General features: G+C 47.0%; 4 protein-coding genes and 1 long non-coding RNA gene across 18 annotated transcripts; 1 reads left to right on the top strand and 4 right to left on the bottom strand.

Moving 5' to 3' along the window:
* Positions 1 to 9,296: 9,296 nt before the first annotated feature.
* Positions 9,297 to 19,668, bottom strand: MMP14 (matrix metallopeptidase 14). Its single transcript, XM_006066511.4, has 10 exons — positions 19,290 to 19,668; positions 15,207 to 15,355; positions 14,821 to 14,943; positions 14,168 to 14,475; positions 13,473 to 13,634; positions 13,037 to 13,197; positions 12,508 to 12,646; positions 12,235 to 12,385; positions 11,674 to 11,789; positions 9,297 to 11,311 (listed from the first exon to the last, which is right to left on the bottom strand). Exons 1-10 carry the CDS (start codon positions 19,392 to 19,394, stop codon positions 10,977 to 10,979), a joined length of 1,749 nt encoding a protein of 582 aa, XP_006066573.1. The 5' UTR covers positions 19,395 to 19,668; the 3' UTR covers positions 9,297 to 10,976.
* A 1,884-nt stretch (positions 19,669 to 21,552) lies between these two features.
* On the bottom strand, positions 21,553 to 26,453 carry MRPL52 (mitochondrial ribosomal protein L52). Of its 8 annotated transcripts, none has more exons than XM_006066512.3 (5): positions 26,007 to 26,260; positions 25,842 to 25,902; positions 25,698 to 25,765; positions 22,098 to 22,162; positions 21,553 to 21,732 (listed from the first exon to the last, which is right to left on the bottom strand). In XM_006066512.3, exons 1-5 carry the CDS (start codon positions 26,110 to 26,112, stop codon positions 21,580 to 21,582), a joined length of 453 nt encoding a protein of 150 aa, XP_006066574.3. In that variant the 5' UTR covers positions 26,113 to 26,260; the 3' UTR covers positions 21,553 to 21,579. The 8 variants fall into 8 exon arrangements, with proteins under 8 accessions (XP_006066574.3, XP_006066576.3, XP_006066575.2 ...); XM_006066514.3 differs by having other exon boundaries at positions 26,022 to 26,115; XM_006066513.3 differs by having other exon boundaries at positions 25,842 to 25,899; positions 26,007 to 26,091.
* A 4,748-nt stretch (positions 26,454 to 31,201) lies between these two features.
* On the bottom strand, positions 31,202 to 32,303 carry LOC123328166. Its single transcript, XR_006542947.2, has 2 exons — positions 32,152 to 32,303; positions 31,202 to 31,501 (listed from the first exon to the last, which is right to left on the bottom strand). It is a non-coding gene; the product is annotated as an uncharacterized LOC123328166 (long non-coding RNA).
* On the top strand, positions 31,410 to 71,156 carry SLC7A7 (solute carrier family 7 member 7). 7 transcript variants are annotated; one of them, XM_044925286.1, is made up of 12 exons: positions 31,410 to 31,562; positions 32,252 to 32,323; positions 34,389 to 34,500; positions 38,533 to 39,075; positions 65,568 to 65,693; positions 66,733 to 66,877; positions 68,303 to 68,426; positions 68,676 to 68,779; positions 69,051 to 69,147; positions 69,884 to 70,033; positions 70,241 to 70,424; positions 70,649 to 71,156. In XM_044925286.1, exons 4-12 carry the CDS (start codon positions 38,577 to 38,579, stop codon positions 70,753 to 70,755), a joined length of 1,536 nt encoding a protein of 511 aa, XP_044781221.1. In that variant the 5' UTR covers positions 31,410 to 31,562; positions 32,252 to 32,323; positions 34,389 to 34,500; positions 38,533 to 38,576; the 3' UTR covers positions 70,756 to 71,156. The 7 variants fall into 7 exon arrangements, with proteins under 7 accessions (XP_044781221.1, XP_044781220.1, XP_044781222.1 ...); XM_044925285.2 differs by having other exon boundaries at positions 31,460 to 32,035; XM_044925287.2 differs by lacking the exon at positions 32,252 to 32,323 and having other exon boundaries at positions 31,460 to 32,035.
* Positions 71,157 to 71,405: 249 nt separating this feature from the next.
* Positions 71,406 to 85,572, bottom strand: OXA1L (OXA1L mitochondrial inner membrane protein). The gene is made up of 10 exons (XM_006066524.4): positions 85,416 to 85,572; positions 84,813 to 84,974; positions 75,456 to 75,669; positions 73,777 to 73,920; positions 73,421 to 73,506; positions 72,814 to 72,978; positions 72,523 to 72,627; positions 72,274 to 72,436; positions 72,106 to 72,186; positions 71,406 to 72,021 (listed from the first exon to the last, which is right to left on the bottom strand). Exons 1-10 carry the CDS (start codon positions 85,476 to 85,478, stop codon positions 71,885 to 71,887), a joined length of 1,320 nt encoding a protein of 439 aa, XP_006066586.1. The 5' UTR covers positions 85,479 to 85,572; the 3' UTR covers positions 71,406 to 71,884.
* Positions 85,573 to 112,928: the final 27,356 nt, after the last annotated feature.

Below are 112,928 nucleotides of genomic sequence, written 5' to 3'. Positions count from 1 at the left end.
TCCTCATTTTATAATTGAGGAAACTGAGTAATAGATAGTCATAAACTAAGCAAGTCATTAGATAACTTGCTCAAGATCAAACTATTAGCATGTGCAGCAGCCAAGACGCTTGGGTCTGATGTTCACATGTTGATTTCCTACCCTCCAAAGGTGATAGTGGACATCTTGGAGATCAAACCAGTCCATCCTAAAGGAAATCAGTCCTGAATATTCATAGGAAGGACTGATGCTGAAGCTGAAGCTCCAGTACTTTGGCCACCTGATGCAAAGAATTGACTCATTGGAAAAGACCTCGATGCTGGGAAAGATTGAAGAAGGAGGAGAAGGGGACGATAGAGGATGAGATGGTTGGATGGTATCACCGACTCAATGGACATGAGTGTGAGCAAGCTCCGGGAGATGGTGATGGACAGGGAAGCCTGGCGTGCTGCAGTCCATGGGGTTGCAAAGAGTCATACACGACCGAGCAACTGAATTGAACTGAACTGAAAGATGATAGTATTAGGGGTCGGGCTTTGGGGGATGCTTCCTTCTGAAGGTGGAGCCCTCAGAGTGGAACTAGTAAGAAAGGCTCTAGAGAGATCATTAGCCCTTTCCATCATGTGATGAAGTTCTGGCTGTGACGGAATGTCCAGAAAGCACTGGCTGTGAACCAGGAAGAGAGCCCTCACCAGAAGGTGACTATGCTAGCACCTTGATCTTGGTCTTCTCAGTCTCCAGAACTGTGAGCAATAAATTTCTGTTACTTATAAGCTACTCAGTTGGTTGTATTTTGTTATAGTGGCCTAAGACCAAAACTTGGTACTACAAAGCTGGGATGCTGCTGTAACAAGTTCATAAGAATATGGAAGCAGCTTTAGAACTGAGTGATGGGCAGAGAATGGAAGACTGGAGGTGCATGCTAGAGAAAGCCTATATTGCCATAAATGGACTGTTAAAGGTGATTCTTATGAGGGCTCAGAAAAGAAAAGCTATTGAGAGAGCCTCAATCTCTCAGAGAATACCTAAGTGAACAGGATGTTGGTGGAAATATGGATGTTAAAGGTTGTTCTGATGGGTCTCAGATGGAGATTAGAAACACATGTTGGAAACCGGAGGAAAGACGATCTTTAATAAACAGGCAAAGAGCTTGGTTGAATTGTGCTGTGTCCTAGTGTTTGGTGAAAGGTATTAATAGAACTTGTGAGGAATGAAATTAGATATTTGGCTGAAGAAATTTCTAAGCAAAGTGTTGAAGAAGCATCCTGGTTTCTCTTGGATGCTTATAGTAAAAGACAAAAATGATTTAAAGGTGCAGTTGTTTATCAAATAGGATTCAGAACTTAAAAATTTGGAAAATTCTTATCATTATCTAACATACTATATTTTACTCATTTATCATGTTTGTTCCCTGCACGCTCACAAGAATATAAGTTCCATAGGGGAGACTTCCCTGGTGGTCCAGTGGTTAAGAATCTGCTTTGCAATGCAGGGGACACAGGTTTGATCCTTGGTCAGGGAGCTAAGATCCCATGTGCCACAAAGCAATTAAGCCCGTGCCACAGCTAGAGAATCCTCCATGTGCCAAAATGAAAGATCCTTCATGATGCCACAAAAATCCTGGATACAACCAAATAAATATGTTTTAAAAAGAAAGAATTCTTAAAAAAAAAAAAAAAAAAAAGAAGTAAGTTCCACAGGGGGCAAGGGCCTATTCATTTACTGGTGAATCCCCCGTGCCAAAAGCGATGTCTGGCATAAAACAAATACTCAATAAATGTTTGTTGAATGAATGAATGAATAAGTGAGTCATGACTGCCAATCGTAGGCATCACATAGATTATGTCTTTTAACCCACTCAACTACCTTTTGAGTTATTAACCCCATTTTAAAGATGAGGAAATTGACGCTCAGGGACGATACATAACGTGCTGAGGGTCACCCGACCGATAAGTCATAAAGGTTGGATCCTAACCTGGATTATGTAACTCTAGAGTCCTTGTCCTAACCGCTGTGTGGTACTACTTCTCTATGAAGCTACGCTTTTAAAGACTGATTGGTGATAGGAATGGGGGGGGGGGGTCTCTAAGCTACTTCATGTGAAAGCTGTTTATGGGACGAGAAAGGCTTTTCACCCATAAAAAGCTTAACTTCAGTGAACGTTTGTATATATGGAAACTACACCCAAATATTTGAAGAGCTGTAGCGTGGAACAAGAATTTGTTTATTCTGTACAGTCTGAAGGGCAGAAACTAGAATTAACAGAACAAATAAAGACAGTCCCTGAGCAAAGTACAGAAGCTGAGGGCGCAGGTAGGGTTGAGGCAGAGGGACACAAGTCCTGGGCTTTCAGGACTCCTTGACAACAGTGTGATTCATGGACTATAGGATGGCAGAACTTCTCAGAAGACAGGGGCATTGGAGCTTCCTGAAGCAAGTCCAAAGCTGATACAAGGCCGAAGAAATGAAAGCAGAGAATAGGCTTGGGGTTAGAAGAAAGGGGTCATCATGAGGGCCTTTTCGGGAGAAGTTTCAGTATATTCCTGACTGGGATGCAGATGCAGAGGTTGGATTAAAAAGAAATGACAAGGGGGACTTCCCTGGTGGTCCAGTGGTTAAGACTCAATGCTTCCAATGCAGGGGGTGTAGGTTTGATCCTGGTTCGGGGGACTAAGATCTCACGAGCCACTAAGATGTCACATGCCACACAGCCAAAAAATTAAAGAAGAAAAGAAAGAAATGACTGGGGAAGGAATGCAGATAGCTTTTGGAAAACTTTGGCTTGAGAGAAAAGGGGAAAATGAGAAAAATCATTCAAGACCGCAGCAGAATCCAGGAGAGCTTTTCAAGATGGGGAAACCTCTGTGTTGGAAGGGAGTAGGGATTAAAGACTCTACCATATGGTGTCAGGAGTAAGTTTCCTTGTGCTTTGGAAAGAATGAGATGCAGGGTTGGGGACACCCCTTGGAGGTTTGAGAGAAACCTCAATCATGTCCATTTAGACTGCCTGTAGCATATTAAAAAATTTAAAAACTAAGATTGTTTTGAAAATATTTGGTGTATTTTAAATGCTTATGTTTAACAAATGAAAATTTTTAGCATAAACAGACAAGAATAGAGTGATATTCACAATATACCTCCAGGCATTTTTTTGAACTACAAAATTTAAGACTTTTATCAATGTAAGACAGGAAGTAAAGGAGTCCTGGCCCCAGAGTGTGGATGACTTTGGAAGGATGGGTGCAGGTCAGAAACCCCCCTAGAAGGCTTGGGCATGACCTCTAAAAGCCTCAGAGAAGTGGCACAGAAATGTCCCACTCTTACAGGAGTCGCAGAGGCCTGCCTGCCTTGGCCATAGGCGGTTCTGCCCTAGCATCCTGAGATCCAGGAGTGCAGCTCCACCTGCCGCTGACCTGAAGAGGCCAGGGTCCAGGCATCCTGGAGGGGTCAGTGCCTGCGGCGTCCACAGGAGGGCAGTGTGGCAACTCAGAGGCCAGGACTCCAGTACCCCCTTACTTTCTCTATCAGAACCCTTCTCCTGCAACCCCTCTCCTCCCCTCTTCCTTCCTGGAGTTATTCCAGGGCTGTTCACCAACCCCCATAAAGGGGCAGACGACGGAAGCTCTTGACTTTTTCCTCTCTGCAGCTGGAAGACTAAGGCTTGTCATCCTGTCGCGCCCATAGTCCCACCCGTTTAAGTACAGGTGGCCTGGGTGGAAGTGTGAAAAGTGCGAAGGGGGAAGGGACAGGCCGGAGGTATCCTTGGCCCTGAGCGTGGCAGGCTTTGCCTCCGCCTCTCAGTTCTCCGGGCTTGGTTTGCAGTGCCAACACCTGGCACGAGGGGGCGCTACCACCCTGCAAACCTTGCCTAGCCGGTCTCTGCTGCAGTTTGGGCTGCTCCTAGCCTGAGAGGATGGGGTGGGATCCTCTGGTCCCCTTCTCCAGCTTTCTTCCCTCCAGAATTTATGGGCAGTTTTGTGCAGGCGTGAGGTAATTGGGAGGACCTCTGGCGCACAGGTCAGTAGAGTGGAGAAGACACTCTGAGGACACCTGGGATGAAGCTTAGAGGGATGAAGGGAAGAGCGACCGGATTCCTGCCAGTGCTCCAGGGTCCTGGTGCCGGCTGTCCTGAGTGTGCAGCCTAGAGGATTGGTATTTCCAGAAGAGCTGGGCTGACACAACCCAATACCAATCATCCTCCGATTAAGGGCAGGCTGTGGGGTTAGGGCTTCCCTGGTGGCTCAGATGGTAAAGAATCTGCCCGCAATGCGGGAGGACCTGGGTTCGATCCCTGGATTGGGAAGATCCCCTGCAGGAGGGCATGGCAACCCACTGCAGTGTTCTTGCCTATGGACAGAAGAGCCTGGCCGGCTGCAGTTTATGGGTTGCAAAGAGTCGGACACAACTGAGTGACTAAGCACAGCAGTGGGTAGGGTTGGCACATAAGGAGGAGGTTTGTAGGGACAGAGCAGCTGTTCTGGAGATATGAATCTCTTCCCTCAATACAGTTTCTTTCTTTTTTGAACCTTTTAAAGATTGAGGTGAAATATACAGTAAAATTTCTAAAAGTGTAATAAACGTAAGTGCATATAGCTCATATAGGTTTTGTAACCTATATATTTACTATGTCACATACTTCTTGCACATGTATAGAATACTTATGTATTCACAACTACAGCTGTTTTTTAAAAAATATTTATTGAAAACTTTTTATTTTGTATTGCATGCGCACGTTAGTTGCTCAGTCTTGTCCAACTCTGCAACCCTATGGACTGTAGCCCATCAGGCTCCTCTGTCCATAGAATTCTCCAGGCAAGAATGCTGAAGTGGGTTGCCATTCCCTTTTCCAGGGAATCTTCCTGACTCGGGGATCAAACCTGGGTCTCCTGCATTGCAGACAGATTGTTTGCCCTGGGAAGCCATTTTGTATTGGGGTAGAGCCACTTAACAGTGTTGTGATAGTTTCAAGGGCACAGCAAAGGGACTCAGCCACACATATACAATATTTATTTATTTGACTGTGCTGGATCTTTGTTTCGGCACATGGGATCTTGAGTTGTGGCATGCAGGGTATAGTTCACTGACCAGGGATCAAACCTTGGCCCCTGTACTGGGACCACGTAGTAGTCTTAGCCTTGGGACCACCAGGGAAGTCTGTAACTACAGCTGTTTATGTATGTACATCACAGCTCTCACTGGCAATTCAAGTCAGCAAACTTTTATCAAGAGGGGCTCTTGTGTACCTAGCACCATCCTACTCTTCTCTAAGGAAGTGAGAACAGAAGGTTTGTCCGGTGGCTGTGATGGGATCAGTGGTGTTAACGAATCTTGGTCATTCCTCCACAGAAAGGGCAATGGCTGGCTGTATGATCTACCCGCAGTGCCCATATTCTTGGAATCCAAAATGGGATGAAATATCTGCTGTGTCTGAATATACAAACTCATGGAACCTCAGGAAGACATTGTGGGACCCAGAGTATTGGGTCAGGGCAGCCACGCTCCTAGCACAGAGCCAGGCACTGAGCAGCCCAGGAGAGTGTTTTGAGGCATTGATCTTGCTTGCTGGCCTGATCTTGCTTGCTGGCCTGGGGCTACATGTCTCTGGAAGCTGGGCGCAGGGTGACGTCTTTGACCACAGGCTGGATCGAAATGAGCTGGAGCCTGTCGCGTGTGTGTGAATCTGCTGGGCTCTTCTGAGGCCCCCGTCCTTCCCCTGCTTTGTGGTCAGCCTGGCCTTGCGCTGCCCAGACCCCATCCTGCCCCAGAGCAGGGAAGTGGCCCTAGCGGGAAATCAAGTGAGGGTGCAGGAAGTGATCCATGGTGAGGCAGCTTCCAGATCTGGCCCAGTCCCTGAGTCAGTGAGCTACTTGAGGCTAAGGACGTGGTTCCTTCAAGTCACTACAGTGTGGTCACCTCTTCTTTCCCCTCTACGGCCCCTCCAGACTATCCTCATGCCTATCCAGGTGTGAGTCTTTGGGAGCAGGAAACTGGTCTTTTCCTCCCTAAGCCACAAAGTCCCATTGGAGTTAGGGAATCTGGGGAGACCTGGCCTTAGTCTGGAGGCAGAAAATCTGCTCCCTTGGGGTGTGGTGACAGCCCCGGGCCTGGGGTGCCCAGTACTGTTGTGGAACCGCAGGGTCCAGGTCTGGTGAGGGATAGGGGAGGACAGAGGGGGCTGGGCCTGGCTGGGGAAGGCTGGCCTGGAAGGCACCCAGCCACGGCCCTGGGCCAGGGTGGAAAATATGTGTGTGAGCTCATTTGGAAGGTGGCTTCTGGCCAGTCAGGCCTGCCTCCTTTCCAAGCCCTGGCTGCTCAGCCTCCTCGAAGAAGGCTGCCTCTGGGTCTCCCCAGTTTCCCAAGACTGTTTGAGGGAGGCAAGCAGAGACTTGTGGGGTGGGTTAGTGGGGGTATGGGGACCACGGAACAATGGAGCAACCTCACCTGGGGTTTCCCTGGAGCCTCAGGGTATGGGAACCACCCTGAAGGCCTCCTCCTCCCCTAGGCTCCTGCCTCAGACTCTGACCTCCCTCATCCCTCCCCCACCTGCAGCACAGGAGCTTCGGGAAATGTAGGTTCGATCTATCTCTGGGTCAGATAGATTCCCTGGAGGAGGAAATGGCAACCTGCTCCAGTATTCTTACATAAAGAATCCCATGGACCGAGGAGGGCTGCAGTTCATGGGGTCACAGTGAGTCAGACAAGACTGAAGTGACTTAGTACACACACACATCCCTCCCCTAGCTGCTGCCTTTGTCCCATTCAGTTCTTCTGGCTTCTCAATGCTATGCCTCTTCCATTCCGTCAGAATACCTGTTCTTGCCCCTAAGCAGGAAGATGACTCCTGGCCAAGCAGATTCCTGAGGAACAGCCCTTCTCCCCTGTGCTCCTGTGACATAGCACAGCAGACAAGCACACATATGCTGACAGATTCCACAGAATGCACACTGCCATGCCCATGCCCAGCTATGTGGGGATTCACACTGGAAGGGACACCAAAGAGACATGGTCAGAATCTGCTTGTATAGGAAAAAAAGTCAGACAGGACTGGGTTTTAATTTTGGACTACCAAGCTGGGAGCTTGAGCAAATCTTATCTGGGCCTCAGTTTCCACATCTGTAAAATGGGGGCAATGTCAGTGCCTGTGTCCTTGAGTGTTGTGTGAGGACCTCAGCAAGTATTAGTTTCCCACCACCTCCCTTTAGCTGGAAAAGGAAGTGGGGGTGCAAAGTAGAGAGAGGACTGGGAAGTCCTTCAGACTGTGGGGAGATGAGGGCTGGCGGAGAAGGACGGGGAAGGACCAGCACAGCTGCCAGATTGTGTGTGGGGGTCACTCTGCTCAGTCCCCTCTCCTCTAGAGAGCTCAGCTCCGCTTAGGGCTTCCCCTCTCTTTTCCATCCCATGGACCCAGCGCCTGCCTGGCTGGCAGCCTTGGAGGCATAGGCCCAGATGGTAGCAGGAACCCCCAGGAGGGAGGCAATGCCAGGGGTGTCCGTGGCTCCCCCGGAAATGTGTGGGGTGCTGTGGTGGGCAGAGTATATAGCCTGTGTTCTGTGTTTGCCCCCAGTCCAGTCTCCCGAGAGCCCGCTTCCCTGGGTTTTGCCCAAACCTCCTTGCAGATTCCCCTTGGCTCCCTCCTGGCTGCTCTAACTCACATGTGCTGCTTTCGAATAAAGGAACTTGGAACCATAGAAACTGGGTCAGGCCCAATGGACAAAGCAGGGTAGGGCCAGTGAATGCAGTGTTTGCAGGTCTCTCGGGAGCCACGGGGCCTCTGGTCTCCCCTCACCAGCCTGACCTGATGGTTCACTCAGCTGGGGCCGGGTGGGGTCCCCCAGCTGCCTCACTGGGCTGGATCCCTCAGACCCAAGGCACGTCAGAAGCACGGGACTTGCGGCCTCCACCCTGCAATTCTCCCTGCTTGCGAAGCCTCTTCCACCTCTTCCCCCTTTGTCTCTGGTCCTCCATTCCATCTCTCCCCCTTGGCTTCAGAGAGCATCTTGTGATTCCAGAATCAGGGCCAAACAATTTCCTCGTGATGGGGAAACCACAGTCCAGCCACGGGAGCCCCAGGCTCCCCCCGCTCTTCCCTCTGGCAGTCCCCCACTCCCCGTGCTCCTCTGCTGGCTCCAGCTGTGTTTTGCAGAACTCCCACTGGATAACATCTGTAATTGCCTCCAGATGTGAGCCACAAAAACACAAAGGGGCCATGAGCTCATCTTTGAGCTCCTTGCCACACGCATGGGCCCCACTGCCCCCAGACGCCCCTGACTTCTCAGGGTCCCCATCCCCTCTGGTGAGGGTGGTGGGGAGGTGGTATCCAACTCCAGAGATGCACAGGCCGTGCCAAACAGCTGTTGGCAGGAGAGGTGCAGGAGGCCAGGCGTAGGGTCAGGGTTCCTGGCTGGCAGGAAGGTGGGGTACCCCTTCTGCCAAAGCAATCACACCCGCCAGCCCTGAATAGCAGCTGGATAGAACGCCTGGCCTAGGTGGGGCCCGGGCTCTTGGAGGCAGGCCGTGGAGGGGGCCTGGGCTGGAGCCCGGGGAGGGCCGGGCTGAGGCAGGAAGGGAAGGAGGGAAGAATGAGCGCTGCTCCCCTTCAGCTGAGCTGACTCAGCAGCTGATTCTTCCCTCCAGGCTGCTTTGGTGGAAGGGTGGGTCAACAGCCTGGGAACCCTGTCTAGGGCATCAGTTTCTAGGGAAAGAGGAAACAAAGCCTTGTCATTCTGCCGTTCCTATCTGACCATCCTGCCTCTCCTGGGCAACTGGGGTGAGATTCTCATTTGGCCAGATAGGCTGCTCCTAACTGGCCATGCGGTAACCTTCTCCCTTCTTGTCTCTTCTGCCCCTGCAGGGGAGCCTCGGGCCTGGTAGAGGCTGAGGTCCTGAGGGCTGGGGAGAAGGGCCTGCCCCCGAGCCTTAGGCTGACTGTGACGGGGGATCCCCCAGCAGCCAGCACGAGGCCTGAGGAAACAGAGGGTCTGCGGCTGGGTCACACGACAGGGTAACGCAATTTAGGAAGATTTTCCGAGTAGCCTCAGCTTGGCCACTTCCTCTTGCCTTTGTAGTCCTGGGCCTCAGAGGCCACGTTGGGGTACAGTAGCTTTAGCTGGCCTCTGTGGACCACTCCCCTGCCCCCCAAAAGCATGCCTGCCTCCCCCCCGGCTCTGGACCTTGCATCCCTTTTGTCCACTGAGAATAAACATATTCCTTTATGAAAAATACCAAAACCCCGCCTCACAGAAAACACTGCAGGGCCCCCCCTGCTTTCCATTCCCCTCGCAGCCACATCCCAGGCACACAAACTGCAGCCACACAAAGAATGTGAAACACTGTTTATTCTTCGTGGAAAGGTTGAACAAGGTCAAAAATGTCCTTAGAGGGCAATGACCCAGCCCCGCCCTGCAGGTTCCTGGGGTCGGATGCCTCTGCCCCCCACCCCCACCCCACCCCATGCCCCTTGTTAACAAAAAGGAACGATTTGAAGGGAATTCATATATAATAATTATAATAAAAATATACATTAAACAAAACAAAAACCCCAAACAAGACAACTTTAGCCGAACTGCCAGCACCGTTCACCCCATTTCTCCCACCCCCCTGCCCCCCTACCCCTGACATCCCTTTCCTCTCACTGCCCCACAGGGCCTCTCATGCTCCCGAGTCTCTGGTACCATGACCACCCTCGGTGGCTGAAGGAGACTTCAAACAGGTGGGCTGGGTGGGAGTGGGGGCAGTGCACCTGTAGGAAGGGCCGAGTGGCGGGGGGCATTGGGAAGCGAGGGGCTAACCTGACGGAGATGCCCAGGCAGGTGCCCCTTTGCAGAAGATGGCTGAGGCAGGCTGATCCTCGGCTCCCTAACGAGGTGGCTGCTCTCATAAAAGTCCCGAGTCGCCGATCCCTGACGGGCACCCTCTCTGCCCCTTTCTCTGGCTGCCTGCCTTGCCCTCCACGCTGTCTGATTGAAGCCAGGGCACCCAAACAGGAGCAGGTGTGCCTCTCTCGAGCCCTTCCTGAGAGCGCCAATGAAAAGTGCCCTCTCCCGGGTACCACAGCCCACCCTGTGGCGGCCCTGCCTGGCCCTCAGCCATCCACTCCTGTTGTGCCTCCCTGGTTCGCCTTTTGGTCCTGCCCTGTCCCCTCTGACTACTCTGCCCCTGGGTTCCTACCTCAGCTGCCTGCATTATGAGCGAGGTTCTTTCTCTGTGGCCCCCAGGCTTACCCCCTGGGGCTCGTGGGCCCCACCCTGGTGGCTGCACCCCTAGTCTAAGCTCTTCCAACCTTGACATCCCCATCCGAGGCTAAGGTTTGGGAGGGTAGGGCTGTCAAGGGTTTATGCAGCCCCAGTTTAGTCCTAATGGCTCAGGCTCCTTCTGTGGAAGTTCTAGGGGCCGGTGGGGCAGAGGCAGATGTTTGAGGAGAGGACTGGCCCTCGCTTAGCTTTCCTCCCAAGGTCTTAGGGTGGCTGTGTAACCCACACTCTCTCACTCAGGGTCTCCTCCCACCACAATAGGATTAGATTTCTTTTAGCCAGAGAGAGTGGTGGGAGGCTGCCAACTGGGTACACCTAGGGGATTGCGGGGCTGAAGTGCCCAGAGCCTCTTGAGGTCAGAGTTCAGAGGTTAAAGGTATATCAGGGAATGGAAAAGGAGCAGATGACCCCATGTGACCTTTACCAGCGAGGTCTGAGGGTCCTGCCTTCAAGTGCAGAGCCCAGACATTCAGATGGGGCTGAACACACACCAAGCCATGGGGGCCCCTGAGGGGCAGGAGCTGGGAGGGCGGCCCCTGCTCAGCCCCTGGGGGGACCCATCTAGGGAAGAAGCAATGCCAGCGTGGAAGGTGGGAGAGGCCAGTCATGGGACAGAGAAAAAGGGACAGGGGGAGGGCTGGGGATGGGGCCGGGGCCGGGCGGGAGCAGCCCACCCACCACCACCTGCTGCCACTGGCCTTCAGAGGCAAAGTCCTCGTGGTAGGAGTGGGCGGGCGGCAGTGGGGGTCAGACCTTGTCCAGCAGGGAGCGCTGGCAATAGAGCAGTCGCTTGGGGGTCCCGTGACGTCTGAAGAAGAAGACGGCGAGGCCCACCGCCAGCACCAGGAGCAGCAGCAGCACAGGGAGCACCACGGCGGCCGCGCTCACTGCCCCGCTGCCTTCCTCGTCCACCTCAATGATGATCACCTCCGTCTCCTCCTCAGTCCCCTCATCCGGCTGGCCCCCCGATGATGGGCAGCCCATCCAGTCCCGCAGGGCTGACTTGGGGTAGCCCGGCTCAACCTTCAGCTTCTGGTTGTTGAATTTCCAGTACTTGTTCCCCTTGTAGAAGTAAGTGAAGACTGCAGGGTTCAGCAAGAGGGTGGCACAGAAGCCACGAGGTAGACGTGGTGTCCGGAGAAGAGCCAAAGAGAGAAGCAGAGCGGAAGAAAACTGTTAAGTGTGCAAGCTCGCTGAGTTCATCTCCTCATCTTTCTGAGTGCCCGTCTCCTCAGCTGTGAAGCCGGGTAACTATAGCACCAGGCTGAGAGAGTGGGGCAGATTGAAGAGTCTGAAGCGCAGAAAGCACTTAGGGCCTGGCACAGGGCTCCCTGGTTCTCAGCATCATCCATTTTCTACCCGACACTCTCGGTCTTTCGTCCCGCTCTTCCTTAACTCCCTGTTCCTGTCCTCCCTTCACCGATACCTCCCGTGCCCCTCTCACCTTCGTCGCTGCCCATGAATGACCCTCTGGGAGACTCAGGGATTCCTTCCCAGACCTTGATGTTTTTGGGGTATTCGCTTTCCACTATCCTGAGCTCCTCGTTGAAACGGTAGTACCTAGGGGAGAGGCGGGGAAAGGAAGCGGCTTGACACTGGGCACATCCTCCAAGGGGAGTGACCTGGGACTGAATTCACCAGTGAGCAAAGGGTGGGGGACAGGGGTTTTGACTAATGAGGGCCTGCAGCTGAAAGCAGCGGAAGCTGGGGGTGGAAGGGAGGGCCCAAGCTGCAAGGAGCCACCAGCAGCCCTTAATGACAGTGCCTGGCAGCTGGGGCGGAGGCATGGTGTTGGGGGCAGGAGGCGTCAAATGACCAGGTCTAAAATGATGGTGACCGGGTCATATCCCAGTCACTCAGCACCCAATGGAGGCTGCCTGTTGCTAGGCAACAGCAGAGGCTCAGCCAGTGCCTTCTTCAGGGAGACATCTCGGGGGGCAAGTGGGTCTTCCACTAGAATTGAGGGAATCTGGTGGGTGGTGTGTGGAGGAAGGCGAAGTCTTACTTGTTTCCTCGGAAGAAATAGGTCTTTCCATTGGGCATCCAGAAGAGAGCAGCATCAATCCTGTCAGTAGGCAGTCCTCGGCCCAGCTCCTTAATGTGCTTGGGGTAGCCAGGCTCCAGGGAAGCTTCGTCAAACACCCAGTGCTTGTCTCCTGGGGCGGGGAGGGGAGGGCAGGATCTCATTCCACCTGGGGTCTTTGGAGGAGCCAAGTGGAACATGCTCCTCCAGGGAGCCCCGCCCACACCCAAAGACTACGGCAGAATGTCTGGTTACCTTTGAAGAAGACAAACTTGCCATCCTTCCTCTCATAGGCAGTGTTGATGGATGCAGGCAGGCCCCGCCAGAACTGGCCGATGGGCATGGGGTATCCATCCATCACCTGGTTTTTCCTCACACGCCAGAACCAACGCTCCTGGGAGGCAGTTCATTCAGTCTTTAGCTTTGTCCTCCAGCTCAGTCCCCAAAGCTCCCCCACTGCCTCAGTTTTATAGGTTGACTTCCCTGGTGGCTCAGACGGTAAAGCGTCTGCCTACAATGCGGGAGACCTGGGTTCAAACCCTGGGTTGGGAAGATCTCCTGGAGAAGGCAATGGCAACCCACTCCAGTATTCTTGCCTGGAAAATCCCAAGGATGGAGGAGCCTGGTGGGCTACAGTCCACAGGGTCACAAAGAGTCGGACACGACTAAGCGACTTCACTTTCACCATGTTTGGTCCTCCTGCTTCTGTGTCCACCCTGCCACCCTTTTGTCCCCCACACCAGAGCCCTTTTGTCCCCCACACCAGCCCACTTCTTCCTCTTACCTTGAAGACAAACATCTCCCCTCGAAGCATGGCCACGGTGTCAAAGTTCCCGTCACAGATGTTGGGCCCATAGGTGGGATTTTTGGGCTTATCGGGGACGGAAGGCCTGGAGGTGGTCCTGGGTTGAGGGGGCATCTTAGTCGGGGATCCTGACTTACTCCCTGGAACATGAGGGGCACTTCAGACTTTGGCAGAGAAGGAGGAAAGGACAGACTCATGGGCAGAAAACACCCTGGGGAGAGACTGAAGCAATCAGCTGGGAAAGGACAGAAAGGGTGGGGTCAAAAGTGGGGGCGATGGAGGTGGAGTCATGGGGTGGGGGTGGGGGAACGAGAAGACTGTAGGGCATGAGGGAGGGGGAAATGCCCAGGCCAGAGAGAGCTGGAGGAGACAAGCAACAGAGAGAAAGGAGCAGATGTGGGCATAGGTTAGTTACCATAAAGTTGCTGGATGCCCCGGCGGTCGTCATCAGGCAGCACAAAGTTCTCTGTGTCCATCCACTGGTAAAAGGGTGCCATGATGGCCGAGGGATCGTTGGAATGCTCAAGGCCCAGGGCATGGCCCAGCTCGTGCACAGCCACCAGAAAGATGTCATTCCCTGGAGGGATGGGGCTGGTTATGATGGCAGCCGGGTCCCTCCCCTCAGACTTGTGCTTCCCCATCAGAAGTTTCACAGTGAAGCCTGCCTGCCAAATTTTCTACCCGAAGTGACCAATCCCTGATTTCCAGCCTCATGTCTGGCAAATGAGGCACAAAGCCAGTCAGCAACTCTTCTGGGTAGAGGACAGACTGGCCAGATCCCAGTTCCAGCGAGGGTTGTGTTAAGAGAAGCTGAGGTCCTATCTGGGCCTCAGTTTCTCCCAGGAGCCAGACACGACATTTGCCTGGAAAAGTGGCTGATGCAGATGCTTCAAAGTCTTTAATTATTGGGTGAGAGAAGGGACCAGATGTAAATAGGTCAAAACAGGATTCCTGCCTTCCTTGGAAGTCAGACCAGGAGATCTTTGTGGTTCCCAACAAGCCCTGTGATTTGAGGGGGGGGGGTGTCTGAGGTTTGGGGAGGCCAGAGAACCCGCATGCAACGACTCTTGACTCTCCGAGGGATAAGAGACCCAGGGCTACCTCGCTCACCATTTAGATCCTCATTCCGGACAGTCCAGGGCTCGGCAGAGTCAAAGTGGGTGTCCCCTCCAATGTTGGGGCCTGGGAAGTAGGCATGGGCCAGGAAGCCGCCCTCGCCATCGAAAGGCGTGCTGTCACCGTGGAAGCCCTCAGCAAAGAAGATCATGATGTCGGCCTGCTTCTCGTGGCCCTCACGGATGTAGGCATAGGGTACCTCTCGGAAGCGCAGTGGCGTGGCACTCTCCCACACTCGGAATGCCTTCCGGATGGCCTCGAATGTGGCATACTCGCCCACCTTGGGGGTGTAGTTCTGGATGCTGAGGTCCAGCCACGTGGGGAGAGGATGGGAGTGTGTTAGGGGCAAAACTCTCCTTCCCTGTACTCTCCCAGGTCTGACTGAGCCGCCCAGCCATCTTTGTCTGACCCGGCGCTTCCTGCCGTCTCACGATGCCTCTGCCCCAAGAACCGAGGGCCTTCTGGCCCTGGAATATACCCTCCAGGGACTGCACCTCTCTCCAGGATGGGAGCCATTTTCCTCCCTACTCCCAGGGATGCTTTGCAGGAACAGGGGTGAGTACGGAAGGGGGCCTCTGAGTCTCTAAGCATCTCTGATAGGGAAGGGTAACGTGATGTGAGAAAGGCCGCTTGCCTGTTGGACTCACCAGAAAGTGATCTCGTTATGCTGCCATTTGAGTCCCTGGATGGCATAGCGCTTCCTTCGAACATTGGCCTTGATTTCAGCCCCAAACTTGTCTGGAACACCACAGCGGGGGCGCCTCATGGCCCTGGGGTGGTTTGGGGTGTGGGGATTGTGGTCAGGAGAGTACATGAAAGAACAACATCGGTCTTCAGAGGAGGGGGGAATGTCTGGCCCCAGGGTCCGTGTGGGGAAGAGTTAAGATCATGAGGTTCGGGTGAACAGGAGAGGGTCAGGATCATCTTGTGGGGATGAGGTACAGGGGTAGGGTTAGGCATTTAGGTGGCAACCTCTCTGCTGTGTCATGTGGGTGGGTGCTGGGCAGAATTCCTGCCAGGTTCTAGCACTTACTTCATGGTGTCTGCATCAGCCTTGCCTGTCACTCGCAGACCATAGAACCTCTGCATGGCAGCGATGGCAGCTGAGAGGGACTGGGGTGAGCGCTGTGTGTGGGTCCGCAGGTCTCCAGGGGGCAGGTAGCCATACTGCTGCAGCCAGGCCTGTGGGGAAAGGGGTGTGGCTTGGAGCATCCCCACCTGGCCCAAGGGGAGCCCCTGCCTCTCACGGCACCTGGAACACACGCCTGGCTTGGCGTGGAAAGAGCCATGAGCTCCCAGCCTGGCTCTGGCAGTGGGTCTGGAAGAACTCCCAGGCTGGACCCAAACTCTGGCCCAGGTCCTAGTATGGCTGATCCTCTTGGAGGGGTGGGGAGCCACAGCTCCACGCTTTGGCTGTAACTCTTTTGATGGGAGCCCTGGTGGTTTAATTGAGTTCTAGGATGTCTTCTAAGAGCCGAGATCCCTTCCAGGTCTTTCCTCCTCTGTGTCAGTGTTCTTGTAAATACTGCATGTTCTACCTGAGGCTGGGGTATGTCCCATGGTAGATGGAGAAGGGAGAGGCTTGAGGGGGCTCCACTTTGAGGCCTGGCACGAGGTTCTCCTGGGACAGGCATCCCTCCAGGATATACACAGCTCTGAGATCTTTTTGGAAAGAGGGCAGAAAAGAAGCTAGGGCTCAGGCTGACTGCTGACAGAGGAAGCTGGGGTCTTTGGAGGCGGTGGGGATGTGACTAGACAAACAGCCAGGATCCTGCCACTGTCTCTACCCAGGTAGCATGAGACTGAGGACTTGGGACCTAATATCCCATTTAAGGTTCTCAAAAGAGGGAGTGGGAGATTGAGGTGGTGGTTAGCATTAGGGTTAGTATTTTATTTAGTATTTTGGTGACTGTAGTTTATTTCAGGCATGGTTTGAATTGTTCATAATATAAAGGGTGGCATATTGCCTTAACACAACGTTATATTTTTGGTGTTTGATTGAAAGGTACACACACTGCAAAACCCTGTTGAGGAAAAAGTCAGCCTTTATTCTAAGAACAACAGAGTGTTTGCTTAAGGTTGGAAAAGTAAAATGAGTCAAGTTATATATGGAACATAAACATGCTCAGAGCCTCGATGGGGAGATACTTCTAACCCTAACCCTAACTCTAGTCCCTGCTCCAGCTTTGCCTTCTTGAAAGAGTCCAGGGTGAGGGGCTGCAGGTTCCTGGGATGGGAACTTGGAGCAGAGGTGCATCCCCTACTCCAGGTCATTAGGATGGCTCTACATGTGGCCCTTGCCTCCAGGGCCAGGCCTTAGGGATGGAGCAGTGCGCTTGCATTGGGGCTGGGGGTGATTCAGGAGCAGCTGACGGGACCTGAGCCCGCAGGGGCAAGAATTGCAACATGGTTCTGGGAAGTGATCCCCCAAGGCTGATGACGGGGAGTTAGGGATCAAGATGTAAACAACCCAGCTTTTCCTCAGCCAACAGGCCTGGCCAGAACAACCCCAGCACCACCCGCTCTGAGAGCCCCTCCTCGGGGTGGGGGAGGGGGAGCAAAGTTTAACCTCTGGGGAGCAGAGCAGGAGGCTCTTATCCCGGGCTGCTCTCTGGGGAGCTCTAAACCTGCCCTGACCTGTGCTGACTGATGCCACAGCTAGTGCCTGCAAGAGACCTGCTGTGGCCCTGTGCCCAAGTATGCAGGAAACTCCCTCTGCCCCTGGCCTCACCTGTAGGGTAGTCACACCCCTGGGCTTATGCCCTCTGTTAGGGGAGCAGCTGCTTCAACTTCGAGAAAAGATGGGAATGGCCCACCACTGTTGGAGCCGGCAGGAAGACGGAGGTCAGGCCCTGAAACCCTCAGGGGGGCAAAGCTCCTAGGTCAGGATGACAGAAGGGAGGGCAGCAGAGAGGTGGGGGGAACCCACATCCGGGAGCTCTGGGATAAATCCCTCATCGTGAAGAGTCTTTCAAGGAGGCAGACAGGTCTGAATATTCACACCCACCAACCTCCACCCTATCCATAGCCAGTCGAGAAAGGTGGGGACTTAGTCAAGAAAGGGACTTTCTGGAGTCGAGTGAGCCGCAAGTCCTGGAAAGGAAGTGCCCCCCATTCCTCTCCTCCTCCCAGGCCTAGGCTCTGAGCAAAGCAAGAACCACAGAGGAGACTATGAGGTCTGAACCACAGAAGAGAGGACTCTTGTGTCTGCGGCCGAGTGGGGGAAGGGCCAAGTGCCAGATTGGCCAAGGGGAGGAGAGGGCTGTCCATCCGGGAGCTGGTGCAGGACTCCGGAGGTGCTAGAAGGGAGCCGGCGGCCTGAGGCCTGGGCCACCCCAACTCTCTCTCCCTCCAGATAGGCCCGGAGAGAGAGCAACTTGGTAGGATCAGAGAACTCAGTTGGCTGGCTTTGTCTTGAAAATTGAGAGGTGCAAGGTATTCCCCTAGGGGGAAGTCAAGGACAAGGAACCCCTTTCCACTCCTGGGCCCACTTCTCTGGCCTAAGCATCCTGGAAAGGAGTTTGGGGGATCTCTGGCTCTTCTGCAGGCCCCTGGATCCCAGCCTCTGGGCCTGCTCCTCCCTCCTTCTACCTCCCACCCCTCCATGGCTCAGAAGCAAACGGTGGATCTGGCATTGCAACTGCCCATGACCCACTTAAAACAGAGCCAGGTCTGCCGCCCCTCCTCTAGGGGACCTAGTGGGGCAGGGGAGGGAATGAAGACAGGGCTGGTGAAGTTGGCAGCGGGAAGACCCCCAGATGCCCAGGCTCCTTTTGTTAGGAGCCCTCCCCTTTAGGCCTCTGATGAAGACTCCAGGCCTGGAAACAGTGTGCCTCCTCCTGGACCAAGTCAGGCTTAGCCCGGGCAGATTTTCACTCTCCCAGGTCGCCCCCCTTCCGAGGGCCACACTTCTGTCAGCCTCAGATCCCTTCAGGACAGACATAGTGTGTTCTTTCTGGAGAGGTTTCCTCCGGGGGTGGGACCAGGGCCGGGACCAGGAGGGAGGAAGCCAAGTCCAGATCCCCTCCCCCTGCTCAGGGGCCCTTCCCTGCCCCTCCCGACCGCACCCAGGCCCTGGCCGAGCTGAGTGGGTTGGGATGGCCCAAAATAAGAAACTGATCAAATCCGTCTCCCACCTTCACCCCAAAATAAAAGAGAGAGGAAAAACTTCCTCAGACAACTCCCACGCGGCTTCCGGTGGGCCCGGTGGGCCAGCTTCGGGGAGGAGAGGCGGGGGGCAACCGAGTCAGCGAAGACCTGTGCGGGCGCCCTGGACCAGGCCCTCACCCCGCTCCCCGAACAACGCCCCCAAGTCTCCGTGCAATTAACACAAAAAAGCAATTAACCAAAACGCCTAAAGGCGCCGAAGGGGGAGCGGGGCGAGGCGGCGGCGGCCGGGTCGAGCCCCCAGCTCACAAGGAGAGCTTTGTGTGTCTGGAAACGCGGGCCAGGGCGCCAGCGCCGTGACCCTCGACGCCAAGGCTGCGGGCCGGGACGCTGAGGGACCTCTCGGGAAGGCGGGGGTGGGTTGGGGGCCGGGGCCGCTCCGCCGTCCACCCCCGACCGCACCTGGCAGCCGATGTGTCCGAAGAGGGTCGGGACCGCCCGGGAGGCGGCGGCGGAGGGCGCAGCGTGGGGGGCCCGGGCCGCGATCCCCTGAGCCTCGCGGCCGGCCGAGCGCCTGCGAGCTGGAAAGTTGAAGGAACAACAAACTAGCACAGGACAAGAAACCAGGACAGCGCGGGCTCTGAGCAGAGTCCAGATATTTATCAGGCTCCCGACCCGTTCCAGAACTGAGCTTAGAGCCCAGGGGAGCTGGGGAGGGGTCGGGAGGGGGCTCCGGCTGGAAGGCTCTTCCAAGGAAAGGAACGGGACAGAAAGTCAGCAGCGCGCAGTGAGTGGGGTGGGGGGTGGTTGGAGGAGGCAAAGTCGATGGACTTGAAAGTTTGGAGATGAGGACGGAAAGGAGAGGAAGTGGAGAGGAAGGGGGAACCTGCAGGCCGGAGGAGCCGGCATCCGGAGCGCTCGCCCCTCCGATCCGGGGCTGCTCTCTCGGAGACCCCCGGGCTCGCCTCCCCGGGCGCGACTCCGGACAGGGCCGGAGGAGCTCACTTACTTCGGGGCTGAAGCTGCTCTGGGCAGAGCTGAGGGAGGCGAGCGCGGAGGCGAGCGTGAGCACGGGGAGCAGCAGACTGCAGGCGGGTCGTGGGGCGGGAGACATGGTCCACGACTGTCCGGGCAGCCGGGCCAAGCGGGCTCCGCGGCCGGGCCCAAGCCCTGGGGTCGCGCCGCCACTCCCTCCGGGCGCCTTTGTCTTCCGTAGGCACTGAATTTGGATTCCCAGAGCGCTGTCCACGTGGAGATGAGGGGATCGGTCTTGAAGGCGCCTGTTTGCTCGTCCCCTCTTTCCCGTTTTTTGATCTTTCTTCTGCTTAGTCGGCGAACTGGATTGCGAGCCCTCTCTTGCTCTCTTCTCTGGTCCCTCCCTTCCACAGCCTCCCTCCGCCCCCGCCCCTATGCCCTCCTTTCCCAGTGCGGACGTGGTTGTTTCAGCCTGAATCCAATTACAGCCAAAAGTCGGGTTAAAAAAAAAAAAAAAAACACTCCTAAGTTGCCTTTCTGTGGTGGAGGCTGCCATCTGCAGGGGTTGAGGCCGAGAGCGGGGGGCTTGGGGGCACTCGGGACGGGATGTGGGACACTTTTTCCTTCTAAGCATATTTTGGGTGGCTTGATTCCTCTGCTTTCAGCATTTGTCTCACTTCCGTGGGAAGTGCTAGGCTCAGTGGTGGGGCAAACAAGGAGCTCAGTCTGGGATGGTGGTGGTGGGGTCTTCCATGTTCAAGAGACCTGGTTTGGGGGTTTGTCTGCTGGGACCTGTGGCTTGACCATATCGAATTTTTTGTCCCTTATTCTTGACAACCACCTGTCCCTCCCCTGCAGGGGGTCGCGGGGGGTGGGGTGGGGGTGGGGAAATGCAACAATAACAAAATGCAACTACCCACTGACAAATCCCACCACATTGGATCTGGAGGTCCTGTCTTTGTAGAAAGACACATGTGCTCCCTTTATTATTGCCCTTTGTGATCTATTGCCCCTTAAACTACAGCGGGAAAGGAGTGCAAGGCCATGGCATCTGGGGAAAGACAAATGAAGTTTGGTAAGACTGCAGAAAAGAGGGGCTGGGAGTCAGGACTATGGGGGTTCCACCTCTACACTGGAAAAGGAGACGGTCCCTTAGAGAGCATACCCTCCTCCTTCAAGGGCGGCCTAGACTCTGAGAACAAAAGATGGAGGTATGCAGAGAAGGGGGCTGGGCCGGCCAGAGCAGGCAGTGGGAAAGGGAGACAGATAAGAGGTTGAGGGCTAGATCTGGAAAAGCAACACAACAGAAGCAGGAAAAGTGTGGGAGACAGAAAAGTCGACCATCAGCAAAATCTAAGATCCAAGAATTGCACTGGTCAGCCAGAGAGGAAGGAGGTAGTGGGGGGTGGGGGTGGAGAAGAGGGGAGGGAAAACAAGGGAAGGAATAAAGGAGGCTGGACATAAATTATTTCAGGTAGAAAGTTCCATAAATCCTAGAGATCCAGGAACTATCACATTTTGCAGCAGGAAAATGGAAAAGTCCAGTACTCTGTACTGTCCTTTTTCTCTCAGAAATCCATGGGAGCCATGACCAATAAAATGAAAGGTTTCCTGGGGCCTGTGCAGCTAAGGGACTTATGGAAGTACATGCTGGCTACTAGGTGCCCGTTACACAGTGACTGTTGGGGCACTGAGCACCTCAGGGCTCCCCTACACAAATGGAAGTCGGGAAATCTGGACCAACCAACCTCTGGAATTCAGTCAGAACCACAGAAACCTCAGGATCCAACTCTTTAGCAGAACGTGCAACACCCAAGTTGGCTCTTCCCATGTCCGCCTTCCCAGTGGGAGTATCTTCTAGGGCCATCTATCTGAAGTGTAGGAAAACTGATACTATTTTCTTGCCAAAAAGTAGATCTCAGCTAGAAAGCTTTTGATCAAAATATTTATTAAATGCATTACTGCATGTGGCCTCAACTGTGTATGGGCTGTTAAAGGCTTGAGTGCCTGGCTAAAACCAGGGAAACTGTTGCCCCCTTTTTCATGTTTGCAGAGCAGCTACTACTGCTCATAGTAGGGCCAGTATGGCTTGTAAAAGAGGGAGTAAATACTCTAGAGCAAGATTCTGCTGAACTGGAATGGAGCTGGGGGTGAGGGGACTGAGTCAACCCTTCCAGGCAGTGGTTTTATAGCCTGTTCTTCTTGGTGTCCACCCTTTTGCCCTGATGGGGAACATAAGGCTTTCTTCTGGCAGGGAAGACACATCCAGGTACTAGAAAAGAAAGCCAGAGACAGGCTTGGGAAGGGAGACAGGAGTTGCTTTTTTATTGACTTGGTCCTGGGTTTTGTAGTAGAGCCCCTTTGGGTTTAAGAGCATTCTGCTGCTTCCTTTTTTCTTCCTGCAACTTCTCCTGCTGTCTGAGCTGCCATGCCTGTAATCCAGCATCCATTTCCTGTGACAGCAGTACAACTCGTCTCTGAAACAGACAGGAAAACAGTGTGGATAACATCTGGGGCTTGAGCTCTGCACCATATATCCTTTCATTCACAGATCAAAGTCAGGTTTCGGCTGGAAAGTGACACCACTGACTGGGGAAGGGGTGGAACCAGGTCCTGCGCTGGCAAGCAGGAGGAAGGAAGCAAAGTGGGTGTCTACCATTGGTTCCTGCCTTAAGAGTGCCCCAGTCTAGTCTCCCTTCTCACAGTACTGTTAAAACCTTCAGTGCATAAAACCTCCAAGTGAGGGGTACGTGTCAGCTTAGGTGCCAACTCAGGACAAATTACAATTTAAATGTTCTCCAGCCAGTTACAGTTTGTCCTGGCTGGAGATCTAGCCACTCACCGCAAACTTTTCCCTTTGGGCTTTTCTTCGAAGCTGGCCTTTCATTGGAGGAGCAGGGCGGCCATCTGCAGATAGAAGTGAAAGGAAAGGCAAGTGTTAGAGCCTACAGTACCCTGGCCAAGTGGCTGTGACAGCAAAACAGGGAAGAACCAATCTCAAGCTCCTCTCACTGTAGCTTCATTCCCCTAGAACACTTCCTTCATCTTCAATGGCGAAGTATGCCAGAACCACCAAGAATAAGCTCCAAGGCATGTTCCTACTCTACTTACCCATCATTAGCCTAGAATTCAAGGTCCTTTGTGATGCTGAATCTCCTGTTTTATCTTCAGATACACTCCACTCAAGCAATTGGATTACTGTTCTACTCACCACTGAGTCCTTGCTGAATTCTATCTCACTCCATAATGAAATATCCTCTTTTCCTTTCCTTTCCGCCAAATTCTCATTCTTAGGCCTAACCCCAGCCCTACTTGTCCCAGACACCCTTCTCTAACCTCTTCAACTCTGTCACTCCCTTCTGAAAGAAATGCATCTCCATCATTTAATATTTGTCTATTTGGGGACATTTAAAGACTATATGCAGGTCAGGAAGCAACAGTTAGAACTGGACATGGAACAACAGACTGGTTCCAAATAGGAAAAGGAGTACGTCAAGGTTGTATATTGTCACCCTGCTTATTTAACTTCTATGCAGAGTACATCATGAGAAACGCTGGGCTGGAAGAAGCACAAGCTGGAATCAAGATTGCTGAGAGAAATATCAATCACCTCAGATATGCAGATGACACCACCCTTATGGCAGAAAGTGAAGAGGAACTAAAAAGCCTCTTGATGAAAGTGAAAGAGGAGAGTGAAAAAGTTGGCTTAAAGCTCAACGTTCAGAAAACTAAGATCATGGCATCTGGTCCCATCACTTTATGGGAAATGGATGGGGAAACAGTGGAAACAGTGTCAGACTTTATTTTTGGGGGCTCCAAAATCACTGCAGAAGGTGACTGCGACCATGAAATTAAAAGATGCTTACTCCTTGGAGGAAAGTTATGACCAACCTAGATAGCATATTAAAAATCAGAGACATTACTTTGCCAACAAAGGTCCATCTAGTCAAGGCTATGGTTTTTCCAGTGGTCATGTATGGATGTGAGAGTTGGACTATGAAGAAAGCTGAGTGCCGAAGAATTGATGCTTTTGAACTGTGGTGTTGGAGGAGACTCTTGAGAGTCCCTTGGGCTGCAAGGAGATCCAACCAGTCCATTCTAAAGGAGATCAGTCCTGGGTGTTCATTGGAAGGACTGATGTTGAAGCTGAAATTCCAATACTTTGGCCACCTCATGCGAAGAGTTGACTCATTGGAAAAGACTCTGATGCTGGGAGGGATTGGGGGCAGGAGGAGAAGGGGATGACAGAGGGTGAGATGGCTAGATGGCATCACTGACTCAATGGACATGAGTCTGAGTGAACTCTGGGAGTTGGTGATGGACAGGGAGGCCTGGTGTGCTGCAATTCATGGGGTCGCCAAGAGTCAGACACGACTGAGCGACTCAACTGAACTGAACTGAAGGGCTTCCCTGTAGCTCAGACAGTAAAGAATCTGTCTGCAATGCAGGAGACCTGGGTTTGATCCCTGGCTCAGGGAAGATCCCCCGGAGAAAGGAATAGCAATCCACTCCAGTATCCTTGCCTGAGAATCCCATGGACAGAGGAACCTACTACTTGGGGACATTTACTGTACTACTGATTATTTTTAGTCTTATTTAGCTATCTCAAATTCTTCTGGAAAGGGGCAGAGCATTGAAATATTAATTAATCTTTAAAATATCATGCTTTGTTTTACCAGCTAAGACTTTAAGTTCCTTAGGATCAAGGACTATATCCCTTACTTTCACTGTAATACAAATAGTGTAGGCACATAATAAACATCTCATAACCATCTGCTGATTTGCTGGAAAAAAGAAAAATGCAGTATCTTGATCTCAAGTAGTTTATAATGGAGAATAAAGGGATACTTTCTACAAAGAGAGTGAAAATGCTGCCAAAGTTCGAAGGCAAGACAAAGAAGAGATATTATTCATCAAGAAAGGGAACCAATACTGTGTACATCAGGTGTTTTACAGTGGATGTTTTATTTTCTCCTTACAAGAACCACCTGAGATAGGTATCCTTTTACAGAAGTGGAAACTGAGATACAATTAAGTAACTTGTCCAAGGCCATAAAGTTACCAAGTAGAGAAGCAATCCTGGATTAAGAATCAATTGTAGGACTTTCCTGGTGGTCCAGTGGTTAAGAATCCTATTTCCAATGCAGGGGACATGCTGTGGGGCAACAAAGCCTGTGCTGTGCTACAATAGGAGTTAAGATCCCACATGTCTTGAGGCCAAAAAACAAAAACAAAAAAACCGCCAAGACATAAAAAAACAGAAACAGTATTGTAACAAATTCAATAAAGACTTTAAAAATGGTCCGCATTAAAAAAAAATTAAAAAAATCAATTCCAGAGTCCTTCCAATATCTCAAGAAATCCTAGACTTCCTACAGTAAATAACAAGTAGAAAAAATCTTCACCATCCTCCGCAGCCACCACATATCTGATTAACCCACCACATATCTGATTATATAGGTTTATATCCCTATAAATGGCAACCCTCTCCAGGACTCTTGCCTGGAGAATTCTAAGGACAGAGGAGCCTGGTGGACTAGAGTCCATGGGATCACAAAGAGTGAGACAAGACTGTGCGACTGACTTTCACTATTTCTTTTTCATACTCCTATAAACTATACTCTGTGCTGTTGAAGGGGGCCTGCTTGGTCTCTGCCCAGTTCTAGTCTTGGCTTTGCTATTACCTAGCTGTGTGCTCCCAGGCAGTTTTCCCACCTCTGAACTGGAGTTCCAGTGGAGTGGGGAATGGCTTCAGATTTTCTAAGGTCCTTCTTTTTTAGGGCGTTTTTTTTTTTTTTTTAAAGGAAGAAACTTTTCCCAAAGGGAACCCACCATGCTCTGCCCTCACTCTTCTAAGCCTCTCTCAGAGGATAACAAACTCTCAACAATGTACTCCCCACACAGAAGGGCAGTTCTTTCTAACTTTCTAAAAATTTTTATTATTTACTTGGCTGTACCAGGTCTTAGTTGTGGGTGGCCTGCGGCATCTTTAGCTGCTGCAGGCAAACTCTCAGTTGTGGCACGTGGGATTTAGTTCCCCGATCAGATCGAACCCAGGCTCCCTGCATTGGGAGCACGGAGTCCTCACCACTCAATCACCAGTGAAGTCCCCTTCCTAACTTTGAAAAATTCACGTCTCTCTTTGACAACACAAAGTCTTGTCTCTCCCCGGTGACCCCCTAAATGAGAATTATTTTCTGCTTATCCCCACAAGCCGAGAGGTTCCGTCCAGCTTTCCTTTCCACAGGTGTAGTTTAATTCACAAAGTAAACAGCAGGGCTTCTTCCCTCCCAACTCCAAACATAAAGTTCATTAAGTTGTCCGCTCAGACACACCTCCACTTTGACACTCCTTCCCCCCACTCCCAGCTCCGCTACGTCCAGGGGCGTTCCCTCAGGGTGAAAATCTCCGAAGTGGAGTTAACTTTCAGATCAGCGCTCACCCGCGTACGACCAGTCTGGGAGCTCTGTAAGGGGCCCGTAGCCGGAGGGGTTGGCAGCAAGGCCCTGCCTGGATGGAGAAAAACAGTTCGGTGAGGATTGAGGCCAACTTCTGGCCCCCCAGTTTCTTCCCGACGGGCACTCACCGGAGTCGCCACTGGCTGCCTGCCCGAGCCGCGGAGCCGCAATGCAGTCTCCGGACACCTGCTGGGAAAACGGGGCAGAGCTGGGAGAGAGGCCGCGCAGCCAGCCCAGGGATCCGCGGCCCACCCCGGGAAACTCCGGAGCCCACCGACCTCACACCCACTTACTAGAGAGCAGCATACCCAAAGCAGCCATGCTGAGGCGCAGGAGCCGGAAGTGGGCGTGGCCTCGTTGGCCACGCGCGACGCTGCGCGGGAAGCAGGAAGTTGCCATCTTGAATCTGGTATTCAAACACGGGCCCCGCCATCTTGGCTCATCGTACGGAAAAGAGGGTCAAAATTGCTTCCAGGGTGTTTTGGAGGAGAGCGGTTGTTCTGAGTATGTGTTCTTAGTGTTGGGTACAACTTTGTGGAAGTCGCGTCCTCTCAGACGAAACCGTTCTGAACTGTCTCCCCACAGCCTATCTCCTTGCTGCGGCCACTAGTCCTTTGAAATTTATCTCAGTTGAGTAACATCCACGTGACCTCATTCTGTCTTCTAGCCTCACTGTAACATGTTTTCCTTAGCCGGAGTGAAATCTACAGTGAATCAAAATTAGGGTTTCAGTTCTCACTCATTTATCAAAGTTGAAGAGCTTACATGTGAGGAGCACTGTAGTCAGTGTGGAGAGCAAAGCAAAGGTCCCTATGCTCCAAGTCTAGAGAAAGAGGACAGTAATCATACATATTACAGTAATATTACAGCTGAGATGAGTACTGGGAAGGGAAGTAGGTGTTGCTTGTAAGCATATGAAAACTTGATCTGGAGTATAGTGTCAAAGAAGGCTTTCTGGAGGAAGCCGAATTGGCGCTAAGCTCTGATTCCATTTTTATAAAGCTACCACCACACGTTGTGTAATATCCATGCGAAAGCCTTGTGAGGCAGGTACTAGTAAGTGGCAAACCCCGATCTCGTGGCTTCTTTATTTTAAATCACTTACAGACATACTTTTATTGTGCTTTGCAAGTATTGCATTTTTTTTTTTTTTTACAAATTGAAGGTTTGTAGCAACGTTGCATAGAACGTCTTATCAGTGCCAGATTTTTCAAAGAGCATTCATTCACTTTGTGCCTTTGTGTCATATTTTGGTAATTCTTGAAGTATTTCAAGCTTTGGTATTATTGTTAAGGTGAACTGTGATCAGTGATCTTTGATGTTACTCTTGTAATTTGTTTTGACATTTTTTTAGCACTTTTTCAATTAAAGTTTTTTTTTTTTTAAGATATAATGATAGGGAGAGAGTGATGGACAGAGAAGCCTGGAGTGCTGTATTTCATGGAGTTGCAACGAGTCGGACACGACTGAACAATAACAACAAATGCTGCTGCTGCTGCTAAGTCGTTTCAGTCGTGTCCAACTCTGTGCGACCCCATAGACGGCAGCCCACCAGGCTCTCCCGCCCCTGGGATTCTCCAGGCAAGAACACTGGAGTGGGTTGCCATTTCCTTCTCAATGCATGAAAGTGAAAAGTGAAAGTGAAGTCGCTCAGTCGTATCCGACCCTCAGCGACCCCATGGACTGCAGCCTACCAGGCTCCTCCGTCCATGGGATTTTCCAGGCAAGAGTACTGGAGTGGGGTGCCATTGCCTTCTCCAAACAACAAATGCTAGTCACACTTAATAGTCCGTAATGTAGTGTAAATGTAATGTTACATGTACTGGGAGACTGAAAAATTCATGTCATTCTCTTTATTGTGATATTTCTTTTATTATGGTGGTCTGAAACTGAACCTGAACTATCTTGAGGTATGCCTGTACTTACCCTCGGGAAGTCATTTATCTTTAATTTCTTCATTGACAAAACTGAATATATCACATTTATGAAAACATTTAGAAAATGATAACGTAAGTGAAAGTGCTATAAAAATGGTGAAGCTTTTACAGAAGTGTCCATTACTCTTGTGCTAGGCTAGACACTTAAATACATGCTGACTGGGGAAACCTGAGGGAGTGGTGTAATGGTCTATCTGGAAGTTTATCATTTCCTCCTGCAAGACTGGGAAGTTTTTCCACAGGAGGTGGCTCTGAACTGCACTTTGAAAGAGGGGAAGGGTGGATCCTGGTTTAAGAAGTAAATGGCAGCTGTTTGGATAACAATAAGAATGGTACAGGGGAGGGCTGAACTAGAAAAAAGGATGAGAATAAAATAACCTTGGCTATAAGCCAATGGATGGACCCAAAAACTTAGCAAGGAAAGTAAGACAATAGAGTACTACTACCATTTTACATTTGTACACTTAATTTTCAGTTATCAAAACACTTCTGTATAAATGATATAAGCTCTTCTATTTAAAATTTCATAATAAAACTATAAAGTAGATAAGACAGATCAGGAAGCAGTCACTATGGAGATTGCTTGTAATTTTCAGAGATCAGGAAATCGAACCAAAATGTGGATGTGGATTTATTTTACAGTTGCAACAGTGACTGAGTAATACCTTTCCCAAGCCAGCCTCCATGTGTCTTTGGCTGGTTCTGAGAGGCAGCTGAGGCAGACAGCACTGAAATCCCATTACCTAATTTACAGTTGGAGAATCAAGTAGTAGAAACCAAGGACTGGAAAAATAAAGTCGGTGTGTTCAAGATTCATAGGAAAGCAGGCTGGCACTACCATCAACACTATATAAAGAAGTTAAACCAGCAATACTCCTGTCTTCTAGTAACTCATACACTATGGGTATAAAATCATAGTAAAGGCCACATGCATTAAGGTGAACTGATAATGTAGATGATAATTTCTCCAAAGACATATGGATAGCTAATAAACACATGAAGAGATGCTCACCATCACTCATTAGAGAAATGCAAATCAAAACTACAATGATAAATCATCTCACACTAGACAGAATTGCCATAATCAAAAAATCCACAAATAATAAGCCCTGGAGAGTGTGTGGAGAAAAGGGAACCCTCCTGTGCTGCTGATGGGAATATAAATTGATATAGTCACTATGGAAGACAGTATGGAGATGCCTTAAAAAACTAGGGATAAAACCACCATATGACCCAGCAATACCACTTCTAGGCATGTACCCTGAAGAAACCAAAACTGAAAAAGACACATGTACCCCAATGTTCATTGCTGCACTATTTACAATAGCTAAGACATGGAAGCAACTTAGATGTCCTTCGACAGATGAATGGATAAAGAAGTTGTGGTACATATACACAATGGAATATCACTCAGCCATTAAAAGGAACACATTTGAGTCAGTTCTAATGAGGTGGATGACTAGAACCTATTGTACAGAGTGAAGTAGGTCAGAAAGAGAAAAATATCATATATTAACACATAGATATGACTTCTAGATGGATGGTACTGATGAAACTTCTCAGAGCAGCAATGGAGACACAGACATAGAGAACAGACTTGCGGACAAGGGTGGGGGAAAAGAGGGAGAAGGTGAGATGAATAGAGTAGTATGGAAGAATATACACTAACAGATGTAAATAGAAAGCCAATGGGAATTTGTTGAATGACTCAGGGAACTCAAACTGGGGCTCTGTAACAACCTAGACGGGTGGGAATGGGCAGGAGGTGGGAGAGAGATTCAAGAGGGACGGGGCATATGTACACCTATGGTTAATTCATGTTGCTGCTGCTAAGTCACTTCAGTTGTGTCCGACTCTGTGCGACCCCATAGACGGCAGCCCACCAGGCTCCCCCATCCCTGGGATTCTCCAGGCAAGAACACTGGAGTAGGTTGCCATTTCCTTCTCCAATGCATGAAAGTGAAAAGTGAAAGTGAAGTTGCTCAGTCGTGTCTGACTCTTAGCGACCCCATGGACTGCAGCCTACCAGGCTCCTCTGTCCATGGGATTTTCCAGGCAAGAGTACTGGAGTGGGGTGCTATTATGTTAATGTATGACATAAATCAAATCAAATTGTAAAGAAATCACCAAAGATAAATAAATGTTAGAAAAAAATGTAGACAGTATGAACTCCACATGCAAAAGTGAACACATGTACTAGTTTAATAGCTGAGGGAGTCGAGGAGCCAGGGCTGGAGGATTTCAGGGCAGGATGGGAAGCTAAATCTGAAAAACTGGGGAATACGGGGGGGAAAGGTCTTGGAAAGGAAGATAAGTTCAGCCTTTGACGTGGTTAGAGTGATGTGGCAGGGGGACAATCTGTGGGTTGTAAATAGCAGGAAATAGGTGTCAGGATTTTGAGAGGGAGAGAGAAAGAGAACTCCAGGTGCTGACAGCTAACATCATCAACATTCTCAGGGACCTTATGGAACACTGTTGGGTGGAGAGGGGTTTGGCACTTGGACAGCACTCCTCAGTGACTTCACCAGACTCTAAGCCACAGGAAAGCAGCTTTATCATCCCCTAACTCAATGTCTTTCAACCTCTGGACTTCATCTGGCAAAGGCTGGAGGTAACAATGGTGAGAAATATCAGGAATCTGAGCTCCATGTCTTTCCCCTTAAAAGTCCTTTGCTTCTCAAGGGCATCACACCATGGCCTGTATTTGGCGTTAACATTTTAACCACTGATGTTTTTGTCCAACACGTTTATTCAAATATCGTTCTGTCAGGTCTGTATACAGTAATTTCTGTACAAGTGCACTGATAATTTTGGTTCTTTTTAAACTGTTGTGATGAGTAATGATGACTTTGGAGAAAAAACATAAGTAAGGCTGACTCTGGGTGGCTAATTCCACCTCATTTTGCAACCTCTTCCCCTTTCAGCATTCGGTGACTAAATTCTAAGATTGAAGAAGAGCGAACTATTTGGTAAGTGTCTTGTTTCACATTCCTTCTTAGGACAGCTCAACAAAGATCTAAATCACTGTCACTCTATGCAAGAACTGTGGGAACTGACAGTTATAAACCACCCACTCACATAATACATAGCTTTGCGTATTATTTCCTTATTGCTTATATAATCTATTGTAACATATTCCTTTTCTTTTACCTTGCTGTCAAATCCTTGCTCATTCAGTATAGGCTAAATTGTGTGTTAAATGCCCCAGCTTCAAGATGGGTAAATTATAACCTCAGGGCTACACTTTTTTTTTTCCTTGCCTGTCCCTGGGAAGTCTCTTATATGTGCCTTTCCACCAGACAGGTCTTGAAGGTGGTTGGTTCCCTATGAATCCCTGTAGCGAATCTTTGGCTTTAAAAGATGTCAAAGCTGGACTGTCCATAAGGTATACAAAAGGAAATTGTATTATTTAGAAGTCATCTTTTAGTTTTAATACGTGGTGAAACATTTCCAGATTCCTTTCCTTGAATTAGCCCAGCAACTCCCTCTTTTATTGGGTCCAAGAAAGGTGCGGTGGGGACTCCAGCCTCTGCTCTGACATCTTTGGTTACGTGCTGCCTCCTGGCGGCGGCTCTACGGCCTGACACCTTCCAGCCGGGTGGAGACCACTTGCTTTAATTTGGGATCTCGAAGCTGACGCAACAGCTTCCCCGAGGGGGCGGAGAGTTGAGTCGCCCTTCCGGGAGACCCCTCCCCTGGCTCCTAGCGGGAACGTCTCCCTCCCTTCCCCCACGGGGCTTTGCGGTCCAGAGTCCCTCCGGAGTTTCAGCCGAAAACGTCTCGGGGCTGGAGGCAGGGCTGCCAGGGTTTGGGGCTCTCGCCCAGACCCACCTTGGGCCGACAAGCTCGAGCTGGATTGGGAGGGAGGGAAGAGGAAGCTGAGCGCTCGTGGGGCGGAGGACGCCTCTAAGGGTATCCGCGGTCATTTTCATTTCCCAAGGGCAGCGCAGCTCTGGCTGAGCGAGGACAGGGCAGGGGAGCGGGTTGCGAGGCCTCTCGGTTCTCGAACCTTTGCGATCTTCGACTGCACCCACCACAATCCCCCCCACCCCACCTCTAGCGCCTCCTGCAGCCCGGGGAGGGGCGGGGGCTGCTTGGCCAGGTGGAGGGAACGAAGAGGTCCAGGTGTAGTGAGGCCCTGGTGCCCCAGCGCAGAGCCCGCCTCGGCCTCCGCAGCCAGATCTGGACATCGGGTGCTAACCGAGCTCTCCAGAGGGCTTTGGGGACTGGCGGTGGCTGGGTCGGGGTTGGGAAGGCGAGACCTTGGGGCTGCAGACACGGAACCGTGGGCCGAAAGAGGGAAGTAACGGGAAACGACGGGGACGACGTCAAGGGGCGGGGCCGGCGAGCGAGGCTGGGGGGCAGAGTGGGAGACCCGGGCAAAGGTGAGCGCGGCGCGCCGGCCCGGCGGGGGCGGAGGGGGGAGGGGCACGGGGCTCTGCGGGGGCGGGTCTGGGAAGAGAGTTCCCGCTGAAGGGTTTGCGGTTCCACTCGAACCCACCTGCATCTGCGTGAACCTGAGCACTCGCCTCACTCCGCCTTCGTCCCCTCTGCCCTTTCACCGCTTCGCGGACGTCGCGCCTTGTTCTCGCCGCGCCCAGACCGGCCACCTGAGCTGGGTGTGGGACTGCAGCACAGAGCTTCCGATCGATCGGGGAAGGCGCGTTAATGAGGTGCTTTTTGTCTTTGTTTTCCCATTGATCAAACAGAAAGTCCCTTTCAAACCATTCTAGGCCTCCCAGTAAAACTGAGAAAACTATACTTTTTCCTTCCCTTCAACCCATTACTATCAAAAAGAGTAGATACTTTTCAAAGTTGCTTGGGAGCCAGGCCAGCAGCAGCATAGCAGGGCCTGAAGAGCAAGTGCAAGACATTCCCGGAGCTCAACTTGGAAACCAGTCTAGGCAGAAAGGCATTATTCATCCAGTTATTCTTCCAGCAAACCCTTTTTTGACTGTCTACACGGACCCTGCGCTGGGGGTACCGGTGAATGAAGACGCTCTAGTGGGGCTGCGTTCTAGTGGGGGAAGCGACAACAAACTCCAGGTGGTAGCCAGTGCCTTTGAAGAAAAGTCAGGCATGGTGAAGGGGATGGAGATTGGCTGAAGGAAGAAGCTACTCCTTCAGAGACTCCTCGGGGAAGGTCTCTTGAGAGTGGTGTTTAAGCACAGACCTGAATGGAATGAGAGGAGCAATATCATGGGGAAGAATGTTCCAGGCCAAGGGAACAGCAAATGCAGACGCCTTGAGATGTCAGGGCTTGTGTGGCAACAACAAGGGGGGCCAGCGTGGCTGGAGTGAGGGGAGGAAAGTAGGGGCCAGTGCCAACAGGGGCAGCCTTAGGACTGTCTTCCTAGGATTTCCCTCATTTACAACTTGGACCTGAGTCCAGGGTGGGATTAAGGTGCAGGCCAGCTGGGCAAGCAGCCTGGGTCTAAAAGGGCACTGAATTATCCTGGAGTAATTCAGACTTTTGGAGCCAATGAGCTCTGATTTCTGTCTGTTGGTGAACTGTAAGTTGGCTCCCTTCCACTGAAGAATCCTTGATGACTGCTTACCTAGACCACCTGTCTCTAGAATAATTGTGCAACATGCAGGTACAGGTATTAATACAAGTTGCCTAAAGGCAGTGGTCACAGCTGGAATTCAGAAAATGCTGCACCTCGCTGTGAAGTGCCACTCCCTGAGACTTGTGCTATTGTCTACATTCAAAATCATTTGATATGCCTACCAAGAAACTGTCTGCTTCAGAAAACTGCATGTAATGAATTCATGCCTCAAACTCTACTCTTGAATAGAAAGAATGAGGTTTCCAATTTTTATTCCGTCGGTATTCCCCCACTTCTGCTAAGTAAACATTCAACAGATATTTAAATAATCTTGGTTTGAGGCAACTCATTAGCTTGCCCAGGGTGCCAGGGCTTACTCTGGTCCACTTGCCTGGCTCTTACCTGGGTTGCCACGTATCACCTGAACCAGTTGGGGACCTGAGGTGTGAGTAGGTTTGCTTAGTGTTTGGGTGTGTGTGTGGCTGTGCCCCCTACAACTGGCCTTCCTTGGCATGTGTTGCCTTACATAGGGATTGAAGTGGCTGCGGCTTTTGAGATGGGAGCACAGAGTTCTAATGCCCTAACCATGGATCTTGTGCCCTCCACAGGACCAAGGATAGTATGTGAGTGGGAGTTGAGCAGGGAATGGAATGAGGGGCTAGGGGAGTTGTAAAGGGCATCAAGGGGCTTCCCTGGTGGCTCAGTGGTAAAGAATCCACCTGCAGTGGAGGAGAAACAGGAGACATGGGTTTGATTCCTGGGTTGGGAAAATCCTCTGGAGGAGGGCATGGCAACCCTCTCCAGTATTCTTGCGTGGAGAATGCAATAGACAGAGGAGCCTGGTGGACTACGGTCCATGGGGTCACAAAGAGTCTGAAGCCACTGAGCATGCACGCATGCAAAGGGCATCAAGAGAGTACCCTAGGTCACTGGGAGAACTTAAGAACTCAGTAAATGTAGGACAACCAGGTAGTTCAGGGACTGAGGCAGGTTGGGGGGAGGAACTGAGGCTCTGAGCGGAGAAGGTGCCTGGAGGCAGGCAGCCATTGAGGTCCTCAGGGTCTGAACAGGCATTCCCAGCTCCAACTCGTTCCCTGGCCCCTCCCCACTGCCGGCCAGAGTCACACATGTGTTTTCCTGTTTTCCGTTTCGGTCCCCGGAGTCACCCTCTGCCTTTTCTGCTCCTCAGAGTCAACAGTTGCTGGAGCTTGAGCCTTACCCCTTGTTCCCTTTCCCAGCACCGGCCCCTCTTCCAGAGTGCTGGTAGCTCCTCCTTGCACCTGCCCAAAGGTCTCAGACAGGTAAGTGATGGGATGGGAGGGACAATGGGCAAGAGGGAAAGTCTTGCTGGAGGAGAATGGAGTGAGTCCTGAAAATTGCTTGTTTCCTAGCCTCAGCCTTCCCCAGTCTCAGCCCTCTGCCCTGAGACTTCAGCCCTATGTTAGTGGAAGCCATGGTCATTGAAGTAAATCCTTTTTTGCTTGTTGCACTTTTTTTTTTTTTTAAGGGACTGTTGTAGTGAAATACAGAAAAACAAATGGAGAACTGGGAAGGGAGGAGCTGAGCTTCCAGCTTGGGGAGATGGGGGAATTCAGCTGTAGCAGAGTGTGTCTGTTTTCTGTTTCTATTGTTTGGGGAGCCAGCATAGTCCAGTTGGAGCTAGGATGGCAGCACATGGTATCTGGGGGAGAAAGAACCTTCTCACCTTAGCAACCTGAGCTTGACTGAGGAACTGTATGCTGGTTCCTGGAGGAAGTGTGTTTGGGTTTTGCCATTCACAGGAGGGGTCAGGGCAAGGGGCTTCACTGGCTGCTGTGCCTGGCACTGCCTGCTTTGAGCCCTGCTTCTTGTGTTCCCTGAAGCCCTGAATCTGAAATTTCTGTTGGATGAATGTGTTGTCCTGTAATCTCCACTAGGTCCTCAGAGATGTATGCACCTCAGGAATGGTGGTTGTCTTCTGAGGTTCTAGACTTTGCAAGATTCTCTTGTAAAGCCTGGGGTAAGAGAACAGTTCAGGGCAGGTCATGCTGGTCCCAGGGTGCCTGAATGGTTGGAGGCATTACCCTGAGAGCTGGGGTCTTAGGAAGGAATGTGAACCACCAAGGATGTGCCTTCCTGCCCACAGAGCTGGTGCTGGGTAGTAGCTGAGAAAAGATGGGGCATCTTTTCTCTCGTTAGCCTCTTCTGTGGAGTTTGTGCAGGTTTATTGAAGAGTAGGCTAGGAAGAGGATTCTACTCTTATAGATATAGCATTTCCTGGTGAGACCACTAGGGTGTGCTGTTTGCTGGAGTGTGAGTTTCACCCCCAGTGAGTGATGATTTCACTTTTCAGATACCACCAACCAGGAACTAAACCCTGCACATGTCTCTTCCCACTTACTGTCACAGTTTCCCTTTCCCTCGTTTCCTTCATCCTTTTCCACTATGTCCCATTAGGACACATGCCCATCCTTGGTGCCAGGGAATTTGATCTTAAAAAGCCTGGCATGATGATGTGTTTCCGTGTGTTTTGTTTGCTTTAGAAGTGGGCACCCTAGCAATAGCAGCACTGCCAGGAGGACTTGTAATTGCCTCTCATCCCTGCAAAGGGATGAGAAAGGGAAGAAGCAATCAGGAAGGAGATGGACAGGCTTTGTTGGAGTCTTTAGCCTGGACTTCAGGCTGAAGGATGGCGGAGACTTTCTTTTAATCTAATCACATCCTCCTCTAGATAATTCATTAGGGAGCCATCTAAAGTGCTTTCTTGCCTAAGAGGAGGGCTAGAGACTGGGCAGGTCAGAGTGGGTGGGGCGGCTGAAGAGACAGAGCTTGGGCTGTGTTGGCTAGCCTGCCCACCTACCTTGCTACTTTGGCATCCTGGGAGGTGACTTAGTGTCTGCCTTATGGGCTGCTGGAGGAATTAAATGAGATAAGGCATGTAGATGTTTAGCAGTGTTTCTGGCTCAGGTAAGTGCTCAATAAATGACAGTTACTGTTATAGAAGCATTTAGCGGGAAGCTGGGAAAAAAGGACAGTCTTCTGGATGGATTTCAAGATGTTTTTGGGAGGGTGGCTTGGGAGACATGTGATCTCTGGGGAGTCTAACAGCAGAATCAGCTTCCTGGGGGAAAAAAAAAAGGTTTAAGGGACTAGATTGGGAAGTTGTAGGGTGGAGATAAGGCCCCCTGGGGCTTTTTAGATCTTAGTTCTCTGATAATTGAATAAGGAAAGAGGGTGTGAAAGGGCATGAGAAGGGATAGAAAGACAGTTGCATTTCAAAATGAACACATTTCTATTGGTAAAAGAAACCAGGAATACCAAATTTAAGTAGCCCCTAAAAACAGAATTTTTGCTTTCCCCCAAATGCTCAACTTCCTCTGTTTTGGACCTCTCCAGTATAGCTCTGGAGAGGTTCTTTCCAGAATAAAATTCTGGAAAAAAAATTCTTTCCCCATATTTTTAGGAAATTGGAGTAAACTTGTATTTGGGGAAGGTGTTTGTAGGACTTTATGCAGAGATCCTGGTATGTTTTCTCAAGGATGAAAGGACATGTGAGTGGGCCACAGATGCAGCCAGAGGTTTGAGTCTCATATTTTGGTCTTGGAAGCAGCCTGGGCCCAGCCCTCCGGTCATGGCACAAATTTCGGGCAGCCACTGTCACTGTATGTGGGGAAGTATGCAGAGTTCTCTTAGGACACTTGATCACGAGTTGGACTGTACTTACACTTCCTCTAATCTGCATATGAACAAACCTCTGTTCACAATGTGCCGCCTTCCTGCCTTTCTTGTTGGGGGTGAGAGAAGTGGGGCTAAGGTGGGGCGTGGAGGACCGAGAGAGGGCTGTGCCTTCCTTCTCGGCCGCAGCCCTGTCCTCAGCTGATTTGCTTGGGGATGGCAGCTGGCGGTGGGGGTGGGGGGGAACTTCCCTGGGGTTGCAGAAACTGCACTCAGCTGACCATCGGTCCTTTCTTCTGGGCCCCCAGTCCTGGAGCAGAGCTGACAAAGGAGATTCCTGAGAGAGTGCCTTCTTATCGCAGAAACTGCTGAGCCAAGAGCTCCTAGCCTTCCTCTTGTAGATGTGAAAGGCCAGTGAACCTTGGACCCAGACAGTTGCTTAACACCCCTCTCTCTTCCTCCCTCCTCCCTTCTTGACTTCTTGATTTGACTTAAATCCACAAGCATTTGCCTAGCCTTTCCTTTTACCGAAACGCAGGAGGGATCAGACCACAGCTCCCAGAGGCTGGTCTCTGTGTGGCTGGCTGCTGCCGGGGCCCTGCTTCCTTCAGGGCTGGGGAGTGAGTGTGCTTCCCCGCTTCCTCTTAGCCCTCCTCATCTTGCCCAGTCTCCCTTTACTGCTCTGCAGTGTCCAATTGCTTCCTTTCCTTAGAGCCTCTAGCCCTAGAATCTGTCCACTTGCTTGGCCAGCCTGGCCTGTCTTCCTCCTAGCTTTTCCTGCTCTGAGATGCCCGGCATTTGCTACCCCTTCAGCTGTTTCCTTGCCTCGGCTTTGGTGTTGTCTCTGCAGCGGCAACATCTGTGTGGGGAGTGGTCATCAGCAGCCTCCAGTCATCTCTAGCTGGACTGTACGTTTGGAGGACCGATCTCTCATCCGTCCTTTTTTTGGGTGATGCAACTATGCAGGGATTTGATGGCTAGAGGCCTGCAGTACTAGGGGTTGTGGTATCTGGGAAAGGAAAAGCATGGAAAAGAGAAGGGCCTGTCTTCTTTCTGGATGGGGCTGGGCTGCTTGGGCTTTGCTAGGACTTTAGAGTTCAGCGGATGGTTGTTAAAGGATGCTCCCTGAGCAGGGGCATGGCTGTGAGTTTCCAGAGAAAGAGATCTCTGAAGCTTTTAGGTTTCCCAGAGTCAGGGTCCTTGGGTGAAAAGGGCAGTGTTGTGTTGAGAACCCACAGGTTAGCTGCTTCCAAGTTTGGTTTTCAAGGTTGCATCTCATCACGTGACAGATGAGGCTGAAATTGGAGGGAAGACAGACTTTTAGGGGGTAAGGCTGAAACGCAGGCTGACGTCATGATAGTGACACCTCGGAAGTGCCAAATTGCTCATCTTCCTGTCTCCAGTGAGCTTAGATAGAACCAGGATTTAGTTTTCTATTTTGTAAATCAGGCAGGAAGCGCCGGCCTAATGAGAAACATGTTTTCTCTCTGGGGAATGAGTGCCTTTCTTTCAAGATTCAAGTTGGGGTCATTTCGATGAGCCAGATGGAGAAGAGATTCCATTCAGAGGCAAAAGGTCCCCAAAATGGTGGGCGTGGGTGGATTGCCTATGCTGGCTTCTGGGGCGCAGAGTTCTCTGTAATTGCCAACCTGATATATATCTTTATCTTTCTTCCTTAGAGGGCAATGCCAGGAAGCTGGTAAAGGCTTTCTTCTCCTCCACCATGGTTGACGACGTTCAATATGAAGTGGCCTCCCAGCATGAGAGGGACGCCACCCCCTTGGCCAATGAGGCCAGCCCCAAGTCGGAGCAGGTGAAGCTGAAGAAGGAGATCTCGCTGCTGAATGGCGTGTGCCTGATTGTGGGGAACATGATTGGTTCGGGCATCTTTGTCTCCCCCAAAGGCGTGCTCATCTACAGTGCCTCCTTTGGCCTCTCCCTGGTCATCTGGGCAATCGGGGGCCTCTTCTCTGTCTTCGGTGCACTTTGTTATGCAGAACTGGGCACCACCATTAAGAAATCTGGGGCCAGCTACGCCTACATCCTTGAGGCCTTTGGGGAACTCCTTGCCTTCGTCCGTCTCTGGACCTCGCTCCTCATCATCGAGCCCACCAGCCAGGCCGTCATCGCCATCACCTTTGCCAACTACCTGGTGCAGCCCATCTTCCCAAACTGCTTGGCCCCCTATGCTGCTGTCCGCTTGCTGGCTGCTGCCTGCATCTGTAAGTGGGGCTGGGGCAGGAGGGATGGGGTGTGAGTCAGCTTAGTTGATAAGGAACTGGAAAGGAATGCCGCGGACAAACAATTTTGTTGTTGTTCATGTGTGTGCTAAGTGTGAAAATTCAAAGGGCTTTAGTGTCCAAAAAAAAAAAAAAAAAAATCCTTTCTTCTAACTTCTCACTGTAAACATCATTAACAGTCTCTGCCCTTGCTGACCTTTACCTTCAAGAGATATAATTTTGTTCTGTTTTACAAAAATGGGGTTATAGTACACATATATTTCTACAGTTATTTTTTTTCCCAGAATTTATCAGTAGTTTTCTTTTCGATGTACAGATCTACTGAAAAAAAAAAAAGCTTCAAGTTATTCCATGTTAATTTTAAGGCTATATTGTTTATTTAACCAACCAGGCCTCTGTTAATGGCCATTTCAGCTGGTTCCAGTTTTTCAGTCTTACCGATAACACTCCCATGAATATCCTATTGTGTTTGCATGAGTTTTTTGTGGGCTAGATTCTTTTCTTATTTTCAACTTATTTTATTGAAGTATGATTTACAGGGTTGTGTTAATTTCTGCTGTACAGCAAAGTGATTTGGTTATACATACATATACATTCTTTTTGATATTCATTCCCATCATGGAATATCACAGGTATTGAATACAGGTCCCTGTACTGTACAGTAGGACCTTGTTGTTTATCTGTTCTATATATAATAGTTGTGTGGGTGCTAAATTGCTTCAGTTGTGTCCAACTCTTTGCAGCTCTATGGACAGTAGCCCACTAGGCTTCTCTGTCCATGGGATTCTCCAAGCAAGAATACTGGAGTGGGTTGCCATGCCCTCCTCCAGGGATTCTTCCCAACCCCAGGGACTGAACCCACATGTCTTACATCTCCTGCGTGGGCAGGTGGGTTCTTAATCACTAGTGCCACCTGGGAGCCCATGTATAGTTGATGTCTGCTAATCCCAAACTCCCAATCCTTCCCTCCACTCCCCACTCCCTCTTGGCAAACACAGGTCTTCTCTTTGAGTCTGTTCATTTGTGTTGTGTTTTGGATTTCGTATATAAGTGATTCATATGTTATTTGTCTTTGTTTGACTTCACTTTGTATGATAATCTCTAGGTCCATCCATGTTGCTGCAAATGGCATTCTTTCATTCTTTTTAAGGCTGACTCATATTCCATTGTGTATATACACCGCATCCGTTCGTCAGTCAATGGACATTTAGTTTGTTTTCATGTCTTGGCAATTGTGAACAGTGCTGCTATGAACACGGGGCTTCGCGTATCATTTTGAATTACAGTTTTGTCCAGGTATCTGCCAGGAGTGGGATTGCTGGATCATGTGGCAACTCTGTTTTTAGTTTTTTTTTGAAGAACCTCTGTACTGTTCTCCATAGTGGCTGTACCAGTTTACATTCTTTGTGGGCTAGTCTTCTTCTTTTTTTAAATATTTATTTATTTGGCTGAGCCAGGTCTTAGTTGTAGCATGTGGGATCTACTGACCAGGAATCGAACCCTGGCCCCCAGCATTAGAAGCACAGAGTCTTAGGCACTGGACCACCAGGGAAGTCCTTAGATTCTTAAAACTATCATTTCAACCTACCCTGGCCTTTTCTCTATCTCATAAATATTATTTAAATTTGTACATTTAGCAAAGCCACGTGAGGGTGCCCAGGGGCTGAACCTCTGCAGCCCCATCCCTCAGCTGCCTCTGCTCTGGAAAAGTGCCCTCCCCGTGTGGGAGGCCCTAGGACCTTGGAGACCCCTCCCTGCCCCTGCTGTGGGGAAGCTGATTTGGGGCAGCCATGGGGCACCGCTGAGTGTGTGCCTGGTGGGCGTCGGCTTGCTGGACCAGCCTCAGTCACCCTCGTGAGCTCTTCCCTTTCAGGTTTTCTGCTGCCCCATTTTCCTACTAGCTTCCCCTCCAGCCTCCCTCCTTTGATGGTTGTGCAGAGAGCCGCTGTGCTCTGTGGGGCCTCCTGCGCTGTGTGTGCCCCTGGTGGGCTTGGGCTGTGTGCGGGGCAGTGTGTCATGCTGGCAGTGCTCAGGGAGGGGCAAAGCCACTGCCCTGTGTTGTAGGAGGGAGTTTTCCCTTGAGGTCTTAAATGCGATCTGTAGTTTTCTCTGGCATCATTTACAGATGATTTGGTAGGATGACTTACTAATGAAACTAATTTTAGGATCTGTTGGTCTTGGAGTCCCCTCAGATGTGGGCATATAGTTACATATGTTGTGTAGAGTAAGGATTATTCTACCTAAGATTTCCAAGATGGCTGCATTCCTTTAAGCACTGGAATTCTACTTTAGCCGTCTTGATTGAAATCTCTTTCAAACCAGCGCTGTGTGTTCTTGCCTGCATAATGTGACTCTTTCGTGTGTGTGACTCTAGGTCACCCCACTGTACATGTCAAAGCTTATATGATGAAGGCCTTTCCAGGCCCCTGGGTGGGGATGAATATTTGCTTCTTCAGTGGCCTCAGAGGACTGGCTTGACTTCAGGGCCTCAGGTTTTCTCCTCTCATGATTTTGATCTGTGTCTTCTCTGACAGCTATTTTTCCTTGATTCTGACCTTGGGCCTGCCTTCAGTAGTCTTCTTAATTTGCTGCTTTTAGTTTGGGAGTAGGGAGGTACTCAAATTCTTGGGCACTAGGTACACATGTGCGTCCTCCTCAGAATACATGTTAAGTAGCCAGTTATGATTAGTCTGGACAGCTCCCTGGTTAATAAAAGACAGAGTTTTGTGCCTGGATTTATGGCATATTTGAGATAAGCCCGATAGAATGAAAAGCATACCAGACTTGTGTTTGAGGCTGGCTCAATAACTGTGTGTAGTGACTTGTTACTTCCAAGGTTCTAGGAGCATGACATGAGATTCAGTGAAAAATCATAGATCATGACTCAAGTGTACCGTTTTAATGATTGTGATGTTTAAAATTGCCCTCTCCCAGTTGCTTCTAGGACTTTGTTCTATCTCTGTGTTCTATCTCTAATAATCTTCAGAGGCACATAGAGATCTGCAAGAAGGTTCAGAAGGGCAACTGAGATTGTAAGTAAGAATTTAGGGGCATATGATTCATGAGTTTCTTCCTTCAGCTCTTGTTTAATGAGCACTCAGTACAAGTCAGTGGAGTAGGAAATGGCAACCCACTCCAGTATTATTGCCTGGACAGTCTCATGGATGGAGGACCCTGTCAGGCTATACAGTACATGGGGCCACAAAGAACTGGACACGGCTGAGCAACGGAACACACACAGTGCAAGTTAGATGCTAAGACATTCTGTCCAGATAGCATCCAGGCAGTAATATGTCATTTATCTAACCATGACCCTTCAGGAGGGCTTCCCTGGTGGCTCCGTACGTAAAGAAACTGCCTGAAGTGCAGGAGGCCCGAGTTCAATCCCTGGATTGGGACGATTCCCTGGAGAAGGAAATGGCAACCCACTCCAGCATTCTTGCCTGGAAAACTCCATGGACAGAGAAGCCTGGCAGGCTACAGTCCATGGGGTCGCGAAAGACTCAGATACGACGTAGTGACTAAACAACAACAATCCTTCAAGAGAAAACCAAGAAGTAAGGAGAAGAAAAGGTTTACAAGCAGCCAGGAAAGAGACATTCTAGGAGCAGACAAGATGGCTTTCTTCTTGTGGGGAGGAGTGCTTAGGAAGATAGCACAGGGACTGTGATGTCTGCACTGAATTTTGAATATATACATAGCTGTCTCCTCAGACACTTCTCACAGGGGGAACTGCGTGTGAAGGTAGTGGGTGCAAAAAGGCACAGAACCAGTCCAGGTTCAAGAATTCCAGGTGGTTGATTTGGCTGGAATGTGGGTAGAAGGGTGAGAAGGGAGAGCCTGGGAATGTAGCCTCAGGGCCAGCTCCGCGGGGGTGGTTTGTGCTGCCTAAACAGGTTAGACTTTATCTTGAGAGCAGGCAAAAACTTTTGACTTTAAGTGGAGACATGAAATCAGAGTTGCTTTGAAGAGGAACTCTGACTTTGTGGAGAATGTTTTTGAAAAAAGTGAGGGAGAGAAGGTAGGGAGACCAGGTTAGGGAGCTGAAACCTGAAGAGTGGTGATGGCCTACACTGTAAGGGAAATGAAGTAATAGATAAAGAAATAGTCAGAAGGTAGAATTTCTGATTCTGGTTGTGGAGGACATAGGAGCTCTCAGAGATGATGCTAAGGATTCAGCCTTGGACAGATGGAAGGTTGATGGGGTTACCTTCTGAAATAGGGAGGTGGGCAGTCAGTCATGACTGATGGTTGAAGGGGAGTGTCTGGGGCTTCTGCTGAGCTGTTCATATGCCCTTTCAGGAGCCATGCCTTTGTTGTGACGCAGAGTTGTCGTTTTCCCACCAAGTCACACTTACCTGGGCTTCCCTGGTGGCTCAGTGAGTGGTCAAGAATCCACTTGCCAATGCAGGAGATGTGGGTTTGATCTCTGGGTTGGGAAGATCCCCTGGAAAAGGAAATGTCAACCTGCTCTTTATTCTTGCCTGTAAAATCCCATAGACAAAGGAGCCTGTTGGGCTACAGTCCATGGGGTCGCAAAGAGTCAGACATAACTTAGTGACTACACCATCACCACCACACTTACCTAAAAAGAGGCTGATGTGTCCATGATGATGTCAGCCTATTAGTGTACATGGTGAATGTTCCTGTATGGTTTCTAATGACCAGAAGTCATATGTTCATGATCAAGACACCCCTTTCCTAATACTATAGTCACTGGGGAACCCATCTATTAATTGTAATCTGGGAATTGTTTGCAGGACATGTAACCAGAACAAAGAAAGTTTTGACTATTTGAGGAAAATTTACTGAATGTGGTGGGTTCTGTAAAATATGGAGCTGAAAGGTAAGAGCTCTTCCTTCCCAGAGCTCACAGTCAGTGGACTGGAAGAGCAAAAGTAGTCAGTTGTATATGATGAGTGCTGGGAATGGGAGGAGTGGGCTAATGAGTTCTGGGAGTGGGAGATGAGATCCACTCTCAACACTGAAGGATGGAAAGAAGTCAAGGGGCCCATGAAACACCCACTCACCACAGCCCACAAGGCCAATGCCATCTGACAGTAACTTGCCTCAGACCTCTTGTCCCCACTCTCTGCTCCAGCTTCTGACCTTGCTTTTCTTCCAGTTTGCCTGGAACATTCCTGCTTCAGGGACTTTGTACTTATTTTTCCTTTTTCCTGGAAGACTCCTCCCCCAGATACCCTTAGAATTTATTCCCTCACTCCATTCATGTCTTTGCACAAATATTACCTTGCTGAAGGCTTGCCTTGTCTAAAATGCTTACTCTCAGTCTTCTAGCTGGTTTATTTTTCTCTGTAGAGGTTTGTTTGTTTTTTTTTTTTGGTCGTGCAGTGAGGCATATAAGATCTTAGTTCCCTCAAACAACAATGGAACCTGTGCCCCCTGCAGTGGAAGTGCGGAGTCTTAACCACTGGACCGCCAGGAAGTCTCTTGTCTATAGACTCCTTACCACCTGACATTGATTATGTATTTGCTTATTGTCTCTCTCCCTCTAGAGTATAAACATCATGAGAGTAAGGACTTGGTTTTGCTCACTACTGAGTCTCTGGCACCTTGATCAGTGCTGTGTACTGATGTCTGCTAGGTACTTAGTAAATACCTGTTAAGTGGAGAAGGGGCAAGGAATTCTAGGCACAGGGAAAGGCAATGTAAAGGGATAAGGTGAGAAGAAGTGTCGGGGTGTGGGGTATGTGTGGGCGACTGTGGGATGTGAGGGCACTAGGGGTGTAAGGGGTTAGTGCACAAGGCCAAACCTTCCTAGTAGGTTTAGATTTTCTTCTGAAGCATACAAGGAGCTGTTACAGGACTTGAAGGAGGAAGGGATGCAGTTGGGGTGGGACATAAGAGCAAGGCTGACGGCAGAGACATGGGTTAGGAAGCTGTCTTAGAGATCTAGGCAAAACTAGAAAAGCCTGAAAACTAGGGCAGTGGTAGGTGAGGTGTACAGGATAGATAGGAGAGTATTAAGAAATTATAACTTGTGCAACCAATAACTCTTACTGGAATGCCTAGCGTAAGAGAGGCAGGTGATGAAGAAAACATCCACAAGCCTGTGAGTCTGTGCCACAGGGGCTGAGCCTGTCTTATGATCCACTGTACACCCAACAGTGAAACAGAGAGGAGCTTGATACATACTTCTTTCAATGATGAGATGAGGTTTCTGGTTTGGGCAGCTGGTAGACAGTGGCATCACCTATGGGGAAGGGGAGGAGAGAATCATGTTGAAGTTGAAATTTACTTGTAAAATGGTAGGTGGATGTGCCCTTTGGGAGCTCAGGGAAGAGATGGGACTGAGACTGAACATTCAGCAAATATTCACGAAACACTTGCCATTTCCCCAGCGCTGGTCATTGTTTTTATGAAGGTCTCAGTGTGTGTTGTGCTTGTGTGTATACAGGATGGGTAACTCAAGATTACAATAGATCATGATAAGCATTGTGATTTTCAAGGCACAGGGAGCTACAGGAGGAAAGCTGAACTAGCCTAGGGGTTTGAAAACTCTCTAAAAGGAAGTTTAAACTGGCACCTAGATAAAGAAGAATTAACTGAGAGTAGAGAGGGAAGACGGAGAAGGCAATGGCACCCCACTCTAGTACTCTTGCCTGGAAAATCCCATGGACGGAGGAGCCTGGTAGGCTGCAGTCCATGGGGTCGCTAAGAGTCAAGACACGACTGAGCAACTTCACTTTCACTTTTCACTTTCATGCATTGGAGAAGGAAATGGCAGTGTTCTTGCCTGGAGAATCCCAGGTACGGGGAAGCCTGGTGGGCTGCCGTCTATGGGGTCGCACAGAGTTGGACACGACTGAAGCGACTTAGCAGCAGCAGCAACAGAGGGAAGAGGGGCATCTCAAGCAGCAAGAACAGATGTATGACACCCTGAAGACAAGAAAGGACATCTCTGAGACACTGAAAGGAGTTCAGTTTCAAGTTTTTTTGTTTTTGTTTTGGCTGCTTGGCATATGGGAGCTTAGTTCCCAGGGCTCAAACCTGGGTCATCCCCTGCAGTAGAAGCTTGGAGTCTTTTTTTTTTAACAAACTTTATTTGTTTACTTTTAAAAGATTTTTCTTTATGTATTTTTGGCTGCACTGGTCTTTGTTGCTGCACCCAGGCTTTCTCTAGTTTCTGTAAGCAGGGACTGTTTTTCATTGCAGTGTGCAGGCTTCTCACTGTGGTGGTCTGTCTGCCTGTGGAGCACAGGCTCTAGGTGTGAGGGCTTCAGTTGCCTTGGTGCATGGCGTTAGTTGCCCCGAGGCATGTGGGATCTTCCCAGACCAGGGATTGAACCCATGTCCCTTGCATTGGCAGGCAGATTCTTAAACCCTGCACCACCAGGGAAGTCTCAGGGGTTCAGATATTGAGTTTAAGATAGGAAATGTTGAGAGTTGGCTTGTAGAGGTAGATGAAGGTCTTTCAGATAAGTTGTTCAGGTCTTTATAAACTGTTCCTGTTTTTATCACTGTGTAACAAATCACACAAAACTAAGTGACTTCAAACAGTCATTTTCTTCTTTCATGGTTCTTCTCAGGAATTTGAAAAGAGCTAAGTGGGGGCATTTCTTTTCCATGGGGATGGTCTTGATCCCTGTCTCCTGTACAATGTCACGAACCTCATTCCATAGTTCATCAGGCACTCTATCTATCAGATCTAGGCCCTTAAATCTATTTCTCACTTCCACTGTATAATCATAAGGGATTTGATTTAGGTCATACCTGAATGGTCTAGTGGTTTTCCCTACTTTCTTCAATTTAAGTCTGAATTTGGCAATAAGGAGTTCATGGTCTGAGCCACAGTCGGCTCCTGGTCTTGTTTTTGCTGACTGTATAGAGCTTCTCCATCTTTGGCTGCAAAGAATATAATCAGTCTGATTTCAGTGTTGACCATCTGGTGATGTCCATGTATAGAGTCTTCTCTCGTGTTGTTGGAAGAGAGTGTTTGTTATGACTAGTGCATTTTCTTGGCAAAACTCTATTAGTCTTTGACCTGCTTCATTCCGTATTCCAAGGCCAAATTTGCCTGTTACTCCAGGTGTTTCTTTACTTCCTACTTTTGCATACCAGTCCCCTATAATGAAAAGGACATCTTTTTTGGGTGTTAGTTCTAAAAGGTCTTGTAGGTCTTCATAGAACCATTCAACTTCAGCTTCTTCAGCATTACTGGCTGGGGCATAGACTTGGATTACTGTGGTATTGAATGGTTTGCCTTGGAAACGAACAGAGATCACTCTGTCGTTTTTGAGATTGCATCCAAGTACTGCATTTCGGACTCTTTTGTTGACCATGATGGCCACTCCATTTCTTCTGAGGGATTCCTGCCCATGGTAGTAGATATAATTGTCATCTGAGTTAAATTCATCCATTCCAGTCCATTTCAGTTTGCTTATTCCTAGAATCTCGACATTCACTCTTGCCATCTCTTGTTTGACCACTTCCAATTTGCCTTGATTCATGGACCTGACATTCCAGGTTCCTATGCAGTATTGCTCTTTACAGCATCGGACCTTGCTTCTATCACCAGTCACATCCACAGCTGGGTATTCTTTTTGCTTTGGCTCCATCCCTTCATTCTTTCTGGAGTTATTTCTCCACTGATCTCCAGTAGCATATTGGGCACCTACTGAGCTGGGGAGTTTCTCTTTCAGTATCCTATCATTTTGCCTTTTCATACTGTGTATGGGGTTCTCAAGGCAAGAATACTGAAGTGGTTTGCCATTCCCTTCTCCAGTGGACCACATTCTGTCAGATCTCTCCACCATGACCCACCCACCTTGGGTTGCCCCACGGGCATGGCTTAGTTTCACTGAGTTAGACAAGGCTGTGGTCCTAGTGTGATTAGATTGACTAGTTTTCTGTGAGTATGGTTTCAGTGTGTTTGCCCTCTGACGCCCTCTTGCAACACCTACCATCTTACTTGGGTTTCTATTACCTTGGGCGTGGGGTATCTCTTCATGGCTGCTCCAGCAAAGCGCAGCCATTGCTCCTTACCTTGGACGAGGGTTATCTCCTCACCGTGCCCTTCCTGACCTTCAACGTGGGATAGCTCCTCTAGGCCCTCCTACGCCCGCGCAGCCACAGCTCCTTGGACGTGGGGTTGGTCCTCCCAATCGCCGCCCCTGGCCTCGGGCGTGGGGTTGGTCCTCCCGGCCGCCTTGGGGCGTGGGGTCTCGCCTCCCGGCCGCCGCCCCTGACCTCGGACGCGGGGTAACCCCTCTCGTCGCCGCCCCTGACCTCCGACGCGGGGCAACCCCTCTCGTCACAGCCCCTGACCTCGGACGCGGGGCAACCCCTCTCGTCGCCGCCCCGACCTCGGACGCGGTTAACCCCTCTCGTCGCTGCCCCTGACCTCGGACGCAGGGTAGCTCCTCTCGGCCGTTCCTGCGCCGTCGCAGCATGTTTACTCTCGGCCGCTACCCCTGACCTCGGACGCGAGGTAACCCCTCTGGTCGCCGCCCCTGACCTCGGACGCGAGGCAACCCCTCTCGTCGCCTCCCCTGACCTCGGACGCGAGGTAACCCCTCTCGTCGCCGCCCCTGACCTCGGACACGGGGTAACCCCTCTCGTCGCCGCCCCTGACCTCGGACGCGGTTAACCCCTCTCGTCGCCACCCCTGACCTCGGACGCGGGGTAACCCCTCTCGTCGCCTCCCCTGACCTCGGACGCGGTTAACCCCTCTCGTCGCCGCCCCTGACCTCGGACACGGGGTAACCCCTCTCGTCGCCGCCCCTGACCTCGGACGCGGTTAACCCCTCTCGTCGCCGCCCCTGACCTCGGACGCGGTTAACCCCTCTCGTCGCCTCCCCTGACCTCGGACGCGGTTAACCCCTCTCGTCGCCTCCCCTGACCTCGGACACGGGGTAACCCCTCTCGTCGCCGCCCCTGACCTCGGACGCTGTTAACCCCTCTCGTCGCCTCCCCTGACCTCGGACGCGAGGTAACCCCTCTCGTCGCCGCCCCTGACCTCGGACGCGGTTAACCCCTCTCGTCGCCTCCCCTGACCTCGGACGCGAGGAACCCCTCTCGTCGCCGCCCCTGACCTCGGACGCGGTTAACCCCTCTCGTCGCCGCCCCTGACCTCGGACGCGGGGTAGCTCCTCTCGGCCTTTCCTGCGCCGTCACAGCCTGTTTACTCTCGGCCGCTGCCCCTGACCTCGGACGCGAGGTAACTCCTCCCGTCGCTGCCCCTGACCTCGGACGCAAGGTAATCCCTCGCGTCGCCGCCCCTGACCTCGGACGCAGGGTAGTTCCTCTCGGCCGTTCCTGCGCTGTCACAGCCTGTTTACTCTCGGCCGCTGCCCCTGACCTCGGACGCGGGGTAACCCCTCTCGTCGCCGCCCCTGACCTCGGACGCAGGGTAGTTCCTCTCGGCCGTTCCTGCGCTGTCACAGCCTGTTTACTCTCGGCCGCTGCCCCTGACCTCGGACGCGAGGTAACTCCTCCCGTCGCCGCCCCTGACCTCGGACGCGGGGTAACCCCTCTCGTCGCCGCCCCTGACCTCGGACGCGAGGTAACCCCTCTCGTCGCCGCCCCTGACCTCAGACGCGGGGTAACCCCTCTCGTCGCCGCCCCTGACCTCGGACGCGGTTAACCCCTCTCGTCGCCGCCCCTGACCTCGGACGCGGGGTAACCCCTCTCGTCGCCGCCCCTGACTTCGGACGCGGTTAACCCCTCTCGTCGCCGCCCCTGACCTCGGACGCAGGGTAGCTCCTCTCGGCCGTTCCTGCTCCGTCACAGCCTGTTTACTCTCGGCCGCTGCCCCTGACCTCGAACGCGAGGTAACTCCTCTCGTCGCCGCCCCTGACCTCGGACGCGGGGTAAGCCCTCTCATCGTCGCCCCTGACCTCGGACGTGGGGTAGCTCCTCTCGGCCGTTCCTGCGCCGTCACAGCCTGTTTACTCTCGGCCGCTGCCCCTGACCTCGGACGCGAGGTAACTCCTCTCGTCGCTGCCCCTGACCTCGGACGCGGGGTAACCCCTCTCATCGCTGCCCCAGACCTCAGACGCGGGGTAACCCCTCTCATCGCCGCCACTGACCTCGGACGTGGGGTAGCTCCTCTTGGCCGTTCCTGCGCCGTCGCAGCCTGTTTACTCTCGGCCGCTGCCCCTGACCTCGGACGCGAGGTAACCCCTCTCGTCGCCGCCCCTGACCTCGGACGCGGGGTAATCCCTCTCGTCGCCGCCCCTGACCTCGGACGCGGGGTCGCCCCTCTCGTCGCCGCCCCTGACCTCGGACGCGGGGTCGCCCCTCTCGTCGCCGCCCCTGACCTCGGACGCGGAGTAGCTCCTCTCGGCCATTCCTGCGCCGTCGCAGCCTGTTTACTCTCGGCCGCCGCCGCTGACGTCGGACGTGGGGTGGCTCCTCTCGGCCGAGCTTTAGCGCGCCAGTCGCCGCCGCCTCCGCCTTACAAATAGCTGGGAAAAGAAGAGAAGCGAAAAGCAAAGGAGAAAAGGAAAGATATAAACATCTGAATGCAGAGTTCCAAAGAATAGCAAGAAGAGATAAGAAAGCCTTCTTCAGCGATCAATGCAAAGACATAGAGGAAAACAACAGAATGGGAAAGACTAGGGATCTCTTCAAGAAAATCAGAGATACCAAAGGAACATTTCATGCAAAGATCAGCTCGATAAAGGACAGAAATGGTATGGACCTAACAGAAGCATAAGATATTAAGAAGAGATGGCAAGAATACACAGAAGAACTGTACAAAAACAGATCTTCATGACCCAGATAATCACGATGGTGTGATCACTGACCTAGAGCCAGACATCCTGGAATGTGAAGTCAAGTGGGCCTTAGAAAGCATCACTACGAACAAAGCTAGTGGAGGTGATGGAATTCCAGTTGAGCTATTCCAAATCCTGAAAGATGATGCTGTGAAAGTGCTGCACTCAATATGCCAGCAAATTTGGAAAACTCACCAGTGGCCACAGGACTGGAAAAGGTCAGTTTTCATTCCAATCCCAAAGAAAGGCAATGCCAAAGAATGCTCAAACTACCGCACAATTGCACTCATCTCCCACGCTAGTAAAGTAATGCTCAAAATTCTCCAAGCCAGGCTTCAGCAATATGTGAACCGTGAACTTCCTGATGTTCAAGCTGGTTTTAGAAAAGGCAGAGGAACCAGAGATCAAATTGCCAACATCCGCTGGATCATGGAGAAAGCAAGAGAGTTCCAGAAAAGCATCTATTTCTGCTTTATTGACTATGCCAAAGCCTTTGACTGTGTGGATCACAATACACTGTGGAAAATACTGAAAGAAATGGGAATACCAGACCACCTGATCTGCCTCTTGAGAAATTTGTATGCAGGTCAGGAAGCAACAGTTAGAACTGGACATGGAACAACAGACTGGTTCCAAATAGGAAAAGGAGTACGTCAAGGCTGTATATTGTCACCCTGCTTATTTAACTTATATGCAGAGTACATCATGAGAAACGCTGGACTGGAAGAAACACAAACTGGAATCAAGATTTCCGGGAGAAATATCAAAAACCTCAGATATGCAGATGACACCACCCTTATGGCAGAAAGTGAAGAGGAACTCAAAAGCCTCTTGATGAAAGTGAAAGTGGAGAGTGAAAAAGTTGGCTTAAAGCTCAACATTCAGAAAACGAAGATCATGGCATCCGGTCCCATCACTTTATGGGAAATAGATGGGGAAACAGTGGAAACAGTGTCAGACTATTTTTCTGGGCTCCAAAATCATTACAGATGGTGACTGCAGCCATGAAATTAAAAGATGCTTACTCCTTGGAAGGAAAGTTATGACCAACCTAGATAGCATATTCAAAAGCAGAGACATTACTTTGCCAACAAAGGTTTGTCTAGTCAAGGCTATGGTTTTTCCAGTGGTCATGTATGGATGTGAGAGTTGGACTGTGAAGAAGGCTGAGTGCCGAAGAATTGATGCTTTTGAACTGTGGTGTTGGGGAAGACTCTTGAGAGTCCCTTGGACTGCAAGGAGATCCAACCAGTCCATTCTGAAGGAGATCAGCCCTGGAATTTCTTTGGAAGGAATGCTGCTAAAGCTGAAACTCCAGTACTTTGGCCATCTCATGCGAAGAGTTGACTCATTGGAAAAGACTCTGATGCTGGGAGGGATTGGGGGCAGGAGGAGAAGGGGACGACAGAGGATGAGATGGCTGGATGGCATCACTGACTCGATGGATGTGAGTCTGAGTGAACTCCGGGAGTTGGTGATGGACAGGGACGCCTGGCGTGCTGCGATTCATGGGGTCGCAAAGAGTTGGACACGACTGAGCGACTGATCTGATCTGAAGTGGGGGCAGTTCTGGCTTAGGCCCTTATGTGATTGTAGTTAGATGGTGGCTTTCTCAAGTTGGGTTGGGGCTTTTCCCTGTGGTCTCTCTTTATGGACTATGATGAGCTTCCTCCCATAATGACAGCCTCAGCACAGTCAGACTGTTCTACTTGTGACCGAAGGCTTTAAGAATGAGTATCCAGGCAAGCAAAGTGGAAGTTGCCTTGCTTTTTATGACCTAGCCTCTGAAGTTGCATGGTATCCCTCCTGCTACAGTACTATGTGGGTAGAAACATTCACAGAATACCATCCAGTTTCCAAAGAAGAGGCACAGACCCTATCTCTTGATGGGCAGAGTGTTAAAATCACAGTATATGAAAAGCACACGTGGCTGGGAGATATTGCCTTGATATTTTTGGAAAACACAATCTATAGCACATGCTTTATTAAGGAGTTTGGTGAGTTGCCTCTTTTTTTTTTTTTTTTTTGATGTGGGCCATTTTTTAAAGTCTTTATTGAATTTGTTACAATGTTGCTTCTGTTTTATGTTTTGGTTTTTTGGCCATGAGGCTGTGGGGGATCTTAGCTCCCCAACCAGAGACTGAACCCATACCACCTGCATTAGAAAGTGAAGTCTTAACCACTGTATCACCAGGGAAGTCCTAAAAGTTAGGGAGAAATTACATTTTTTTTCCTGGACCTTAGTTCCCCACCCAGGGATTGAACCCGTGCCCCTTGCATCAGAAGGCAGAGTGTTAACCTGTTAACCACTGGACCACTGGGAAAGTCCCTTGGTGGGCTTCTTCTAAGGCAATGAAAAACCTCTTTGGGCTTTCAAAGCAGGGGAGTGATATTTGTGATTTAGATTTTAGAACTTGTGATTTTTAGAAAGATTATTCTTACTTTGCAGGATGGAAAGCAGGGAGACCAGTTAGGAAGCTGTTGCCATGATATTGAGAGAGATGAGAGATGATGAGGTGAGAAATGATGGTGGCTTGGACTGGAGTCATGTTTTAGGGATGAGGAGACTGGTTAAGACTTGGATACCAATTAGATACAGGTAGAGGTTGTCGATGATAAGATACTTCGATTTGGCATCTGGCTTGGGCAACTGGGTGAATGGCATTGCCATTTACTTATGGGGGAGCACTGGAGGAGCAGTAGGTTTGCTGGAAATTGTTGGGATCAGTTTGTGCCTGGTGATGCTGAGTAGGTGGTTGGATATTCATAGGTATCTGGAATCATGACAGTTGGGCTGGTGATATACTTTGGGGAATCCTCAATGTATAGTTGAAATCACAGTAGGAGATGAGATCATCCTAGGAGAGAATAAGAAAGGGAAGAGAAAAGGGCTTAGGATATACTCTTAGAATTCTTCGAAGAGGAGAGCAATTTGAGGAGTCAGTGGCTGACAGTGTCCAATCTGCTAAGAGGTCAAGCTAGATAGGACCAGGTGGAGTTGAATTTATCAACATGAAGATCACTGGTGACTTTGGAGAGGGAACTTTCAGGGCAATGAGGGTAGAGTTAGATTTCAGACAGATGGCTTATTCATCCTGCAAGATTTATTGAGTATCTACTCTATGCCTAGTTCTGGGTTAGGGCCTGGGGATACAAGGATAAGTGTGACCCAGTGTCTACCTGCACAGAGCTCACAGTTGACGGGAGAAACAGATATGTAAAGTGTTCAGAAGAAAGGCAGCACTCCCAAGAGAGGTTGGTTTGCACTCAAAATTAGTCTTTTTTGGAGGAACTGTTAAGTAAGATAAGGAGCAGAACAGCATTAGACTTGGGAAGAAGGAAGTCAAGGAGCACTTTGGCAGTTTTTTCACTGGGGTCATGGAGCTGCATTGTGGAGACAAGGGCAGGTGAGGGAATGTAGGTGTGCTTTCTAAAAGATGGACTCTGCAGGCAAGAAGAGCAGTTGTTAGAGGCAGGGGCTCAGGCTGAGGGAGGAGCTTATGGGAAAGACAGGCCTGCCTTATATTGGTTTGGGGGTATATTTCTCAACTTGGATAAAGTATTCTTAGCCTACAGTGAGGTCTTCTTCATTGGAATGCTTGGGCGCCTAGAGTCAGCATCTCTGCCCCTTGAATGGTGCAGAGCATCCCCTCACCCCTTTAAGAGGTGGTGTGCATGGTGGGTAAGAGCACGGAATCAGGCAGGTTGAATTTATTAGCCTTGATTTCCTCATCTGTAGAATGGGATTCTACCTCTAGAAGCACGATGTATATTTCTACCATACTTTCATCCTTTTCATCAGTGACAATTTCGAGAGAGCATATAAAGATTTTACTTCTTTCGGGGTGGCATGTATTTCCTTTACAGGCATAATCTTCCTTTAAAGCTGCTGATGAACTGACTATAGCCCTAGATAAGCTAGTATTGCAAATAGATCTTGGAATCATTGACCGATTATTGCATAAATAAGTTGTTGGTATGCATGAGTGACTCCACTCATTGCTGATTTCATTGTTAGGGCAAATACACGGTGCTCCCTCTGCCAGGAATTCCGCCTCCCTTCCCTCAACCCCAGCATGGAGCCTCTACACGCAGTCCAGGTAGCAATGGCCCTGGTGTCTGCCTGAACCCACTTTGCTGCCCCAGAATGGGTGGGTTGCCTCTCAGTGACTTTTACAGCACCTGATTCTTGCAATTGTCCATGTTCACTTTTTTGGGAAGGCTGGAGACTGTTTTTATTTTTAATATTTTAAAAACTTATTTACTTGGCTGCGCCAGGTCTTAGTTGCACCATGTGAAATCTTCAGTCTTCCCCGTGGCATTTGGGATCTTTAGTTGCGGCATGCAAACTCTTAGTTATGGCATGTGGGATCTAGTTCCCCAACCAGGGGTCGAACCCAGGCCCCCTGCATTGGGAGCGTGGAGTCCTAGCCACTGCACCACCAGGGAAGTCCCAGGGCACTGGGTCTTAAAAACAGAGTCTGCACAGCTTCTGGAATATAGTGGGTTCAGGCTCAACACATGCTTGTTGGATGGCTGGATCCATGGGGGAATGAATGGATGAGTGGATGAATTCTGAGTTCTGAAGGAACCTTGCTGTCCTGTCTAGGGTGCTATAAATGGTTACTTTTCCCAACCAGATGGGTGTGCATTTGGTCCCTCCTGAAACTAATTACTCTGGCTTCTAGGAGCTCTTTGAGGATTGCTCCAGTTCTTTGCAGCCAGAAGCCCTGATACCCCAGAGGGCAATAGTCCCACTCCCTGGCCCACATCCTTGCATGCAAATAGAGCATATGGTATAGTGGAACGTGTACAAGCCTTGGAGCTGGCCAGTGAGTAGCCTCAGTTCCCTCAATTGTAAGCTGAAGATAGTAAACCTACTCTGTTTGATTAAATTAGATAATGTATGTAACAATGTTGGGATTTCTTGGTGGCTCAGACAGTAAAGAATCTGCCTGCAATACAGGAGACCTGGGTTTGATCCTTGGGTCAGGAAGAGCCCCTGGAGAAGCAGCCCACTCCAGTACTCTTGCTTGGGAAATCCCATCAACAGGGGAGCCTGGTGAGCTACAGTCCATGGGGTCATAAAGAGTTGGATACGACTGATCAACTCACACACATGCACACACGTAAGAATGTGAGTGACCCAACACATAATTGTCAGTCAAAAATGGTATCTATTGCTGCAAGTTATACTCACAGTCATATACGTCTTATTAATTTCTAAAACCTTGACTTTCTGTATTCTGTCTTTAGATGATTAAAAGCAGTTTTAATCTTAAGTAGCTTAGAGATCAGCAGGGATGGCTGAGACTCCTCTTCCTCTTTGCGGGGGAGGTGGAGGTGGTGTTGTTAGGACGAGGTGTCCAGAAACCCAGCTCCACACAGCTGACTGACTGCCCTGACTGACTGCCCTTTCTTTGGAGCCAATGTGCTTTGGTCCATTGTTAATTTATTTTGATTTCTAGCTTTTGGGAGTTCCCCAAGCAGGGATTGAACCTGGGTCAGGGCACTGAAAGCACTGAGTCCTAACCACTAGACCCCCGGGGAATTCCCTGCTTTGGCCCATTGTTAGCAGCCCTGGATGTTTCTGCTCCTGTCTTGCCTACACTCACCCTCCCTTTGACCTAGTTTTTTTGGTCTAGATCCTTGCCTTTGGTCAATGGGATGATTTATCTCCTGTGTGTTCTGTACCGGTCGGCTAGCAGCACACATGTGGGGCTGGAGGGGGAGCTGTGAACAGACTGCTCTTTAGTATCAGATAGTCTTGGTGTCCCTGATGCTTGACCCTTGTGATTTGTGTGTAGTAAGTGCTTTTCTCAAGAGGAAAGGGTTATATGTATGCACATAGCTGATTCCCAGGTGGTGCTAGTGGTAAATGCAGGAGATGTAAGAGATGTGGGTTCGATCCCTGGGTTGGGAAAATCCCCTGGAGGAGGGCATGGCAATCCACTCGAGTATTCTTGCCTGGAGAATCCCATGGACAGACGAACATGGTGGACTACAATCCATGGAGTCCCAAAGAGTTGGACATGACTGACGTGACTTAGCAGCAGCAGGTGCTTTTTAGTGAATGTTGGCTGGAGGAATAAACAGAAGGTCCGGCTCCATGTTCATCTTGGCAGAGAAGGGCATTGCCTGCTCTTGGCTCTCAGGGTGCTGGTGGGGCAGATGGCTGCTGTGGGCTGAGGGGAGGGCGACTGCTTGAGCTGCTTGTGGACTCCCAAGGACCTCAGGTCTCTGAGAGCTTTGGCCCCTGCCCTTGGGCAGCTTCTTCTGGTACCAGAACCACTGACTTCATGTCCTTTCAGCTAATGAGGTGGAACAGCCAGACGCTGGGCCCCCAACTGCCTATTGCCCTTTGAACTTTCTACTTGGAAGCTGGTTGCCTCTCCCAGAGGGGTTTTCCATTGTACATTAGGGGCAAGGAAGCTTACAATTCATGTTCCACATTGACAGCAACACAGGGACTAGAGTCGTTCTGGAAGGGCGTCACCATGGACCTTGGAACAGACCCATCACCAGCAGGGAGGGCGGTGGGGCTCTGTGCTGGCCTGAGCCCCATGGCTTTTCAGGGGTTCACCTTTATCTCTTTTCCTGTTCTCTTTCTCTCCATCTCAGAAGAGGTTAAGGAAATGGCCTAGAGGAGGCTGGTAAAGGAGCTTGGGCCCCAATCTCAGCTGAACATTGGAGTCACCAAGGGGGTTTAAAAAAACATTCATGGCCCCTTCCTCTCCCTCTCTTCTTCATCAATCAAATAACTCTGAACCACTGGGTAGAAGAATGGGAATAGACTTGGAGGACAAGGCTTGAGGAAGCAGAAAGTTGCTGCTGAGGAAAACTAACTGGGGCCTTGGGAAGAAAGGTTATCAACTGTCAGCTTTAGAATCACCTGGGGAGCTTTAAAAACATACCGATGCCTGGGCTCCACCTCAGAGCTTGGCTGCTTTGGCCTGGGTGGGGCCCGAGCACTGGACTTTGTTAAAGCTTGTCAAGTGATGCCTCTGTGGAGCCAGGAGAGCTGAGCTAAGCAGTGAGGGTTTGGGCTTGCCTTGATCTGGGTAGTTCTGTATGTGATGATTTTGTTTCATGAGCTAAGGTAGCCTGAGGCAAGCAGATAACCAGGCTCCCCCAGGGGAGCCCCATCTCAGCCTTTCTGAGAATTTCAGAGGTGGAGACCCAGAGCTGTAGGTTCACATTCCTTGGGCCATTCTGATGCTCACTCGGGCTTGGTGTCCTGTTTCTTAGAACCTGAACTGGACCTAGCTGAGCAAACCAATAAGAATCCAGTTCACCAGGACTCGCTAGCTTCAAGATGGGAGCTGATGGAGTGGTTTAATAGGCGAGCCTGCCAGTTTGCTTGCTCCGCTGGGCGGTGCGGAGCCACGGCGACTGAAATGCTGAGTCCAGTAGGCAGAGTGGGAGGGATCTGATCGAGTGACCCATGGGGTTTATGCTCTGTGTGTCTTCCTGCCAGATGCTGTCACACATGATGCTTCAGTAAGCAAAATTTCTGTAGCCTGTAAAAGTAAAAGAGTCTGAGGGTCATCTGTTATCTGGGAAATACAGTGGCTCCTTGGAAGGAAGAAATAACCCATCAAGGAAGCTAAGAAGAAAAAGGGATTTTTGAGATCCTGAGAGAGTCCTAAACCACCATCAGACAACAAAAACCAAAACCAGCAGTGGTGGGACTTCTGGGGGTCTGGGGATTAGGACTTGGTGCTTCCACCGCCATGGCGCTGGGTTTAATCCCTGGTTGGGAAACTAAGAATCCCACAAGCCATGTGGCACAACCAGAAAACAAAACAAAAAACAAGCAGTAGAGAGAAAAGAGGGAAAACTTGAAATGTCTGGCTTAGGGCAGCAGATCTGAGGTTTTTTTGGAGAGCTTACATCTGGTCCTCCTGAGGACACACGGTGGTAGAGTACCCTGGAGGCGTCTGGGGTTTGCAGGTCTGGATGTTCCACTTAAGGGGCTAGGCTGCTCCGTAGCAGTTGACTGACTACACACAGCCTGGCCTAATGCAGAGATGGGTGGTTTTTCTCGAGGACCAGGTGACAAAGAGCTTGCTCACCCCAGTTAAGCCCAGGGGCTGCTATCCTGCTGTTGGCCACTGAGGAGTGAATAATTTCACCATTCAGAAGGCATGTGGGATGTGTCACTGCTGACTTTGAAGTCTGAGATAGCAAACTGAGTGGCAGGTGGGATCTTCATCTCTGTCATTTGAAGGCTGTGAATGTGGAAGAAAAAGAACACGGAACTGAGTGCTGAAATGTAAATGCTAAGACACCCAGAAAGAGACACTCTGGTGAGGAGCAGATTTCATAGAGATTGGGAGAGGTGCATTTAATAAAACTTTAAACTGAAATTTTAGGGGAAAGGAGAAAAATACACAGATAAAAGTATTCATCTGGGTATTTTGGAAGCTATGAGATATTATAGGGAAAGAAGAATAAAGGTGAAAAGTTGCTCAGTAATGCATTTGCAGAAGCTAGAAGACTGGGAGTGATGCTTTTGGACTCATTGGCATTCAGTGAGGCTAATAAGTACATTTGCTTTTTACTTTTACTGTGGGAAGAAGCAATTTCATATTTGATAAGACTATGACAGTGAAAGAGCACGTGTGTATGCTCAGTTGTATCCGACTCTTTGAAACTCAATGGACTGTAGCCCACCAGACTCCTCTGTCCATAGGATTTTTCAGGCAAGAATACCTGAGTTGCCATTTGCTCCTCCAGGGGATCTTGCCAACCCAGGGATCAAGCCCACATCTCCTGCTTTGGCAGGAGGTTCTTTACCACTGAGCCACCTGGGATGCATACCTTGTTCAAAAGTGATGGACCTGTAGAAGAGCTGAGACTGCTGTAGTATATCAAAGAGAGGTACTTGTATGAGGATCTGCTGTAATAAGGGATGCCTGCTCCCTCTGGGATTGATTGCAGTGAGGGAAATTTCAGGGCCAAGATTCAGAAACCTCTGGAGAGGATTTTCCCTCTCCTTTTTCACTCTCCCTACAATGTAATGGACAATACTGTCTGCTATTGCTTCCAGTTCTCTCCCTACAGGAGGGCTGCTCCTCACAAGTAAGCAGGAGAAGTCTCTTTCTTCCTCATACAGATATGTGGCCCATCTCTTAGAAAGGGTGCCAAGGGCCCGCCCTCTGTTAATCCCGTCTGCTTACCATGGGGGGAATTATTACATGGTGCTATTAGAGGGCTCTTGGGTTTTACCTAGGGATTTCTGCTGAAGGTTTCCCTTAGTAAAGAGCATGGAAATAAACCCCTCACCCTAAAGGAAGAAGCATGGTAAAGAGAGCAAGAGGACAAAAGCAAAAAGAAGTGGGAATGATGTAATTGTGGGAGTATACTGCACAGCATCAGATGAGAATAAATATTTTGCTTTCCTCTTAAGTACAAATCATAAAATTTGTACAAAAGGAAGATATGGTAGCAATGGAAACTTCAATTCCCTGAGCTGCTTTGGCCAAAATCAGTTGCCTTCTATCAGAAGCAGTACTTCTCTACATTAAAAAAATGATTTGTTGTGGAAATTTTCACATATACAAAAGTAGAGCAAATTATACAATGAATTCTCAGGGTTCAAACACCAGATCAGTGACTGTCACCACTGTTTTATCATTGTCTATGCTCCACTCAGTCTTTTATCACCCACCACTAGATTATTTAAATCAAATCCAAGACATCAAGGTAAGTAGTTCATAAAGACTTCAATGTGAATATATAAAGGATAAAGATTAATTATTATTATTTTCTATAACCAGGGGAAATGTGGAATCCTTGTGAGGAAGTGACTATGCCTTCTCAGAGTTGGTACTTCCCAGAAAAAAAAAAAAAAAAGCTAAATTTCCTCCAAAATGTACTCTAAATTTTAGGCAAAGAGATTGCAGGAAAATTCAGGGCAAGGAATTATAATTTTATAGCCAGGGATTTAAAAACAAGAAAGACCAGGAGTGTCTTCAAAATGAAACTCTGATAAAATAGTGACATTATCTTTTTTAGGAAGAATAGGGGAATCATCCAAAGAAGATGATGTGGTTGAACTCACTGATTTTTGATGACCTTAGATTTTTAGAAACAAGATATACAAGAGATAATGAGAGATGACATAATCAAGACTAAATAAATATAGGAGTGGCCCAGACCTGTGAGGAGAGTGTCCTGAAGGTTAATAAACTAAGACCTGAAGAAGTGACAAAGGTCAACAAAAGGTTCTGAGAGCAATGCTCAGAGTCAGAAGAGCAGGAGAAAGGCTGGATGCCCTAGGGTCACTTAGATCTGTGATAGTAGATGGTAGAGAGAAAGGAGACACCACAGTCCCACTTTTTCTCTAACTTTACCTGCAGAAGAATTGCTCACCTAGGAAAGGGTTCAATAAAAACCCAACAAGCCAATAGATCTAGGCCAACAAAGAAACAAGACCAAGAGAATTGAGGAGATAGTAATAAAGCATGTCATTGCTTTAAATGTTTTTAACTACCCACTTACAATGGACATGAACTTGGGCAAACTCTGGGAGATGGTGGGGGACAGGGAAGCCTGACGTGCTTCTGTCCATGGGGTCGTGAAGAGTTGGACACGACTTGGTGACTAAACAACAACTACCCCCTTCAAGCAAATGGAAAGGATTTATAATTAGTTGTGATGACAGTGACCACTAGGCATCTCCAGGATCTTGGAGAATAGGAAGGGTGTAGAAAGGAAGCTATTGAGTGATGTATTAGTTTCCTATTGCTGTTGTAGCAAATTGCCACCTATGTAGTGGTTTAAAACAACACACATTTATTATTTCACAGTTCAGTAGGTCAGAAGTCTGAAATGGGTCCCACTGGGCTAACGTCAAGGTGTCAGTGTTGCCGTGTTCCTTTCTAGAGGCTCTAGGGGAAATTCCATTTTCTCACCTTTTCTAGCTTCTAGGGGCTGCCCAGATTCCTGGGCTCATGACCCCCTTCCATCCTCAAAGCAGCAGTAGCTAGTCAAGTCTTTCTCACATCAGAAGTCTTTTGCTGACTCTTCTGCTTCTCAGGGTCACTACTATGCCCACCACAAGTGATAACCTGGCTTTCCAAAAAAAAGAGAAAGAGGTGGATTCTGAGCATTCTGCGCTGGTAATCTGAGGTTGATTCCTGCCCAAATTCTAGGCTCATCTGTTAAAACTGGTTAGCAAAATATGAAGGGAAGAAAGGAAGATCTTTAATAACCTGGATGGATTTGCTAAAAGCAAGCTAACCTCAATTTTAATTTTTTATTCAAGTGTATATATAGAGAAGAAACAGTGCACATTTTATAAGTGTACAGCTTGATGTGTGCTCAGATTGTAGAAAGCAGCCCCCTGAACCTTTCTTGTGTTCAAGTCACTTCCCCCATGCTCACCATGCACACTTTAAGGGAAATCTCTGTTCTGATTTCTAGTAGCATAGATTAATTTAGCCTGTTTTTATGTAAATGGACACAAAGGGTATGTTCTCTCGTGTCTGGCTTGTTCACTTAATGTTCTTGAAGTGTATTCCTGATTTTGTCTGTGGTTGTAGATGATTCATTTTTATTGCTGTGTGGTATTCCGTTGTATTCATTTAGCTATTCTACTCTTGATTGGCATTTGAGTTCTGTTCTGGATTAGCCCATGCAGGTACTCTCCTTGCTTTTAGTTCTACAGTTGACGCTGGGCCTTATTGCTGGAACTGGCCTCCTTCTCTAGGTGTCCATGGAGACTAGGTTTCACGCCCATTGAGGAGCATCTCTTTAGAAATTATAGGAGTGACTTCTTCACAGTTGCTTCTTCCTCGAAAGCAGGGGTCAAAGCAGAAATGGAGGTGCACCTGAGTCAAGGGTCCGAGGTGATTTTCAGGCCATCTTCCTGTGGACTTGGCCCAGCACTGGGTGGAGACTGAATTGTACCTAGGAGGGTAGGGCATCCCTGATCCTTGAGGTTAAATGCCCTTGTCCTTATATTATCCTAACCCCAGGCCCCACCCCACCCACTTCCCTGCCTCTGAAGCAGGAGGTCAGGCTCCACTTCAAGAACAGTGCACTTGGCTGGGCTCCGGGGCCACCGGTCAGCTGTATCCGCTGCGGGTGGGGACGCTCAGTCAGCACTGCTGCCTGCAGGACCCGTTTCCTGCTCTCGTGGCCAAGAGGCCCTGGAGGCAGCTGAGCGCTGGGGAAGATGAGGGCTGGCGCTCTGTCCAGAGGATTCCCTTCTTCATTCAAACGGAGCCTCCCATGCTCAATATAGAGAGCAGATCAGGGGGTGATGGTGGGTCTGTGGCTGAGAACAAAGGCTCAGGAGTCGGGGAGGAGGAAACACTGGTAGTCAAAAGGCTATGAATGGATGGATATGGAAGTAGACTAGAGAAGCTGTAGGGATTAAAATGTAAGCGATCCCTGTATTTTCTTTTCAGAATTTGCTGTAGCAAAGGGTAATGGGTCGGCTTTTCCCTGTCCAGCTCCCTGGACTGAGCTGAGAACAGAACCTTGTGGCACGTGGGTACAGACTGACTCAGAGCTAGAGCCAGTCCCCGCCCATCCCAGTTTGGTGCTGGCACCCTGGTGATGCTGAGGGCTAACCATGAATTTTTTTTTTTTAATAAAAAAATGTCTGTGTTGGGTCTTCGTTGTTGTGTGTGGGGGCTTCTCTCTAGTTATGGTGCTCGGACTTACTGCCCTGAGGGATGTGGGCTCTTAGTTGCCCAACCAGGGATCAAATCCACATCCCCTGCATCGGGAGGCAAGTTCTTAACCGCTGGACCACCGGGGAAGTCCCTAACTGTGAATTTTAATTATGGGATCCTGTTCCTTTGTGAATGTGGCAGCTCCAGTGGTCCTGGTGTTTCTAATCCAGCCTGGCTTAAGTTATATTTGTGTGTCAGCAGCAGAGCCTGAGGGTAAGGGGTGGAGGTTACAGGATGGGGAGAAGTGGCATGAGGGCTGCTGAATGGCTGGAGGCAGAAGCCAGTGGGGAGTGAAGGATGAGTGGCTGAGGAGGATCAGCAGATCTGAAAGATTTGGCCATTTTGTGGGGGTGCTTGTGGCGACGACACACTCGTGTCTTTAATTATTAACTTAACACTGCATTGGCCTGGAGTTATGGGTTCATTTTTGCCCAGCCCTGTGATAAGGTTTGGTTGTTCATTGTCTTGTTTATTAGGCAGAAAGCCCTAAAGTTTGTTTGGGACAGGAAAGCCCCCTTTCTGGAAGAACAGAAAGAGACTTGGGCAGTGAGGGAGGGGGAGACAGAAGGTGAGACGGCTTGGTTGCTCTTTCCTGCCCCTCAGGAGAAAGTAGTCCTGGGCCAGAGTGTGTTGAGACCAGGACACAGAAAACCAGGATGGCTGGGGACCCTAAAGGCCACACCACTGCCAGAATGGAGACAGGGAGTCCCTGGGGCTGAGCTGGGGGCCAGAAGCAGGCAGGCCCAGTGCTTTCTCTCTGGGAAGGCAGCCCTCCTCCTGGTGCCCCAGTTGCTGAGCTGGGAAGGAGGGAGCAGTACTGGGATCTGCTGTACCGCAGCAGGAAAGCTACAGGGTATGTGCCTACCTGCTTGTTGAAGAGGTTCGGGGGCGTGGGTTGAGGGACATTCTGCTGAATTTCAGAATTGTTTCTTTTGATTCCCCCCTTCCCCCTCCCCCCTGCCACCCCAGGCCACATCCTGGGGCTACTGGTTGACCTCACAGCCTGTGTGGGCTTCTGCTCAAGAATTTCTTCTTCTGAAGTAGCAGATTGTAGGTTTTTTTGTGGGAGAGGGATAGTGGATTTCTCTGATATTCTGATGGAAGTTATGGACCCGTTTTCTTAGAAAAATGCATATACTTTGAACATATGAACATAACACTTTACAGAGAATTCCAGGCCTTGTGGAAGCCCTAGGTTAAGAACCCTGGCTCTAAGGGCAATCCATGAAATTTGCTGGAGCTCTTCCAGGTAAAGAGTTTGCCTCTACCCCAGGGTGGAAGGACTTGAGGAATGGCCATGGCCCTGACTTTTGCATTGTCCAGTCAGGAAAAATGCCCCCTTCCTTTGTATAGGAACCTGTTTCAAGAAGCTTTCCAAGTGTGAAAACAAGCAGCTGAACGGGCCAGCAGAGGCAGGAAGTCTGGACTCCAACCTAATCCTGGTCACACATCCTGACCTGCTGGTCCAGACACTGGATAAGTTACAGCAAGGCTCATCAAGGTTAACAGTGATCCACAGCATGAGAGTGTTTATTCCTGGGCCCACATAAGGGGCTACGGGGCTGGAGTTGGGGAGAGACTGTGACTTTTCAGAGCCAACAGCCAGAATACATCACTAATTCTGTTCCGCCGCCAGTTGCCTCCTATTGCTGTGAGCACATTTGTGTGTAAGCAGATCCAGTCACTTTGTATCTCTTAAGTGCGGAGATGTGTGTGTATGTGTGTGTGTGTGTGTGTGTGTGTATTGCTGTGCACCCAGGTGCTCAGCAAGTGCCTTTGAATGATAATGGTGAGGAAACTTTGGGCAGAGGTTTCCAGTACAGAGCAGGTCAGAACCTAAACACCTGTCTTTGGCCAAAGACTGGCCCACTTCTTGCCCAGTTTCCAGGTGTGAACGCCTGTAACTACTCTGTTGACTGGGCACACTGATCCCTGCCCTTCCTCCACTCCGTGTTTTGTGATGGGTACTAGAAAAATTGCTTGGGGTGTCGAAGGCCCTCTGGATGGTAGGGTCAGTCACCAATCAGCATTATTTTTCTTTCAGGTCTCTTAACCTTCATTAACTGTGCCTATGTCAAGTGGGGAACCCTGGTACAAGATGTTTTCACCTACGCTAAAGTATTGGCACTGATCGCCATCATCATCGCAGGCATTGTTAGACTTGGCCAGGGTAAGAAATAATAGTAACAGCAACTCATGTTTGTTAAGCATTTTCCACGAGCTGTACTCTTCTAAGTAGCCTTTGTGCATGATTTCATTTAATAGGTACTGTTACTATTTCCTTTTATTTAGGCCATGCCCCACAGCTTGTGGGATCTTAGTTCCCCCACCAGGGATTGAACCTGTGCCCTCTGCAATGGAAGCTGAGTCCTAACAACTGGACTGCCAAGGAATTCTCTAAAGTCCCTAGCTTAAGTGCATGCTAGGTGCTCAGTCGTGTCTCTTTGTGACCCTATGGATTGTAGCCCGCCGGGTTCCTCTGTCCATGGGATTCTCCAGGCAAGAATACTGGAGTGGGTTGCCATTTCCTTCTCCAGGGGATCTTCCTGACCCAGGGATCGAACCTGGGTCTCAGGTGGATTCTTTACCATCTGAGCTACTAGGGAAGCCCCAGCTTAAATAGTGGAGCTGAAATTTGTACCAGGCAGACTGACCCCCGAACCTGTCCTGTCATGTCTATGCATGCTGCCTCCCAGGGGAGGTTGATCTTGAGCCAGCTTTTGCAGATTGTCGAGTCCAGTGCTGTGGCAGTGACTGTTCTCCCCCTGGGAGTGGGCATGGGCAGAAATGAACCTGTGGTACCCACTTCTTGCCCAGTTTCCAGGTGTGAACGCCTGTAACTACTCTGTTGACTGGGCACACTGATCCCTGCCCTTCCTCCACTCCGTGTCAGCTGTGTGGCGTTAGGAGGGGAGCAGACAGAACTGCATCACTCCTGTTCTCTAGCCCTTGTGCTCTGTTGTTCTTTACCCTAGAAATTCACCAGGGTCCTTCCTGCTAGGATCCGGGTGCTGATCCCTGCACTCTGGCCCATTTCTGTAGGTGTCTCTCTTCTGCTCCCCATTCTTTCACTGGTACCCTTACTGCTAAGGTGTTTGAAACCACAGGCATTCTATTATTGTCATATTCTTCCTCTCCCTTACTGAATCACCTTGTAGTTGGGGTATAGGCCACTAATCCTTCTGCCTTCTGTGTTCTCTGGGTTCCAGGAGCCTCGACTCACTTTGAAAATTCCTTTGAGGGTTCATCATTTTCAGTGGGTGACATTGCTCTGGCACTGTACTCGGCTCTGTTCTCCTATTCTGGCTGGGACACCCTCAACTATGTCACTGAAGAGATCCAGAACCCTGAGAGGTAGGTACTTCACTCAACTTTCCATAGCGATGACGGCTGTCATTTACTGAACTCCTACTATGTGCTGATGGCATACAGCTGGTCAGTGTTGTCAGCATCATTTTGACAGGCCTGAGGCTGGACGAGTAACTGGGCTTTCCATGATCACAGTAACAAGGCTAAGAGGTGAACTTTCTTGTACTAAAAAAAAAATTTTATAGGGCTTTTCACATTTGTTCTTGCATTTCTGCATTAATCAAAGTAGGCTGTATCATGTGTTTGTGTTTTAATTAAAAAAATAGACTTTCCTCGATAGATTTTCACTCACCCTTATTCCTATGTGTATAACTTTAGGTCACAGACTACCAGAAACCTTTTCCTTCTGATCCCATGTTTCTCAAATTCTTAAGTGACTTAGGAATTTGTTTGTTTCAGGACACCACTGAATTGTCCTGTAGTCACGGAGAGTGACAAGAACACTGGGCAGGGAGTCAGAGGGCCTGGACTTGTCTTTCCACTGATTCGTTGGGTGACCTTGAGGGAATTCACTGCCATCTCTGCCTGCTCCTGATCTATAACTGAGGGAGTTGAACTATATGACTTTCAGAGCCTTTCCTGGCTCTAAAATTCAGTGACTCTAGGAACTAAGATTTGCCAGGAAATGAGGTTTCTGAAATTTTTAAGTCAAAATAATAATAAACTCCTCTTGGCTTTGAAAAACAAGAGCATTCTTGATATACATCTAGTGTTGCAACCCTGGGAGCAGACAATAGCTGATGGAGGCCTGGGTGGTGCTTCCACCTACTGGACAGAAGCTGAATGACTTGAATATTTGCCCCTCTCTACCCCAGCCCCGCTCCAAGTCTCACTGCAAAGAACATTTATAAAGATCATGGCTTATTTTGGGCCAGAGGGACTATGCGCTGTCTTGGCCAAGGGCTAGGGTAGCACTCAAGGTTCTCAAACTGACTAAGGGACTGGGGTGGGCATATTTCTGATTGCTTGTTCAGGTGTACATATTGTTCTTACTGAGGGCCTGTCTTACCCTCTAGAGAGATTAGATTTCAGTTTCCCTCCATAATTTCTTTTCTATTTAACCTTAAGACAAACTTTCCAGTGTTGATAATCTTGGAGAAGGAAGCCTGATACTAAGAAACCTCGAGTAAAACAAAACAAAACCTTCCCGTGCTATTATCACACTGTGACACGGTTATTTGTTAATCCTTCCCCCTTTTTTGTGTGTGTAGGCCTTTCTCTGAATCTGATATATCTTCCACCTGACGCTCTTTAGTTCTTGAGTTTAAGCCACTCTCCAACTTAAAGGCAAAAGCACTGGGGACTGCCTTGGAGGCCCCAGCCCTGGATTGGTGCGGGCAATCTAAGAATCAAAGGCCAATGGGGCTGAGACTGTGGGACTAATGGATCTCCTGTTCTGTTTGGCTGCAGGAATCTGCCCCTCTCCATTGGCATCTCCATGCCCATTGTCACCATCATATACATCTTGACCAATGTGGCCTATTATACTGTGCTCAACATGAGGGACATCCTGGCAAGCGATGCTGTTGCTGTGGTAAAGGATTTTCACTAGCAGAAGGGTGAGGGTGTGTTTGTGGGCTCTGGGATATGATGTCACTCCTCAGAGTCCCAGAAATCCGGTAGTCCTTGGAGTATGCTTAGGGCACTGGGCTTGTCAGGTCCTGTTAGCCATGCTATGTAAGAAGGGTTGGGTTGCCAGCAGAGGGACCAGGGGGCATGCTCTTCCTTGCCTTCCATCTCTGTTGGCTCTTGCTAATGACTCCTCTCCATTTCTTCCCCTTAGACTTTTGCAGACCAGATTTTTGGAATATTCAATTGGACCATTCCGTTAGCGGTTGCATTATCCTGCTTTGGTGGCCTCAATGCCTCCATCGTGGCTGCGTCTAGGTATGAGTGTCTTCTTTTACTGAGGAGTATTGTAAAGAGCTATGGCAGGGCCAGACTTACAGGATCCACTTGAGTCACCATGCTCCCCAAATGATAGTCAACCCTTTGGCCTCAATTCCATCAGCGGCCTCCAGTGCTCACACATCTTGGTATTCAACTTCTTTCCAAATTAATCAAACCCTTTTGATGGAGGGAAGGACTTGTGGCACATGAACCTGGCCACACCCATGCCCCCCAGGTTTTTCAGCCTCTCCTATCTTACCCCAAATAGGCTTTTCTTTGTGGGCTCAAGAGAAGGCCATCTCCCTGATACCATCTGCATGATTCATGTGGAGCGGTTCACACCAGTGTCAGCTCTTCTCTTCAATGTAAGTGATCTCAAGGTTGGGCTGAAAGCCAGGTAATGGGGAAACTTTAGTAACAATAGATACAATTGTTCTGGCTTCCAAGAAGCTCTAAATATTCTAATAGAAAAACTATCATCAGACCGTTCACCATGGGCAAGGCACTGTGCCAGCTGCTGCGGTGGTTCTGAAGAGAACCCACCTTCTCTAACGAATGGTGGCCTCGGCGTCTAGGGTGGGGCACAATAGTCATGGAATACATTGTAACGGCTGCTGTGGCAGATGATGTAGTGTTTATGGGGAGAAATGGTCATTTCTGTAGGGGTAGAAGTGACAGACAGACTTTGGAGAATTTGAAATGGGTCTTCCAAGTTTAGGGTTGCAAATATTGATGGGCTTTAGGTTAGAAAAATGGCATCAGCAGTCTGGAGGTGTGGAGTTGGGTAGTAGAAGGTAAAAGCTGGACGTGTAGGTTGGAGCCATTCTGGAGAGGTTCTGGGGAAAAAGCTATTTGAGGAATTGTTTCGGGCTGTGTTGTATAGAGGATTAAGCTGGCAAGGATTTGAAGAACGGGCTGAAAAAGGCTACTGACTTGATAGGAAATGAATGAAGTTAAGGTGGCAAATGGGGTGGGAACAGAAAAGGACAGTTGGAGAAACTGAGGACTTAACAAGGGGGGTGGATCTGTGGGATAAAGGGAACTGGAAACTGCTTTGCATGACAGAGGCTGACAGGAGCTGACGTGGGCTTGTGCCTACAGGGTCTCATGGCGTTGATCTATTTGTGTGTGGAGGACATCTTTAAGCTCATTAACTACTACAGCTTCAGCTACTGGTTCTTCGTGGGGCTCTCTATTGTGGGTCAGCTTTATCTGCGCTGGAAGGAGCCCGACAGGCCTCGTCCTCTCAAGGTAGTTCCTCTCCATCCCACATTTGCTGCACCTGCTCCAGGGATTCTGACACCTACTCAGAAACCTTGGCCCAGAACTGTGGGTGGTACTCATTGAAATGAAGGGGATGACAGGAAGGCTCAGCACTCTGCTCTACGGGAGTGGGGGGTTATCGTGGCTGTCCACCCTGACCTGTTTAACCTCCAATTGTTTCTTCTGGGCCCTCAGCTCAGCCTGTTCTTCCCCATTGTCTTCTGCCTCTGCACCGTCTTCCTGGTGGCTGTTCCACTCTACAGTGATACCATCAATTCCCTCATCGGCATTGGCATTGCTCTCTCAGGCTTGCCCTTTTACTTCTTCATCGTCAGAGTGCCAGAACACAAACGACCTCTTTGGCTCCGCAGGATTGTGGGTAAGCCTTGGATCCTTAAGTCAGCTCAGCTGTTGTACAGCTTAGGGTTGGTTTTTTTTCCTTTTGCAACTCTTATTCTCCCAAGCCACCTCTGCCATAGCCCCTACCTGTTGTTGAAGTTTAACTGAAATTGTCCCCTCGGGCCCAGCCCCACTCAGTGCCACTTGGACTCAGTCCAGTTGACTTGACTTCTTCTCAGTTCTGACTCAAACCTCTCTTTGTAGCCTCTGTCACGTGGTACCTCCAGGTCCTATGTATGTCAGTTGCTGCAGAGATGGATTTGGAAGATGGAGGACAGCAGTCCAAGCAACAGGATCCCAAGTCTAAATAACCACAAGAAATTTCGAGATGTGGAAAGCAGGGGCTTCTATCTCCTGCTGGCTGGAGGCAAGGAAGTTGAAAAGGAAAGCTCACTTCTTTGGAGGCCTCGTAGGCAGCTTCAGCAACCTCTGAACTTGCTTTCTGAGAGATGGAGAGTAATTTATTTGTTTTGCTACATATTATTCCTGGTTTCTTTTAAAGGGACATAAAGCAGACTGTGATGGGAAGCATGCTAGGTGTGAGCTTGGATGTTCCAGTGGCACGTTCCCATGTGTTAAGATATCCACTCACCTCCAGTGTGCCTGCCCACTCCTCTTCCACTGGAAAATCCAACAATGCTTTAACTTCCTGTCTCCTTTAGAGACATGAAACTGTCACAGGTGCTAGACAATAAAAGGGTATGCTTCTAAACTCTGAGTGGCTCCATCATTTTTATACAGTGTCTTAGGGATAGTTTCCATGAACCAGGCAGGAAGACTAAAAACAATCTTATGTTAGAAAGAATCTGAGCATTTCTTCCCTCTTAACCCAGTTGCTGAAGGCTGATGCAATCAGCCTCTACCCAAGAGAACACCTATGCTGCTGTAGCAAAATGCTAGGTTATTTGATAAAAGCTGTATCAACTTCTGTTCCTCTTATCACTAAGAAATTGAGCACATCTACTTCTTGAAGGATATTTTATACGTAATCTTGGGATAAGTGAATGTGGTTCCTCCATATACATTCACCACTTACCAGGCATACACCTCTGATGACAAGGGGCAAATACGGGCGTGACAACACATCTAGCCCTTCATGCTGTTACAACACTGAGATGCCTCCTAAGATCGTGGGCCAGCAAGAGCGGTCATCACCCAAGCTATTCTTTCTGAAGCGCTCAATCCATTTCCATTTAGTAATTGTTAGGAAGCAGTGTTGTAGCACAGAGGTTTACTAACTCTGCGGACGGGAAGATCCCCTGGCTCCCAGGGTTCTTTCACAATCAGGTGGAAGAGTCTGTAGTGGAATCCAATTTTAAAATGAACATCAGTATGTCCCACAGTTTCTAGGTCTGGCGCAAAGACCCAGCATGAAATCGTGTTCGAAGGCTGAGTCTCTGAAGAGACAGAGTTCCTGCCAGTGTGAGCAGGCAGCAGAGGTCAGCCAAGCGTGTCACGCCAGGGCTGCTTTGACTTTGCTTTGTTGCTGCTGCTGCTGCTGCTGTTGGGGGTGTTGGGAGGGTCATTCTTTCCATGCTGCAGCAGAGGGTTGTGGGCAAACGTCTGTCGTAACGGACCTGGGGAAGAAGAGAAAACAAATCCCGATGAACGAAGAAAAGGAAGAAACAAATGACAGAATTTGGCCTGCAAGGGTTTTTTACCCCTGGCAGCGAGCTCCAAGTGGTTCTGCATACGTCGTTCCCGTTCCTGTAGCTGATGGGCCATTTCGGCATTCTTCCAGCCTGTGTGAAGGAGAGGAAGACCATTGGTCCTGGACTCATTTCAAGACCACGTTCCCCCTGTCCTTGTCACAGAGGACGGGCCCTTACCTTGTTTGAAGCTCTTTATGAAGCCTTCTCGTGGAGGTAACTTGTCTGGGTCGTGCACAACACGTTGGGGAATTTTCAGTACAGTGCGTACAGCAGGAATACGGAGACAGGCCACCTGGCCCAGGGAAAACATGTTGGAGGAGAGCCAGTACATGAACACTGCCTGGATGAGAAGAGAAGGCACTCAGAAGCTGCATCTCTGGGCACCTTGCCAGGAGACTTGGAGACAGCCCCTAAGCCATGACCTACCGTGGGGAAATGGATAGTTATGGGCAAGACTGCCAGGGGCATTAGTCTGATAAAATTTCTCATCCACTGAAGGTCAGAACTTTGCATGCCAGTTTCAGCACCTAACTGGGAAAAAAGAAAAAGCAAGGGAAGAACATACATTTGACAAGCAAATGCATGTCATTGATCCTGGCTCAGATCTCTTACCTATCAGTTCTGTTTCTCCAGGGAGTGAAGAATGACCATTCTATACAACTGCTTTCCTTTCACTCCCCACTCTGCAGGACAGGCACTTGGCGAACCCAGGCTTACCTCAAGGACACCCCACATTGTAGCTGTGACCACCAGAGGTAATACGTAGATGGGGTCAGATAGTGTGAGATCCTGGAACCACCAGAGACCACCTGTCTGCAGGCTGGGCACGGGAAGGTTGGCCATTTCTCTCAAGGCAATGAAGAAGGAGATGAAGATCGGGGCCTGTGACACAGGATAAACAGTGTCAGTACCCTTTAACAGAGGGGACATTTTAATTACTCCGTTATTGAAACCCATAATGGGTTTATGTAGCATAATATCACCGCCAACCTGCTTTTAGGGTTGGTGACCCCATAGACGGCAGCCCACCAGGCTCCCCCATCCCTGGGATTCTCCAGGCAAGAACACTGGAGTGGGTTGCCATTTCCTTCTCCAATGCATGAAAGTGAAAACTGAAAGTGAAGTCGCTCAGTCGTGTCCAACTCAGCGACCTCATGGACTGCAGCCCACCAGGCTCCTCTGCCCATGGGATTTTCCAGGCAAGAGTACTGGAGTGGGGAGCCATTGCCTGGGAAACACAGAGGAGGTAATCTGATTTTTAATTTTTGTTGTTTCTTTTAATCTGATTGTTTCTGAAGTTAGAGGGGAAATGTTTTTTGCTCACCTGAGTCAGTGGTAGAATGAGAGGTCTAAAGAGTTTAATATCATGCTTTTTCTGGTAGAATGTCATCTCCGAGGAGGCCCTGTAAACTGGGAAGGGAGTAGAAGTTAATGGTTGGGCTAACAGCTAGGTTGGTGGAGGTGACCATCCTCATAACCTGGCCCATGAGTCACATCTAACTGACTCTGGCCAGGCACTGGAAGCAACAGGCCCAAGAAGCAGGTATATCTCAGAACTTGTCCAACTGTAGTAACTCCCAATTTGAGTTGTTCCCCCTCCTACCCATTGCCCCCTCCCTGCCCCCAGCTGTATGTAGGGAAAACAGGTCCTCTCCCATGCTCATTCTGCGACTGACTCACATTCTGTGTGGTTTCCTGTCAACTTGGCCTCTCTGATTCGAGCGGAAAACTTCTGAATCTCTGGCAAGTGATTGTGAATCTTGGCTGCCTCTCGTTGGCCCTTCACGATGAGAGGAAACACCAGGCAGCGGGCAAGGACTGTGCCTGGAAACACAAACTAGGAGTGGAGTGACATTCTGCATTCTTCATCAAGCCATTCTGTAGCTGGGCTAAACGTTTCTAGGTCCTCCCTGAGAGGGTCTCTTGCCTGGACTTTCCCACCCTGTGGCTCATGCCCACAGGCCCCAAACAAAGGGCGCGGTGTGACTCAGTTCCTTTGAGGCTCAGTCCTCTGCTTTGACATCAAAAGTCTGGCATTAACTTCTCCAAACAAATGACCAGCAATCTTATTTCCTCAAAAAGGTGACAGAAGCTACTTTTATAGATCAATGGTTTCCAAACTTTTCTATGATTAATGGACTCCTTTTTTCCTCAATTCTAAGTGTAACCACAATATACATAACAAATAAAATCAAGCTACCCTGGGTGAGGAGGCTTGTCTGACTGTTAAGACTGTTCCATCTTTGGAATTTGCTTTGCTCAGAAGCACTTTCACAGAACTCTGGGGCTCCCAGGAATGAAGTCTGAAAAATGCTGTCCTAGAAATGTCTGGAATAGGAGGTAATCTGGTGGCCTACTGCTTTAACTCCTTCCTATTTCTTTTCTTACATTTCACATTTCCTGATCATTTCAACAAATATTTATTTAGTTGATGGTATCTGTGATAAGCAAGTGGGCCTGGGCTGAGAAGAGACAAGGGGGAGATATACATTTAAGCTTTATCACCATAATGATAAATGGTGTGAAGTGGACGGAGAAGGGAGCTAAGGACAGAACCGGGAATACCAGCACTGAAGGGGCAGGTAGGGTACTGAGCAATGGAGACGGGAGGATATGGACAGAAAGTTGCAAAAGCCAATGGGCAGGTTCCACACTCGACCGTGTCTGATGCAGAAAGGGCAAGTGTGAAAAGTGGACTAAGAAATGATATCACTGGCAGTTAGAACAAGGTGGTATAAGTCAGACTGCTGAGGGTCACAGAACAGAAAGAGAGAAAAGCCTACTGGGTGTAGAATACTCTTTTAAATGATAGCTATGAAGAGACGGAGAAAGGGTAGTAGTTAAAAGTGAATTAACGATGAGGGGAAAGAATTTACTAAGAAACACATGGTATGCCTGCACACACCTATATGTTCAGAGAAGGCAGTAAAGATGGAGAAACTGAAGACATGGGGGAGAGAAGATCACTGGAGCAATGTATGGGGAAAAACAGAATTTAAAGCAGTTTTAACCTTATAAGAGGAGCGATGTGAGTGTCTTCCCATCTGACCTGACCTTCTGCTCTTTTGAATCAGGCTTCATCACTTTTACGGAGGTCCCCATACTTAAACCCTACCCTCACATTCAAAAACTTACACTTCTTAAATCCTAGATGATCTAGTGGTTTTAAAATGCCCCTCAAGATATACAGTGGCGTGCATCTAAGTGTCATGAACCTCTTTCACTCATTTGCATCATCGGCTTTTCTCAGCTATAAACTTATGCAACTATTTCCTCTATCCACGCATAGAGCTGCTATCTTTAAAGTTCTACCCCAAACCCCCATTTCCTTTACCCTTGTACAGATATGTTCCCCTTACATGCAGCAATGGCTCCCCACCATGGTAGGCCTAGGTTAACATGCATAAATTCAAGTAAGTTCTGGATCAGTCCCACTGGGGTGTAGGACCCCAGCCCAAGTTCAGCGAAGCTCTGCTCCGCAGCAGCTTGGATGATATCTGCGGCCTCTCCAGAAGCCACTTCAGGTACTGCTGTGGGTGGGGGAGTTGCAGGAATGACTGGAGGGGCCGGAACCTGTGGGGGAAAAAAGTCATGTATTATATTCGGTCCCTAGAGGAGGAAATGGCAACCCATACTAGTATTCTTGTCTGAAAAATGCCATGGACAGAGGAGCCTGGTGGGTTACCGTCCAAAGGGTCACAGAGAGTCGCTTGAGCGACTAAGCACATTATATTCAGCAGGGTGCAGACACATAGAAAACGAGGTCCCTCTTACAATAACCAACACCGGGGTACTTACTCTCTGGACTCCCTATTTCTTGTTCTCCCATGGTAGCCTATACTGTTCAAAGAATTCAAAGCTTAAAAACAACATTTAATGTCAGGAAGTCAATTAAAAATTATTTTTCTAGGTTTTATGATGCTTATGGTATTTGTCAGTTTTTCAAAAAACATTACTTTGTAAAGGTTTCTTATTTTAAATACATATTCCTGTTCATTATTTTTAAAAAAGGATATTTTATTTTCCTCTCTAAGCAGGAAGATAAGTTACTCGGAATAAGACTTCATGACTCTCCTTCATGTTAGGAAGTTATTTCTTATATTAGTATTTTCCAAATTTCAGTTGCATGAGCATCACTGGCACAATTTTGCATACACTTAAACTATTATAATTTTTCTTTAAACAACTCAGTTTTTAAGATGATATCTACTTGGTGCTCAGAAATATTAATGTCCATGAAATCAGGGACATGCAAGTTGTAATTGTGTCAAATGAAAAAATGCACAACCTCAAAGTTGAGAATTGTGTTTTATTTGGGACATTACTGACACAGCCCAGGACACAGCCTCTCAGGTCTGAGGAAGAAGCAAGGATATGCAAGAATTTTTGCAAAACAAACAACCAACCCCCAAAAACCAGGTAGTCAAACACCAAAAGATTACTGCTAATTCAAGAAAAACCAGGTAGGTGTCTCAAGTTAATGAATTTAGTGCTTTTCTATTTATGGAAAGCTACAAGAGCCTTGGTTTATTGAAATCATTCCTTTGATATATACCTTAACTTTCTAGGGCCAGTATTCTGCTTCTCCATCCTGAATCCTCTCAGGATGCACTACAGGGGTGGCTGCAGTGGCTGATGGCCCCGATATACTTTGTTTGCTGACGCGGCAGGTGAAATTCTTTGGTCATAAATTTTTTCTCTTTTTTTCCTCTTTTCAGGTCATAAATTTGACCAAAAGTTGGGAGGCATTATGACTAGTTTTGTCCCATGGCACTAGGAAGGCTGATGTGTAGATCTGGCAAAGATTCTGCTGATAGGCTACTCAAACTGCTACTTTTGGATCAGGCCCTGTTGATAATCTAAAATTCTCTAGATTGCCTGTGAAAGACCGCTATGTGGAAGAAAAATGTTGCCTGCCATATGAGTAAACAAAGGGTGCAGCAGCCATCAGCTACCCTCAACTGTATACCCTGAGGGGATTCAGGATGGAGAAAAACAGAATATTGGTGCTATATACTGGTAGCTCAGACTGTAAAGAGTCTGTCTACAATGCGGGAGATCCGGTTCGATCCCAGGGTCAGGAAGATCCGCTAGAGAAGGAAATGGAAATCCAATCCAGTACTATTGCCTGGAAAAGCCCACGGACAGAGGAGCCTGGTGGCTATAATCCATGGGGTCACAAAGAGTCGGACACGACTGAGCGACTTCACTTACTTACTATACTTAAGGTGCTTATCAAAGGAATGATCTCAACAAGCCCAGACTCTTACATCAGTCTATACATAGAAAAGTGCTAAACTCATCAACTTGAGATATCTGGTTTTTCTTTAATACTATTTTTTTTTTTTTTAAATCTTTTGATATTCTGACTACCTGTTCCCCGCCACCTCCCCAAACTTCCATATATCCTGGCTCCTCTCTTACCTCTTTGGAACAGTCCCTCAGAGCTTATCTGAGAGGCAGTCTTCCAGGATTAAGTCCTTAGCAAGTTCACTGAATAAAACATAATCTTCAGCTTTTAGGTTGTACACTTTTTACAGTTAACAATTTTGGTGACTACAAAAGGATCCAGAGTATACCTCTCTCCTTCACCTGAACTCTATGAGGACTTACGGCCTCATATTAGCAGAGGCCTCTTGGGACTGTCTGCCTCCTTGGAGAGTCCAGACAAATCAGGGGGATTCTTGGATCTCCTGACTACTGCCTGATGATTCTGAGTTTTATTTGGCAGTGTCTAACTGGTACCTGGCTCCCCAGCTGAAAGATACTAGGGGAGCCCAGATGAAAGATGGAGAGTTGCTCAGTAGAGACACCAAGCAGTCTAAACTGGGTGATTAGATGAGAGGCTGGCCTAACATCTTTGCCTCCAACTAACACTCTAGCCAAGTCTATGTATGTACAAAACTTATAAGTACTCATTTAATTGGGAATTAAAGGAAATCTTGCCCTGAAAATGGCCAATATGGGGCTCTTTTATTGCATTTGCAGTGAAGTTTGACCAACCTGGATAACTACGATGGTGTGATCACTCTGAGCCAGACATCCTGGAGTTTGAAGTCAAATGGGTCTTAGGAAGCATTACTACAAACAAAGCTAGTGGAAGTGATGGAATTCCATCTGAGTTATTTCAAATCCTAAAAGATGATGTTGTGAAAGTACTGCACTCAACATGCCAGCAAATTTGGAAAAACTCAGCAGTGGCCACAGGACTGGAAAAGGTCAGTTTTTATTCCAATCCCAAAGAAGGGCAATGCCAAAGAATGTTCAAACTGCACAACTGCACCTATTTCACATGCTAGCAAAGCAATGCTCAATATCCTCCAAGTGAGGCTTCAACAGTATGTGAACTGAGAACTTTCAGTTGTACAAGCTGGATTTAGAAAAGGCAGAGGAACCAGAGGTCAAATTGCCAACATGCTGAATCACAGAAAAAGCAAGGGAATTCCAGAGAAACATCTACTTCTGCTTCATTGACTGTGTTAAAGCCTTTGATTGTGTGGGTCACAACAAACTGCAGAAAATTCTTAAAGAGATAGGAATACCAGAACATCTTACCTGCCTCCTGTAAGAAAGGAGAAACCTGTATACAAGTCAGGAAGCAATACTTAGAATGGGACATGGAACAACAGACTGGTTCCAAATTGGGAAAGGAGTACATCAAGGCTGTATATTGTCATCCTGCTTATTTAACTTCTATGCAGAATATATCATGTGAAATGCCGAACTGGATAAAGCTCAAGCTGGAATCAAGACTGCAGGGAGAAATATCAATAATCTCAGATATGCAGATGACTCCACCCTAATGGCAGAAAGTGAAGAGGAACTAAAGGGCTAAAGGTTCTAAAGAACTAAAGGTCGAAGAGGAGAGTGAAAAAGCTGGCTCAAAACTCAACATTCAAAAAAACTAAGATCATGGCATCCGGTTCCACTACTTCATAGCAAATAGATAGGGAAACAGTGACCGACTTTATTTTCTTAGGCTCCAAAATCACTGTGGACAGTGGCGGCAGCCATTAAATTAAAAGACGCTTGCTCCTTGGAAGAAAAACTATGACAAATCTAACAATGTATTAAAAAGCAGAGACATCACTTTGCCCACAAAGGTCTATATACTCAAAGCTATGGTTTTTGCAGTAGTCATGTACAGTTGAGAGAGCTGGATCATAAAGAAGGCTGAGTGCCGAAGAATTGGTGCTTTCAAACTGTGGTGCTAGAGAAGATGCTTGAGAGTCCCTTGGACAGCAAGGAGATCAAAGTAGTCAATTCTAAAGGACATCAACACTGAATATTCATTGGAAGCACTAATGCTGAAGTTCCAATACTTTGGCCATCTGATGTGAAGAGTCAACTCACTGGAAAAGACCCTGATGCTGGGAAAGACTGAAGGCAAGAAAAGGGGGTGGCAAACGATGAGATGGTTGGATGGCATCGTTGACTCAATGGATATGAGTTTGAGCAAACTCCAGGAGATAGTGAAGGATAGGGAAGCCTGGCATGGTGCAGTTCATGGGGTCACAAAGAGGTGGGCACCACTGAGCACCTGAACAAAAGACTCCTGTATCTTTCCTTACACAGAAAAGTGCTAAACTCATAAACTTGAGACACTTGGTTTTTCTTTAACAGTAATCCTTTGATGTTTCAACTACCTTTTTGTTTGTTTTGCAAAACTCCTATATACCTTGGCTCCTCCCTCACCTCTTTGGAACAATCCCTCAGAGCCAAGAGCTTGCATCCTAGTTAAGTCCTCAGTAATGCCCCAAATTCTCCAAGCCAGGCTTCAACAATACATGAACTATGAACTTCCAGATGTTCAAGCTGGTTTTAGAAAAGAGAGAGGAACCAGAGATCAGATTGCCAATATCTGTTGGGTCATCGAAAAAGAGAGTTCCAGAAAAACATCTACTTCTGCTTTATTGACTACACCAAAGCCTTTGACTGTGTGGATCACAAAAAACTGTGGAAAATTCTTAAAGAGATGGGAATACCAGACAACCTTACCTGCCTAATGAGAAATCTGTATGTAGGTCAAGAAACAAGTTAGAACTGGACATGGAATAACAGACTGGTTCCAAATTGGGAAAGGAGTACGTCAAGGCTGTATATCGTCACTCCGCTTATTTAACTTCTATGCAGAGTCCATCATGAGAAATGCTGGACTGGATGAAGCCCAAGCTGGAATCAAGATTGCCAGGAGAAATATCAATAACATCAGATATGCAGATAACACTACCCTGATGACAGAAAGTGAAGAAGAACTAAAGAATCTCTTGATGAAAGTGAAAGAGGAGAGTGAAAAAGTTGGCTTAAAGCTCAACATTCAGAAAACGAAGATCATGGCATCCAGTCCCATCACTTCAGGCAATCAGATGGGGAAACAATGGAAACAGTGAGAGACTTTATTTTGGGGGGCTCCAAAATCACTGCAGATGGTGACTGCAGCCATGAAATTAAAAGATGCTTGCTCCTTGGAAGAAAAGCTCCAACCTAGACAGCATATTAAAAAGCAGAGACACTACTTTGCCAACAAAAGTCCGTCTAGTCAAAGCTATGGTTTTTCCAGTAGTCATGTATGGATGTGAGAGTTGGACTATAAAGAAAGATGAGTGCCAAAGAATTGATGCCTCTGAACTGTGGTGTTGGTGAAGACTCCTGAGAGTCTCTTGGACTGCAAGGAGATCCAACCAGTTCATCCTAAAGGAAATCAGTCCTGATTATTCATTGGAAGGACTGATGCTGAAGCTGAACTTTCCTAACTTATGAAAATAACACCAAGTTATTATTTTTTCTTGCTGAAAACGTTGCCAAAGAATATGAACTTACTGACTTTTAGTAAACCTAGGTAGAATAAAAGATATGTCTAATTGATTAAGCCAGCATGCTTAAGCTAGCTTTAACACCAGATATTAATTTACTACTTCCTAGATCACATGAACCCGAAATTCATTCTGGCCAGTTTCCTTTATATTTAGAAAGAGTTAATTTGTAAGTACTTAAAGTCAATTAAATAGAGGCCTTTTATAAATTTAATTTTGAAAAGTATATCCAGAGGTAGTGACATCTTATATGTATAATATATATGCTGCTGCTAAGTCACTTCAGTCATGTCTGACTCTGTGTGACCCCATAGATGGCAGCCCACCAGGCTCCGCCGTCCCTGGGATTCTCCAGGCAAGAACAGTGGAGTAGGTTGCCATTTCCTTCTCCAATGCATGAAAGTGAAAAGTGAAAGTGAAGTTGCTCAGTCATGTCCGACCCTCAGCGAGCCCATGGACTGCAGCCTTCCAGGCTCCTCTGTCCACGGGATTTTCCAGGCAAGAGTACTGGAGTGGGGTGCCATTGCCTTCTCCATAATATATATACAGACATACAAACAGATAATACTAGAGATCTCATAGTTTCATTAAAATACTTAGTTCTGTGGAAAAGGAAATGGCAACCCACTGCAGTATTCTTGCCTGAGAAATCCCATGGACAGAGAAGCCTGGGGGGGACTACAGTCCATGGGGTCACAAAGAGTCGGACACAACTGAGCAACCAACAACAACAACAAAAAACTTAAGTTTTGAATCAAGTATTAATAAACTTACTAGTTTAGGGGCTATATTTACATTTCTGATTTGTTTTCAAGACAAAAATAGTTGCTTTTAATTTCCCAAAGAACTGGTCAATTGCCCAAGTGATACTAAGACTGATTGGCCAAACTAAATTTTGTTTTCTTTTTTAATCACTGACTTCCAACTAAACTGAAAATCAGGATTTCTATATTATAGAACTTTAGGGTTCAATTTACTATGTCTTCAAAAGTTTTATAAGGCATTCAACAAAGGCCCTCTTTCTGAGTGCACCAGTTAGACCCAGAGCAAATCTCTATTACTATTTTTGCTAGCCCTGGAACATCAGCTCCCAGTTTTTACATTATGGTGTGTGTGCTCTGGTAACCCTACTGGTTTCCTTTAATATGCTTAATTACTATAGTCTGAGGAGCAGATTTATATGCCCTGTCTTATAATAATAACAGGCAGGGGAGTGAGACATGATGTCTATCCCACAATAAGGCAAAAGAAATATAATCATCTTACATAAAGCCCATTTAAATATACCAGTTTTGATAAATTTTTATCTCATTTCTATCAACTTCTATAACTTTAACTTTAGTCTCTGTCAGGATCACATCAAGTCTTGGTCTTAGAAGCAGTCCAGAAACTTCCTTTTTAATAAAATCATTTGATCTATTTTTGTATAAAAGGCTCTGGGTTCCCAGTGAGAGGTTGAGCCAAGGGACTCAGGCTCTTTTATCAATTTTTTAAAACTTAATCAATTGCCATAATCGTTGTTCCAAGCAACTGTTAGTCAGATATCTCTGTGTAAGTTTCTTCTAGCCTTTAGGGGGAATAAAAGCTAATACTGGGACCAATAATGTTGGTCCATCCAACCTAAGGTAATGTGTTGAAACCTTTTTTTTTAATCCTATTAGCATCTGTTTTATATATCTTATTTCTTAATATAACCACTTAAAGATTTCTTTATCCATTTGGGACACGAGTTCTTTAACATTTCCACTTTAGTGGGAAGAAGTTTCTAGACTTTCTCTTCATTTCTTAAACCTCCGTTAATCAACCTAATCAACATTAATTATCTTCATGTTTTTATTAGCATCTGTAAAACCCACTCACTGAAGGGAAACAGAAACCACAAATAAGGTTGCCCATACCTTTTTTAAAAAACAAAAAAACTAACAGAATTCTTAGGTTAACTACTGTGTGTGTGTGTGTGTGTGTGTGTGTGTGTGTGTAGTCACCTTCTGTTTTTTTTTTCCCATAGGTATCAATAAACAGCTGTATATAATGAGAGCTCTGTAAAAATGTATCTATGAAGACATTTTTCCAATTTAAAGCATCAATGGTTATTGACAGGTGGCACTTTAATTATAACTCAAATCATTAAGACAAAAGAGGTACTCCTACAAGAAAGTACAAAGGATGTAGCCTTCAGAAGATCTATAAAGTTTACTCAAAACAGTATAAGAAAGTAAAGGTCGTTATTGTATAGGCTGATGCAACCAAGATTAAGACGACTGAAGTCCCTGAGAATTGGCATGGTCAGACAAAAGACTGCCCAGAAGCTCAGTCTATTTGATTGGCTGCTGAATGCACACCATACATGTACTTTCTGGATAGCAGAAACCAACTTCTCAAAACATACACACATTGAGGCGCCTAAGATCAGGTAGGACATTTACATCTCAAAGACACAGAAAATGGAAGTTCCCTCTAGAAGGGGTTTTGTTTCTTCGTAAGGTCAGAATTCTGAAAAGATGTTTTATCAAGCTGGCTTTCTCTTACTGCATACAAAATAAAAAAGCCTCATACTGGCCATTTTCAGGGCAAGATTTTCTTTAATTCCCAATTAAGTACATACTTGTAAGTGTAAGTACAGAAATCCGGCTGGCTTCCTGAAAAAATGTTAGACCAGCTTCTCATCTAATCACCCAGTTCAGATAGCTCAGAGTCTCTCAACTGAGAAAATCCTAGGATATTTCAAATGGGGAGCCAGGTACCTGTTAGACATTGCCAAATACAAGGATTATCAACCAGTAATTGGGAGATCCGAGAACCAGGAGAGACTCACCCACATTTGTCTGGACTCTCTGAGGAGGCGGATAGGCACAAGAGGCCCCTGCTTGTACCAAGGCCCCAGTTCAGGGGAAGGGGAAAACGCTACTCTGGGCCCCTTCGCTGGTAGCCCAAACTGCCCACTGCAAAAAAAACAAGACCTAAAAGTTGAGAATTGTGTTTTATTTGGGGCATTACTGAGGGGCTTCCCTGGTGGCTCAGATGGTAAAGAATCACTCTGCAAAGCAGGAGACCAGGGTTTGATCCCTGGGTGGGGAAGATCCACTGGAGAAGGGAATGGCTACCCACTCCAGTATTCTTGCCTGGAGAATTCCATGCACAGAGGAGCCTGGCAGGCTACAGTCCATGAAGTTGCAAAGAGCTGACTGAGCGACTAATACTTATTATTATTACTTGGGTCTTAAGCCTAGGACACAGCCTCTCAGCTCTGAGGGACTATTCAGAAGAGGTAAGGGAGGAGCCAGGATATACAGGAGTTTGCCAAACAACGCCCCTCAGTCCCAGCCCAACCAGGTAATTACAACACCAAAAAATTACAGCTAATAAAAACCAGAAGTCTCAAGTTAATGAATTTAGTGTTTTTCTATGTATGGAAAGATGCTAGAGTTGGGGCTTACTGAAATCACTCCTTTAATATGTACCCTAACTGGCTACTGCTAGTATTGTTTCTCCATCCTCAATTCCCTCAGGGTGCACCTGTTGGGGGTGGCCACTGGGACTGCTGGCCTCAACATCCTTTGTTTACTGATATGGCAGGTGACATTCTTTATCCACATTTGACATGCAAATTATAATTTTTCCAATATACAAACAGAATTGCATCTTATTTCACCATCAGTGGCTTGCCACCATTCTGGCAAACAACGCCTTGTTTACAAGATAAACTTTTCCTCCTGCGCTCTCAATAATTTTACCACTGATGTGAAAATCTATCCCAAGCAGAGATGCTATCATTTGGGGAGTTGGGTGGTGTGTGGACAAGAACACAGCTCCATATTCCCCCTCCTCCCAATCAAAGCAAAATAAAAATAAAATCTGCAAGAAGCACCATTCCTAACATTTCAGGGACGAAATGTCTCTTACCTGGGCTTCTCCAAAAGAGACGGCAGAGGTACTGAGGCCGCGGGGGCCTGGGGCCATGAGCAGGACATAGCGCGGGTGCCCGAGGCACCTGTCGGCTGGGAACCTGAGCCCAGCTGTCAGCGGTTTCCGGGGCCACTGGCAGGGCCCTGCGACGCTGTGGAACTGAGTGGGTAAAAGGGAGATGGAGTCCTTTTATCAGGTAAAATCGCTTATTATGCTCACCCCTCCCCTCAGGAGACAGGCAGCCAATTTCCACAGGTGAGGACTCTTCTACTCCCCGCGCTCAGATTGCGAGCCTGAAAGCATGCAAGCTGTGAGTCCTGCTTCTCAGCTACCGCAGACCCACCCCGGGGCCCAGAAGTTGAGGCTGAGGTTTCTCTAGAAGAGGTGACGCTTGTCCCAGGAACAGACTAAAATACGAGGCTGCTGACCCCGCGGAGTCTGGGACGTAACCCTTCCACGCCCTCATATGACCCGAGGCCACGAGAAGGAGGTCCGGGTGAGCAGGTCAGCGTCTACTCATGCCCGTTTGCACAAGCCACTCCTGGCTCGGCTCACAGGGACAGTGAGGCATCCTGGCGCTCGGCTCCGGGGTATCCTAACCTGACGCTGGGGCCGCAGTAAGCGCAGAAGCTGCCGGCGTCCGCACATCAACGCCAGCGCCATCTTGCCGGGAAGAGGACGTACGTTCGCGTCTGCGCTCTGAGAACCGCAGCCTCGCGGGAGGAAGCCCTTTTGGAAATGGGCGTGAAGTCAGAGCTTTACCACACTCAAGAGGTAAAGGAAACTGGCGCTTGGCGGCCATATTTGAAGTGGGTAAGAAGCCGCAAAGGGACATTAACGAGATCGCGCTGATACTGTTTTCAGGAGATTGAAGTTCAGAGCCTAATAACCGGGTTTTGTTATGGCTGTAAATCCTGAGCGGTTTTCTCTCTATCCTTAAAATCCGCTGTTCTCTAAAAAATACTCTCCAGAGGGTCTTGGCTGTCCTCGGTGTGGGTTTTCTGTATCCAGTGATGTTTGATTTTTTGTTGCTAGGTAATATTGTAATGTATCGGGAAGCCTGGCGTGCTGCAGGCAGTCCGTGGGGTCGCAGAGTCGGACGCAACTGAACTACAACAAATTACAGTGCGTGCTAAGTTACTTTAGTCGTGTCCGACTCTTTGCGACACCATGGACTGTAGCCCACCAGGTTCCTCTGTCCATGGGATTCTTCAGGCGAGAATATTGGTGTGGGTTGTTATTTCCTCCTCCAGGGGATCTTCCCAATTCAGGGATCGAACCGGTGTCTCTTATGTCTCCTGAATTGGCAGGCAAGTTCTTTACCAGTGGCGCAACCTGGGAAGCCCCTGTAATCACTGATCCAGTGAAATTTGAGAATGGTCTGGAATTAGAAATTGAAGGAAGGTAGCTTCTAGGAAATACTTTCCTTCCAGATAAAAAGAGAAAACGTCAAGAGGAGGCTCTATCTTGCGCTTTCCTTAGGGATTGATTGAGGAGCCTCTTGTGACATTGAGGGGACAAATCTTTTTTAAAAATATGTATTTAGTTGCAGCATGTGAACTCTTAGTCAGGACATGTGGGATCTAGCTCCCTGACCAGGGATGAACCTTGGCCTCCTGCCTTGGGAACAAGGAGTCTTAGCCATTGGACCACCAACGAAGTCCCCTAGGGGACAAATCTTTAAAGATGAGAAGTGAACATGCTGAAGATGGTTGTATGGAAAGATAGAAAATCCCCTGGAAAATCCCCGAATACTTGATGATGTCATTGAGCTGTTGCTGTATCAGAATTAGACCCACCTGTCTCCAGATTTTGTTGTGTAAGATAACTGATGGTCTTTATTGTCGAAATCTTTATGATATATTAATAACATATGTTGGATGTCATTGTAAACAAGCTTTTAAAACTTGCTTTGAAAAATTAATACAGAGGTAATGGCAAATATACAGCTATAGAACACTTGGCAAAAAATTGAAAACCAGAAAACCAAAAACCAACCTGTGATAGACTGTTACTTTAGTCAGTCAGTTCAGTAGCTCAGTCTTGTCCGACTCTTTGTGACCCCATGGACTGTAGCACTCCAGGCCTTCCCGTCCAACATCAACTCTGGGAACTTACTCAAACTCATGTCCATCGAGCCAGTGATGCTATCCAACCATCTCATCCTCTGTCGTCCCCTTCTCCTCCTGCCTTCAGTCTTTCCCTGCATTAGGGTCTTTTCCAATGACTCAGTTCTTTGCATCAGGTGGCCAAAGTATTGGAGTTTCAGCTTTAGCATCAGTCCTTCCAATGAATACTCAGGACTGATTTCCTTTAAGATGGACTGGTTGGATCTCCCTGCAGTCCAAGGGACTCTCAAGAGTCTTCTCCAACACCACAGTTCAAAAGCATCAGTTCTTCTGCGCTCAGCTTTCTTTATAGTCCAACTCTCACATTCATACATGACTGCTGGAAAAACCATAGCCTTGACTAGACGAACCTTTGTTGGCAAAGTAATGTCTCTGCTTTTTAATATGCTGTCTAGATTGGTCATAACTTTCCTTCCAAGGAGCAAGCATCTTTTAATTTCATGGCTGCAGTCACCATCTGCAGTGATTTTTGAGCCCAAAAAAGTAAAATCTGCTACTATTTCCACTGTTTCCCCATCTATTTGCCTGAAGTAATGGGATGATCTTAGTTTTCTGAATGTTGAGCTTTAAGCCAACTTTTTCACTCTCCTTTTTCACTTTCATCAAGAGGCTCTTTAGTTCTTCACTTTCTGCCATCATGGTGGTGTCATCTGCATATCTGAGGTTGTTGATATTTCTCCCGGCCATCTTGATTCCAGCTTGGGCTTCATCCAGCCCAGCATTTCTCATGATGTACTCTGTATATAAGTTAAATAAGCAGGGTGACAATATACTGCCTTGATGTACTCCTTTTCCTATTTGGAACCAGTCTGTTGTTCCATGTCCAGTTAACTGTTTCTTCTTGACCTGCATACAGATTTCTCAAGAGGCAGGTCAGGTGGTCTGATATTCCCATCTCTTTAAGAATTTTCCATAGTTTATTGTGATCCACACATTCAAAGGCTTTGGCATAGTCAATAAAGCAGAAATAGATGTTTTTCTGGAACTCTCTTGCATTTTCAGTGACCCAGCTGCTGCTGCTAAGTCACTTCAGTCGTGTCCGACTCTGTGTGACCCCATAGACGGCAGCCACCAGGCTCCCCTGTCCCTGGGATTCTCCAGGCAAGAACACTGGAGTGGGTTGCCATTTCCTTCTCCAATGCATGGAAGTGAAAAGTGAAAGTGAAGTCGCTCAGTCGTGTTCAACTCTTCGTGACCCCATGGACTGCAGCCTACCAGGCTCCTCCATCCATGGGATTTTCCAGGCAAAGTACTGGAGTGGGGTGCCATTGCCTTCTCCCAGCAGATGTTGGCAATTTGATCTCTGGTTCCTCTGCCTTTTCTAAAATCAGCTTAAACATCTGGAAGTTCATTGTTCACATATTGTTGAAGCCTGGATTGGAGAATTTTGAGCATTACTTTACTAGTGTGTGAGATGAGTGCAATTGTGCGGTAGTTGGAGCATTCTTTGGCATTGCCTTTCTTTGGGACTGGAATGAAAACTGACCTTTTCCAGTCCTGTGGGCACTGCTGAGTTTTCCAAATTTGCTGGCATATTGAGCGCAGCACTTTCACAACATCATCTTTAAGGATTTGAAATAACTCAACTGGAATTCCATCACCTCTACTAGCTTTGTTTTTAGTGATGCATTTTGGTAGCCCCAAATGAATCTTCCCTCTCGGTTTTGCACCATTGATAGTTCCTGTCTCTTGAATCTGAGCTGGCCTATGACTTGCTTTGGTCCTTAGAATTCATCCTAGGCCTATGCCTTTTGTGTGTGTGTGTGTGTGTGTTAGTAGCTCAGTCGTGTCTGACTCTTTGTGCTGTGTGTGTGTGTTTGTGTGTGTGTGTGTTAGTCGCTCTGTCGTGTCTTACTCTTTGTGACCCCATGGACTGTAGCTGGCCAGGCTCCTCTGTCCATGGAATTCTCCAGGCAAGAATACTGGAGTGGGTTGCCATTCCCTTCTCTAGGGACTGTCTCCACCCAGAAATCGAACTTGGGTCTCCCACATTGCAGTCAGATTCTTTACTGACTGTATGCCTTAAGAAAGCTTAATAGCTTCTACTTTTGCATTCAGGGGGAAGTGGCATTGGACTTCCATGCTGTGTAAAGTGTAAAGCCCAACCTAACCACATGGAGGAACCCTGGCTGAGGGCTTGGCTAACAGCACCCACTGAGCTCCCAGCCAACAGTCACAACCAACTCTCCAGCCATGTGAAGAAGGTCATTTTGCAAGCGGCTTCTTCAGCCTCTACTGTAGCTGTTGATACTTTAGATGACTCTGTGTGTGGCAGATAGGCTGTCCAGCTCTGCCTAAGTTGTAGAATACAAGCAAATTCAATGATTGTGGTTTTAGCCACTAAGTTTTAGAGTCCTTTGTTGTGTGGCAGTAGATAACTGAAATGAATTAAAATGTTATGTGAATAGGTTTTTGTACTTCAGAAAACATTTCATTACTACTAAAGCTAACCGAGTTCTGCTTATATTAGTTTGCACTTGTTTCTGACTTTTTTTTCTGTGTTTTTTTATTGCCTTTTCATGAAAATGAGCCCTGTTTCCCCCTCTAGATTATACAATTCTAGAGGCAGGGAGCAAGTCTCCTATCTTTTGCACTTTTCCCTCTCATCAAGCTTTGTTTTAGGACTTCTCTGGTGGTCCAGTGGCTAAGCATCTGCTTTTCGGTGCAGGGGACTCAGGTTTGATCCCTGATCGGGGAACTGAGATCCCACGTGCAAAGCCTGTACACTGCAACTAGAGTCCGCATCCTCTAGAGCCCATTCTCTGCAACTAGAGAAGCCCTTGAGACTAGAGAAAACTCTTCCTTGAGCTGCAGCAAAGACCCAGCATGACCAAAAATAAATAAAAGTTAAATAAAAGGTTTGTTTTAATGGAACGCAGAATTCTGTGACAGACTTTTGGTCAAGTTGTTTCCATTAAAAAGTGCTGATTTTCATACATGCTGCTATATTTAAATAGATAAACAACAAGCACCTACTGTATAGCATAGGGAACGCTGCTCAATATTCTGCAGTAATCTAAATGGGAAAAGGAATTTGAAAAAGAATAGATACATGTATAAGAATAACTGAATCACTTTGCTGTACACCTGAAACTAACACAGCATTGTTAGTCAACGATGCTCAAATATAAAATAAGAATTTAAAAATGTTCAAATAAAAAATTGCTGATTTTAATAACTAATAACTTTAAACTGCACATACAAAACAGATGGTCCACAAAACATTCTCCTTTCCTTCTGAAGGTTTTGTGATGCAGTGTTATCATTAACCCTGTCTTTTATTATTGAATGTAAATAGCCAATTGAGACAAACAGTTCTGAGACTATTCTTCCACCACTGATTAAGACTGGGGTGGCAGATATTGGGGATAATATTCATTTAGTCTTCTGAGCTTTCTGGGAAGACTTGGTGACCTTGCCAGCTCCAGCTGTGTTCTTGTCCACTGTTTTGATGACACTCACAGCCGTCTATTGCATGTCATGAACAGTAAAAAATGACCCAGAGGAGGATAATCAGAGAAGCTCTCAAAACACATGGGCTTACCAGGAACCATATCAATGATGGCAGCATCACCTGCTTCAAGAATTAGGGGCCGCTTCCAGCTTTTCCTCAGAATGACCATCAATCTTCAGCTCAGTAAACTTGTGAGTGATGTGAGCTGTGCGACAGTCCAGCACAGGTGTGTATTCAGCACGGATCTAGCCTGATTAACCCAGCTACTTCCATTGGTGGGTCATTTTTGCTGTCACCAGCTGCATTGCCACAGTGAATATTTTGACATCAAAATCCACGTTGTCCCCAGGAAGGGAGTCACTCAGAGGTTCATGATGCATTTCAATAGACTTTACTTCAGTTGTAACATTAACTGGAGAACACCAGTCTGCATTGGACATACAGGGACAGTACCAGTGCCACCAATTTTATAGATACCTTAGAGGGGCAGATGCAAGGGCTGGTCAGTTGGAAAAATTGGTGGCAGGAGGCAGTCCAGAGCTTCAAGCAGCGTGGTTCCACTGTCTTTGCCATCTTTACAGGTGAATTTCCAGTCCTGAACCAAGGTGTGTTAGCACTTGGCTCCAGCATATTGTCACCGTTCCAACCAGAAATTAGCACAAATGCTACTGTGTCAGGGTTGTAGCCAATTTTCTTAATGTAGGTTCTGGCTTCCTTAATGATTTCCTTGTAGTATCTCTTGTAGCCAATTTTCTTAATGTAGATGCTGGCTTCCTTAATGATTTCCTTGTAGTATCTCTTCTGGCTCTAGGGTGGCTCAGTAGAATCCATTTTGTTAACACTAACAAGTAGTTGTTTCACACTCAGAATATAGGCCAGAAGGGCATGCTCACAGGTCTGTCCTTTCTTGGAGATGACTGCTTCAAATTCATCAACACCAGCAACAACAATCGGGACAGCACAGTCAGACTGAGATATGTCTGCAATCATGTTGTTGATAAGTCTTTGTGTTCTGGGGCATCAATGTTGGTTACATAGTACTTGCTGGCCTCGAATTTCTTTGGGGAGATATTAATGGTGATATCTCATGTTCAGCTTTAAGTTTATCCAAGACCCAGACATACTTGAAGGAGACCTCTCCCATCTCAGCAGCCTCTCTCTTCAAGTTTTTGATGGTTCTTTGTCAATTCCACCACATTTGTAGATCAGATGGCCAGTAGTGGTAGACTTGCCTGAATCTACCTGTCCAGTGATAGCAATGTGGATATGAATCTTTTCTTTTCCCATTTTGGCTTAGATTTAGTGATGGTTCTTATGACACATGTTCCTGGTGGCAAACCCATTGTGAAAAAGCCTTTTGCACCTTTTTAAAAAAAATTTTAAAGTTGCCTTTCATTTTGTTTATTTACTAAAAATAATTCTCTGTATTGTTTATTAATTTATTCTTTGGCTCTGCTGGGTCTTTGTTGCTGCTTATGGGCTTTCTCTTCATTGTGGTTTGAGGGCTTCTCACTGATGGCTTCTCTTGTTTGGGAGCACAAGCTCTGCACTAGGGCTTCGGTAGTTGTGGCATGGACTTAGTTGCCCCAAAGTATGTGGAATCTTCCTGGACCCGGGATTGAAACTATAGCCCCTGCATTGGCAGGCGGATTCTTAATCACTGGACCACCAGGGAAGTCCTAACTTGAGAACTTTTAATTTCCTCTTCTCTCCTCTGCTTGTATACATAATCTTTCTTCCCTGTGTTGGAACATACAGACAGACACACACACACCAAAAACCTTTGTTTGACTTCGATGGAACTCTTAGCCTCTTTTCTAATCCTTTTATTGTTGCTGGTTTAAGAATGAAACTCTATTTTCTAATGCACAGTCGCTCCTGGTTCTACTCTCTTGACTCCTCCTGCTCCTTCAACTTCTGTCCCCGTGATTCAAATTGCTCATTGAATAGCAGTCCTGGCTTCTTAATCACAAGGCAAAAGTGCTTTTTCCCAGCCCTCCCTGTTTTAGCTCCTCTGTGGTATTCGACACTGTTGATCTCCCTTTTTTCTAAAACTCTCTTCTCTTGATTTTCATAGCACAACATATGATTTTCTTCTCATCTTTTTGTTCTAAACTTTTCAAAACAGTTTGGATGACTAAATGTCATTGAGCCTAATTTCCATTTCCATTTCGCAGTTTGAAGGGGTCATGAAGTGGTTGTGGGTGTTACCAGAAGCCAGTTGCTGTTCATTAGGCTTTGTAGGATGCTGTGCAGTGATGTCAAAGCTTCCTCTCTTGAAAGTCTAGGTATTTGATTGTGTCCAAGGCTGGTTAAAGTAACCAATCCTATAAGAGATTAATGCTCCCTATGTAGTATTTTCCCTAAACAGAGCTTACCTTTCCAATTCTATAATTCTCTGTTGAAATCTTTCAATTTCTAATCTCTCTGATAGATTAATTCCATTGCTGGGGCAATGGTCAAACTCTCTCTTCTGATTTTTGCTTTTCATTTCCTAATGGTGTGTGTTGATTTTACTTGTCGGGTTTTTAGAGTGCTGGAGGTGTTTGGTGCCAGCTCCCAATGTTCAATGTGAGAAAAAAGCCCCACTTTCTTTGACAGGCTTTTATTCGTAAATGTAGGAGTTATTTAGCATAATCTAGATTTTGAAAGGTAGAATGCTTCTTAGAGATTTTGTTTGTTGTTCAAGATGCAGAAAATAGAGCTCGTTGACTTGAGAAGAATTGTCTCTCCATAAATAAAGAGCAATTACTTAAAAACATCCTACTGGGAAAAAACAACCCGGTCTTATAAACAATTTCTTTTTGTATTGTGCTGAGTTGTAGGCGAACTTCTAGTTCTTACTATTGTTAGTTGATACTTATCACGAAGCCTTGTGTGTTAGTCGCTCAGTTGTGTCCGACAAATGAAAATGGAAAAGGGAGCTTTTACAACAAAGAAAATAGAAGCCTGAAGTTATTTCTCTGTGAACTTTAACTACTGTTTATTCCTGATTTCAAAAATGGCATATTTTAACAGAGCCTTAAAAACCCATCCCTGTTCTTTTCATTTAGTTTGAGCTCACCATTTATTACTGAAACTTAAAGATAAAAACTAGGGAGATTTCTCAACTTATGGTTCATAGCCTTGCTCTAATTTTCCCTCTTTCTTTTCTTATGTTGTACTGCCTTTCCCCTATATATTTGTTGTACTTGGGTACATTGTGAAGTCCAAACTCACAATCTACTTTTATTACATTATGAGGGAATTTCAGAATATAAGGTCACTTGGCTGGTAATAAATAAATCAGGTCAAGAATTTAGCTTAGATCTCTGAATAGCCAAATGGAGAACAATTAGAATCTCAGAATTAAGGATAGTAACATCATAATCCACTAACTAGAATAAGAATCTGTGAATGCATACTGATGTACACAAGTTAATGAATAAATATATAAAAATCAGGATTTTCCCAGCAAGAATACTGGTGTGGGTTGCCACACCCATGTGGATCTTTTCAACCTAGAGATCAAACCTGAGTCTCCTGCATTTCCTGCATTGTAGATGGATTCTTTATCATTGAGCCATCATAATTCTTTACCACTTCTTACCACCGGGAAGTCCCCTAAATGTATGTGCTGCTGCTGCTGCTAAGTCGCTTCAGTCGTGTCCAACTCTGTGCGACCCCATAGACGGCAGCCCATCAGGCTCCACACCGTCCCTGGGATTCTCCAGGCAAGAACACTGGAGTGGGTTGCCATTTCCTTCTCCAGTGCATGAAAGTGAAAAGTGAAAGTGAAGTCGCTCAGTCGTAAATGTATGTAGTGGAAAGTAAATATTTAAAAGAAAGAATAATAAAGCAAATGGGGCAAAATGTAAACACTTGGTGAATCTTGGTGAATATTGGAGTGCTTTGCATGAGTCTTGCGAATTTCCTGCAAACTTAAAATTATATCAAAATAAAAAGTTACCAAATAAATACAATTCTGAATTTTGAGGACTTAATTTTTTAAAGTAAAACCTTTAAATGAAGTATAGTAAGCATACGGAAGAGTGCAGACACCAAAAGTATACTGGCAGATTCTCCAGTTTTATGAAATTACCACCCCCACACCCCCCCCGCCAATGTAGTCATGATCCATTACTGACATTCTGGAAGCAACTTTCCTAGTCATTAGGCCATCCTTCCTCTGCAAGTGAGTGAGTGAGTGAAAGTCACTCAGATATGTTCGACTTTTTGTGACCCTGTGGACTATACAGTCCATGGAATTCTCCCTGTCATAATACTGGAGTAGGTAGCCTTTCCCTTCTCCAGGGTATCTTCCCAACCCAGGAATCAAACTGGGGTCCCCTGCATTGCAGGCGGATTCTTTACCAAATGAGCTATTAGGGAAGCCCTTCCTCTGCAAAGGCAACCTTTATACAATTTGTATTGTCACAGATTAGTTTTGCCTTTTTTTCCATATTATATAATTAGAATCATACCATATGATTATTTTGTGTGTGTGCTTATTTTTTTCCCAGCATTTTGTCTGTGAGTCATTTCTTGATGCAAGTAGCTATAGTTTTCTTTAATATTTAACTGTATTTAAATAGACCATAATTAATTTACCTGTTATACCACTGTTGGACATTTGAGTTGTGTGGTAGACAGTCCCTAAGATGGCTGCTAGTAATCCTTACCTCCTGTTATATATCACCTTGTGTAATCCTCTCTCCCTGAGTGTGAGCTAGATCCAGCGACTGGCTTCTAGTGAATAGGAAAAAAGTGATGGAATTTCACTTTTAAGATTAAGTTATAAAACAACTTGGCTTCCATAATGGGTTCTCTTTCTTAGTCTGCTTCAGTTCAGTTCAGTTACTCATTCATGTCTGACTCTTTGTGACCCCATGGACTACAGCACGGCAGGCCTCCCTGTCCATCACCAACTCTTGGAGTTTACTCAAACTCATGTCCATTGAGTCGGTGATGCCATCCAGCCATCTCATCCTCTGTCGTCCCCTTCTCCTCCTGCCCCCAATCCTTCCCAGCATCAGAGTCTTTTCCAATGAGTCAACTTTTCTCATGAGGTGGCCAGAGTATTGGAGTTTCAGCTTTAGCATCATTCCTTCCAAAGAACACCCAGGGCTGATATCCTTTAGGATGGACTGGTTGGATCTCCTTGCAGTCCAAGGGACTCTCAACAGTCTTCTCCAACACCACAGTTCAACAGCATCAATTCTTCTGCACTCAGCTTTCTTTATAGTCCAACTCTCACATCCATACATGACTACTGGAAAAACCATAGCCTTGACTAGATGGTCCTATGTTGGCAAAGTAATGTCTCTGCTTTTTAATATGCTGTCTAGGTTGGTCATAACTTTCCTTCCAAGGAGCAAGCATCTTTTAATTTCATGGCTGCAGTCACCATCTGCAGTGATTTTTGAGCCCCAAAAAGTAAAATCTGCCACTATTTCCACTGTTTCCCCATCTATTTCCCATGAAGTGATGGGGCCAGATGCCATGATCTTAGTTTTCTGAATGTTGAGCTTTAAGTTAACTTTTTCACTCTCCTCTTTCACTTTCATCAAGAGGCTGTTTAGTTCTTCTTTACTTTCTGCCATCAGGGTGGTGTCATCTGCATATCTGAGGTTATTAATATTTCTCCCAGCAATCTTGATTCCAGCTTGGGCTTCATCCATTCCAGCATTTCTCATGATGTACTCTGTATATAAGTTAAATAAGCAGGGTGACAATATACAGCCTTGACGTACTCCTTTCCCTATTTGCAACCTGTCTGTTGTTCCATGTCCAGTTCTAACTGTTGCTTCCTGACCTTCATATAGCCCATAAATGTCCCCAAAGGCCCACTTGACTTCACATTCAAGGATGTTTGGCTACTTACCTGGGGGAAATCAATGCCATGACTTGAGGTAGCTCTCTGCAGAAGTCCAAGTGATAAGAGATGAGTGAGTTTGAAAGTAGATTCTTCAGCCCCAGGCAAACCTTGAGATGACTGCAGGCCTGGTTGACATCTTGACTGCAGCATCATGACAGACTGAGCTAAGAAGCCATACTGGATTCCTGAGTTATGGAATCTGCAAGATATTAATGTCTACGTTGTTGTTGTTCAGTTGTTAAATCAAGTCTGGCTCTTTGCAACCCCATGGACTGCAGCACTCCAGGCTCCTCTGTCCTCCACTGTCTCCTGGAGTTTGTTCAAATTCATGTGCATTGAGTCAGTGATACTATCTAACCATCTTATCCTCTGCTGTCCTTTTCTTCTTCTTTTGCCTTCAATCTTTCCCAGTATCAGAGTCTTTTCCAATAAGTTGCTGATTCAGGACTGATTTCCTTTAGGATTGACTGGTTTGATCTCCTTGCAGTCAAAGGAATTCTTAAGAGTCTTCTCCAGAACCACAATTTGAAAGCATCGATTCTTTGATGCTCAGCCATCTTTAATATCTAGCTCTCACATCTGTATATGGCTACTGGAAAAACTATAGCTTTGACTAGACGGACCTTTGTTGGCAAAGTAATGACTCTGCTTTTTAATACATTGCCTAGGTTTGTCATAGCTGAAGGGGTTACAGTTAGATAAATGAGATATTACTGCTATGTTAATTAGGTTCTAACTTTTGGGGTAATTTTTTGGGCAGTAATTGATATTTAATAGAGATTTTTCCCCCCTAGTTTTTGGCTATCACAAATAGCGCTGGCTGAATCTTCTTATATGTGTAATGTACTTATGTGGTCATCTCTTTTGGGGAATATACCTAGGAATAGAATTACTGGGTCATGAGGGGCTTCCTAGGTGTCTCAGTGATATAGAATCCACCTGCCAACGTAGGGGACATGGGGTTCAATCCCTCAGTTGGAAAGATCCCCTGGAGTAGAAAACGGCAACTCACTCCATATTCTTATCTGGAAAATTCCATGAACAGGGGAGCCTGGCGGGCTGCAAGTTCATGGGGTCTCATCAGAGTCACACGCGACTGAGCACGCACACACAGGGTATATTATGACAACTTTAGTGGGTACCGCCTTATAGTTCTCCACAGTAGTTGTTGCAGTATATACCTCTATCAGTAAAATATGTTCTGCTACAGGCTCGGCAGCACTAGGCATTATCAGTCTTTTTAATTTAGTCATTATGGCATCTCATTTGAAAATATTTTATTTTGAGATAATTTCAAATTGAGAGAAAAGGTGCAAGAGCAGTATACAAAACTTCCATTTTCTCTCTTCCTAGAGTCCCTATTTTTTAACATTTTACCACATTTCTCTCTCTCTTTAATGTATATGATGATTCTTTTTCTGAGAACAAGTTGGAGAACAATGACCCATCCCTTAAATACCACAGTCTATTTCCCCCAAATAAGAGCACTTTCTGATAGGACTATAACTAACCAGAGTCAGAAAATCAACACTGATACAGCACTATTATTCAATCCATAGACCCTGTTAAAATTTTGACAACTATCCCATTCTCTCCCTCTTTTTTCTGGTCTAGACTCCAATCCAGTATAATGTTGCATTTATTTGTCATGTCTGTTTAGGCTCCTGCAACCCAGAATAGTTCCTTAATGTTTTGCTGTTTTTTATGACCTTGACAGTTTTAAAGTCTATACACGTTTCATTCTGTTAGCACTATTGACTGGGGCTTGTCTGACGCTTCCTCATGTCCAGACTCGCCATGCGTTCTTGGCAGGAGAAACCTCTGAACTGGTGCCGTGCTCATCTCAGTGAATCACATCAGGAAACATGTGATGTCAACCTGTCCCATTGCTAATGAGGTTAAGCATAATCACCCGGCTAAGTTGCTGCTGCTGCTGCTGTTAAGTCGCTTCAGTCGTGTCCGACTCTGTGCGACCCCATAGACGGAAGCCCACCAGGCTCCCCCGTCCCTGGGATTCTCCAGGCAAGAACACTGCCATTTCCTTCTCCAATGCATGAAAGTGAAAAAGTGAAAGTGAAGTTGCTCAGTCGTGTCCGACTCTTAGCGACCCCATGGACTGCAGCCTACCAGGCTCCTCCATCCATGGGATTTTCCAGGCAAGAGTACTGGAGTGGGGTGCCATTGCCTTCTCTGGGCTAAGTTGCTACAGTACTATTAAATTTCTCTACTGTGAAGTCATCATTTTCCCATTTGTAATTTAATAGTGTTTTCTGGGGAGAGAGTCCCAAGACTATTCAATATCCTGTTCCTCATCAAACCTTTCCAATCTTAGTATCCATTGATGCTGCTGCTGCTGCTAAGTCACTTCAGTCGTATCCGACTCTGTGCAACCCCATAGACAGCAGCCCACCAGGCTCCCCCGTCCCTGGGATTCTCCAGGCAAGAACACTGGAGTGGGATCCATTGATGACTCCTGCCTAAACCAGCCATTAATATCATGGTTGCCACATGTTGATTTTTAAAAGTCAATCATTCTTTCTATGTGATTAGATAAGATTTAATTGTCATAAAGCTCTTTCCCTTCTTTCTTATTCACCTATTCATTCATTCATTTATTTATATCAGTATGGAATGAATCATGGATGTATTAATGTTAGTCAATGCATTAGGATCTGGTACTGTCATTATTATAATGATCAGAATGTTCCAGTTTTGGCTAGTGTGAACCCACTCAAGCTGACTCCCATGTCTTTTGGACATATCAAAGTGTTCTTTGAGCACTTCCTTATTTTCTGATACAATAGAATGTTCCAAACTCATTTATGCCCTAGTCCTGGAATCAGTTATTTCTTCGAGGAGCCCTGGTTCCTTTTATTTTTTATTATTTTAGAATTAATTTTTGTTGGGAGTGTAGTTGATTTACAATGTTAGTTTATGCTGTAAAGTGAATCATTTTATATATATCTATATATCTATATCCACTCTTTTTTAGATTCTATTCTCATATAGGTCATTACAGAGTACTGAGTAGAGTTCCCTGTGCTATATAGTAGGTTCTTATTAGATATCTTTTATATCTAGGCAATGGCACCCCACTCCAGTACTCTTGCCTGGAAAATCCCATGGGCGGAGGAGCCTGGTAGGCTGCAGTCCATGGGGTCGCTAAGAGTCAGACCTGTCTGAGTGACTTCACTTTCACTTTTCACTTTCATGCATTGGAGAAGGAAATGGCAATCCACTCCAGTGTTCTTGCCTGGAGAATCCCAGGGACGGGGGAGCCTAGTGGGCAGCCATCTATGGGGTCGCACAGAGTCGGACAGGACTGAAGCAACTTAGCAGCAGCAGCAGCAGCAGCAGTGTTTACATACTGCGTCCCAATCTCCTAATTTATCCCTCCCCTGCCCTGGTTTCTTTTAGTGGAGAATGGTATTTAGAAACCAAGATCTTGGTGTTTAGTATGCTTATAACTATGTATCACAAGGATCCACTGATTATTTCTATCTATCTATCCATCCAGTCTTCTTTCATCTATTTATTGTATCAAGTATGAGTTCACACCAACATCTCCAATTCCAATCCAATGCCTCCAGTTTTTTTCTAGTGTTCCTCCATTCCAAATGTGTAAATTCCTCCTCAGGCTCTGTAAACTGGGCTCTTATCATCATATATTTGCTTATTTCTCATTGTTTATAACCAATCTCCCAACCACAAAGACTGCCTTCTTGGCTGACCTTCTTCTTGGTCCTGCCAGCTTCTCAGTCCCAGCCCTGATGCCATCTCCTTGGCCAGCGTCTGCTTTGGTTTGTACTTTCCCCTGTGGTTATTTTGGCAGCCACACTGCCACCTTCAAAAGATCAATAAGGAAGTGCAGGGAAGAAGGGAGAGGAAGAGCCATCTTGTTATTTTAACTCTTCAGTTCAGTTCAGTCACTCAGTCGTGTCCGACTCTTTGTGACCCCATGAATCGCAGCACGCCAGGCTTCCCTGTCCATCACCAACTCCCAGAGTTCACTCAGACTCACGTTCATTGAGTCAGTGATGCCATCCAGCCATCTCATCCTCTGTCATCCCCTTCTCCTCCTGCCCCCAATCCCTCCCAGCATCAGGGTCTTTTCCAATGAGTCAACTCTTCGCATGAGGTGGCCAAAGAGCCATATTGATATGGCTCCTTAATAAGAATTCAACTCTCTTTAGGAACTTATACCCACTGGGTTTAGCCCCTTAAGAATCCCAGGGTGCTGGGTAATTTAAGGATTTAAAGTGACTAACTGAACTGAACAGTTGCAGGATTAAGCATTGTTTACTGAGAATAGGGGAAAGAGAAACAGCAGCAGCAGGTGGGGAAGAAAATGTGGTGAAGGATAAACAGTCACCACTCCTGTTGGGCCTTAGATAGAGCTCAAGTCAGTTTCCCAGCGAGAATGGGGCAGGAGCACTGATAGGAACCAGAGTGTGAGCTTGCCATAGGAAGGCTGGGTTTGGTTGGAGTGGGTTGGAAGATAGGTTTTCAGGTCTATCCTGAAGTGGAATGCACATTTTAGGACGGTTTTGGAATCAATTTGGTCTTCCCAGATGCCTTGTGGTCAGGCTAGAATTCGCAAGCTGCTTGAAATTCCCAGGCTCCTGAGCCAGGCTGGAGTCAGAATGGCCTCTGGAGGGCAGAGGAGCACTGTGTGATCTTCCTCAACTTAAATCTGGTCCAACCACTTTCATTGCCTTGTTTGTTTATTAGCAAACTTAGAGAACTCCTTGGCAGATTCTCTTCCACATTTTTGTTTAATAAACTAGAAAGAATAAGAGTTGGATGGTCTGGGATCAAACTCAGACAAGTTAAATGACATTTATCTAATGTTATAAAGTTATATATATGAGATGCTTTGGTTCATGTGTAAACAGGTGATAGTAATTAACAAGTTAATGAACCAGAGTAATGTTAATTACAGTGATTTGTTTGTTATAGTCATTACTGACAATCTGAAAGATGTAGTTTGAATTTCTTTTTTTTTTTTTTTTTTTTGAATTTCTAACAGTGGGAGATAACTGGCCAGGTCTCGCATTTCTGGCTGCGTAGAACAGTGGCTAGGCCTGAGAAGCATCTCAGATTGCCTGGGTGTGTATCCTGATAACACTGCTTACTAGATGTGTGTCTTTAGGCATGTCAGTTACCTTTTCTGTGCTTTAGTTCCCTCATCTGTAGAAGTACTACCTGGGGCTCTCATGAGGTTTTTATTTTATTTAATAAGAAAAATTATTTATTTGGCTGTGCTGGGTCTTAGTTGCTGCACACGGGATCTGCAGTCTTTGTCATGGCGTGCAGGTTCCTTAGGTGCCGCTTGTCAGATTTAGTTCCTTGGCCAGGAACAGAACCTGCGCCCCCTGTGTTGGGAGCACGGAGTCTTAGCCACTGGACCACCAGGAAAGTCCCCAACACACAATTCTTAGATTGGTTCCTGCATATGAGAAGCACCCAATAAAGATCAGTTTGCAGTTGTGATTGTTATTATCATCTTAAGCTGCAGATTCATGCTTAACTAAAAAATTCTGTAATAAATCTCATCAGCTTTTTTGTTTTGATTCTTCTATTGTGAGCTTACTACTAAAAATGTAGAGAGATCACTTCTATTTGCTTCTCCATTAATTTGAGATAGATGAGATTGAGTTAGTCTATTTTAGAAAAATAGCTGGTTGGGTTTAGCTGCTGTTTTCTTCAGTTCCATTTATGTTTCCATCATTACCTCCCCAGGAAGCTGGAACTGCTTTCATAGGTACTAATGTACCACTAATCTGAACCAGTGTCTGCTGACAGCTTTTCAATCATTGTGGTCTATTCAGTTCTTTTTACTCTAGAGGAATTTCTCTGCCAAGCAAAACTGAACCAAGCAATTTCAAACTTGTACTTAACACCCATTAAAAAAAACCCCTCTTGTTAATGAAGAAAGAGTGAGTGTTGTTGGGTGGAACTCTGAATTGGGAGCCAGAAGGTCAAAATTCAAGTTTCAACTTTGCAGCTACTTGCAAATATGTATTGTCTGTCTTCCCGAACGTAAAGCAATATGCCTGCCAAGCATTGAGGGGATTCAAAGAAAGGATTCAAACAAGAGGACTTTCTTCTTAGAGTCTCACAACCTAGGTGGAATAACAAAGCAGCTGTGATAATCGGAGGCTGAACGAAATACATGCAGAATCCAGCATCCTGAAGTACTCTGGAGGAAAGAACGAAATTGTAATAAGGGCTTGGGGGAAGGGTGCCCTGGGCAGTCAGAGCCTCTTCCGCCCGTTTTTTTTTTTTTTTGTATCAATAAGTCTAGAAACCCGGGAACAGTATTCACCAAATGCCCTTGCTCTCATGGTTCTTGCTGCAGTTTATGTTCTGCCAATGGTGGCACTTGGCAAGAGTGGAAAGCAGAAGAGAAGCCCAGGCATTTACCCCCTTCTCTTTTGGCAGCATTGGTAAGTGGATGTGTGAGCTTCCTGGACGTGAGTGTTCACACTGGCAGTGGTGCTCCCCAACTGATTCTGGGCTGTGAGGTCTGGATGAGTAGTAGTTTCTAGCAGATTCCTAAAAGCAGCAGTTCTGGGAAGAGCAGTTCCTCATTCAGCACTCACTCTCTAATAAAACTAGGTCTCTGGAATGACATGCTCTTTTCCACCTCTGAGTCTTTACTGATCTGACACCTATGCTGTCCTTCTTCCCACCTCCTTTGTATTTTATTCATCTTTATGGTCCAGCAACTAGTCATTGATTGTTGCATATCAAGTAACCAATCAATATTTTTTGTATGAATAGATGAAGGAATGAATGAAAGAAAAGGAGAAGTTACAGGCTTAGGCAGATTATAATGGAATGGGGGTGGTGAACATGGTGGAGAGGCTAGGATATGAAGAGACAAAGCAGAGTAATGATGGAAAGGGTTGGGAAAAGAATAAATGGAAACGTGACCCTTCACTAGAATAATATCATTGGGTTTTTAATAATCTATTATATATGAAAAAAGATAGAGCACCAAGGTTTGCTAACTATGTGAGAATCTGTTAAAGAATGAAGGCCTAGGAATTTCCTGGTGGTACAGTGGTTCAGACTCAGTGCTTTCACTGCTGAGGGCTGGCCAGGTCCAATCCCTGGATGGAGAGCTAAGATCCTGCAAGCTGAACTCGGCAGCCAAAAAAAAAAAAAAAAAAAAGCCAAAGGTAAGATGGCTGAAGAAATGTGGGAAGAATTAATTGTCTGGTGGTCAATGGATGTGGAGATGACCTAGAGACTGTAAGGAAGGAGATTTCAAACAGGAAGACAGATTCTATGTATGAATGGTGGGAAAGAGGTGGTTTAGTCACTAAGTCGTGTCTGACTCTTGCAACCCCATGGACTGTAGCCCGCCAGGCTCCTCTGTCCATGGGATTTTCCAGGCAAGAATACTGGAATGGATTGCCGTTTCCTTCTCCAGAGCATCTTCCCAACCCAGGAATTGAACCCGGGTCTCCTCCTGCACTGCAGGCAGATTCTTTACTAACTGAGCTATGAGAGAAGCCCCGATTTAGGTAGAGTAGGTCATAATATTTATGTGCGTCTGTGCTAAGTTGCTACAGTAGTGTCCCACTTTTTGCGACATCATGGATTGTAGCCCACCAGGCTCCTCTGTCCATGGGATTCTCCAGGTAAGAATACTGGAGTGGGTTGCCATGCCCTGCTCCAGGGGATTTTCCAGAACTAGGTATCGAACTTGTGCCTCCTGAGGCTTCTGCATTGCAGGCAGATTCTTTACTGATGAGCCACCAGGAAGTCCAATATTTGTATGGTGCTTTTCAATACTAAAAGTGCTTCTCAGGTGCATTATCTATTGTATCCTCATAGCAGCCCTGTGAGAAAAGTGGACTGTGTGTATTCAGTTGCTTCAGTTGTGTCTGACTGTTTGCAACTCTACGGACTGTAGCCTGCCAGGCTCCTCTTTTCATGGAATTCTCTAGGCAAGAATACTGGAGTGGGTTGCCATTTCCTTCTCCAGGGGATCTTCCCAACCCAGGGATCGAACCCTCATTTCTTATGTCTGCTGCATTGGCAGGCGTGTTCTCTACCACTAGTGCCTCCTAGGAGGTGTGAGAAAAGTATATACTATTAATAAAAATGGAAGTTTGCTTGGAAAAGCTATATATCTATTATGGAAAATGAAGATATATAGGTCACAAAGGAAAAGAATAGAAATCACTCAAAGCCATCTTTGTTACCATCTTGATGATGGCCTCTCAGAGCTTTTCTATGCCTGTGCTATGCTGTGCTGAGTTACTCAGTCATGTCCAACTCTTCGCGACCCCAAGGACTGTAGCCTGCCAGGCTCCTCTTTCTGTGGGAATTCTCCTTCCAGCAAGAATCCTGGAGAGGGCTTCCATGCCCTCCTCCGGGAGATCTTCCTGACCCAGGGATTGAACTAGGGTCTCTTGCATTGCAGGCGGATTTTTTACCAGCTGAGCTACCAGGAAAGCCACTTTCTATGTCTATTAATTTCTAAATTAAAAAATGGATTATTATATACTTTAGATTATTTTTAAGCTTTCTTTTTTTTTTAGGGCATTGTGAATATATTTTCATGTCATTAACTATTCCCCTGTGCATGATTATTAATGGCTATATAACATCCCATTATCTGTTCAGTTCAGTTCAGTTCAGTTGCTCAGTCGTGTCCGACTCTTTGTGACCCCATGAATCGCAGCACGCCAGGCCTCCCTGTCCATCACCAACTCCCGGAGTTCACTCAGACTCACATCCATCAAGTCAGTGATGCCATCCAGCCATCTCATCCTCTGTCATCCCCTTCTCCTCCTGCCCCCAATCCCTCTCAGCATCAGAGTCTTTTCCAATGAGTCAACTCTTCGCATGAGGTGGCCAAAGTACTGGAGTTTCAGCTTTAGCATCATTCCTTCCAAAGAAATCCCAGGGCTGATCTCCTTCAGAATGGACTGGTTGGATTTCCTTGCAGTCCAAGGGACTCTCAAGAGTCTTCTCCAACACCACAGTTCAAAAGCATCAATTCTTCGGTGCTCAGCTTTCTTCACAGTCCAACTCTCACATCCATACATGACCACAGAAAAAACCATAGCCTTGACTAGATGGACCTTTGTTGGCAAAGTAATGTCTCTGATTTTTAATATGCTATCTAGGTTGGTCATAACTTTCCTTCCAAGGAGTAAGTGTCTTTTAATTTCATGGCTGCAGTCACCATCTGCAGTGATTTTGGAGCCCCCAAAATAAAGTCTGCCACTGATTCCACTGTTTCCCCATCTATTTCCCATGAAGTGATGGGACCAGATGCCATGATCTTCGTTTCTGAATGTTGAGTTTTTTTTTTTTTTTTTTTTTTTTTACCATTAAAAAAATTTTATTGGGGTATAGTTGATTTACAATGTGTTAGTTTCAAGTATACAGTAAACTGAATCAGTTATACATACACTTTGGGATCCTCTTCTCTTATAGACTACTACAGAGCACTGAATTTCCTGTGCTATACTGGTCTTTATTAGTTATCTATTTTATACTTAGTGGTGTGTATGTATCAATTCCGATCTTCCAATTTATCCCTCCCCAAATCTTTCCCACTTCTAGGCATACAGTTCAGTGGTAATAACTATGTTCATAACATTGACCAATTATCACCACCATCCATCCCCATCAACTCTTTCACCTTGTAAAAGTGAAACAATACCCATTAAATACTTCTTCACTTCCTCATTCCCAGCTCCTGACAATCAGCAGGATTATTCTTCTTCTAAGAATATATCCAGACAACCTATGTTTTCACCAATTCATCAAAAAGAAAACTGAATGATTGTGTTAATAGTATAATTAAAACCTCAAATATTAAAAATATTATGGTACTCCATCTAGAAATCCTCAACACTGGTGTCAATATATGACAAACCTAATTTTAGTTTTTTGTAATGTAGCTGGAAAGAGGTACATACAGCTAGATGTCAACTGATGCTCATTCACTTTCACATCCCTAAACCTTTCTGTACCCTCTTGTTTTTACTCAGACCCACCTATTTTTATTTGCTTTAAAACATTTTATTGCAATCTTTCTAATAAAGATCACCTAATTGATTTTGGTCCCCAAACTTCTAATCAGCCCATCCCCTCTGCACTGGAGTTTGACAGCTGCTCACACAGGTTCATGCAGGAAACATGTGAAGTTCCAAGGATCTGACCAACACCAGGTAGGACATCCTCTGCATCAGCAAAATCCTAAAACACAGTACCAGGCAGAAGGCATGCTGCTCTCCACTTCTTGTCACAGCCTGTTGCTGAAGTGGCAGGAACCACCACCTGGACATCCCAGCCACCCCTAAAGTGCTTCTCCAAGAGAATTCTAAACCTTAGGCCTTCAGTCACCAGGTTAGCCTGGAATCTCTGTGAAGGGGTACTGCCCTGGCTGGACTTCCAAAGCTCTCAGGCCTTCTTTTAAAAATAACACACCGGTGGACGTTTTAACTCCCTCGTGGTGCCTCGGACCCTCCTTCGAGAATCAGGAGCCTGCACGCGGTAGCTGTGCAAAGACGGCGCAGGCGGCAGCCTCCCCCTGGTTTGGCGAAGGTTCCGCAGCAGACTACTGGGGAACCGCCGGAGAACCATTTCTACTCTCCGCGTGTTCACCGAACAAAGAGCTGAATGTTGAGTTTTAAGCCAACTTTTTCACTCTCCTCTTTCACCTTCATCAAGAGGCTTTTTGTTCCTCTTCACTTTCTGCCATAAGGGTGGTGTCATCTGCATATCTGAGGTTATTGATATTTCTCCTGGCAATCTTGATTCCAGCTTGTGCTTCTTCCAGCCCAGCGTTTCTCATGATGTACTCTGCATAGAAGTTAAATAAGCAGGGTGACAATATACAGCCTTGATGTACTCCTTTTCCTAAGTTATAATATAAACTAGTCATTTTTTGCTAGCATTTAGCTGACTCCAGTTTTTTACTTTTGTATAAAATGTTATCCTTTTCATTAAGTCTGTACACATTATCTTCAGTTATGTCCTTAGGATCAGTTCAGTTCAGTTGCTCAGTCGTGTCTGACTCTTTGCGACCCCATGGACTGCAGCACACCAGGCTTCCCTGTCTATCATCAACTCCTTGAGCTTACTTAAACTCATATCCATTGAGTCAGTGATGCCATCCAACCATCTCATCCTCTGTTGGCCCCTTCTCCTCCTGCCTTCAATCTTTCCCAGCATCAGGGTCTTTTCCAATGAGTCAGTTCTTTGCATCAGGTGGCTAAAGTATTGGAGTTTCAGCTTCAGCATCAATCTTTCCAATGAATATTCAGGACTGATTACCTTTAAGATAGACTGGTTGGATCTCCTTACAGTGCAAGGGACTCTCAAGAGTCTTCTCCAACACCCAAGTTCAAAAGCATCAATTCTGCTATACTCAGCTTTCTTTATAGTTCAACTCTTACATCCATACATGACTACTGCAAAAACCATAGTTTTATCCTTAGGATAACTGCCTTAAAGTGTGTTGAATGAAAAGATACCCAGCCTAAGAGCTGAGAATTATGCTTTATGGACTCTGAGAGAGGCCAAACTAAGAGTTTGGAGTGGAGAAGAGTTTGTCAGAATTTGGAGTGGAGAAAGGTTTATTGCAAGGCCAAGCAAGGAGAATGGGGAGGCTAAAAAGATTCAAAGTCCCCAGTGGGTTTCAGGGAAGCTTTTATTAAATTGGAAGTATAGTGGATCTACCATGTTGTTTCTGATATACAGCAAAGTGACTCAGTTATGCATATGTATTCTTTCAGATTCTTTTCCACTACAGGTTAATACAAGATACTGAATATAGTTCCCTATGCTAGCTATATAGTAGGGCTTCCCAGGTACAGAGTGGCAAAGAATACGCCTGCCAATGCAGGAGATGCGGGTTTGATCCCTGGGTAGGGAAGATCCCTTGGAGGAGGAAATGGCAACCTGCTTCAGTATTTTGCCTGGAAAATTCCATGGACAGAGAAGCCTTACAGGCTACAGTCCATGGTGTGGCAAACAGTCAGACACAACTGAGCGCACAAGCACATGTTTAAAATAGGACCTTGTTTGTCTATTTCATGTATAGTGGTGTGTGTTAATCCCCAGCCCCCTCTCCTCTTTCCCCTTTGGTAACCATAAATTTGTTTTCTTTTCTTATTTATTTATAGCTGTGCTGGGTCTTCCTTGCTGTGTGCGGGCTTTCTCTAATTGTGGCAAGGGGAGGCTTCTCTTTATTGCAGCTCATGGGCTTCCCATTGTGATGTCTTCTGTTGTTGTGGAGCCTAGGCTCTGGGCACTTCAGTGCCCTAGGCTCTGGGCACCTATGAGCCCAGTGGCACATGGGCTCAGTAATTGTGGTTCAAGGGTTCAGCTGCGCCTTGGCATGTGGGATTCTCCTGGACCAGGGATCGAATCTGTGTCCCCTGCATCAGCAGGCAGACTCTTCAACACTGGATCACCAGAGAAGTCCCATAAGTTTTTTCTATGTCTGTGAGTCTATTTCTATTTTGGAAATAAGTTCACTTGTATTTTAGAGTCCAAATATAAGTAATACCTGTAAGTAAGTAATATTTGTCTTTTTCTTTCTTAGTATGATAATCTCTAGGTCTATCCATGCTGCTGCAAATGCCAGTATTTCATTTTTTATGACTAATAGTCCTTTGTATATATATATATATCTCACATTTTCTTTATACATTCATCTGTCAATGGACATTTAAATTGCTTCCCTGTTTTGGCTATTGTAAATACGGCTGCTGGGAACATTGGGGTGCATGTATCTTTTCAGATTAGAGTTTTCTCTGGATATATGCTCAGGAGGGGATTGCTGCTTCATATGGTAACTTTTAGTTTTTTTAAAGGAACCTCCATATTGTCCTCCATAGTGGCTGCACCAATTTATATTCCCACCAACAGTTTTTGAGGGTTCCCTTTTCTCCACACTCTCTCCAGCATTTATTATTCGTAGACTTTTTGATTATGGCCATTCTGACTGGTGTAAAGTGATACCTCATTGTAGTTTTGATTTGCATTTCTCTAGTAGGGATATTCGGAGAAGGCAATGGCACTCCACTCCAGTACTCTTGCCTGGAAAATCCCATGGATGGAGGAACCTGGTGGGCTACAATCCATGGGGTTGCTAAGAGTCAGACACAACTGAGCAACTTCACTTTCACTTTTCACTTTCATGCACTGGAGAAGGAAATGGCAACCCACTCCAGTGTTCTTGCCTGGAGAATCCCAGGAGCGAGGAAGTCTGGTGGGCTGCTGTCTATGGGGTCGCACAGAGTCAGACACGACTGAAGCGACTTAGCAGCAGCAGTAGGGATATTGAACATCTTTTCATGTGCCTATTGATTATCTGTATCTTTGGATAAATGTCTATTTAAGTCTTCTGCCCATTTTTTGATTGGATTGTTTGTTTTTTGATATTGAGCCGTATGAGCTGTTTGTATGTTTTAGAAATTAAGCCCTTGTCAGTCACATCATTTGCAAATATTTTCTCCCATTCTATTGGTTATATTTTAATTCTCCAAAGAAGTGGTTTGCTGCCTAAATGATATTGAAGGATTGATTTGCCCCACCATATTTTCTTTTATTGCTTTTTTAGTATCAATGGGATTTCCAACTGAACTGAAATTCAGAGTTCTATGTTATAGAATTTTAGGGTTTAATTTATCATGCATTCAAAAGCTTGCATAAGGCACTTAACAAAGGTCCTCTTTCTGAATTCACTGGCTAAATCCAGAGCAAATCTCTGTGATCATCTTTATTAGCCCCTGAATATTGCTCCCAGTCTTTACTTTATATTGTGCAGGCCTAGGTGTCCATGGGGTAACAAAGAGCTGGACACGACTTAAGTGATTAAATTACCACCACCAGATAACCCTATTGATTTCCTTTAGTGTGTTTAATTAGATTTTCCTGAGGATCAGATTCATATGCCCTGTCCTATAGTACCAGGCAGAAAAGCACTTCCCAATAAGATGTAATGTCTATCCCACAATATAATTAGGCAAAGAGATGTAGCCATCTTATATAAAGCCCATTTAAATATGCCAATATTCATAAGCTTTTATCTCAATTCTATCAGCTTTTATACTTTTAACTTTATTCTCCATTAAGATCCCATCAACAAGCTTTACTCTTACAAGGAGTCCAGAAACCATCCTTTTTATCTTGACCATTTTACATAATAAAGCTCTGGGGTCCCCAATCCAACTCCTTGGTTGACCAAAGAGTTAATTTTTTCCACTTAATTAAAAAATTTTTTTTCTTATTTTTTTTCACTTGATTAATTGGCCCAAGAAATTATTGGCCAGGTATCTCATAATTTTCTTCTAGTCTTTTAAATATAAATATATATTTAAACAGGGGTGAATAGAGTAGACTTGTTTGGGGCCCTTTAAAGTTGGCATTGGGTTGCATTCCATGGGCCTGCAAGCCTTGTAGTTGCCCAGCCTCAAAAGACCAAAGAAATAGCCCCAAGATAGTGACAAGAGATATCAATGATTTAATAGACAGGAGATCTTCCATACCTGAAACAAGTTCCTGAAGTGATATCCCACTGTTTGTGGCAGGCAGGACACAACAGCAATCTTTGCTGCTGCGGGTAGAAGGAGGCTACCATTTATAGGGGGAATCGATATTGGATTGGCTCATCAGTTACCAGGGAAACCAGCAGTTGGGGCACATCCCTCATAGCCCCTCAGGTTAACAACCATTAGGAAGGCAGATGTTTTCCTTCCTAGCAGGTGGAGCCTTTCTGGTCTAAGGGGTAAGGAGGTTTGTGTGAGTAGGGTACAGGTAAAGCAGATTGTCAATCAGGGGAGGCACAGAGAGCAAAAGAACAGCCCTCTTGAATGGACTGACCACACAATGAGGGACCAATAGAGGGTCCCTTTGACCCATTTGGGGCTTCCCTGGTGGCTCAGAGGTTAAAGTGTCTACCTGAAATGCGGGAGATCCGGGTTCTATCCCTGGGTTGGGAAGATCCCCTGGAGAAGGAAATGGCAACCCATTCCAGTATTCTTGCCTGGAGAATCCCATGGAGGCAGGAGCCTGGTAATTCCATGGATGGAGGAGCCTGGTAGGCTACAGTCCACGGGGTGGCAAAGAGTCGGACATGACTAAGCTACTTCACTTCACTTTGACTTATTCGACCTTAGGTAGTGTTGTATCAAAACTTTTTGTTTTTAATCCTATTAACATCTATTTTATTTATTCCATTTCTTAATAATAATCTAAAAATTTTTATACTTTTGTGATGAGTTCTTTTAAAATTTCCACCTTGTTGGGAAAAAGTCTCTAGACTTAAGTTTTTTCTTACTTCCCTGCTAATAAACTTAGTTAATATTAATTATCCTAATTTTTTTATTAGCATCGATAAGACTCATTGAGCAGAAGCAGAGACCACAAATAAAGATTCTCAAACCATTTTTTCCAAATTAAAGGAGTTCTTAGGTTAACCATTATATATATATTTTCCCACTATCTAACTTGTTTTTTTCCACCAATAAAACAGCTGTTTATGATGAGAGCTCTTTAAAAATTTACCAGTTTAGAAGTTTCTCCAGTTTAAATGATCCATCATCTGGCCATTTATGAAATATATCTTAATAGTGAATCAAACCAATAAGATAAAAGAGGTGTACCCACAGGAGATCACGAAGGATGCCACTGATACAAGATCCAGAAAATTTATTCCCCAGGATAGTCTAAGAAAGAAAAGGCTTTCACTGTATAGCTGATGCAATAATGGTTAAGATCTCAAAAAGTCCCTGATAGTTGGCACAGTCAGAAAAAAGACTGCTCAGAATCCTGGTCTATTCAGTTGGCTGTCAATATGTGTACCTTCCACATGGCAGAGAAAAGTTCTCAAAATACAACACACACACACAAAATTGAGATATAGAAGAGTTCCATAACTCCTTCCAATTTTCCCTCCTCTTTGGAACCCATTCCCTTTTCCTATCCTCAGCCCCTGGTAACCATCAACCTGATCTCTGTACTCTTTGCCTTCTCCAGACTGTCACATCAATGGAATCATGCAATATGTAGTCTTTAGTGTCTGGATTATTCCACTTAGCAAATGCTTTTGAAATGAGTCCATATTTCTGCCTATATCATTAGTTATAACTTTTTATTGCTGAGTAGCATTCCATGGGACTTCTCAAGTGGCTCAGTGGGTAAAGAATCTGCCTGCAATGCAGGAGATGCAGGCAGACATGGGTTTGATCCCTAGATCCGGATGATCCCCTGGAGGAGGGCATGGCAACCCACTCCAGTATTCTTGCCTGGAGAATCGCATGGACAGAGGAGCCTGGTGGGCTACAGTTCATAGGTTGCAAAGAGTCAGATACAACTGAAGCAACTGAGCATGCATGCAAGCACAGCATTCCGTGGTATTGCTGGAGGAAGGGAGACCCCTTCCAGGGCCCGAGACTGGGTTCTAACCCTTGGAAATGAATTGTCCGAGAAGACACATGCCGACAAAGCAAGAGACTTTACTGGGAAAGGGTGCCCGGGAGGAGAGCAGGAGGGTAAGGGAACCCAGGAGGCCTCTGCCACATGGCTTGCAGTCTTGGGTTTTATTATGATAGGATTAGTTTCTGGGTTGTCTCTGGCCAGTCATTCTCGCTCAAGGTCCTTCCTGGTGATGGATGCATTGCTCCACCAAA

This window comes from Bubalus bubalis, chromosome 11, assembly GCF_019923935.1.
Source record: "Bubalus bubalis isolate 160015118507 breed Murrah chromosome 11, NDDB_SH_1, whole genome shotgun sequence".
Lineage (NCBI taxonomy): Eukaryota > Metazoa > Chordata > Mammalia > Artiodactyla > Bovidae > Bubalus > Bubalus bubalis.
This window is presented reverse-complemented; position numbering and strand designations above follow the sequence as displayed.

Coding starts and splice junctions, on each gene's coding strand:
- OXA1L (XM_006066524.4), bottom strand. CDS start 85,478: ATGGCGCTGGCGTTGATGTGCGGACGCCGGCAGCTTCTGCGCTTACTG. Junction 72,979..73,420: donor TCATTCTACCACTGACTCAG/GTGAGCAAAAAA, acceptor CCTGTGTCACAG/GCCCCGATCTTCATCTCCTT. Junction 72,628..72,813: donor CAATGTGGGGTGTCCTTGAG/GTAAGCCTGGGT, acceptor CTTTTTTCCCAG/TTAGGTGCTGAAACTGGCAT.
- MMP14 (XM_006066511.4), bottom strand. CDS start 19,394: ATGTCTCCCGCCCCACGACCCGCCTGCAGTCTGCTGCTCCCCGTGCTC. Junction 14,944..15,206: donor GCTGATGCAGACACCATGAA/GTAAGTGCTAGA, acceptor AAACCACCCCAG/GGCCATGAGGCGCCCCCGCT. Junction 12,647..13,036: donor GGGAGATGTTTGTCTTCAAG/GTAAGAGGAAGA, acceptor ACTGCCTCCCAG/GAGCGTTGGTTCTGGCGTGT.
- MRPL52 (XM_006066512.3), bottom strand. CDS start 26,112: ATGGCAACTTCCTGCTTCCCGCGCAGCGTCGCGCGTGGCCAACGAGGC. Junction 25,903..26,006: donor TTTGGGTATGCTGCTCTCTA/GTAAGTGGGTGT, acceptor CCGTTTTCCCAG/CAGGTGTCCGGAGACTGCAT. Junction 21,733..22,097: donor CCCAAAGGGAAAAGTTTGCG/GTGAGTGGCTAG, acceptor TGTCTGTTTCAG/AGACGAGTTGTACTGCTGTC.
- SLC7A7 (XM_025296066.2), top strand. CDS start 38,389: ATGAGCCAGATGGAGAAGAGATTCCATTCAGAGGCAAAAG. Junction 66,878..68,302: donor GAGATCCAGAACCCTGAGAG/GTAGGTACTTCA, acceptor GTTTGGCTGCAG/GAATCTGCCCCTCTCCATTG. Junction 68,780..69,050: donor TCCATCGTGGCTGCGTCTAG/GTATGAGTGTCT, acceptor TACCCCAAATAG/GCTTTTCTTTGTGGGCTCAA.